The following is a 144,179-nucleotide window of genomic DNA, read 5'->3' as shown; positions in this document are numbered from 1 at the left end:
CCAAACTGATGCACTGATCATTTCCTCAGAACCCTGTTGCCAGGCTGTTTCTCATACAGCAATTTCTGGATGCAACTGTGATAAGCCTCTGGGTACTCTGAAGTCCTGGGCTCAGGGAGCACAAGACTGGAATAAAATCTTAATGCTGTCTGTGATCCTTGATGTCTTAAGCTGTGCTGTAGTTCTTGGTTCAGGAACAAGCATGCTGGCTATGAAATTGCCAGAACTAGCTGTCTGATTGAGAAACTGATGCATGCTGCAACGGTGACATCCACTGCATTAAACCTGAATTCTATATTAAAGTGAAGTTTGTACATGGAAGTGGAACAAAACATTTCCTTTTTCTTTTTAACTTTATCAACTGGAGTTAGCAAGGGTGGGGAGGTATGTGTGTGCCTAAGAGAGAATAATTGGAGAAAGGGATCCATACTTTCCCTGCCCTGCAGCAGCAAAACTCTCACACAAAACCAGAGGAATAGAAAAAATCATGACTGAAAACAAGAATGTTTTTCCTAATAAAACTCCAAAATAGAAAACAAGGCAGAGCATGTATATATTTTATGAAACTGCCTCAAAAAAGGCAAACACATTTTCATTTTAATTGAATTTTAAGACTGGATATCAATGGTCTCAATAAAGTAAGAGTACGAGGGCAGTATACAAATAAATAAACATTTAACTGAATATTGGACAAAAGTGACATTTCAGTATTTCTGAGATATTTCTGCAAAAGAAAATTTAGTATGGTGCTCTGAAAGTATTTGTAGGAAAGTATTTGCTGCTATTCTGATCTGGGCATCTAACCAAGATTTCATTCCCTGAAATGTCTGAAGTATGTATTCAAAAATACATATTATGAGCATCCAGGTTGTGAGAAAAATAGCTAGGAGTTGGGCGGGAGATGCGTATCCTTACTTTCACCTGCCATGTGTGATATTATGTGACCTCAGCCTTCTTATATTCCTAAAAAGGCAGTAACACAACTTGCAGGTCTGGCGATGCCTCTCTTTAAGGATTCTCATTTCACTAGAGTTTAGAAAAGGGAGGGGTGCCCCCAAGTCCTCCAAATGTGAAAAATTCAGGAGTAAATAGAAATGAGAGGGTCTGTAACATTAAGTCAGCTGTGCATATCTGTTGCTTTTACTTCTGGTTTTGTTGTTTGGACTTTAGTAGATGCCCCTGCAGAACAGAAACAGGCACATAAAGTGCCTCTCCTTCCCTCCCAGTACTGTTCATCCAAAGAAGAGACACAATATTTTTACTCATAGGATGTTTGTACCTTTAAGAGCAGCAACTAGTGGAGATTTTTAAACCCTTTATATTAAAAAACACAACCAGATCTTCTGTGTTTTGGCCAGTGATACTTTAGCTCATAGCTATGATAGACCACGAATGGAGTGTACCAATAGATCAACATTATATATAATTTTAGACAGTTCTGTGCTTTTTCTTTTATATTTTAAATGCAGTTTCTTAACTTTTTGGCATTAAGAGTGAATTTCATGATGGAAGATTTGGTTCAATAATTACAGTCAGCTGAAGTCAGAGGGATTTCTGGTAGAGCAAAGAGTTACTGAGTGTTATGTAAGTGAGCCAGAATCAGTATACAGTTATTAAATGACTGTATGCACCAGTAAGGAAGAAAACTCGTTGGTGACTATAAAGGCTTATAATAGACTCTGATGGAAAGAAATGGAGCAAAGGGCAATCTAGGCCGAATACTAAAAAAGGTGCTTAATGGTAAGATCTATCAAAATCTATAATAGCTCACTGACTAATGGGAGCAACTTTCAGTGATTACACTGGACTGGACAAAGCACTGAAATATGTTTTAGGAGCTTATTCTGAAATAGTGAGCTGGATAGTGACTTTTCAGAATATGAGAGTAATTTTCTTTTGAAATCTTGTTATCCAGGCTGTAGGTTTGGGCAGTAAATTCCCTTCTGCCTGAAGACTTCATATTCCGAATTGCAGGTGTAGGGAAATATGTAACATGGAAAATGCAAATTTGTGAAAGGTACAAATTTTCCAGATCCCTCTAGAAAGTAAAAATAAACAGGGGAGTTCAGAAGTTTCAGAAAAAATCTAAACTAAGACTTTTCATGTAGAGCTGAGAAAGATGCAAGCTCGTATACCACAAGGAAAATGTTAAAGTGGGAAGTGGGAGAATGGGAACAGGCTAGAGTAAGTTGTACTTAATTCCCTAATGGTTCCCAGAGTCACGGAATGGTTGAGAAACCTCTGGAGGTCACCTTGTCCTACCCTCCTGCTCAAGCAGGACCACCGAGAGCCGGTTGCCCAGGATCATGTCCAGATGGCTTTTGAATATCTCCAGCAATGGAGAATCCACAACCTTTCTGGACAACTCATGCCAGTGCTTGGTCACCCTCACAGTGAAAAAGTGTTTCCTTAAGTTCAGATGGAACCTCCCATGTTTCAGTTTGTACCCATCGCCTCTGGTCCTGTCATTGGGCACCACTGAAAAGAGCCTGACTCCATCCTCTGTGCACCCATATGCATAAACAGTTCCACATATAAGCTCTGATTATCACTGATGACAAATAAAAGAACTTTACTACAAGTCAAATACATAAAAATAGAGAATAATTTCTTTCAATAGCAGTGGAAGATGATTCTTAGCTTATGGTGATATAAAATATTGAAACATGACTTTGATCTCTTGTACCTAACATATAGTTGCAAAGATTTAATATTGCTGAACAGCTTGCTCGGATGTCTTTCCAATGATCTGCAAAGCCTTAAGGATTTCACAGTGATTAACTCTACCATATGCTTTTTTGAAAGGCCAATTTTTCCAGGCCATCAGTTTATATGCAGATTAAACTGGCAAGTGTGAGCAAATTTTCAGAATCAAGCAAAGTAAGTGTTAATCACTTGTTACTACTTTTGGTTATCTTCTTGTAATAGGAAAGTTACAAAATAAGGAGGATAGATGGGTAATAAATGAAATTCCCATTTGGAATGACAGGTGGAGTAGCAGAAAATTCTCCTGTTGTTGTGGGTTGTTGCTACTAGTTATTTTATGTATAAATTGTTTCACTCATCTCTGCTTGGCAAGTTTTCTTGGCACCGCCACTATTTACAGTGGCTAATTCTCTAAGCAAATGCTGAGAAATATTTTCCTCTCTAACTGCTTAGACTTGCATTTGGCACCAGAAAAAAAAGCAGATTTCTAAATACAAATTAGAGGTTTTGAGCCCTGGAAATGGACAGAAAGAGGAAGGAATGAATAAATATGCCAACACTTAGCTAGTAGGGAAGATGGTTAGAGAAACCCTCCTTCTGCAGCAGCTGATTATCCAACAAGATGATAATAAAAGTCTTTTGCTCTGACCACAGACCATGGAGGGAAGCAGAATAGATACTGGTTAGTAGAAAAATGTGGGGTGTCTGTCATAGCAGACTTCAAACCAGGGTCAGGAAGTAATGAATAAAAAAATGTGATATATTACAATTGTGCCTAGCTCAATTAAAAACAGCACACATAATCTCATATATATATTTGTATGTAGTGTAGATTTACAGTTTATAAATAGGTTGGTGTATAAACTCCTGCCTTTGCCCTGAGAACCCAATCTTCTCTGCAAGGAGGGAAAGAACACTTTGCTTTGATGAACTGCTTATATCTGGTTATAGATGGCTTCACTTAGCCAATAATGTTTTCTTAATTTATGGGTATGTGAGGAAGTTTCCCTCAGGAAAAAGCTGAGTTCAAAGTCCTGACTAATTTCTGTTCTCAGAAATCTTGAAGTAGATGCTGGGAAAAAGAGACAGATCTGAAAAAAAAAAAAAACAGGGAGAGATTTAGGCTTGGAATCTACCCATGTCTTCCAATTACAGTACCCTTCTAGTGTATCAGAACTAAAGTTTATGTAAGAGCAGATGCACAGCTGAACTTCTAGTTAGATTACTCCCTGATGACGGGAGAAGCTGCCTGAAATTCAAGGTTTTACAGCATGTGTGTAGTACGTTTGCTGCACTTTCAGAACTGGAGAGATCTAGGACAGCCACCGAAAATTAAAATCCGTCCTGATTTACATAAGTAGATCCTGGCATTAATTGTTATGTTTCAAGAAAAGGTCTGCATACTGAACAGGTAATGCATGCTCAGAAATTAGGGGAATAAGAATTTTATTCCCCTTAAGTGAAGGTTGCTTAACCATATTAGTAGCCACCATGGTGAAAGAAGTTAGCAGGTTCCTAAAAAACCTCAACAGGTATTCAGTAGGATGAAGTTTTGTCTGGAGGGGAAAGGTGGGAAGTTTGAAGAATAAAGTAGATATCATAGCTTAAAGGAGGTCAAAAATTTAAATTAGGGGAGCAAGAAAGAGGAAAAGAATAAGACAATGAAATGGATATCAAGAAAATGGAAGGATTAGCCATGATTAAACACATAGCAGGGGGAGACGAGAAATATAGGAAAGGCTGAAGAGAAGAAATAAGTGATTTACTAATATCAATCAAAACAGCTAGGGGAAATCAATAAACACATCAGGGTGATACATCTTAGAAAGAAGAAACTGCACCACCATGAATACAAATGACTTAATAAGCAAGAAGACAGTGAATAAATGTTGAGTCTAAATAAACAGGAGATGAGTTATATCTCATTAAGGAGCAGGTGTAGGAGTACTTGGAAACATTGTGAACATGCTCATATTGACCATCTGAGACAGTGTACGCTTCCCGTGATGCTGGTAAACCAAATTCATTAGCACTGAGAAGTTATTGAACAGAGGGAAAGTAGCAAATGACCAAGATTTTTTTTACTATGGATAGATACTTACACCACTTAATCTAATTCATGTATATCTGACATTATTTTAGAAGTGAGTATCACACACAATGACAAATCTAGAATAAGTTTTCTTCTGTTGGAACATCTCTGAGAAATGGAAGATACATGTGTTGGCTGAGCTGATGTAGCTGATACCTGATATAGCAGTAATAGAAGCTGTTTATTAGTTTTCAACCATTACTTCCATATTGCCTTTCTGGCAGTGATTCAGGCCACTTGCTTAGCATCACATTCATTTCATTAGGCCTTTGTTATTAAGCTATGCATTTAGAAGTCATTGGGAAGTTGGAATCTGGTACCTTTAATCATCAGTTTATGGTAGAAATGTTATGCACATCCACAAAAATAATTTAAATGTTTTTTTAAAATTTTATCAATTACAATAAATTACTTTTTTTCCCCCAGGGGCAGGTGGGTCTTGATGTAAAAACATGTCTTTCTATTGCAATGCATAGAGATATTCTTCATACCAGAGGCCTGAAGCTAGGTATTCCCTACTCTGGGATCACAGAAGCATGGAATGGCTGAGGTTGGAAGGCACCTCTGGAGACTGTCGAGTCCAGCCCCTGGCTCAAAGACAGGTCAGCCAGAGCAGAATGCTCAGTACTGTGGGTGAGTGCCTAAACTCATAGGTGTCAATAAATTTTGTATTTCTTTCTCCAAAGTCCCACAGCTGAGCAAGAGTAGTGATGTGTTGTTTTTCTGAAAACACATCACGTAACCACTGTGTTTAGGTATGTGCTGGCAGTCTGGGAGGTGTAACAAAAAATCAGGTAAAGGAGGTAAAAAGACATATTCTGGATTAGTGCTCCAACAAATATGCTATAGTTTGAGGCAGGCTCTTCCTCCTACCGTATTTTATAAGCAAGTAGCTATAAATGCTTTCTGTTTGAACTGTCAGGATAAGACTGCAGTTCAGGCACTGTGTTTAAACATAGTCCAAGGGAGCCTATCAGACTGATCGCTTCTCAGAGAGAAAAGCTTACTTCGTGGCTCTTCAACTTGTTTAAATATGCTAATTATTTGTTCAGCGATGTGCTGGGTAATTCTGCACATATGCTAGAGAGGAATCTGGTGAACTTTAGAGTCAGAAAACCCTCCAGACTTATTTCTATGGAATCAGAGATTCCCCAGGGTGAGACAGCATCTGGATAGAGGTTTCTGAGGTTATTCTGGATTTAGGGAGAAAGTTAAGCCACTCACTCTCACTTTAAGTGCATTTTTTTATTTGAGCTGGCCACTGGAATAAAGCTAAGCAGATGGCAACACAATCAGCTGTGAAGTTGTTCTTTTTTGCTCTTTAAAAGGAAATTGAAAATAGCAAATCAGTTTAGTTCATAAATAATTACAATAGCTTCTTAACTGCCTCAGTGCAGACTGCCATTTCAGCTGATTTGCTGATGGGGTATTCAGAGGTAATTTTCTGACATTTTCTAAGGGCCATAAGAGATGTCTGCCATAACCAGTGGCAGCAGTTGAGCATCCAGCTGACCTCCCTGCTGCACTGTGTAAACTGCAGGTTGCCCAAGCATCTGGTGAACCTGTGTCTCACCACACCAGTTAACTGCCTGCTCAATTAGATTTGTTCCCGGTGAAGGTGGGTGAAATGAAGCTAGTTCTCCATCAACTAGGGAAGCAAGGTAGAAGCATATGTTCCTGTTTCTTGTCTCACTAGAAGGATGGTCTTTTAGTGATAGGACAGAGAAGACCATCACCATTTGTAGGTGAGTTGCTGAAGAATATCTTGAATCACATATATTTGTGCAGAATAAGAACAGGAATCAACTGGTGCACAATACAGAAAAGACAGCAAAATCTTATCTGTTTCTACTACAGGAAAAAGATTCAGATGTGTGAGTCCTTCCCTGCTTTTTTCCGGACAGGGCTGTCAGAAGAAAGAGACTCAGTTAGAGAAGAGGATTTAATGGCCTGCAGACTCCTGTGGACAAACAGTGAAGGGTGATGGTCACACTGAGGGGGAAGGAACTGAAGGGGCAGAGTGAGATTTGGCCAAAGATATGTCAGATGGTTTTACCTTCCTTCATCTCACCAGATAAAGTATGTTTATTTTGTCTGTTCTCCATGTGCTTAATGCTCCACCCCAGGAGCTTCAAACTCCCCGGAACTGGTTTCAGAAAGAGCATTGCACAACGCTGAGCTCTCCCATTTCACATCTTCTTTTTATAAGTTCTCTAGGATTGTCTCTAACGCCTCCCTCAGGTCCTTCACCTGGAGGACAGCCCAAGCATAGTATTTTGCAGAGCGTCTATGGAGAGAAATGACAGTGGTGAAGGACGACTCCTGCTAAAAGAGAACTAGATGGGTGAAACCTGAGCTTTTTTACTAATTGTATATACTCTGTGCTGCCTTGTCACTTCTGAAACAGGGAAAGCAGGACTTTTCTCATTTGAACTGACAATTTACTTATTCAAGCTGAGTACATTCTTTTTTACCTGAAGAATAAAAGCATGTAAGTCAATTTTTAATATTGCAAATGTATTCTAAGAGCAAATCCTGTCCTGCTGGAACCAAGTGGTGAGACTTCATCCAACATCAGAAAGGTTAGGACATTGCCTATTCTCAGATATTTTGTGTATTTCAAATGAAACAGGGTAACATTTGCTTTTTAACTTCAGGGTTAACTTTTAATATTATTAGTGCCACACTGATGTGGCTTGTATGATATTTAGAAGTAGAAGATGAGAGGCTTAATGCAGGTTATGTATTCCCCTCTTTGTTCTTGGAATAGTCTGGATGGCAGGGTGCTTTGTTGTATTTGCAATGCACATGCTTTTGGAAATCCAATTTGTATGATTTAGAAGTTCTTCAGCCATTTAGATTTAAATACCATTTCCAGTTGCGCTAAACTGTATATATGTTACACTTATTAGTAGGAACAGAAAGTATGTGTTTCCATGTGAGTGGGAACTGTGGTGTGCACACATCAAGGATTGCTTCTAGCACATTGTTTTTCCAAAGCAAAAATTATGGCATTACTAATGGGGTCAGATCTTTCAGTTTTCCACAGCTTAGACCTTGACCAAGTTGACAGGGGTGTTTGGATTTTGTTTGCTTCTTTCTTTATTTTTCAATCAGTTGAAGAAAGATGAAGTATTTTAGGATGTTTTTCAGCCTTCCTGACTCTTCAAAGATCTCAGTGGCCATGTTTAGTAAGAACTGTCGCTGGAAATTTCCATGGCAAACCTGAAAGTCTTGGGATATTTTATTTAACATACGGGATGCAATTCCTCTATCTGAATTACTATCCTTACAGTTTCTCAGCAAGAAGAAGGATAGAGCTTTCTTTCCTGATAATATGTCCTTTCCCTTCCTCTTCACTAAAAACTTATTAGCCAGCCAAAGAGTGGGGGTATCCAGCCTTTCAAGATCCCTCTGCCGAGCCTTCCTAACCTCAAGCAGATCAACTCTCCTACCCAACATGGCATCATCTGCAAACTTACTGAGGGTGCACTCAATCCCCTCATCCAGGTCATTGATAAAGATATTAAACAGAACTGGCCCAACACTCAAGCCCTGGGGAACACCACTTGTGACTGGCCACCAGCTGGATTTAACTCCATTCACCACCACTCTCTGGGCCCGGCCATACAGCCAGTTTTTTTCCCAGAGAAGAGTACACCCATCCAAGCCATGAGCAGCCAGTTTCTCCAGGACAATGCTGTGGGAAATGGTGTCAAAGGCTTTACTAAAGTCTAGGTAGACAATACCCACAGCCTTTCTCTCATCCTGGAGCTTGGTCACCTTGTCCTAGAAGGAGATCAGGTCAGTCAAGCAGGACCTACCTTTCATGAACCCATGCTGACTGGCCTGAACACCTGGTTGTCCTGTACGTGCTGCGCGATGGCACTCGCGGTGATCTGCTCTATATCCTTACCTGGCACCGAGGCCAGCCTGACAGGCCTGTACTTCCCTGGATCCTCCTTCCAGCCATTCTTGTAGGTGGGAGTCACCTTTGCTAACCTCCAGTCAACTGGGACCTCCCTGGTTAGCCTGGACTGTTGATAAAGGATTGAAAGTGGCTTGGTGAGCACTTCTGCCACCTCTCTCAGTACCCTTGGGTGGATCCCATCCAGCCCCATTGATTTGTGTGTGTCTAAGCGGTGTAGCAGGTAACTAACCATTTCCCTTTTGGATTATGGGGGCTTCATTCTGCTCCCCATCCCCGTCTTCCATCTCAGGGGGCTGGGTACCAGGAGAATAACTAGTCTTATCATTAAGGACTGAGGCAAAGAAGGCATTAAATACCTCAGCTTTTTCCTTATCCTTTGTCACTGTGTTTTCTCCCACATCTATTAAAGTCTGGAGATTCTCCTTAGCTCTCCTTTTGCTTCTAATATATTTATAGAATTATTTCTTATTGTCTTTTATGGCAGTAGCCAGATTAAGCTCTAGTTGGGCTTTGGCTTTTCTGATTTTCTCCCTGCATAACCTCATGTCATCTTTGTAGTCCTTCTCACTTGCCTGCCCCTTCTTCCAAAGTTCATGAACACTCCTTTTTTTCCTGAGTTCCAGCCAAAGCTCTCTGTTCAGTCAGGGCAGTTGTCTTCGCCACCGGCTTGTCTTTTGGCACATGGGGACAGCCTGCTTTTGTGCCTTTAAGACTTCCTCCTTGAAGAATGCCCAGCCTTCCTGGACTCCTTTGCCTGTCAACCAATCTCCCAAACAGGCCAAAATCTGTCCTCTGGAAGTCCAAGGGAGCAGTTCTGTTGACTCGCCTCCTTACTTCTCCAAGAATTGAAAGCTATCATTTCATGATAGCTATAACCAAGGTGGACTCCAGCCATCACATCACCCACAAGTCATTCTCTGTCTGTAAACAACAGGTCCAACAGGGTGTCTTCCCCAGTTGGCTCCCTCACCAGCTGTGTCACAAAGTTATCTTCCACACACTTCAGGAATGTCCTGGACTGCTTCCTCTGCTGTATTGTATTTCCAGCAGATATCTGGTAAGTTGAAGTTCCCCACGAGAACAAGGGTTAGTGATTGTGAGGCTTCTCCCAGCTGCATGTAGAATAATTCATCTGCCTCTTCATCCTGGTTGGGTGGTCTGTAACAGACTCCCACCATGGTATCTGCCTTGTTGGTCTTTCCCTTGATTCTGACCCATAAACACTTGACCCATTCATCACCATTGTCAAGCTCTAGACAGTCAAAACACTTCTTAACCTATAGAGGCACCCCACCATCTCTCCTTCCTTGACTATCCCTTCTTAAGAGTTTGTGGCCATCCATTGCAGCACTCCATTTGTGTGAGTCGTCCCACCACATTTCCATGACTGCAACTATATCACAGTTTTCCTGACGTACAGTGGCTTCCAGCTCCTGCTGGATGTTGCCCATGTTGCGTGCATTACATGAGATAGGAGAAGGAAAGGGGGAAAAGGAAAGCATTAATTCCGGATAGATTTTATATTATCCCAAAGTAAGGGGGTTTGTTTTATTTTAAGTATATTTGATTGAACCTACTCTCCTTTTAACCAGATAATTTGAAATGAAATTTTGAAAAGACTTTCCAATTTGGAAAGCAATTTCCAGAAACACTTTCAAGTAGCCTTTTCAAAAAAACAGAATTTTGGTTTAATGAAAAAGTGATGTGGCTTTCTTCATTAAAATGAATATGTATTTTTGAAATGAAAAGAATTTAAAGTAAGAATAAACATTATTCAGAAATAGACAAAAGCCTGTTATGTAGACACAGGTTCAAATCCCAAGACTCTTTTGCTCTCAGATACTTGCATTCCAAACCTGAGAAAACTTCTGCTTTCACTGCTGTAATTATTTTAATGATAGACATTCACAGTAAGTCTTTTCAGAAATTTGAATTTTTTATGTCCTTATATATCCATTTGTCAAATAAGTGGCATTATATTATATGCTTCATTTGAAATCATAATTATTCCTGACATTTATGAAAATTCCATTCTCTATTTTATTGGGCTTTTCCTTCCACATGTACATACCACATTTCAGAGCACTGCAGGACCGCATAAAATAAAAGGGCTGGGTACTGGTTAATATTGAAGGCTATCATTAGTGAAAATGAAATTAATTGGATTATGCATTATGTGCTGTTGGTTCTCATGGAAATACCAGAATAAAACAGCAGGCTTTCTTGAGAAGGGAAAAAATCATGTAAACAAAGCATCAAAAATCTCACCAGGAAGCATTAAACTTCTGAAAACTAGAAAGAAATTAACCATAATTGCTAGCCTGCTGGGGAGGTTGCAACCACAGCCTCTTAAATATTGTCTTCACTTTTGCAAGAAAACACATTTTTTTCCCTATAGAGGTGAGATCTACTGACGTGGCTGCCAATGCCCATCTAATGGCAGAGAATTCCTGTAGACAGGTATTACAGAGGGAGAATCTGTGGTGTTTATTCTATTTACCTCAGTGTAAAATGGGAATATGTGCCTGCATAAGGCTGCTGACCTTTGCCAGGATTTGTGAGGCAAGTGGCAAGCTGCATTTCTATGGCCAGCAGCACCACCGCAGCTGTGAATGCTATGCTGTCCCGCTGAATGTTAACTAGCATTTAATTCCTTAAGCCTGCTGGGATGAGGCTCTTTCTCTCTTGCACACAAAGACTAGTACACAAAGAGAAAGACAGCTGATTAGTGAGGGTCTTTCACTCTCCACCATGCACATGCATCCCCACATCTCCCCCATTCACAGCTGTGAGCTTTGTGCTCTCCTGCTCCAAGACCTCCCACCCCAGCGGCGAGGCTGCTTGATGTGCAACCTGATCACCAGCAACTTTCGGCACAAGGAGCATGGGACAGGCATTGTACTAAGCCAGGGGCCCACTGCCTTGCAGGACCCTGTGGTTGTGTGCCTGATGCTGGATACAAGCACTCCTTAGCTGTGGTTTGGGGGGTCCTGCCACTTCTCAGTTACTGGATCAACCTGTTGCTTGCCACATGGCTCTGTCAGCCCTTGTGAACAAAGCAGATAGGATGGTTTGGTTTTTTTTGTTTTGGTTTGGTTTTTTTAACTAAGGGTTTGGTAAAATGTGGTACCCTAGCAGTTCCCTTTTCAGGATTTCAGAGAAATTTCTGAAGCTAAAAGCCTTCAGGTGTACTTTCCTTAAATATTTGGTTACTGAAAGTTTTCTTATTGGTTTGTCTAGCTCCATTAGACACTCTCTGTAGTGACCACAGCACAGAACTAGTGCGGATACTTGGCCCCTGTTACTGGGAGCCTAAGAGCTGCCTCCTCTGAACCTGTGATATTCCTTTTGGTGATTGTCTTTCCACAGTTAAATCTTCACACCTTTTACTCTGTGGAGTATAACCCATTCTTTAGTGCTCATCTTATTAATCTTACATCAGTGAATTTGCTTAGCCTTTTTAGCCTATTGCTGGTAAATTCAGGTAGTCTTCAGAGTAACTTATTCCCACCACAGAAATGTTCTTTGAACCCTGGTTCATTGGATCAGACTACAGATCATATTTAAACACAGTGCTCATACTGTTTGTCAATTACTTCATTCTGCTTGAGCCATTCCTTAAAGTTTTTAAAAACAGTTTTTCTCTTCAAATGATAGAAAAATCTATCAAGACTAGACTGCAAAAGACTAGCAGAAGGAATTTTTCCTCTCCATCCCAATGAACTTTTAAGTTTCCTTTTTTTGAGTGTAATTTTGTATTGATCACACATATATCAAATTGATCCATGGATTTTTAGTGTGCTAATTGCTTTGGTATCTGGAATGTGCATAAAACAATGAGACGTTACCCAAGCTTCCTGTTATTCAGCAAATCTATCCTTAGCTTTTGAAAAGCACCCCAGCTGAGTTTTCTGGTTTAAAGGCATATAGATTTAGTGCATTACATTTGTGCAGTGCCAAATGTAGCAGATAGAAGGCTTTTTAATGCATTATAAAGTCTTGCAGCCAGTTCTAATCTGGGCCCTGCAACCTACATAGGCCATAAACATCTTCTGAGCATTTACAAATTTACTTCCATTTATAAAAGTCGTCAGAAGTAAACATACTCCACCTGATGATTTTTACAAAAAGAAGTGAGCCAGAAGCTTCTATTAACGTTTCTCAGATTTTGTGAAATATTTAATATAATATTGTTACATAATATTCACTGAAATGTGAAAGTTTAAATACTTAGGTTGTATACAATGAGGTATTCAAATGAACATTAAGAAAATGAAAATACTGTGTTACTGTAGTAAGTTGCCAGTGTTGTTTGCTTGCTTATCTGTTTTCCTCTTTCTTTACAGATGAGAATTAATGTAAATCAGACAGCAAAATATAAGTAATTCTATTTTTTTATCATTTTTGTCAGGTATTTAATTTGGTGATTCACTTCATTAGCTCTTCAGCTGCAAATTGCACTACAGATCAGTATGAAAATGCATACTAATTTGTTTTCTCTTCTCTGCCCAAATCTTGCAAAATACATTGAAGCTATCTAGATGGGAAGATTCCTTTCTTCCCTTGAAGACTGCACAGAACTGCTGGTTGTGCTCTGGCTGATACAAATCTCATTCCGAGGAAGGTTGGCAACAGTCTTTTTTTCCAGAAAAAAAGTCAGTCAGTCTAGAAGGAATCAGACTGGGTCCCAAAGACAAGATGGATGGGTGTGCTTGGTCCTGGCGTATAGGCACAGGCACTGGAAGGAAATTTAAACCAAAGATTACAGCAGTTGATTTTGACTTATCCAAATACATATATATTTAGAGTGCTGGGCAGTGGTATTTAGGATGTGGCTTCCTTGTATGCTTTTATAATACAAAGTAATTTACAAAGTAATATGACGCTTCCCAAAATGGCTGGAAACCAGCCTGGTCATCTCACTGGAAATTCTAAAACTTTAGAGATTTCTTGCAAACTGGATTGAAAAGTGTCTGTTCCATAATTAACAAAGGAATAGAAGTCTGGGATGTTTGAACTGGGGGAAAATACATATCTAGTGATGCATTTTAAATTATTCCAAGGCATTAGAATTTAAAAGGTGGAAATATTTATAGATTTCATTTAAATGGATATAAGAAAATTCTCTTTTTTAATTTGTTTCAAAATGTTTACATTAAAGATTCCACTTAATCCTCTTCTTTGTTTATTTCATTTTTTTGAGATGTGAGGGATGCAAAACTCTTAAAAAACCCCTTTTTAACGATGTGAAAAAAAAAATCTATGTCTATTATCTGTGCCAAGAACAAATTTATTAGTAACAGTTCACTGACAATAAATATTTACTCATGAGAATGTTCTATTTGCAATGTGCAGTATATTCTGTGTTATGTTAATTTGCAAAGTCACTTCTCTGGCTAAAACAAGACTCAGTTTTCAGTGCAGTTTTAGGCTGTACATCAGATGTCTTCTCAGGAAAAATATTATGATTTTAACTTTGATAAAATGGAATGAATGCTGGCCTGTTTCTAGAGCCCCTAGCTTATCCCAGATGCTGGACTGTGAGGTAATACAACTCTTAGTACATTAATTACAGGTGTATGAAAAAGGGGGGTTTGCTTAAGACTACTGGCATGGGTTTTATATGACATGGGACAAACATTTTTTCATCTTTAGAATATAGAAAAAAGTCTAATACCTCTTCTTAATTGTTCTTTGAACAAGGAAATTAGTATTTCAACCTGTTTTTTAGGAAAAACCCCTGCACTGCTGTATGTTTGTACTAATACATACTCAGTGGGTGTGTAGCACAGATACTGATGCAAACTGAGACACAGTGTTATAACTGCAAAGTATGACTCTGAGATTTACATATTGGATCTGGTGTATTAGTGCTTTTAATATCCAAACAGAATTCTTTCCCCTTTACTACAAGATCACATATCATATACTTTTATCAACAGAGTATATCTGGAAATGAAGTTTAATTATATTCATGCATAGCTTTTTTCAAAAACCTTTGATTTTATGGAGTATTTTCATTAGATACGCTAAAGTAAGTAAATAATATTACAGATAACCCCACTGTTAAGTCAATGTCATTATATATAGGAGGTCTAATTGGTCTTCAAAAGCAGTCTCCTGAAATGTAGATTTCAATTTACAGCTGATTTGAATAGACAAATGAAAAACATAAGATAGCACAGAAAAAAGTTATAAAGCTGATAATGTATGTGGTGGAAACTGAGCTATGAAGTGACATTAAAAGGCAGGTTTTAGTACAGTGAAATACAATAAGATAACTGGGAGATGAGGGTAAAATTTTGAATGTCCTTGAAACAGCCACTTGGACCAGCTTGGAACGCAAGGATTTTGCTGAGACATATCAAAAGAAGCAAAATGAAACACTTTATTGGAATGTGAAGGTGAGCAAGAGCTGGGCAAGTGGAACAACAGGAAATGAGTTAAAGCAGAAAAAGACAAGGACTCTGAAGAGTGTCAGTGATGTAGATGGAAAACAGTAATCTGTAAAACAACCCCCTTGACTTGCAGCTATGAAGTGAGCTTGGAGGAAGAGGTGCTGTCCAGGAAGCCCTGCATAACTCAAAAGACAGGAAAGCTAGATATAACTGGGACATGGGTTTGGTTTCATGTGGGGACTGATATTGCAAAGCAAGAGAGAAAATAAAATTTAAAAGGAGCCTCTTATAGAAACAGTCGAATCACTGACAAAATGTTGTCAGGAAGCTTTAAATCCCATCTTGTTCAACTGAATTCTTTGATTTCTTTTCTCACAACTGACTAAGCTGGCTCAAGCAAAACAAAACTTCTAGAGCAAAATGAAAAATCTTTCTTTTTTGGAATTAATGATCACTAAAAGAGGTGTTACATAAAGTTCTTTTAAAATTTTTGAAGATAATTATGTCTCTGGTGTTTGTGGGAGTGCTTTGTGCATTCAACTGTTTTGAGGCTGATATACCAGTGACTAACAGAGAAAAGTAGAGGTGGGATGTTGTGCCACTTCATTTTCAGTGATACCACAGCTAACAAAGGGGGAACAATACAAAAACAAATTTTTTAAGGAAAAAAAAGCATTTGTTAAAAGTAACTAATTTCTGCAATACTTTTTCCCCTCTTTTTTCCTTAGATTGAATTCCCTGGGGTCAAGGCTTTTTCTATTCAGGTAACTATTAATAGCAACTTAAGAGATAATTTGAGATATGCAGGTTTACATCAGTCATAAGGAACCTGTAAGTTCATCAAGCCAACAATTAACCTAGCACTGCCAAGTCTAACACTAAACCATACACCACATCTATGTGTCTTTTAAATACCTCCAGGGATGGTGACTCCACCAATTCTCTGGGCAGCCTGTTCCAATCCCTTACAACCATTTCAGTGAAGTAATATTTCCTAATATCCAATCCAAACCTCGCCATGCACAACTGGCGGCCATTTCCTCTCATCCTATCAGTTGTTACTTGGGAAAAGAGACCAAGACCCACCTGGCTACCGTCTCCTTTTCAGGCAGTAGCAGGGAGCAATAAGGTCTCCCCTCAGCCTCCTTTCTTCCACACAAAACAACCCCAGTTCCCTCACCTGCTCCTCATAAGACCTGCTCTCCAGACCCTTCACCCGCTTCATTGCCCTTCTTTAGACACACTCCAGCACCTCAATGTCCTTCTTGTAGTGATGGGCCCAAAACTGAACACAATATTCCAGGTGTGGACTCACCAGAGCTGAGTACAGGGGCACAATCACTTCCCTACTCCTGCTGGCCACACTATTCCTGATACAAGCCAAGATGCTGTTGGCCTTCTTGGCCACCTGGGCACGCTGCTGGCTCATGTTCAGCCGGCTGTCAACCAGCACCCCCAGGTCCTTTTCTGCCAGGCAGCTCTCCAGCCACTCTTCCCCAAGCCTGTAACGTTGCATGGAGTTGTTGTGACCAAAGTGCAGGACCTGGCACTTGGCCTTGTTAAACCTCATACAACTGACCTCGGCCCAACGATCTAGCCTTTCAAGATCCCTCTGCCGAGCCTTCCTAACCTCAAGCAGATCAATACTCCTACCCAACATGGCATCATCTGCAAACTTACTGAGGGTGCACTCAATCCCCTCATCCAGGTCATTGATAAAGATATTAAACAGAACTGGCCCAACACTCAAGCCCTGGGGAACACCACTTGTGACTGGCCACCAACTGGATTTAACTCCATTCACCACCACTCTCTGGGCCCGGCCATACAGCCAGTTTTTTTCCCAGAGAAGAGTACACCCATCCAAGCCATGAGCAGCCAGTTTCTCCAGGACAATGCTGTGGGAAATGGTGTCAAAGGCTTTACTAAAGTCTAGGTAGACAATACCCACAGCCTTTCTCTCATCCTGGAGCTTGGTCACCTTGTCCTAGAAGGAGATCAGGTCAGTCAAGCAGGACCTACCTTTCATGAACCCATGCTGACTGGCCTGAACACCTGGTTGTCCTGTACGTGCTGCGCGATGGCACTCGCGGTGATCTGCTCTATATCCTTACCTGGCACCGAGGCCAGCCTGACAGGCCTGTACTTCCCTGGATCCTCCTTCCAGCCATTCTTGTAGGTGGGAGTCACCTTTGCTAACCTCCAGTCAACTGGGACCTCCCTGGTTAGCCTGGACTGTTGATAAAGGATTGAAAGTGGCTTGGTGAGCACTTCTGCCACCTCTCTCAGTACCCTTGGGTGGATCCCATCCAGCCCCATTGATTTGTGTGTGTCTAAGCGGTGTAGCAGGTAACTAACCATTTCCCTTTTGGATTATGGGGGCTTCATTCTGCTCCCCATCCCTGTCTTCCATCTCAGGGGGCTGGGTACCTGGAGAACAACTAGTCTTACTATGTGCTTATGTGCATTGGATCTATGCCTAAATCAAATAATGAGCTTCCATAAAAGGCCTGGGCATTGGCTTGGAAAATGGTAGTGGACAAGGATCATTAAACAAGGCAATAGGCACACAAAGGTAATTGTCACAATACTTTTCTGTTGCATTTCCATGACTACATAAAGGTGGTTCTGTAACAAATTCTGTTACACTGAAATGGAATTTAATTTTGAAATTACGTTTTCATTTAATTTCAATTCATGAAAATTCAAACACAGTTCCATCCAGTTTCTTTCTTTTTTTCTCTCTTCTGTAGATCTTGAAAGCTGACATACCATTCCCCATTTCTTGATGTTAACTCCCTCCTCATGCTTATGGTGTTATCACTACACTTTTTCACAGATTTAATAGTACTGTACCAGATGGTTTAAAGCGGATGGGCTAGCTTTAACTCTTCTCTTCTTTTCCCTCTTAGTCTCTAAATAAGGGTAAATTTCTTGCACCTAGTAAATTGCCCATACTTTTGTATGCAAAAAATTAATAATCTTTCATAAAGTAATTCTTTAGCCATAATTAGTAATTTGTGCCTGAAAATTTATGAACATTCAGAAAAACATTCATAGAAATTAAATTCCAAAAACCTTAATTGAATACAAGATGGATTTTCCTCCACTGTAGAAAGCAATTCAAATGTAAAAACATATTTTTTCAAAAAATTTAACCTTCTAGTTTATAGTATTGCCAACACATTTCAGAAATTCAAAATAATACTTTATTTATTGCTCTTAACAATACTGTTAAAAAGGTTGTTTGTACAAAAACATGTAAGACCTAACGCTTTAGTTTCCACTAAATTTAGGTTTGTGACTATGAAAAGCTTCCTAGGTGTGCATTCTACTCTGTAGAGAGAAAAACAAATAAAGTCAATAACTTCTTTGTCAAAGGCGCTTCATGCATAGTGAAAAGCTAACTACTTAGGTACAGTTTCAAATAACTCAGCTGACTGTTTCATGGGAAGCACCATCCTCTAAACAGAAACAGATTTGACTGATCATTGTCTCCAGCCAGCCTGGCCAACTGATGTTTTTTGTACAGGGAAGATAGAGGCAGAGCCGTGGGGAGGCTGCTTATTGACACAGGCTGCCTCTGACACCAGCTCTCTGTGTGAAAATACAGTTCAGCTTCTTGTAGAACAAGACAGCTGAGCCTGGAAGAGCCACTACTTCAGGTAAGGTCTGCTTAAGAAAACAATTATGTGAGCAAAAGAAGTTTTTAGTAAAGAGGCTGAAGGTCGACACAAACTCTTTTTTGGAGAAGCATGTTTGCAACAAGCAGCCAAGTACTGCAAAAGAAAAGGTAGAAAGGGTTTGTACCTAGAGAAACATTCTGCCTTGCCCCCACCTCATAGCAAGCGATAAAAGACAAAACCTTTTGGGAAGAGTCCTGTCTAGAAAGGCTTGAAATGAAACACCGCCTCCTCAGTCCTTGCTGAACAAGGTGTTCACTTTTTAATAATTATAATACAAAAGTAACTTCATTAATTTTTTGTGCTCTTTTTCCTTTTGGAGAAATTCACAATGCCTCAAATGATCTTAGAGGTCTTTTCCAACCTTTATGATTCTATGATTCTATGATTCTAAATCTGTCTTAACGGTGGGATTTGGTAGGGTGACACTATGAATGAGACTAAGCTATAAATGAACACTCTTATGAGATGTGTACCTGCCCATCAAAAATTGAATATTGTTTTTTTTTTCATCCTTCCAGGTGCTAATGGTTTATTTAAAGTCCATTTTAAAAGTGTAGAGTTTTTTGCATAGCCAACAGGCACAGTCAGTCTCTGACTGTTCTTTGAGCTTTCCAAGTGTTGGATGGGAGTTGAATGATGCATCAACTCTATCATTAATTCAGCTTTCACTGAGCCTTGTAAAACATGTCCATGTAAAAGCTGTCCAAAGCTCACAGCAGATCTACCATCAACATGTATAGTAATAAGACTTTATAAGTAATAGTAATTAAGACATCAAAAATGTTATGTTTTTCCAATTTTAGGTGGAAAGCAGCATGAACTATAGGAAGGATTCTCTTATAAAAGCACATGCTATGACCTAAAATTGTGTATAGCCATAAGAAAAGAGGGAGAGGCAGTAAATACAGGTATTTCATTTTAATGCAAAAAAGAAATTGAAACCTCAGAGCAGTTTCAGTCTTTAATAAGAACCTTTGCAGGACAGGACAGCACTGGGTTAAGCTGCAGAAGATGAAGAGCCTGCTTTAGAAATGAGTGGGATGATAGAGGTGCTATGTGAAATCCTTCCAGCTAAGTGGAATTTCAATACTGTTGGGTTTTGGGGTTTTTTTTGCAATTTTATTGCACTATTTGAAGCCTGTGTTTTCAACAATACTCAGTTTTATCTTTCAAAAAGGTCTCTATGGATAAAATTGATCCAAATTTCTCTAACATATCAAACTGTTCTATTCCTACAGATATTAAAATCCCTAAAACCGTGCTATGGGGAAAGATCTTGTAGTCAGGGGCATTACAGGAAAAGTTCTCAAGGGTACCCAAATGAACAGTTGTGTCTTCAACTGTTTTCGCAAGTACATTTAAGAGCTACTGCAACAGCCCTGTGTAAAGCTCCTGTTTGAAATGTAGTTATGATGCGGGCAACTCTATTGGACCTGCGCTACAGTTGGACTCTAGTGTTTCTAATGTACTAAAAAATGCCTTGTTCTTCACCTTCTTGGGCCTAATTTTCATGTATTCCTCTTTGTAATTGTCAACTTTATTTGCATTTCATGGTTGTCAATTTGAATTTCTTGCCTATATTTCCCATGTGCTATATATTGGAGGAATGGGGAGTTTTGTTTTCTCACAGTATTAACTTCAGCTCAACAAGTAGAGAGTTTAAATTAGAAGGGCTTTCTTTCTCTTGCCCATGTTCAAATATTTTAAAATAACTCCCCTTTAACAATCACATTTACATATTTGCTTTTTCCTTCTCTTAGGTCTTGTGCATGTACACTTCCATGGTAAAGGCTTTTTTCCTTTTTTAAATTTTATTCACCTTGAGTTGCATCTTATCTTTCCAAATTTAAAATGAACCATCTTCTTTACTTTTTACTGCCCATATTAGAAGCCAGTTTTCAGCCTCCAGATCCAGCAGCAACATGTCAACAGTTGGGCACTGGAATAATTATTTAACAAGTGGTTATTAATCTTCAAGAAAATATGCAGGAAAATGCAATAAAAATAGTTTGTTAGAAATGCAAAATATATTTGAGATGGACAACTAAAGGTTCAACCCACCTGTCTACAAATGTTAATAAAATTGCTAATCTGCTGCTTGTCCAGAAAACAAAAATCAGAGCTGATTGCAGTAATTTTCATCCCCACAATTTTCAGTGACAGAAAAAAATTACAGGGAAGCAAAGCCTACAACAATCCAAATTTGGTTCAGTACATATAATTTATCTCTCTACCCACACTCAATTAAACAGTATGGTATGAGGCTCATCTAATTTCCTTGTTCCAACACACAGACACCCACTACTGGAGTTAATGGTTTTTATTTTATTTTACAGAGCTATTCCAGCTAAGATAAATTAACAGGAACATTTTAATCAAAGCTTGCAGGGGAAAGTCCCTTGCCAGTCTTAGGGGGATTACCGCTTGGTGCATGCAGAGGGTGTGTTTGGTTAAACATATCTAGGCACTGATATATGGTCGACTCATCTCATGAAAGCAGACAGACTGGCTAAACTGTACCATTCGATCATAGCTCTAACAAGTTTAAATTAATGGCAACATTATGTTTCTTACTTCTGTGCTGCCTGCAGAATGAAATTGCAGTCTGAGTATTTGGAAAACTGTGCAGATTATTGACCTTTGGAGAACTACAAAGAGACCACAGGTAAAGCTAAGTTTGAAATCACAGCAGCTTCTTGCCTCACTGTAGTTCTTCCAGCAGAGAGGTGTAGTTTAGCTCTCAATGACTTGGACTTGTTGTACATCATAAAACATTTCATGTGTACTTTATGGTAATGTTAAGGCTACCCCAGTAAAACATCTAATTTTAATGTTCATTTGTTCAGTAGGAGTGTTCTTGTGAAACCTATTCTATTTTCCAGTATCACTTCTCATCAAAGATGAAGTAGAAAAGATATAATGGCATTCCTTATCGAAAACAAAATTGACATAAGTGAGCCTAGGTTGAGGTCCTAAGTCACTAACCAAACAGCACTATATATCTAACAGTATGTGAGTCTGTTTTGGTCCTCTAGAAATGTTAGAATTACTATTTTCTATGTATTCCTAGTGCTCTTCAAAAATAGCATAGCCAATGGGAAATGTGATTGCATTAACCATTTTAATAAAAGGGTCTATTTTTTCACTAATAACAAACAGGAAACTGTTTTTTACTTTCATGCATAATACATAAGATGCCATATTAAGAAGTCAGAGACAGGCTCTTCATAGGGGAGCTGTGGGTGTATGAGAGACCACAGCCACGACTTGAAACTAGAGGGGTGCTGACTGAATATAAGGAAGTCCTTCTTCCCCATGATGACGTTGTCAATCACTTATGTGGAACTGGTAATGCATAGCAAGTTCAGCTCCACCGCATGGAATAAGAACCCATACGCTTGGCCTTACATATATTTATAGACATAAAATCAGGATAGATAAAAATTGCTTCAGTCCTTTGGAGGGCCCCAGATCTTCCTCAGGAACTGTTTGAGAATGTTTCCTATTGCACCTCTTTTAGTTTGATTTTATTTTAATCTTGAAGGGTATTTGAATTATTTGTCCTTAAAATATTTTTCCTATAAATATTATTTTTCTTGAGTTTTAAAAGACTTCTAATAATGGAGATTTTCAGTAATCAAAACATGTTAAAAAGTGTTTAAGTAAAATGAAATCCTGTATCCTGTACTTCACATTTATATTAAAATGATTGTGTTAGAGTTGAAGAATAATTCTCCAGATGACAATAAAACACTTACATAAAAATGCCTTTATTTTGAACTGTTGTCTGAAAAAAAAATAGCTCGTGCTGTTGATCACATTTCATATTCACTGCTGTCTATTTTCACTGTAAAAAGAATTGCTTGGTGTATTTTCAGTTACATTTTCTTTCTAAGAAAGCATTTCTCTTGGGTGAGATGCTCTGAGCAAACAAGCAGCAAAACGTATTCTGCCCTGGGATTATGAATAGCATCTTGCTCTTTGCTTGACCTGTCTCTTCATTTCTGCATAAACTAAAAGCATCGAGGGCCAGAAGCCATCTATTTTTTCCTTGTGTGGGTCTGGGTGCTCAGTCCAGACTTGATCGACTACTTGTTGCTACAGGCAGCAAATAATCCTTAAAAAGAAAAAAAGAGCTTATTTAGCAGATGGATCTGATGCCATACGAGCAGAAGTCTTTCCAGACCTTGCAGCAGACCTGTGCACTGCAGTGCTAATGACAGCAAGTTTCTCTGCGTAGGTGGAGTGGAAAAGGCTATACAGTCTTTAGGCTCAAAAGTGTAGGGCTCTTCAGTGTGAGGCCCCAAGCTGTCAGTAAGATCTGATTCTTCTTCATCATCATCTTTTTCTTCACTTCATCAACACTGTCATCATTACATCAAGGCTATCATCAGTATGCACACACTGAGAATGTCTGTACTGGGTCTGGCTGGGATGAAGTTAACTGTCTTCATAGCAGCCCACATGGTACTGTGTCGTGGATTTGTGGCTAGAACAGTGTTGAAAACACACTAATATTTTGGCTGTTGCTGAGCAGTGTTTGCATAGTAACAAGGCTTACCTTTTTCCTATTCTTCCCCATCAGTAATCAGGCTGGGAGCGAGCAAAAGGCTGTGGGGGGTACAGCCAGGACAGCTGATCCCAGCTGGCCAAAGGAATAGTCCACACCCTATATCATGATGCTCAGCAATGAAAAGTGAGGTAGAGGAAAAAGTGGGTGGGGATTTGGAGCCATTGCTCAGATACTAGCTGGGCCTCTGTCTGCTTGAGGGGGTGACTATCTTTGCATCACTTGGTTTTCTCTCTTTCCTTCACTTATTAAGCTGTCTTTCTCTTAACCAGGAGTCTTCTTGCTTTTCGTCTTCCTATTTTCTCCCTTGTCCTGCTGAGGGAGAGGGAGAGTGAGCAAGCAGCTGTGTGGGTGCTTGGCTGCTGGCCGGGGCCAACCCACGACAATGTCTTTTTACACGTTTCTTTAATATTGTCAGGAGACATTGCCAGATACCAGTATAGATAACTTTATCAGGGTTTTAAATGAAAAGGGAGTTAGAATTAAAATGTTGAAGAAAATTGCTAAGACAAGTTAAGGAATTTTGAATGTATGACTTCTGACTTCTCATTAACTAACCAGATAAAAGAGCAGCAATTACTAACCATGGCAGGGTTTGGTTATAATGGGATTAATTTTTAAGACACAGATTCTGAAAGAAAGTTACTTGGAGCTAGTTACCGTCACAGATCTAACCACCCACTTTACAGTGACAAGATGGGTTTATTTGACTTTACCTTCTCTAATATAATGAATAGTATCATATCTGTTTTCTTTCTTTCTGTAATGCAAAAGAGAACAAAATATTTTGTCCTGCAGAACAAGAAATACTTCACACCTGATACCCACAGCACCTGAGGGTAGAATAAGGCAACAATCAGTAAATGATATATGCTAGCCACAGTGTGATTTTGAGGCAGCTACCATAAGCATTGTGAGGCGTTCCCTGTGAGATACACGCTTTTCTCTGACTTTGGTCTTTGGTACTGCTATAGGACTTGCACTCAGGTCTGTAGTGTAAAAAGGATATTGAAAATTGAATATTCTGTGGGCTAATGCATGGGGGGAGAAAAGTGTGAGTGATACTTTTAGTCCTTTCCTTTACCATTGTACTCTTCTGTAAGAGGTACTGAGCCTTAACTCGATGCTGACAGTAGTAATGTTACTTAAGAGAACTTATGCAAACCAAAATATTTTTGTTGTGGGTATCTGCCATATGATATCACACAGTTTCTACTAACATAGATAGCTACCAAAAAACCTAATGTATACTGATTAATTTTTCATTTTCTAACATCGTTCTCCAAACACCAGTTTTGGCACCTCGAGCAAGTAATAACAGCCGTTAGCCTGTCTGGGAGCACATTTGGCTTTGACACAACTGTTGGTTGCCAAAGGAGAGAATATGTTTTGTCCCCAGTGATATCTGGGTCTTTACTTTGCTCTTCGCCAGATGCTAAAAGGGAAAATGCTTAAAATGTTGAATGATTTTTGGATTGAATGTAACATCATGTTTCTTTCTTCTAGAATTTATAGGCAACAGAGTTTAAAAAACAGAAACACCTTAGTGATGCTTTAGATACCTTAAGCAGATGGAAGAGATGATGTGTGAACATTTTATTTATGCATTTTGAAAGGAATTAAGAAACCCCTAATGTATTGCTCTATACCAATCTTCTAACAAGAAGAGAATTTCACTTCTTTACCATAAGATCTCTGCTAATTTCTTCTCTTACCAGTCTCTTCTTTTCCTTAATAATAGCAATAAAGTTTCACTTGAAAAAAAATTCATGGGAAAAGAAGTATTTCAGTGGAATTTCTCTGAAGAAATGACATGAATGTTGCATTCTGTTGACTCAAATTGCGCTCTGAATTTTACATTTTATCAGTATTAATCAATACTTTCAGGTCAACTGCTGTTGTATTTCATGAAAATTGTTGTTCATTCACACTTTTTGGTCTCCCAAGAGATCATCTTATCATGGCTTGCCAGGTATCTAACACAGCTCCTCAGTGTACCATGGCCTTTCCCTCTGGTTGAGCTAGGGGAGGATTTGATGTGGAATGAAATAAAGGTAATTTATTTGGGAATTTTCTGTGGAATGGGATTTCCTTTTTTCAGTCACCTACAAACCCAGTCACTGCCTCCTCTGCATTTCTCCCTGGTCACGTTCTGAGAGGGTAAATAATTTGATCAAGTTGCATAGCTGGATCTCAAGTGGTGATAAATACTAGTGGAGAAAATTAGCAGATTGAAAACATTGCAACTAGATTCTGAGGTATGAGAACTGGAGCTGTGCTTGAATCCAGGAATTCCCATGCCTTGCACATTCCAGATGCCAAATCATGCTCTAACCTCCAAGTATAATTATCAGCATGTTTCTTTCAATGAAAGAGTAAGCTGCTTCCAGTCTTGATCCTTGCTTCTGAAGATTCATGGCTGAAAATTAAACCAGCAGTGTAAAAAAGCTATTTTTAACTCATCCCTGTTCCTTGCCCGTCACGCAGCTCCACAAACAATTGTAGTGGTGCAACTGAAGCAATGCCACTGGAGCAGTAGCTGATGTGGCTGTTCAAAGAAATATAAGTATAAACAAATTATTTTCCTTTGCCATGATGAGCTGGGAGCTTGTGAGTCTGCTTTACCTTTCTGAAATAATCTTTCTGAGAGCTGTGAACTGTCAACGAACTTTAATGGAACACCAACTCTGAAATCTAAAGACGTTGAAGTTCATACTGCACATTGCTTCATCACTTATCACCCTAGCAGAAGCAACCAGCTAACGTGATCCTCTTACAATCCTGCCTTCCATTCCAAGCATTTGGGAACCAAATGCACATCAAACATTCAACAAAATTACAAAACATTTCTCAAGTCCCTGTTCCCTTGCTGTATTTCTTCCCACACTTCATATATCTGTTACTGAACAACTGAAAATATGAAAGTTTCCTAAATATATATATTGTGAAATGGATGTTAATATTTGTTCATGCTGGCTTCTTTTCTAAACATATTTTTGTGCAAAGATTATGGGTGAATAGATATTGTCCCATCTTGATTTTACAGAAATACGTACTAATCTTATGAGCAATTCTTAATATCATGGTTTTCTCTTGCTTAAAACTGTAGTTTTCCTTTGGTTTAGTTTCTTCAACTTTTCTCCAAGGTTCATTTTTCCTGCTGTATGATATGGTTATTGAAATGCTTGAAGACTGCATATTTCAAAATACCAGCAAGCTCCTGGCACCAAGTAAAAGATGGGTAAAGAAGCCAAGATGGTTTCTTTCTGCTCACACTAACTTGCAGCTGTAAGATCCTCTCAAGCGTGCATTTAACACTCACCAGACATATTCACCAGACATCAAGAAAACATGTGGATGCCTCACTAGTATCACATAACATATATTATTGTTATGAAGATGTATGTCTTATTAAAAATGTAAAAGCTGTTACTCAAAGAAACACTTGAATGCTTCCACTGTGAAAATTAGTTCCACTTGGAAATGGATAAGGTTCTCTTTTCAGTAGTCTTTTGTAACTCAAAAAAAGCCATTCAACTGGCTTTCTACTGTAAAATTTAATTTTAGATAAATAGTCAGTTTTATAACTATTAAATCAAATGTATACAGGAGTAGGACCAGAGATTTTTAATTGGTTTTGACTGAGCAATTAGTTTTGAGGGAAAGAGGTAGGGTTTGCTCATACAAAATGGATGCAACCATAAATCTGTCATCAGTAAAGATTTGCAAAAGTACTACATATTTGGTTTATGTTCCAGTCATAGCTGTACACAGTAGCTCTCCTCTGCTTCTCCCGCATTTGTCTCTCCTTCTGTCTGTGCTCCTTTCTGCAAACTCCATGTTACTACAGTATATTCCCCTTATTTCTCATAAATTCTGTCCCATTTAAAGTGGTTTTTTTTTTAAGGAGCAGTTTTGAAAATGCTTTTCCTAAGCATTTCTTTAATGCTGGAATTTTTAAGAAGTGTATTTATGCTTTTAAGGTTTTTTTTTAGTATTAATATCTTTAAATAAACCCATTGGGGGCTGGAAGAAGAAGCCATCCAAATTATTTTAACTATTATTTTAAAACAACAGAAAAAGATTCTTCGGCTTTTAGTAATTTTTTTGTCTGTACACAGTCTATATCCCAACACTATATACATGGGAAGACAAAAATCTTTTTAGGCAACTATTTCTCAGCTCCTCCCTATTTTGACACCTCTAAACCAATTTGAGCATGACTTCAATACTAAGTTATTTTCAACGGAGCTAAGCTTCATTCACCTTTCCTAATGGCAGGGTGAATATCTGAAGGGGATGAAAAAGATGCTTCTAAATGGATTTTGTACTCAGGGGTGAAATATGAAGATAGCTGGTTTTCACAGTTACAGTTCAACAGTATTATTTCTCATGATGTGGCTGCTTTTGAACTTGCAGCCTAGCTTTAGGTGCTTCCATGCAGGCAAAAATTTGGGAAGAGCTAGCTATCAGCTTTAGTGGCTCTATTTGTCTGATACCACTTTTGTAGGAGGGACTTCATGTGCTAGTTGCTCTAGCACCAAAACTAATGCTGTTCCTTCTCCATAATTTTAGGTGTTCCAGTAACTCAAGCAATTTTTTTAACTTTTACACATTTTTCCACATAGCTTGCTAAGTCAAGCCTTCATATCTAGTCAGCAAATGTGCCTTTTCTCCATACATGCACATTACCTTTTTTGGTTTTCCATTACCATGGTCTTATCTCCTGCAGAAAAGGAGCTTTTTCTCACCGGCACTGTTCCAAGGTGCTGCTGTTTGAATGGAAGATTATTCAGGTTAACAACCACTCGTTGTTGCTATACCAACCCAGCTGATGATGTAGCCTCTCTGCTGAGCAGCTGGCTTGATACAAGTAAAGGTTTTACATGCTAAAACACAAGCAGCTGGCTTGGTTCAAACAGAGGTTTTACAAGACAATTCACAGCTCCTGAAGTTTTCATTAACACATCTGCTGAACAATGAAGCAAGTGGTTAGAAATGTGTTCAGCTGTAAGTCTATAAGTTTTCATTTTAATAGTGCAGTTCCTATCCTCATGAAAAATCAGCTGTATTTGTGAAATCTAGCAAACAAAATGCAAGTGTTCTGTAACCAGACTCTCTACTTTCATTGATTTCCATGACCTGTCAAGTCTCTGAGATTAAAATTAGAGTATTTTTATACATAAATTGGAGAAAAGTCTGATTTGATCTTGCAAAATTCTCTGCTTTTCCATCACCCAGGAAACTATTTGATAAACTGTCAGTTCAAGAAGGAGATAGTATTTCTGAATCTCAGTTAGAGCTGATTTACTTAAACACATGTACAACACCTCCCTGGGCAGCCTGTTCCAGTGCTCTGCCACCCTCAAAGTAGGGAATTTTTCTCATATTCATGTGGAACTTCCCGTGTTCCAATTTGTGCCCATTGCCCCTTGTCCTGTCATTGGGCACCACTGAAAAGAGTCTGGCCTCATCCTCTTGACACCCACCATTTAGATATTTATAGGCTTTGATAAGATCCCTCCTCAGTCTTCTCTTCTCCAGGCTGAACAAACCCAGGTCTCTCAGCCTTTCCTCATAAGGGAAGTGATCCAGCCCCCTGATCATCTTCATAGCTCTCTGCTGAACCCTCTCCAGTAGTTCCCTGTCTTTCTTGAGCTGGGGACCCCAGAACTGGACACAGTACTCCAGATGGGGCCTCACTAGAGCAGAGTAGAGGGGGAGGATAACCTCCCTCGACCTGCTGGCCACACTCCTTTTAATGCATCCCAGGATACCGTTGGCCTTCTGGGCCACAAGGGCACAGTGCTGGGTCATGGTCAGCTTGCTGTCCACCAGCACTCCCAGGTCATGCTCAGTGGAGCTGCTTTCCAGCAGGTCAACCCCCAACCTGTACTGGTGTGGTATTCATTATTATCAACATTAGCATTAACACTAATTAATTAATATTAATATTATGCCAGGCAAGCATATGCCAGGCAAGCAGATGACCAGGAGCAGCCAGTGGGGCTTTACCAAGACAGTTGGCCAACCTTCTTCCCTTCCATGAGGAGTGACTGATTCCATGAACACAGGAAAAACCATTCAACTTTGTTTACCTTAAGTTTAGCCAGGCCTTCAACACCATCTGCCACAGCATCCTTACACGCAAACTGGAGGGCTTGGATAGGTGTACATTAAGACCAGTGGAAAATTAATGCAACTTGCAGGCTCAAAGCAAGAGTCCACAGTTTGCAGCCTGGCTGTGGGTAGTACCAAGTACTGTTCCCAGGAATTGATTCTGGAGCAGATAGTGTTCAACATCTCCACGTATGACCTGAATGATGGGATACATACAGTGCACCCTCAGGAAGCTTGCAGGTGGCACTGAATCGGAGGGCATAGTCATTATGCTGGCAGGAAGAGCTGTTTGTCAGAGGGGCTTTGACAGGCATGAGTAACAGGTTTCCTGTGAGAAACCTCAGGAAGTGTAGCAAACATAAAGGGGAAGTCCAGAGTCTGGGACAAAATAATCCCATGCAACAGTAGAGGCTGGGTCTGGCTGACTGGGGATCAGCTCTACAGAAAACAGCTTGAGAAGCTGGTAGACAACAAGTTATGTGAGGTTGTAGCATGCCCTTGCAGTGATGATATGGCTGCATTAGCAAGAGTGTATCAAGTTGTCAAGGGAAGCGATTATTCCTTTCTAGTCAGCATTCGTGAGGGTAAGTCTGACCTACTGTGTCCTCTTTTTTGTCCCCTTCCTTCCCAGTATAAAAGAGAGATTGAGAAACTGGAGGAAGTCCAGCAGAAAGGCTAAGATGATTAGGGGACTGTAGCATAACATAGGAGAGAGGCTAAAGAAGGTGGCTTATTTCAGCCTGGAGAAGAGAAGACTAAAGGTGAGGGATCAGAACTGTAGTCTTCAGCTACCAAAGTGCAGGCTGTAGCAGACTCACTCCAGCTTCTCTATGAGGTGTATAGTATGACAGGCAACAGCCACGAGCTGTGTCAGGGGCAATTCTGACAGCTATAAGCTAAAAACCAAAATAAAAATGAGTGGCTAAACACTGGAATATGCTGCCCGAAGATGCTGCCTCTCATACCCCACTGCTAGGACTGGTAACATTTTATGATTTCCAAGGTCAAGCACAAACATTGGACTGAAAACAGGGTTCAGCAGTATTTTGTATTTTCCCTAGACTGCATAATTCTGACACTCAATGATTAACTGTAAAAACATTTAGAGGAAAACATTAAATCCAAGAAACAAGCACCCCACAGACCAGTAGGTTTCAAGCTCATTGTCAGAAATTTAATGTGAAACAGTTCATAAGAGAAAACTGAATTAAGTGATTTTAGACTTTCCTACTTTTCAAGAGTATTCGGTTCAGTCGTGATGTTAGCTCAGTATTATTATATTATTGAATCCATTATTGTTTTCTTTCCCCAGATATGCTAAATACATCCATTTAACTGCCACAGCATCCGCTGTGGGAAAAGGAAAATACTGTGAATATTTCAGAACTCATCAATACCTTTCCTTCAACAGTCTTGCAAACCAGAGCAGGTAATGGGACTTCAGATAGCTCCAGTGTGCTTATAAATGCACAGGTCCTCTTCAGACCCATGTAAAACCACCAGTTCAGGATTATATGGGGAACGTCTATTCCCTATTTTGAGATTATCAGTGCTCAAGGACTCCAAAAATCTGTTTTGGTTTCATCATTTTTAGCTACATACTTGTAAGGCCCAGGATACACAATGCAGCCAGACTCTATGCTACAGCAGGTGTAGAGGTGCTGGCTTTGAGCCAGTAATGATGAGAGCAGTGGTTTGAAAACAACACTGAATTCTTTAGACCATGAATAATAAATGTCATGGCTATTAATTTGCACACCGAAAAGAAGCATGGATGCCCTTATTCACGCTGACTGGATTTATCTCAGGATCAAGATGTTTATTTTAGATAGTTTTTGGTCATTTAATGTATTTGTTTTGACTGAATGTCAGATTAGAACTAGTAATTCCCTCATTGTGAACTGTGACTCATTAAACGTCTGGAGTGCTTCCAGATATTAGTTACCATTATAGTTTATAACAAGTGATAAAATTTAAAGATATATACCACACAACCCACTGTTAGAAATACTTGCAGGAATTTAGAGAAAAAACATGTTCTTCTGTAATTACAGTGAAATGCTCAGTATTCTCTTCCTAGTGTAACATTTTCATCTGTTAACTGTTTTTTTCCTTCCATGGCAATCAGAATTAACTTGAACAAATTACCACAGTATGAACACGCTTATAATGCAGTCTTTCCCCTTCCAATACAAAATGCTGATTTTATGGTAAGCTTTTATTTGGTGAGGCCTATATTAATTTTTAGGGGGAAAAAAAGTCCATCTTGACATTTCAAATGTAAGGGATGTGTGTATATGTATATCTTCATGGCTTATGAAATGTACTAGATTTATCTGATACTTGTTAAAATCAGTGGAACGTTTTAAACCTCTGGAAGACTGCTAACATTTTCTTTAGCAACTGGATCAGATTAATAGGCAACACAGGTTATTTGATTTAGACCATACATTCAGGTTTTAGATTATATGGATTAAATCCAGCATTCATATCTCTGTATGTTTTGTTGCATCTACATTATTCCCCTGTATAACTTATCCACTATAAAATGAAAATTTATTTTTAAGAATATGAGATGAATGGCAGGCATTTTCTGGAATATTTTATTCAATAAAGGCTTATTTGGAAGACCATTTCTATTAACATGTGGTTAGGAATAACTGCTCATTAATAAATTAGACAAATAAGACTTCTGTCTTATTTATGCACGTAAGTCTATCACTACTTACTACTTACAAATGGCCTCATGAAGCTTGTATCCAACTCTGCACAACTACACACTGTAATCTGAATTTCAAACTAGAAATCGACTCCTGCACCACAGAATTGTCAATAGTTGCTAACCTTGTATTTCACAATACTGTAACACATTTAAGGAATTTGTAGAAAGGAAAATATTAACACTTCTGACCATCATGACACTAACAATGCATGTCCATGCCAGTCTTGTGCTCTCTTTGTATATGAGTAGTTCAAGCAAGTTCTTGGCAGATTTGTCACCTTAGAATTGACATCTAGTGAGGTTGTCTGAAACTTGAAATGTGTGTGAAATTACAGGTTTTTTTCACAAGCTTGCAGCAGTACTGCTTGGTCCAGGTCCTGTATTAATTCTGACATTCAAGCATACCTGCCTTTGACAGCAGCAAGGGCAAAGGCTGGTAAAACAAGAGAAACAAAACAGAAAGGTGTTTCTGCTTAATTTAAATATTTACAATGCTATCATCGCTGAGTTAGCAAAGTTGGAGTTATAGGTTATATTGCATAAATTAGCAAGAAAAAAAACCAGTTCAGGCCAATTTCTTCAAAATAGTTATTAGCTTCAGTTCTCAGCTGTATCAATTGTGGCACATCACAAATGTCTAATGGAAAAATATATGCAGCTAATGAAAATAATATGAATAGATGAAAACAAGAACAAATACTCTGACTTTGCACAAAATTTGAGGTTTTTTAGATTCCATACGGGTTAGAAACTTTCACTTCCCTTTTCATGGAAATGGTGGAGGGAGAAGAGTCTGAAGGGAAACACCCATCGTGATTTCCAACACCCAAAATGAATGAACAAATTATGCTTTCCTCAGTCATTTCTTCGACAGTAACAGCTGTAGCAGTTTTGTAGATCAGACTCTGAAAATCTCTCTGAAAATGCATGTTTAGAAACAATGCCAGTGGATACAGTGTTACTGAATCACACGTTGGAGGTCCAAAAGCTCTGCTCTTTAACCACAAAGCTGTAGAAATGAAAGGATGCATGTCCATGCAATAGCAAGTTTCCTATTCTGTCATCAGGTTATTAATGCTTTAAAAAGTGTGCATATAAAAGTCTTGAGCTTAGCATTATTTTATGCATTACCTGTAAAACATTTCTTGTTCCACATCTAACTTGCTCTTACACCTACAACAGCATCATGTCAGGAATGTCTTCACTTGAATCTTTACCAAATGATGACACAAACCGGCTGGACACTATTTTCATTTCCCAGGGAATATTTCCTGACCCAAAGCATGACTCTGTTGAACAGTTTTAGGTTTTTAAGGCTATGATATCAAACTTTGAGCAACAGGCAATTAATCCCAAGTGAAAATCCCTCACACAAAGTATTTGCTATCCAGCCAGTGACTGTGGCTGTATGTAGCCCTGGAGCAACAGCATTTCAGCCACAGCTACCCTTGCTGCCACGAGAACAGGCTTAGATGCTTCACCATTACACGCACCAGTAACATGTTCATTCTCCAGGCTGAGACTTTTACTTTAAAACTGAGTCCTAAACGGAAAAGAGTTGTTTTCTTCTAGAGTCCTAGGAAAGCAACTGGGGAATGAGATCTGACAAGCAGCTTAAAGAAAATATTTGTGTACTGTGGATACACAATCGCAATTCCATTTTTAAAGCAGTGTGGAGGAGGTGCACTTCTTATTACTGCCCATATTTTGGGGCTGATTTTTTCTCAAACTTCTTACCTGTTGGTTGTAGGTACTGAGGTTGTGCTAACAATGTCACAGGGATGAACCTCGTCTTAAACAGGTGCAAAACCTTTGCATAGTCTGTTGCCTTCCACAACTTGGTGCAAGGTTACCTCTGAATACAGCCAGACTTTTGATGCTCTCTGGGAAGGCTTCTGTAAGGACTCCTCACAGACTTGCAAAATAGCACGTGGCTTGGAAAGATATCTCTGTGTTCATTTAGTTTCACTTCCTTTTCAGAGAGAAAAATGTGGGGAACACTGGTTTGGGTTAACAGATTTCATTCTGCCTTGAAGTTTCTTTGAAAATGATCAGCCCTCTCTTCAGTTTTTCTTCTAGCTGCATTTATAAATCAGCATTTTTATCAGGGTTTACTATTAACCATACCCGAGTGTGACAGTAATTCACCCATCACTTTAGGATTATTTGTTGTGCTACAACAGGAACTTCTGGTCAGACAGGAAAAGCTCTTTGTACTATCAAGACAGCTTATGTACTTTTGTACTCAATATACTACGCCACCATACTGACACCAACTAAATCATGTGGTATGTCAGAAAAAGGGCATACTTCCATTAATACATTCTTCATTTAGACTCACTGAAGAAATCTAAGGTAATTCTGCTGTTTGTCATTGGCTCTGGACAATGTTTCATAAAAATCTCAGTATTGTTGGAGTATATCTTGGGTGTAAATTTAACATATTTTAATGAGACAAGAAACAGTATTTCTAGTTTCCCCTTTAGAGGCTAAATCCACCATCTGCCTCTCAGAGGAAGTGTTCTGATATGGTACCTGGAAAAGCCTTTGTGATCAAACCTCTGGAGTAGGTTCTCTTTTTCAGTGTCAACTATATGTCTGTAAACAAAGATTGTTAACTAAGACAGTGCCTTCTGAAACAATTGTCTCTGGTCACCAGAAGGCATCATGATTTTTAAATTAAATTAAAGTTTTGGTAGGCTATCTCATCCATGTAAAATACAGTGTCCTGAGACCCATTCCTATAGATTTATATAACTTTTCCATTTTTATTGTGAACAACATATTTCTTTAATATCTGCTCTATTACTCCTTTTGTTTTCCTTTCAAACATAACATGTTGCCAGTTTGTTGGCTCTGCCATATTTTCAACCACTGACCATCTTTATTTTGCTCCTTCCAAAGATGTGCATAAAAATTGTAGTTTTCCTCAACTATTATTACACTGGATTTATTGTAGATAGGAGGAATAGCGATGGCTTAAGACAAGAATAATTCAGACAAATGCCTTTTCAGGCTCCAGAGCTTTGCTGCATGTGAATTCATAGATCAAGTACCTGTTTTAATCGAGTTTTCAAAGTCCTTAATGATGAGACTGTCAGTGATGCAAAATTATGGGTTTTTCCTTACAAACACAATGGAAATTTTTTTTAGATGTGAAGAACTACAGATAAAGAATTCAAAAGCAGGTCTTTTACCAGAGTATACTTTATATTTATCTGACTCTGTTAGGTCTGGCCATGAGCTGGATGAAGGAAAAGAGAAATGGGAAATAACTGAATAGTACCTTACCAGGAACTGATGTAGACCTTAAATATCTAAGATCCCAGATACTGGATCATTTGTCAGAGATGGACATCTAGTTTTAAAATGACCATGAGCCAAAGCACAAGCTCACTTTACTCAGAAGCTGTGAATTTCAGAAATACCCACGAAGTATAAGCAAAAGTCTCCGGCCTTATCAAGATATGATAATTAGAAGTAAAAAGAATGTTCCTTTAATATGCATACAGATAGTTTTTTTTTTCTGTTACCAACGTCTTCTCTCAGGTCTAATATGAACTGAAAGTGGAGTATGGGTCCTGCCCTTCTACTGCAGTGATCCCATTATCATTCTGTTGTGCAAGTTTGGCTTTCAGCTGTGTCAGAAACCAGAAATACCATCTTTCTTTGAACTAAACATGCCATAACTTTCTGAGAACAGAAAGAAAATTGGGGCATTAACATTCTAAGTATTAAAACTAGAAGAAAATTACGCCAAATTGACAAGATCAGTAATATTCCCTTTTACATGCAAAATATCTGACTTCAGAAATAATATTAGTGGTGTGTCAATAATCACAACATGTAACATCACTGAATATTTGTTTCCAATTATGTTCTACTTCAAAATCTGTTTGCAATTACTATCTTCCACTGTCATCTAGTGTCCAAAAAACTTTCTGCAAGTGTTTGGTGATTACACAGATAAAAGAAATACTATTTTTTCCCAGCTTCATTTAAAAATTTTTAATCAGAAAGTAATTCCTAAAGTTTAGATCTTCAAGGGTTTCTTCTGCCTATATAGTTACTCAGTCTTGAAAAAGTCTATGTAGCTGAACATGCACATCCAGCAAGAAAATATGAAGTGGAGAGGAAATACAGGGCTTTAAAAAACAATACCATTACAAAAGATAGCAGAAGGAACAGGGACTGCAGGTCCCAGCTGTGTCAAGGGCATTGTGGGCTAGAAGAAAGCACAGTCAAAATATCTCAGTACAGCTGAACAGAAGAAATAAATAAATATATCTAGTGAAGAAAAACATTAGGACATACTGCTAAAAAAAACAAAAAAAAAACCCAAATAAACAAAACCAAATAAAACTTTAAATTGCCAAAACAAGAACATACATTAAATATATTTCATACTTTCCCATGAATCGTCCCTCTTTCCTATGTAAAGTAACTAGAAAGCAAAGATGACTGGTCTGAGTCATGCTCTCTAAGGGCACTTGTAAGGTATTTCAGTGAGCACACTGTTTTAGCTTACATAGTGAAGAAGAGAGCCATATTCATAGCTATTATGTTTAAGCCTTACTCTTCATAAACACCCATGTTTATGATTTTGATTAGTAATATTGCACTGAGAATATCTGATCACCTTTTCAAGGAATTATTTATTAGTTTTCAAAGTGAAAGATCATATGGAAGTGTTGTTTCTACTTACATGTACATGCCACAGCCACATGACCAAATACAGTTTTCATTTCACAACATTCAAATACTGCACAAAGTGTTCTGGGAAAAGTGGGGACTATGCTCACATATCCAAAAAGAAACAGGATTAAAAATAAATGTCAATAATCTGAGATCTATTTAGCCCTGCTGAAATTAGCCTCAAGGAACCATGGCACCAGACTCTTAAAATGACAAACTAAATGCAGGGCATTAATATATGTTCTTGAATGTTAGGTTGCTGCCAAATGTCCATTATCTGTTTCCTTCATAAATGTTATTCAGATGGTAAAAGGCAGTATAGTGAAGCTAAATAACCCCAAATGACATAAGGGCAATTTAACATAAAGCATATTAATAAAAGGGTGATTTTTTTAAAAAAATACATTAAAAGTTTCCTTTGCGAAAAAAGAAAAAAGAAGTTTTAAAAGAAACTTTCCATCTTTACAAATCAGATTCATGCCACGTTAGACTGCAAAAAAAATTGATCAGAATATCACAATTATTCTTTTAATAATAATAGTTAAAGAACAGGTAAATATTGCACTGATTTAAAGCTTTAAAAAGAACAGATCTATATTCATCTGTTCATCCTTGCAACATGGCAGCAATATTCTTACAAGTTCAGCTGAAGAAATATTGGTGTCCATAATATTTAAGAGTAAAAAATAACAAAGCCCTCATAGAAATTTAATTTTAAAATATTTATTTGGCAGCTTGTGCAAGTGTAAAATAGACTTGCTATCCTTGACTAAGGTAGGTACTGAACTTAAGTGGGTAAGGGGAATTTTCAGTTGGAACATAACCTCGGAACTGATTAAGCAGTTCCAACAACTTCAATCCTTTGCAAAATTAAGTATATGCATCCAGTAAAATATCTAAGTATCAGTACTTAAATATTAGGTGTCACACTACATTGGACCTCTAAATTTCTGCTTTCTTTTTGTTAGAGCATTAGAAGCATTCAAGGTTATGCCTTTTTGCATGTAGTAGACTTTCAGACAACTTTGTAATCATTGGACTGTAAAAGAAACAGAACAAAGACAAACTATCTTTCTGAAAACCCTCCTAACCTCACCAAGGATTCTACATACTATATTCTGCATCAGAATTCAGTAGAATTTCCTAATCACAAAATCGCAGAATGGGAGGCCTTTAATGAAAAATACTGGCATTTAATGAAAAATACCAAAGGCAAATTCATCCTTGCTAAATGAGAGATTGGGAAGATAAATAAGCAAATAGAGAGTAAGAAATAAATTGCATAGGACTGACATGTAGGTTGCCAGACCATCATGTTGTTTTTAATGTATATATTCTCTTCTCTGTTCTGGGATTGCTGTCCTACTCCTAAAAAAAATTCCTAAAAAAATAAATAATAAAACTCCCCTATTTCTTTTTTTTTTTCCAAAAAAAAAAATCCAAAATGAAGTGTAAAAACTTATGAAACCACAGATCAAGAGGGATTTGGATCCCAGAGGTACGCCACACCGTGTATGACTAAAGAAGACAAAAATTAATTCCTGTAATTAAACTCTGAGAGCTCCAACACTTGCTTTCAGACAGATTAAAAATGTGAAGACTAGCGATGACCTCTAGCGTTGCATTTTAAGTACTGCAATACAGTGCTGCTAGCAATAAACCACAGCATCCATGAGACAGCCAGGTAATCCTAGACCGTACTATTCAACCATGTGGTGTAACCCAGAAGAAGCTCTTTTGAAGAAGAAAAAATGCTTTCTCTGTTAACAAAAGCTAACAGCAGCAGAAATACTCTGCCATTTTCTTCAAAAGCTAGTAAAAACTAGTGGAATACTGTTTGGATTGATAGCATCTGTTTCTGATGATATGGCGGGGGGGGGGGGGGCAACTTTCTGTACTCTTCTTTGCACCTGGTTCAAGAACAAGGATTGTATATCAGATGAGATGCTACTTGGCTGGCTCATATGCTCAGGACAGGTAGGATGGGGAGCAGGAGAAAGTGAATTAAATCCCAACAAGAAGAGCAAATGAGAGGCCATTATATTTCATACTATTGTGAGATATGCACCCTTTGGACAATTTGTGGAGAAAGGACAGAGCAGCATTGCTTTCTAGGATGACCCTCATGCAAGGATAAGGCTATTATTGTCCCCTACACAAGCAAATGTCCCTGTTGCATATTGGCTTTATCAGCCATGAGCATGAACAAAAAAAGCCGAGAAGCACAGATGTGGTTTAAAGAAGACAGTGCTAGGACCTAAATCAATTGCCCATTTAGGCTTGAGAGGAAACACAATACTTCTCTCTGGTAACACCACAGAATTCTTGGCCTAACTTTTACAGCTCAGACATTGCTTTTAGATTTCCTGTGCAATTATTTAAGAAGTTGAATCAATTTATTTCTACTAACTATTAAAAAAAACCAAAAAGCACAGCTTCAGTGAGATACGAAAAATTGTCTGTAGGGACAAATTTTCACAGCAGGATGGTTAGAAAGATCATATGAAATCTGCTGTGAAACCTTTGTGTGGCTTACCTGGGGACTCAGAGGTACTTCACAAATACAGCTGAACTGAAATCACAAAATGATCTTCCTAGGTTCTTCCAAGTCACCAAGCACTGAAGAGAGTAACATTTCAGTGCCTAATTCCACTTTTGGATCTGGCTCACTCTCACTTGCTCCTCACTTCTTTTCTTCTTAAGATTTCTGTCTTTATTCCTTCTTAACCATGTTAAGCACACTGCTGAGCTATTCCTTACAGCTCTAAGAGTTTTCACATGCTATTTAGCTCTTTGCTTTTCTTTAAATACCTTCATTTTATTGCTACCTCCTCTATCAATGTAGGTATGTTTTTTTCAGAGTACACCTGTGCAATACTCTAGCCAATCTTTATCTGCAATTTGAGATTACTTTTATCACAGACTTTCAGAACTATAATCCTGTAATTAGAGAGGAAGTCACCTCTCACCAAAGGTTAGACTCCACTAGCCCTAAATTGGTTGCTGCACTGCCAGTGCCATAGCTGCAGCAACACAGAGCTCAGCCTGGGTTAGGTGATCATGAATTTTCCCTTCGCTGGTTTTGCAGCCTTGGCTGAGCCATATGATGTTTCAGCTGTGCTGTCACCGATAAAACAGTCGTGTAAAGCAAGTTCCACTCAGCTTCTATGACCTGAAATACCATATAGAGCATTAGCACCATGTGCTAATTCTCGGATTAACTGTTTGCAGTAAAATCAGAAACCACCCTCATTCGTGTTAGGATGTACTTCACAAAATATTAAGCAGCACAATGATCTTAGGGGTGTGTGAAAAACAAAGGCTTTTTGGATGGTAGTCTGGAGTATTTCTGAATTAAAGATAATTGGAGGAAATGCTTGAATTTCTGCATGGCTCTGGAAAGCATAATGCAAACTCAAGCTTAAGCAGGCTCAGATTTAAGAAGCATTTGGGACAGACCAGGGGTTTCTCTTCTTCTGCACCCTAAGCAAACTCCAAAGCTGAATTAGTGCTTAGAGAAATACTAAACAGAATTCTTCATGATGGTTTCTCCAGCTCTGTCATTCAAAAATAATGTCTTACAACTAACCTGGGAAAAATAACTCCTGCAGATAAATCTAGATTAACTAATTCTTCAGCTGGGATTTGTGACTGTGTAGTGACCATCAATACTTCTTGTCTCACATTTAGAACAGGTATATTTTATTCAGATTAAGGGACAGATGTAAACTCAGCAATTCCTTTTGCTTAATTTTCCAGAGGTAAAGGTAATGAGCAAAATTGATCTGACAATACATACAAAGAAAAACATGGATGAAAACTGAGTATTCTTTCAAAGTATTTAATAAGCAGACAAAAAGCCCCAACTCCGCAATCTAGAGAGAGCTACTGCTAAGAGCCTATACAGAGTCACCAGTTATATAAAAGACATAGTTCGAAATGAAACAACAGCAGCAACAAGAAAACTAATCAGTAATATGTAACACACCAGAGGAAAAGAGAAATGGATAGGAGCAACGTGAACTGGAAGCTATGAAACATGAAACACTGAAATCTGAAGTCCAGAGCCAGTCAAGGCAGGGGTCAGTTGCTCTTTTGTTCCTTGTCGTGGCTTAACCCCAGCCAGCAACTAAGCACCACACAGCTGTACGCTCACTTCCCCTAGTGAGATGGGGAGAGAATTGGAAAGTAGAGGTGGGAAAACTCATGGGTTGAGATAAGAACAGTTTAATAACTGAAATAAAGCAAAGTAAAATTAATAATAATAATAATAATAAAAGCAAGTGATGCACAATGCAATTGCTCACCACCTGCCAACTGATGCCCAGCCAGTTCCCAAGCAGCTGTCACTGCCCCCCAGCCAACTCTCCCCAGCTTTATGTACTGAGCATGATGAGGTATGGTGTGGAATACTCCTTTGGCCAGTTGGGGTCAGCTGTCCCAGCTGTGCCCCCTCACAGTTTCTTGTGTACCTGGCAGAGCATGGGGAGCTGAAAATACCTTGACTTAGTGTAAGCACTGCTCAGCAACAATGAAAACATCAGTCTGTTATAAACATTATTCTCATCCAAAATCCAGACCACAGCACTATACCAGCTACTAGGAAGAAAATTAACTCTGTCCCAGCTGAAACCAGGACAGTATCCACTCCTTATTCTATACCATCTATGTCATGCCCAGGTCCCACACTTTCCAATACATTCCAATTAATCACCACCACTTTTCCTGTCTCTTGATATATACACACAGATATTGTTCCCTTAGCCTGTGGCCCATCCCTATAAAATGTTCATTGAGTTCATTTAGTCCATGACTTTGGGCTCCATCTGTCATAACAGTCCTTCAGGGCAGGAGAGGTAGTGTGTGGTGTTGGATTGTTGCATGCTGAAGCCAGTTCTAGTTCTATCATTGCTGCACTTTGCTCGGTTTCATCAAAGTTCATTCGTCATTAATCTGGGTGATTCTTACTGTAATACTGTCGCTATGGCATATAGCCACCATAGGTGGGTTTGTGTGTGACATAACCAATCTGCCAGGACTCCCCATATTTATATTTCACCCATCGTTCTCCACACCAGAGAGGTTTTAATCACTTGGCTGGCTTGCTTGCAGCGCATGTTTCACATTCATGGACAGCCTGTGCTACAGTGCCCATGGTCAAGCCCACCCCTTGGTCATGAGCCCATCTATGTGTTGCATATCCTCCTTGGTGGCCTGAGGTGTCATGGGCCCATCAGGCTATAAGTAATTCACCCTTATGTTGCCAGTCCAGAACCACCTGAGCCACTTCAATCTTAGCAGCCTGATCCACCTGCTGGTTGTTTCGATGTTCTTCAGTGGCCTGACTTGGGTACGTGAGCATCTACATGCCATACTTTCACAACCAGGTTCTCTACCCGGGCAGCAATATCTTGCCACAATGTGGCAGCCCAGATGGGTTTGCCTCTGCGCTGCCAGTTGCCTTGCTTCCACTGCTGCAGCCAGCCCCACAGGGCATTTGCCACCATCCAGGAGTCAGTATAGAGACAGAGCGCTGGCCACTTTTCCCGTTCAGCAATGTCTAAGGCCAGCTGGATGGCCTCTACCTCTGCAAACTGACTTAATTCACCTTCTCCTTCAGTCTCTGTGACTTGCCGTATAGGACTCCATACAGCAGCCTTCCATCTCCGGTGCTTTACCACAAGATGACAGGACCCATCAGTGAACAGAGCACATTGCTTCTCATCTTCTGGTAGTTTATTATACAGTGGGGCCTCTTCAGCACATGTCACCTCCTCCTCTGGCACTATTCCAAAATCTTTGCCTTCTGGCCAGTCCATGATCACCTCCAAGATCCCTGGGCAACTGGGGTTTCCTATTCGAGCCCATTGGGTGACCAGTGCAACACATTTACTCCATGTAGCATCAGCTACATGATGTGTAGAGGGGACACTCCCTTTAAACAACCAGCCCAGCACCGGCAGTCGGGGTGCCAGGAGCAGCTGTGCTTCAGTACCAACCACTTCTGAAGCAGCTTGAACCCTTTTTCAGTTGGAGTATAGCAGGCTTTGGATCCTCTATATCCCTGACTCCAAAACCCTAGAGGTCAACCTTGAGTCTCCCCTGGTGCTTTCTGCCAGGCTACAGGTGGGGCCATTCTCCCCAGCTGTGGTGTAGAGCACATTTACATCTTGTCCTGCCCAGACTGGCCCAAGAGCTACTGTATGAGCTATCTCCTGTTTAATCTGTTCAAAGGCTTGTCGTTGCTCAGGGCCCCATTTGAAATAATTTTTCTTCCAGGTCACTTGACAGAGAGGGCTTATAATCAGACTGTAATGTGGAAAATGCATTCTCCAAAAACCCACAATGCCCAAGAAAGCTTGTGTTTCCTTTTTGCTAGTTGGTGGAGACATGGCTGTTATTTTGCTGATCACATCCATTGGAATCTGACGACGTCCGTCTTGCCATTTGATTCCTAAGAACTGGATCTCCTGTGCGGGTCCCTTGACCTTACCTTGTTTTATGGCAAAACTGGCCTTCAGAAGGATTTGGATTGTTTTCTTCCTTTTTTCAAAAACATCTTCTGCTGTGTTGCTCCACACGATGATATCATCGATGTACTGCAGGTGTTCCAGAGCTTCACCCTGTTCCAGTGAAGTCTGGATCAGTCCACGACAAATGGTAGGGCTGTGCTTCCACCCCTGGGGCAGTCGATTCCAGGTGTACTGGATGCCCCTCCCAATGAAAGAAAATTGTGGCCTGCACTCTGCTGCCAAAGGGATTGAGGAAAACACATTAGTGATATCAGTTGTGGCATACCACTTGGCTGCCTTTGACTGCAGTTTGTATTGAAGTTCTAGCATGTCCGGCACGGAAGCATTCAGCGGCAGTGTGACTTTGTTCAGGCCACAATAGCCTACTGTTAGTCTCCACTCTCCATTAAACTTCCACACTGGCCATATGGGACAGTTAAAGGGTGAGCGAGTCTTGCTGATCAGTCCTTGGCTGTCCAGTGGACGAATCAGTTTACGGATGGGAATCAAGAAGTCTCAATTGGTGTGATACTGCCACAGGTACACCGTTGTGGTAGTGATCAACACCTGTTGTTCTTTGACCCTCAGCAATCCCAAAACAGGAGGGTCCTTCAAAGAGACCAGGCAAGGTAGACAGCTGTTTAATTTCCTCTGTTTCCAAGGCAGCTACACCAAAAGCCCACCTGAAATTCCCTCTCCTGAGATAGTCTATGCAAAGGATGCACGGAGCCTCTGGGCTAGTCACAATGGGGTGGTTTTGCCACTCATTCCCGGTTAGGCTCACTTTGGCCTCCAATACAGTTAGCTCTTGGGATCCCCCTGTCACTCCAGCAATGCTGATGGGTTCTGCCCCTGTATAGTTTGATGGCACTAAGATGCCCTGTGCACTGGTATCCACTAGAGCCTTATACTCCTGTGGGTCTGATGTGCCAGGCCATTGGATCAACACAATCCAGTAAACCTGGTTATCCCTTTCCTCCACCTGGCTGGAGGCAGGGCCCCTCTAGTCCTGGTCATAGTATTTGTGTCGTGGTTTAGCCCCCGATAGCAACCAAGCACCATGCAGCTGCTCGCTCACTCCTCCCTGGTGGGACAGGGGAGAGAATCAGAAGAGTAAAAGTGAGGTAACTCATGGTTTGAGATAAAGACAGTTTATTAGGTAAAGTAAAAGCTGCACGCGGAAGCAAAGCAAAACAAGGAATTCATTCACTACTTCCCATGGGCAGGCAGGTGTTCAGCCATCTTCAGGAAAGCAGGGCTCCATCACGCGTAATGGTTACTTGGGAAGACAAACGCCATTACTCCAAATGTCCCCCACTTCCTTCTTCTTCCCCAGCTTTATATACTGAGCATGACGTCATATGGTATGGGATATCCCGTTGGTCAGTTTGGGTCAGCTGTCCTGGCTGTGTCCCCTCCCAGTTTCTCGTGCACCGGACAGAGCATGGGGAGCTGAAAAAGTCCTTGACCAGTGTAAGCGCTACTTAGCAACAACTAAAACATCTCCACATTATCACCACTGTTTCCAGCAAAAATCTAAAACATAGTCTCATACTAGCTACTACGAAAAAATTTAACTCTATCCCAGCTGAAACCAGGACAATTTGTTACTTGCTTCTTGTAAATGGAAATCAAAAATCCCTTTATTAAGATCAGAGGTTAAATCAGCCCTTCTACTCTATCTAGGGGACTGCCCACTGAAAACCGGAGCAGCAATTTTTCCTGGAAAATCCCCTTTGTGATTGTTTTTCCTTGCAACTCATGTACCTGTGCCTCTAGGATCGAGGTAGATTTTCCAAGCTCACTTCCTCATGTCCTCTCCGTGGTCATGCAGGTAAAACTACAGAGTGGCCCATGGTATGTATCCACTATATCCCCTCTCTTGAGCAGAGGGATGCTTACTCCTAATGATTGAGATACTGGTCCGTACAGGTGGGGAGTATGACATATCCTCCTTGAGTTGCTGGAGCTCTCAGGATACAGCTGAGATGCAGGCAGAGTTTCCTTGTATTGCCGGAGTTGGCCGTCCACCATTGGTTCCTCTCTGTCTTTCCAGACCATTACTTCCAGTGAGTTTGCATGCGATAATGGTGCACTCCAAACAAACTTCTGCCACATGGTTTGTGTGCGCCTGACTTCATCTGGATCTTTGGATAACTGGTTGTTGTTCAGGTCATCATAAATCACCTCCAGCATGGCTAATTCCCTCAGCTACTGGATACCTCTCTCCATGGTGGTCTGCTTGCCTGGGTGACATATAACATCTTCCTTGAAGGGATACCTTTCCTTCACACCTGGCAGGAGTCGCCTCCAGAGGCTGAGGACTTGTGGCCCTTTTTCCAGTGCTTTGTCAATGCCCCCTTCCCAAGAAAGGGATCCCAGCTGCTTGGCTTCCCTACCAATTCCAGGCTATTGGCCCCATTATCCCAGCATCAGAGCAGCCAAGTGACAATGTGCTCACCTGGACCACAAATGAAATCTTCTTGCATAACTTGCAGCTCACTCAGTGATAGGGATCAGGTGGTTACCATCTCATTTACGGGTTCTGCCTCTTTGTCCTCCTGTTCTTGCGATGGCCCTGGTTCATCTTCATGCCTTTCTAAGCAAGCTGTTTTCTTGTGTATTTCTTCTTGTGTATAGGGGTGACTGATACCAGCATGGGTTGGTTCTCTGGTTCAGCTGCAATGCCTGTTGTGGGAGTTGGAGTATCCACAGTGCCTGTTGCAAGAGTTGGAGTAGCTGCAGTGCCTGTCACTTTGTCATCAGATCCAGAGACCTTCTCTTCCCCTTCAGGTTTCTCAGTAGTGTTGAACAGGGCTCAGCAGGCATGGGCCAGGCCCTAGCACGTTGCAGTGATCTGTGTCTCTCTGGAGTTGCCAGGGTGACAACATACTTACACCAAATACTTTACTAGTTTTTCAGGATTCTGCACTTGTTCAGGGGTGAAGTTCCAAAACACTGGAGGTGCCCACTGTCCTAGGTATTTGCCCGTGCTATCCCACATACCCTGCTACTCATAATTATCTAGCCTTGGGGCAGACCTCTGGATGATATTCTTAAATTGCATATTAAACTTAGACAAAACCAAAACAATATTCCCAAGAAATATCAATAGAAATATCCTAACTACCCAATGATGTTCAAGATACTGAAATGGAGGAGGAGACATCATAAAGGAAGGTAGCAAAGCTGCCATTCTGTATTTCCTCCATAAATAACTCTCAGAGGAAGAGGTATAATTGCTAATTGTCTCCATGAGGTAGTACCCAAAGTACAGTAACGGCTTCAGTACGAAGCTCAAATACCAGATAAAGCTCAAGGCCAGTGTTTTAATAACAAATATACCAGACAAAACATGGCTAATCATTGCAGAGCACAGCAGAGCACAAAACCCAACACCAATCTTTAACATGTACAGCAAATAAAAAAAAAGAGCATAGGCAGATCAGATAAACTAATACCAAGAACAGATTAATAAATATTATAACCAGCAAATGTTAACAGATATGAATTCCTTCATATGCTCTGGTTAATCTGTTATTATCTCAAACCCTTTGTGCCCCAATTTGGGCACCAAAAAGGATCATTGTGGCTTAGCTTAGCCAGCAACTAAGCACCACACAGCTACTTGCTCATTCCCTCACCCACCGTGGGATGGGGGAGAGAATCAGAAAAGTAAAAGTGGGAAAACTCATGGGTTGAGATAAGAACAGTTTAATAACTGAAATAAAACAAAGTAAAATTAATAATAATAATAATAATAATGATGATGATGATGATGATAATAGAATACACAAAGCAAGTGATGCACAATGCAATTGCTCACCACCTGCCAACTGATGCCCAGCCAGTTCCCAAGCAGCTGTCACTGCCCCCCAGCCAACTCTCCCCAGCTTTATGTACTGAGCATGATGAGGTATGGTGTGGAATACTCCTTTGGCCAGTTGGGGTCAGCTGTCCCAGCTGTGCCCCCTCACAGTTTCTTGTGTACCTGGCAGAGCATGGGAAGCTGAAAAGTCCTTGACTTAGTGTAAGCACTGCTCAGCAACAATGAAAACATCAGTGTGTTATCAATATCATTCTCATCCAAAATCCAGACCACAGCACTATACCAGCTACTAGGAAGAAAATTAACTCTGTCCCAGCTGAAACCAGGATGTTCCCAAAGTCCTAGAACTAAATACTGAGCCTATAACGTGGTGCTGAAAATGTTAATGACACGAAAATTGTCTACTGCTAATTAAGACAGTTACTAGACACTCACAGATTTTAAGTAAGTCCAGATTAACTTGGGGTTTTACACTGCAATCCACTAAAGTTACTATTAATGAAAATGAATATCAGGGAAACTCAGAAGACTGAAAGAGTACTAGTGTTAAGGCAAGGTTCAAAAAGGACAAACAAATTAAACTGCTTAATCTATCATTTGATGTGACACCTATATCATATTTTTTCTTTATTATGATGCCAACAGTTCAATTAAGTTAATACATCTAAAATGATTAAGAACAGAGTTAATGTTGCTCAGAATGGTTTTGTGAAAATGCACCCAAACCAGTAAATGTTAATTGACTGGGATTACGTATTTGAGGAAACAACATACATACTGCTTACTGAAGTTAACTTCTTCACTGTTAAATCAGGAACAATGCAAAACTTTATGCACAAATCTGATTTTGTATGTACAGTGTAATAAATAAAGAAAAACAAAATCCAAAACTAGCCTTCAAGGAAAGAATCCTATTCCCAACTTGGGGACAGTTTTGATATACTTTTCTTTCTTTCCTGTGCCCAAATAATTTTGCAGGTATTGATCTCTATTATCTCTAACTTTCTTATTTCAGTAGAAGAGAGTAATCTGTAATTAGCAGAGATTTTTATGTGTTAGCACGCTGGTTTTGGCTGGGATAGAGTTAATTTTCTTCCCAGTAGCTAGTATGGGCTATGGTTTGGATTTGTGTGGGAAACAGTGTTGATAACACATGGATGTTTTCATTACTACTGAGCAGTGTTTACACAGAGTCAAGGCCTTTTCCGCCCCTCACCAACGAGCAGACTGGGGGTGCACAAGAAGCTGGGAGGGGACACAGGTGGGACAGGTGACCCCAACTGACCCAAGGGATATTCCATACCATATGGCATCATGCTCAGCAATAAAGCTGGGGGGAGGGTTGGCTGGGTGGCTGCTGCTCATGGACTGGCTGGGCATCATTTGGTTGGAGGTGCATAATTGTGTTCATTTGCATCACTTGTCTTTGTTGGGTTTTATTTGTCTTGTTATTTTCCTTTTCAGTACAGTTCATTAATGTTACTGTTGGTGGTGGTGGTGGTATTTTTATTTTATTTCAATTATTAAACTGTTCTTCTCTCAACCCATAAGTTTTCTCACTTTTACCCTTTCAATTCTCTTCCCCTGATCCTGCTGGAGTGGGGAGTGAGTGCTGTGTGGCTGTGTGGTGCTTTGGTGCTGGCTGGGGTTAAACCACAACACTTAGTTTCCATTTTGGTGACCTTCATACATCGGAGTATAAATATACTAAATGCAATCGTTTCAGAAATGCATTTTAGAAAGACATACATTTAAGAGCTTTGGATAGTCTTAAATTCAAAATAGCCTACCAGAATCTCCATCTCTCTAAACAATTCCCTATGTACACTGATTTGAACAATCTATACATGCTTTTAAAATGCATAGGGAACATAAATAAAGCCATCAAAACAGCAGTCATCTGAGTTGCTGTATTGGAAAGCTCAAGTGCAGAGCAAATTCCAAAGCTGCAAAGCCCTGAAAGAGGATTCTACCAGCACCCACGCCTGATCTCATCAATGAATATAAAAAAGCTCCTAAGAGTGACTAATGAAAGCAAGTGTGCTTAGAATAGTCCGGAGGTTTTTTTTCTTTTTTAAATGATTTAAAACCTAGTTTAAATTAGTCTACTCCTACAGTATCTTTTAAAATAATGTAACTAGGTACTTAGGAATATTTGATACGTGTAGTCTCTTCTGGAGATGCAAAGAATCATCATTTCAGTTTACTTAGTTCATCGTTTCAGTTTATTGCCTTAATTGAGGTCAATGACTAATTTTTGAATTGAGACTCTGGGAGCTGGAAGAAAATGACAGTTTTGTTTCTATTCCATTCAGGAATAAAAATGAAAGAAAAAGGGCTCAATGCTATAAGTTACTAGAACAAAGGACAAAAAGTTAATTCAGTATATTAATAGATGATATTTTCATTTAACAATTCATCTTCATGTAAGCACAAAGTGGGTTTTATGTATTTGGTTTAAGGCTCTTAGTAGTTTATTTAAATATAATAAAATATATTAAATGAAGAGTTTCTGCATCTTGAATTTCCAGTTTGCATTGATAGGACGCTTGGGGAGGAGAGGGGAATTCATATGCTTATTTAAAAAGGCAATTAGTCCTTATTAACAAAATGTAAAAAACCCCAAATGCCCAAATTACCTACTTAGATTAAATATAATCATACTTTTGTAGCCTTTAAAAAAATAGACTGCACATTAAAATCTAAATATAGGAGTGGATGTAGTCTAGAAGCATCTGAGTCTGTCTCACCGGACTGCCTGATGAGGTACATTTCCAGGCTGGCTGCTGTGATGTTGGCTGGCTTGTCGCCTGGGATTTCAGCTGGAGACACCTAAAATCCCTGTTCCTGTAATACTGCCATTTGCATCTGGCTTCCCGTACTGTTCCAGGGGTTAAAGTGAGAGGCAAAGTTCACTGCCGGGGCTACAGGAGGAGCTGAAGCCTCACAGGTACGCCTGCACCCCTTGGTTTATAAACTCTCTTTACGGTTACCGAAACAGAAGAGTGACTGATGCAAATCATGAAAGGATCAGAGTACGTTATCTGTGAACAGAAAGACCATTAGATATTTAGAATGTTATTTTGCAAATGGGGGCAGTATAGCCTGTGTCATGACCGTAAAAAGAAAAATAAATCATGTTTCTAGCAATGCAGGCCAAATTAATACCTGGTATAACTCCTACAACCAAAATATCTCCTTATGTAATTCATTTTATTGTTAGCAGGAATCAGACTTAACATTTAAAACAATGAATGTATACGTGAACATGACTTCAGTGCTTTAATATAAAAAACCAAAGCTGCTACACATTAAAAAATGGGAACTCTATCGTCAGTAACATTAAATATTCAGTAATGCTAATACAGCAATACCTTTCTATGAATCTAATATCACCATGGTTCCATGAAGTCTTTAGTGTATTACTTGTTCGGCCTTGTTATGTTCAGTATTGTTTGTGTTGTGGAGAGGTGGCAGTGTGGGAAGGTCCGTTGCTACATTACACAAATGGGATCTTAAACCAAAATGCACAAATGTGTATTTTTATAGGATTATTCAGGCTGCCCATTTTCTTTTGAGAGCTGCAGTCCTTAACCACTTCTGAGGGTAAGTCCATTCTGGATATTTTATCTGGGGTTTAAATGTCCTTTGCATTCTTCTGCCCAGGACTAACAACTGATCTCATGACCTAGATGTTAAATTGAAGCTAACTATCCCCTTCCTGCAAGGACCTCCAGCAATAAACAAGAAAAATCACTTACGAATTCAAAACTTGTGTAGTCAGAATTACTGAAACATATTGGGAAGCCACACGATGTTAAAATCACTGGTTAGGAATGACCCATAAAGGGGTCAGAGGGAGTGGTGTGCTTTCAAAAATGGCATCAGCTGCTCCTGAGTCACTGACCATTCAAAAACAAATTACTGAGAGCTTAGGCACCAGTTAGTGCTCTGGAAAAGAAGCAAGAGATGAGACAGTACTCGGTGTTTGCTATGGACTGCCAGGATAATCAAAGTTCTGGAAGTCTCTCTCCCTAACATGCAGGAGAAATTGTGTTGTTGGAGACCGGTGTTTATTTTGCATATTCCATTTCAGAACAGTAATATATACTCCATGTTTTTTTTAAGTGATTATATTGTTTAGTTGTAGGAAAACTTAAATTGAAAATGAATACTTGTTCCAGATTACTTTACAAGATGCGACAAAGTCTCAACAAAGAAGGAAGGAACTTGAGTTTAAATCATCAGCCTGGGTTAGCACAGAAGTGAATGCAGTTGTTTCCAATACTAAAAAAATAAAAAAATAAGACAAAAATGAAGTTGATGAAGATAGCATCTGTAAGGGAAGCAGAAGTACACAGGGAGAATTTATGGTGAGCAGAGCTAAAGAAAATAGGAAGATGTGGTTTTTCAAGTACATTTGGAACTAAATAAATACTGACAGTATTGGTCCATCACTGGCGTGGCAGATTACAATTGTACAGAATGATATTTTACTTCTCTGATACTGAAATAATTTTTCTGACCTGGTGTTATCAGTTTAAGAGAGGTGCTTGACGTATTAGATTATTACAGAAGAACTATGGGAATAAACTCTTAAGAACTGAACTCAAGAGGCTTAGTTTATTTGGTGCCATGGAGAAAACTATGAGGTGTTAAGGAACCACATCCGAACAGACATGTCCAGAGACAAACGCATAACAAATTAAATGGCTGACACTGAAACTGCCCAGTTGAGGTAATGGTATGATGCTAATTAGCCACTGTAATCCTTGAAAGTTTAGATTCACACTTATTGTTTTTCCTAAAACACACTGTAAATCAAACAAGAGTTTTCACAGTCTTGTCCCATTTGTGTTCAGAAGAAAGTGGAGTGCTCAGACTAACTCCTGTCTCCTAATTTTCTTTTGGAATGGAATGAACTCAATAATTGTTGTCTTTGTTTTTTCCTGTCTAAATCATTGTCTCTCAAAAAGCATTTTTGACTTTAGGAAATCCACTACCCCCATAGTTTGTAGCAGCTAATCAAACATGCTTCCAATTTTTTTGTAATTTTGTTTTAAAATACATTTACAGTATCCAGTTTAATATACAAAATCTACAGAGAAGCGTATACTTAGAAGCAGAGCCACTGCATACGCTAAATGAATGCAGCTGCTACGGCAGAATGGACTACCATATTCAGGCACTAGGTTGGATATAATTTGACAATGATTTGTGGAACAAATACTCATAATAGTTAAATCAGTTTTGACTTTGACTAGAAGAAGATGGTAAACTGTAACAGGAAAAGGATTACCTATTTATTTCTTATTGGGTTCTGTATCACTGTGTTTTAACTTCGCATATAAAACTACTTCCAGTCATGGCAGCTGTCACAGCCCTGGAAGCACTAACAGGCTCTGCGACCCCTTCTGCCCCTCTGAGGGCCCTGGCTGCCTCTGCTCAAGGCCAGCTCCAACACGACATGACCGTGGGATCTGACCACGCTGCTGTCAGAGCGCTGCGCAGGGGCTGCTTCCCCTTTGCTCAGGAGCTGCACTCAAGCTTCAGCCCTTGGCCTTGGCCCTTTCTTGAGCTAGGCTGCAGCTGTGACCACCCCGATCCTGCGGCACTGTGCTGGCTCTACCCTAGACCTGCCTTCTCACCATGGGCTTGTCCACCAGTCACTGAACTGGTGGCTGAACCAGGTTTTTGTCACCAGACCTGACTCTGGTACTGTGGGATCATGCCCCTTGTCCACGACAGTGCCCCTGCCTGCCTTGCTGCTGGCCTTGGCTCCCAGCTTGCCTTCCCTTGCAGAGCAGCCTGTACTTTTTGCTCCCTGACTGGAGCTGCATAAACACGTAGTTTAAGAGACGCATTCTTTGGTATGTCAAATGTAGCACCAAAAATTAAAAGCACACAGTGAAACACTCCTTCAGTCTTCTTGCCGACTTTACAGAATGTGAAAAAACACATGCAGGTGAATCCTAAACAGTATGTTGAAAGAATAATAACCTACATTTGGTACTGCATTGTGAAAATGTGAAGAAACATCAGCAGTCCTGATTTAATGGTTTCTTTTCATATACCCTGAAGCAAAATAACCTTCATAAAATACTGCTTTTTTCAAGACAGAAGTGCTAGACATGTTAAACTTTTGTTTTTGTTCAGGCAGACTCATGAAAAAACCCTGTAATTAGTTGCTTGGCATGAAGTGGCTCTAGATCGCTTTGAGAGGAAGCAACATAATGAAATGTTACAAGAACAAGCCAGACCAACCTGCTCTGCCAGCAGCGCTTTGCCTACTCCCCAGTCCTTGCTTCAGTCCTGCCTGAGATGCCTCTCAAATCAACAACTGTCCCACACATGCTGTAAAAAACTGAACAGTGCTTAAGCGCCTGGAGCCTCATTTTATGCAATTGTTGAGAGCTTGAGTGGCAGAGGTGCTTTGCCAGGAAACTACAAACCCTGTCGGCACTGCAGCTTCAGTGTTTGAATAGTTGTTGCTGCTCTCTCAGCTCCTCAGACTGCAAGGGGTCACTCTCAGTAGTACCTCCTCAAGACAAGTTTAGCTCACTGGTGTTTCAGGCTTACTAAACCTCAAAGGTTTTTTTTTAGCTCTGGCTTACCTCCCTGTTTATAGCAGGTACGGCACTTGTTTTGTGAAGTTATAGCTGGATGTCATTCCCTTCACACTAAAGATTAGTCCTTCATCACAAAGAACTTATGAAGAACAACATTTTAGGAGATGCAAAAATGCAGTAGTTGACATCTGTAGAACTAAACACTTAACTTTGACATAATAGTGTTATATTACACAAAGCCGCCTTGAATTGTTTTGTTAGAAACTTGTATTATATTTGTCATTATGTCTGTTCATCGGAGTACTGATGTCTTCTCAGCTGCATTCGCTGTTGTAGTCTAAAGTGCCAAAGACGTCTTTCAAACTGTAGGTAATTAGGATGTGTGTTCCAACAAGCTGCAAAATTGGAGAGCAATTGTTTAGCAGGTGCCACAAGGTGGCAACTGGGGGTAGTGAAGCCCTGTTTACTTTCAGAAGCCCACGGCAGTGGCGTTTTCCAAGACCAAAATACCTGTCTGTACAGGCTGTAGCCGTTCAACATTGTCTTTAGCATGACAGGCAGGCAAGAAGCTCTTCAACCTGGCAGAACTAGCAACTAAGAGTTTACTGCGAAAACCATAAGGCTGGTCCAGCTTGTGAGAAGTAGTAGATTTCTAAGCAGATGAACTAGAAGTAAAAAATTAGGTGAAGGGCTGGGTATATGAGGTTTAAACAGGCGTAAAAACTTCAGGTTTTCAGGTAAGAAAATGCTTTATATAATGAACCTAGCTCTCTGACTAAATGCATCTGTCCGGCAGGCTGAAAATGCGATGCTTCCACTCTCTTTTGCATTCCTTTTCCAATGTGCTTGATTCATATTCTGGCCGGAACACTGCTCTTTGAATTTCTTATATTCCATGACCTGCCACCTATGGTGTATGTTACAGGAGAAGGAGAGGTCACAGCGAGGCATCAGAGAAGGTATTACCCAGCCATATGCTGTGCTCAACGGATCTTTGCTGGAGGACGGCTGTAATGCCAGCACTGTGGCTCTAACGCCAGCACTGTGGCCCCCACCTGCAGTTCTGAGTGGAATGAGCTGCTTCCTCGTGCCCCTCTCCAACCTGCTCTTCTCTATGTGGTTATGTCCTCGTCTCAAAGAACAGTTCAGTGGGCTACGTCTCTGAAGAAACAAAATAAAAAAGAAACCCGTAAGACACATGTGCAAGGCTCACTTTCGTTTTCTCGGGACAGGAACAACAAGCCGGCCCCTAGCCCACAGCTTACGGTCTGCCTGGTTTCAAAGGCTCCGTGAGCCCCCCCAAACCCCCCAGGGGCCCCGGTCCTTCCCCGTAGCCCTTGCAGGGAGGCAGCGAGAGGAGCCCACAGCCTGGCCGGTGAGTGTCCCCGGAGCCTCTCCCTCCCATCGGGGGAGGGGCGCAATTAACGGTTGTCAAACGCGGAGGCGGCCCACTTCCCGCCTCACTACCCGTGGCGTGGTCGGGCCTCCCCGGTTTGGGGCCCGCAGTCCGGGGAGGCCTGAACTCGCCATCCCCGCGAGCCGGGCCCAAAAACGGCCGCCGGTAACGGCTATCCGGTCCTTTAACGGCCCTTGGGGTCTCCCAGGGTGAGTGCGAGGGCGCAACTTCCGCCTGCCCCGGGCCCGCGCGCGCCGCCGCCGCTTCCGCCGTGCGATTCCTCCTCCGGGCCGCCCTCTCCCGGCATGCCCGCGCGCCGGAAGCGGCTGACGACAATAACAAACATCGGTGGCGGCGGCGGCTGCGCCAGGGCTCCCCGTCCCCGCGCTCCCCAGCCCGCCCCGCCGGACCCGCGACACCCTCCCCGCCCGCTCGCCAGACCGCTGCCCGCCGCCTCTCCCCGCCCGGGCGCGGTGATCGCTGCGGCGGTGCGTGTCTCCGGCCAAGCCACCGGGGCCCGGCCGCGCGGGGCGGGGGGCGCCGGCCGCCGGCGCTGTCGCCGCCGCAGGATGCGCGGTGCTGTCGCGGGACCCACGGGTGAGTGGCGCCGCGTGAGGCGTGGGCTCCCCGCCGCCGCCCCGCTCCTCGCCTCGCCCCCTCCCAGGCGGGGGGAGGGCGGAGGCCCCGTTAGCGGGAGGGCGGCCTCGGCGAGGGGCACGGGGCTGTACTCGTGGGGCGGGCAACAAAGAGCTGGGAGGCGGGGGGGTGGGGGACACCGGGATCCCGCTGCTGGCTCCGGTCCCGGGATGGCGGGGTCACCCCCGCCCAGCCGGGAGGGAACGGACGGGGGTGGGACGCGGGGGCGGCGGGGCAGCGCCAGGCGGGCCGGGACGCTCCTTCCCTCCCCGCCGCCCTGCCCGGGGCTCCGCTGCCCTGGCGAGGGATTCGCCGTGAAGTTACTCCAAGGAATGACTCAGCCTGGCCGCGCCTCCGTGCCGGCCGTCGGCGGCGGCCGGGCGAGCGCCGTGCCGGAGCGTTGTGTTCACAAACACAACGCGTTCTGCCTTTGCCGCGGTTGTTTACCCGTTTCTGCTCCCGGGGGAGTGTGCGTCGTGTGCTGGGTTGTCCCGTCGCTTTCTTGTTATTGCTTTCGTGTGCGCTTCCAGGCTGTACTGGTGGTTCCTTCCCAGTGCCCCCCCGAGTTCTGGCTGACAGTGATCCGGAGGTAGATACGCTCACGTGGATGCAGGGGAAATTAAATGAACTGATCTTTGTAGCGCTCGCGTCTCTTACTTAACTTCGTCTAGGGATGAAAGGGGGGGAAAAAGTCACGTCTGAACCCAAGATACTAAGAACCGATCCAGAAATGTTAGTTTAGTCCTCTTATAGCCATAGCTTTTTTTTTTATTGCATCATTTATCTTTTTTGTCTGAAGTAATTAAGCGGTACGCTCTGCCCATGAGCTATTCCCCGTGGCTTGTGTTTATAGCGTTCACCTTCATTTCTTCATGGGGGAGAACGAGGAGGTTGAGTACTTTTTTTTCTGCCACTTGCATAAATGTGCATTAGAAGTAGCTTGGGCCATTGGCTTTATGGAAGAACTTAAACTTCTGAAGTTGTTCGGTGATACCTCAGTGGTGCTGGAGAAATAATGAGGATGGAAGAATGTGCTTCTTACAGTTGAGGTTCATACAGCTGGGAAATACTGTGGGGAATGCTAGATGCTGTAAATACTTCATAACAATAAAGAAAACTTGTGTGCTATTATGGTGTGTTTAAGTTGTGAACTTTAAGAATGTGTAATATCTAGTACCTTGGGTAGTTTTTAGAAGATGAAGCACATGAAGAAAGGACTTTACTGTTATCTAGTGTTTTAATGTAAAACTTAGTGCCAAGAAGCAAATCTTAACAAGAAGGAAATTAGATGTTTAAACATCATTAAGTTTAGTTTAAATGAAAGTGTGCAGAGGATATATTTGTACTTATTCTAACTACTGTCTGGAATTGACAATGGTTTTATTTTATTATTTTGGGAATAGTAAAAACATCTTACTGAAGAACATGAGGTAAGGAACTTCACCTGTGCCAGTTGTAGAGCTGGAAATACCAACAGGATCTTTTGGGATAATGGATTAGTGTAGGGCAGACCTAACTGCATTTTGGAAGTATATTATTTTGTAAGCTTTGTACAAGTATCTATATGTTTTCTAGATTAAAAAAAGGGCAAACCTATCTTACCCTGTGTTGTGTTGATCTAGGCTTGTCCTCAGCACAGATTTGGGTTAGTAGTCTCTGAGATCATATTCAAGGGGCTGGCGCGCTCTCCCCATGTCATGTTACTGTATTTATAATTAGAAGTGCATGCAGCAGACCTGCACTCTGACTGGAGAAGAGGGCAAGGGTTATTTTAGGTCTCTTGTGGTGTCCGTTTGAAACAGTGTTTATCCTTGCATGTTGTCTGAACACAGCTAAGGTTACATAGTCTTACAAAAATTAAGGTGATAAATACAGTTTCTAAACTATTAGTATGTTTCTTAGAATTTCAGTTATTCTGGTTATGTAGGGGGTGAGTGTATGTGGGGGGGAGGGGGTAAGAGTAGCACGTGTGGATTTGTTCCTTTTGATAAGAGTGGCAGTTACAGTAGGATCAGTTGAAAGAATTTTTCTTTCAATGTTATCCTGTAGGGTAGGTTGTTATCAGTGTGTTCTTAAGTCTTTATTTGGTTTTAAACTAGCAGTTAGTTTCTGTGACTGGCTTAAAGTGGCTCAAGGGTCTTGAGACCTTTATTGCACAGGTTGGGTTCATTCGCATATTGTGGTAAACTGAAGTAAGTCAAAATGAAAAACTATAGTGTGCATACCCAGCCGTCACACGAGCTACTTCAGAGTCATTTGGACAGTATCCAAGCAGTCATGCATCTCCTTCTGCATATGCATATTGCTCAAGAAAGTTGTGCTCCTGATTTTGGTCCACAGCTCAATGACATTATATGAAGAGTTTCTCAAAAGGGGGGAAAAAAATACTGTACTACTTTCAAGGACCCTACTGATAGATAGCATTCTGAGGCAGAGTCGATAATTGGTATTGTCGAGTAGCAAACACTTGATTACAAGATGCCAACTTAAATAATAATATTGTATTGTACTGCAGGACCTGATTGAATGCACTGATACGAAGCAGGCAAAAAAAGTATCACTGATATGTAAATTACTAATCTAATTGCTAGAATTACAAAGTGTCTGTTTTGTAGCTGATCTGTCAGAGTAATGTTTTCAGTGCTTTAGTGCACGAGCTGAAAGACCCTTACACGCAGTCTTTGTTGTAAAAGCCTACAACATGATTAATGGTGATAGTGAATTTGCTAACGATTATTTTTGTGAGCTAATTAGGATTCTGTGGTTACTGTGAAAGTCACTTGTCTATGAGTTAATTCATATAGCACATTCACTTTTAATTTAGAGTACAGTTGAAAGAGAAGTTGGAAGACATCATAACCGTGTGTCAGCTGTTTCTGTCCCCATTTGTAAGCAGGGTTGGGAGTGGATATACTTTCATGTGTTTTCTAATGGGATGTCAGCGTAACTAAATTTTCAGTAATACATAAATAATAACTAAATGTAAATTGTTGGCAGTTGTCGATAGAAGTATCAGAACAAATTTATTGATACAAAATTTTCATTCAGAGGTTCAGATGGGGCTGGCTACTGTTGGCTGGTCAGGACAACCACCTGGGATGTCAGGGGAATTCTGCTTGTCTTCTGTCTGTCTCCAGGTGTGTATTTTCCTTTTGTTCTTTGGGTTTGCAGTCCATGGTTCCAGTAGGGTTCTCAGCTCAAACTACCAGGTCAGGCAACAGCTAGCATAACTTTTTACATGCATCCAAGATGTTGACAGTTTCTTTTGGGAACAAATTTTGCAGCTGGGCCTGCTGTTTTTATCACATCAAGGTGAAATGATTACAGTGTGCAATATATAAATGTCCAGTAGCTTGTGCATCTAGAAGATTAGCTCTTGTAGAATGTGGTATCGTGCTCTCTATGTGAAATGACTTGTTTAAGTGTTATATCAATTTGTCTGACCTGTATTGATTACCTGTTCATTGAAAGTAAAATGTAGACCTGCTTTGTTGACTGGTTGGATTCCAAATGTCCTGTATCTCTCTTGCTGTGTAATGCTATGGGTCCAATAAGCAGACTGATGTGAAAATATGAGAGCAGCTCTGCTTAAGGAATGTTCTAATGGGTCTCTGACTTCAGAACATGCATTTGTTTTCTTGCTATATTTTTATTTTATATTATATATTAAATAAAACATAGCTTATATTTTCTTACCTCCTGAGACTTATTTTTGAAACAGTATTTTTGCTTTATCAAATGAGTAGGAAATTTTTGGTGGTTGGGAAATAGTGTGTTCAGTATTTCAGTTACCTCTTTATTTAGAGGAATTTCGGTGAAACTAGTGTCTGTGCGATAGAAACACAATACATCAATCGTCATTATTATTCTTGAAGATGTGTTTGAAAGGCCACTGTATGTTGTTTTCAGTTTGAACAGATTGAAAGCAATGTGTAGAGGTAGAAAGAAGCATTGAAGAGCAATTAAAGGGAAAGTTTTACTTCTGTCATGGATTCAGAAAACCAGCAAAGCTAAAATATGAATTCTGTTAAGAATAGCACTTGCTGAGGTGTGATTTCTGTGAACATTTGAGGTAGCTGCTCCTAAATTTCCAAATTTTGTTTTGATTTAGTATTCAGGTTCTCTTCTGTAACTGACTTATCTGCCACTTTTTTTTGCATGCGATTGAATACGTTTATGCTACGTTCTGTAAAATATGCTCTTTTGCCTATTATGTATATAGTAGATATGGCTGCAGCAGTTTTTGCTCTTTATCATTTAAATGATGGTGTTTTCCTGACATTGCAGAGACTCTAAATGTCAGTGGTTTGGCTCAAATTTTATTTTGGGTTTGTTGATGCCAAGTAGCTGTGCTGGTATGTCAAGAGTATGGATATTTGTCTCTCATGAGACCCCACCTGGAGTGCAGCATCCAGCTCTGGAGCCCTCAGCACATGAGACGTGGACCTGTTGGAGTGGGTCCAGAGGAGGGCCACAAAAATGATCCAAGGGCTGGAGCACCTCTCCTGTGAGGACAGACTGAGAGAGTTGGGGTTGTTCAGCCTGGAGAAGAGAAGGCTGTGGGGAGACCTTGTTGTGGCCTTCCAGTACTTAAAGGGGGGGCTATAGGAAGGATGGGGGCAACCTTTTTAGCAAGGAGTATTGTGACAGGACAGGGGGTAATGGTTTTAAACTAAAGGAGGGTAGATTTATACTGGATATAAGGAAAAAAATTGTAACTGTGAGGGTGGTGAAACACTGGAACAGGTTGCCCAGAGAGGTGGTAGATGCCCCACCCCTAGAAACATTCAAGGTCAGGTTGGACGGGGCTCTGAGCAACCTGATCTAGTTGAAGGTGTCCCTGCTCACTGCAGGGGGGTTGGACTAGATGACCTTTAAAGGTTCCTTCCAAACCAAACCATTCCAGGATTCTATATTTGACCCTTCTTTAGCATGGTTGAGCCTAGGGTAGACAGTTCATACTGACAAAATGATGCTTTGATTTACACAGTTTTCCTTCCATCCTCCAGAGTGTGTATTTTTATTAAATTCAGATGAAGTGGAGATTCTTATGTAAGAATATATTGTGTAACTGTACTAGCAGCTCTCTTCTAATATATTATGCTTATGCTATATTGCAAGTATTCTGCTAATAAACTCAAGATGACTAATTTGTCTATTGTAATTAAAATTATTTTTTACAAATACTTGCATTGTCTATTGATTGAAAGAGACTTGATTCAAACCTGCTGAACGCTTCTTTAAATGAAAAATGAAAATGTGACTCAAAATTCTCAATACTGTCTGAACAAAAAGAGGGGGTGTAATGTGTAAACTTTCCTTTACTTATGTTATGTGAGCGACTCAGAGATAAAACAACTATAAATTTCAAAAAGCAGATGTAATGTAACAACAATTTCACATGCATGTTGTGGCTGCAAACAGCACAACCAGCATTCAATAACGTAGGAGTACAGTTGTAGTATCTCAACAGTTATGGGTTGTAGTTTGGTCTTTTTTTTTTGAGAGGTTGTATAGTTCTTAAGCTGATAATGTTCCATTAAGAGATTTATTAGTGCACTTTGTTAGCTGTTTTAAACTACTAAAGATTTATCCCAGAAAGCTAAAGAAGGCCGGTTTTAAATTGCTAAACACCTTCTTGAGATAAGATAAAATGTAATATGCTTCAAGCGGATCCTGCAGCTTTTCTCATTTCTCAGTACATTGCTGTTATCTTCTCTCAGGTTGATGCCAATAGAGATCTGAAGGTGATTTGTAACTGTAGCATGCAAATAGCATAGTACGCTGATTTGCCAAAAATCTGGACATGATTTTTGAATATATATTCATAGGGAGGGTGGGGGTTATGTTGACTCTGCGTGTCATCAATGGTCCTTTACTTGTCTGATTCGGATACCACTGAAAAGAAGAATGTTGATAAAAGGAAGAGGTTCCTAGGTGATGTGAATTATAGGGAACCTCAAAATGAGAAATTAGAGAAATTCCATCTTCAGATCATGAAGGTTCAAGTGCTAAATTTATACATATCCATATGAATAAGGAAAATTAGAAACAAGTTCAGAAGTTGCTAGTCATTTGAACAATTTACCAAAACGGTGGTGAATTTCCTTATTACTGGAAAACTTTAATGTTATTCTGAAATATGATTGCTTATGAATATAAATTAAGGGAGAACCTGTGACTTCTATGTAGGCAATCAGATTAAATCACAAGGATCTTTACTTGCCTTATATTTCATTATTGACAATCTTTTACTTTCTTGTCTATCTGTAGTGTTTTCATTCCTGTGAAATGAACGCCATTTAAGCAGTCTTACTTTCTGTGCTTTCATCCTTTAAGTAGGTATGGCTGAGTTATCTTGTACTGTGTGCACAAAAGGGAATAAAACTTTGTAGCATCACGATGGTGTATCTGGAGAGGGGAAGGCAGGAGAACTGGCCTCACAGTGTGTATTTTGAGAAACTCTGTCCTCAGTTGCACCTGTAGTAATTGCCCATTTTTGAGTTGTCTTAACCTGCTCTTTAAGAGGATACTAGCTTTTTTTTTTAATATTTATGCTAATAACTGATTATGTCATAGGCAGTTAGGAATGTGAATGATGCCTTTTGGGAATTCTCACTTGTGTTCTTGGATGATGGTGCTGACATTCGGTGCCCCCTGTATTCATCAGCCTCTTTTCAGCCTTAGTTGTAGCGTAACGGTGTATGGGGCTGCCTGGTGAGCTCGATGACGGAAGTAATTCAAGCTAGCAGTAACCTGTTTCTAACTTGTTACAGCAAAGTCATACGTTTTACTCCACAGGAGTATGAAAAGTAGCACAACTGGAAGTTGGTGCAGAGAGAGGAGCAGAAGAAGAACTGGCTGAGGAAAATGATTCTTAAGTCTGGTGCTCTTACTGTAACCAGTGTTTATGTGGTTGTGGTCTTGGTTAACCAGAGAGAGTGTATTAGAAGCATTGGTGCCGACTTGTCTGAGTTTGATGTAAGAAACAAAGGAATTTTTGTTGGCTGTTTCTTGCAGAATTCTTTGCAAACACTGTAAGATTTTACATGCTAATTATTTTTAAAGAGTTTGTGTCTGCAGGGAGAATCTTCCCATCAGTAAGTACAGTCAGTCAGTAACTTGAATAAAACCACCTGAAGCTCCATGTACCCAAGAGCACCATTCTTTGCAAAGTGAATATGTTAATCTCTGTAATTGGAGGGAGACTTGTAGTCTAGAAATGGGTTTGAAATGACAAAATTATACATTAAAAAAGAGCTGACAATACCTTCAGTTTTCAGTTCAGTTAAATTTGTCAAAGACCGAGTTGCAGACAGCTGTGGAAAGACTGTTTCCATCAATTAAAAAGAAAAAAGAAAAAAGAAAAAGGGTACTTCTACAAGCTGTGGGCTGTTTCCTAGCAACAATAAGGTCAGAAACCCTGCCTTTGTTTTCTGACTTGTACCTGTTAACTGAGGCACAGAAATTTCACTTTCTGTCAGGTAAGAGATGTGGGGTTTTTGAAAATGTGGTAAAGTGTGTGTGGGGGTTGTTTGGCTGGTTTTTGGTTTTGGGGTTGTTTTTTATTTTGTTTGTTTGCTTTTTTACTGTTAGAGGAGAAAAACATTTGTCTGATCCATTATATGGGTTGTGTTTTGGCATCCTCAAATCAGTGAAAGAGCAGTGTAAATAGATGCTAACGCCCAGATCTGAAATAAAGGTATGGAATCATGACATAATGCCTAATAATGTGCTTGTTGGCTCATAGACATGTCTGAAACTATTGCTCTCATAGAATTCATGATGTAAGTTGTGTCTGATCTTGTAAGAAGCTGCATTGTTTTGGGCCACACCAATTCCAAAGCTGTTATTCAATGCCTAATCCTTTCTTACCGGCCCAGATGCAACTGCTTTTGATCTCCTGCAGTTCCACCATTGATGGTGTTGAGGGTCTGTGGAGGTATTGCTGCACCTACTTTGCTGAATGTGGAGTTTCCATGGTGGTCATATGTAATTCTTAAGTTGGTGCTGTGTAAAATGATTCATCTTAAAGACCTGGGAAGGCGGGGGGAAGTCTCTTATAGTATGAATTACTGCGTTTTGAAATTCCTCTTTAGTAAATTGGGCAGTAGGGGCTTAGGCATGTTTCCTGGTTGCTCTGTAGAATTGCAGCTTCATTCCTGTGTTGAGTGGAAAAGACTTGCTTTACTGACCAGCAGCTGAGTTTGAGAGCTGCTAACAACACGGTGACTATTGGAGATGCTGTAATTAAGTAACCGCCTCTGTGCCTGATGCACATCTCAACACAGTATAAGTAGAGCTCCAGATGGCACCTTACAGATGTCAGGGATTGACAGCCTTTCTTTAAGACTACAGTGTGGCTTGAACATGAGGTTTATAGGCTTTGATATAAGGTGGTAATGGGAGATAGGATCTCTACTTGTAGTAACATGTATCTCGGTGATTAGATGTGGTCTTCTGCTCAAATTTATTTTGGAGGAGCGGGGGATTAAATTATTCTCTGTAACTAGGTCAGGAGGAGCCCTACTATTTATTCAACATGTAGCTTAGTATTTTTTTTTTAAGTTCTGTTACAAGTTTTTTAAAGTGCCTTTAAAGCATGTTTTCTTTCAACCCCTGGCTGTCCAGATAAAAGTATACATTTGCATTGTGTTTTAGAAACTAAGCCATTTCTCTTGCGAAAAGCATTAGTAAAGAATGTGTGCCCTCATTATGAGGTCATTCTGTCTGTTCTTCTGGTAGTGGTAGTAGTCTTCTGGAAACTTAAATTGTTTCTGGTTAGATGCATTTTTGCAGTACTGAGAAAGCTCCTTGAAGTCTGCTTTTAGAGATGATGGTCTTACAACTAACATGAAGAAAGGTGTTTCCTTAAATTCAGCTTCTGTCTCTATGATCGTTTTCCTTTGATAGTAGGATTTATGTGCTATAAAATCCTTTGCTTATGAGGTGAGGTGTGCAAGCTGGAACAAGAGAGCATTTTTTGAGAAGGACACCTGGAAAAACAAAGGAAATAGAGATAGAAGAAAAAATGAATTGGACAAAACATTCTGCACTAGTCATGTACCCTTTGTCTATTATAGAGTTGCCTAAGTTGATGTGAGACAGGAAATCCTGCTCTAAAGGGAGAGGAGGGAAAGGTGAGATCACAGGAACTGCAGCATCTCAAAGGCAAACCTTAAGATTTGCTGCATAGAAATGAAGCACAGCTTAATAAGATGTTAATGCGCCTCAAAGTTAGTTCTCCATCACCAGAGGTAACAAAGGTATATTCTCCTTGAGGGGATATGTTCTCCAGATAAGGTATTCAGTGAATGAGGAATTGCACTTGAGTCTTTTAAGCATGTGATGGACTTGTCAGCCTTTGCCTCGGCTGAACTGACCTTTCGACAAGCAGGAATTCTGCAGTAATCTCTTCTGAGCCGCCTGACCCTTGTAATGAGGGGTAACATTTATGACTCGTATTGGAGGCACTATCGGTTACCTGCAGTATAGCCTCAGCTGGTCTGCAGTAAGAGAAGAGAAACTTCCTTTATTAGCAGCATAAGGATGATGTTCATACAGAGCTATGTGAATGTCTAAGAATTGGCAACGTGGAATTGCAAGCTCCTGAGTGAACAGCAAGATTCTTGCCTTGCTTAGGTAGTTAAGCTAGTTCTGTCTGTCTGCTTTCAGAGTTGAGCCCCTTCCAGCCTGGAGTTATGGACAGGAGAGAGAGTCTGGGCCTCTCGGTCCTCTGACCTAGGAGATGAAGCATTGATAAGTATGGCACTTACTGTACAGATGTGAAGCAGTACTTCCACAGGCACAAAAAGCAAGGTACCTTATGCTGCTGGTGCGTTGCTGTTGTAAAAGATGAAATTTTAAACCACTGGGTTTAAAGGAAAACTATGACTTGGGCATAGTTCAGTTTAAATTCCAGGTAGTTTAAAATATATTAATAACTGCTTAAGTTTAGTTTGTAATCCAGTTCATAAAGGAGGCATGCGAAATAAGATGTCAAAAACATGTGCATGAACTTAAATGTTGGGACATCATAGAGGAAACTTAGTGACTTTAAAGTGAATTTGATAATGCCGTTTTAAACCCAAACACCATAAATGTTGATTTCTGTCTTCGTCCTGCCCTGTATGCCATATTTCAGTGTTTGAGTTTGTGAAGTTGGAAAGCTTTCTACCATGAAACAGTAGAACAGTCAGAATTGAGTAATGGAGCAGGGATTCTGCACTTAATGGCAGAAATAGATGGTTAACATAGCCACAGGATTATTTGTGGAGTGCTGTGAAACTCGTGATGGCTGTACTGTAATTATGAAAAGGAAAGGTCTGTAAACAGACATTCATTTCCTTTTACAGATGTAGCTATGATCATGTTCTGAACTAAGTAAGACAATTGCAAAATTTCTAAACAACATGCATTGAAAGTATCAATAAACACTGACTTCAAAAGTATTCAGTTGTTAAAGAACTTATGTTGGATAGGAAAAGCTTGCAACACTTCCATGAAGTGAAGCAGATGTAGTAATTGTATTGCAGTGTAAATGCAACGCAGAGCGGTGAAATAAATGTTATAAACAGCATGATGTATTCATGGGTGGTTTTGGTGTTTTGTTAGCTAATGTAGAAGAATAAACATCTTCTGAATTAATTCTGGAAGCTTTTTCTACTTTGTGCTATTATTACTTTCATTTTTGTCATCTTATTCTTTTTCTTATGTTCATGTCTAACATCTTCTGTCTACTCTGGCAGCTTCTACAGAAATTGCCTTTTTCAAATTTTTAGCTATTTTTAAAATGGTGTTACTCGTAATTCATAGCTGCTGATCATACAAGCTTCCATCCCATAATTTGAAGGATCTAGTTTGTATGAGGGCATGGAGCTGCAGGTCACACAGTTCAGCCAAATAACCTGTGTGCATTAGTCATTTTGTTACAGTTTGTCTGGTTACGTAGTTAGCAGCTCTGTCTTCAGTAGTTGTCAAATTTTGTAATTGTTCAACCTCTATTAAAGTGAATTAGAATAATTTCAGCAATTTAACACTAAAAAGAATAAAACTTTTAACACTATGAAACAGTTTAATACTAAAAAAGCCTGACAATCTCTTCTTAATGGACTGTTGAGGTAACACAAACAGAAGAATAAAATGTATGTGTTTATGGATATACTCTGTTGAAGCTTGATGGTGCCTGACTTTCACATCAAGCTTACTTAAAAACTTGTGTTACTGATGAATTATAATATTCTTGAATATTGGGAACAAACTTAAAGGCTAATTTGTGATATGTAGCTGGCCTTGCTTGTAACAGTCTGCTGTAACCTGACCTTTGAAGGAGAAGAGACGTAGGCAACTGCGACCAGTTTTCATGCATCTCCCTTTTCAAGTAATCTTGGACTTTTTTGGCCAGACTCAGCCAGATGTTGTCCGGAGATGCAAGACTAAGGAGAGCTCTCAAAATTCAGTTTCTTCCAGTGTTGTGAAAACAGGCAGCTGGAGAGAGGCACTTGATGTGGTTCCTGCTGAGGGGAGAGCAGCAGCCTGCCTTTATTGGGCAGCAGTGAGTCTGCAGGAGAGCTTGGTGTTAAAGGCACGTATTTTCTGAAACCTTGCTTTACACAATTCCTCTGTTCCTGGAAGTACTCACTGAAGTTTGTGGCAACCTTGGGAGTGGGTGAATTCTAGTTTTTTTTTTCTTCTTCCTTAAAGAGTAACCTAACACAAATTTGTTCTGCCTGTGTGAGTGTAGTTCTGTTCCCCCAGGATTATTTATTTGAAATGTTGGGTGGAAGAAACAACACTTGTTTTTTGACTTAATGGTTGCAAAGGAATTAGAAGAATAGAGATTATAGTGTTGTGATCCTACTTTGTGGCAGAAATGTTTCAGTAGTTTCTTGTTATTCATGTTAATGTGCATTACTTTGATCTAAAGCAAGCGTTCATAAATTTATTTTGCTCAAATACAACTACTGACTGCTGATAGCTAAACTGGAAGAGGATGCTTCAGTTACTTATTTTCCAATGGTGGTACTTAAACACATTGCTTTTTTTCCCTTTTATTGTGTGTTTGCTGCTGACAAGGTGATGTGTGTGTATTTTGCATAGGAAGAAAGACTGAGTGGACAGGAGTGAAGAAGATAATAGCTCAAATAACAGCCTAACGAAGTGCTATATGTTCCATGCATGTAAAATATATGTAATAGTTGTGTAAGCTTTTCCTTTATCATAAGGTTTTCAAATTTGGGATGAAGTGTTTTTGATTTACCATTAGTAGCATGAGTTGTATAAAATGACTTACACTTTCTCATGGTTTTCATGCTTCAGCAAACCTATTTTTAGTAATGGATTACCACGCTTTATAGTGCCTGATCATCTTCTCAGAAAGCTTGCTAGGGCATTAACATCATAGAAATAATGTTGGTCTGTGGTTCGGAGTTTGATTGTGCACTTGCCTGACTGCCCTGAGCCCAGCTGCTCATTGCTACCTCCTTTGCCATGGGCTCCTTTGGCACCGCTACTTAACTGACAACAGTTAAAATGAACTAGGGTAGCCTAAAAAGACCACCTCTGTTGATCCGGCTCATTTTGATTGTTGAAGTTTCAATTGTAGTTTAAACAGCAATTCTGGGTGAAGGAGCCCCTGGCAAGGATGCCAATGACAACCAGTGGGGAACGGTAATGTCTGCAGTTCATTAAAAAAAACCCGCCAAAACCAAACCTCTAAAGTGGGTGAATGGTTTAACAAACACTGTTACCTTGGTTCAGGTAAGGAAGGTGGTGCTGATTCCTGAAGGAATCTGTTCAATACAGCTGCAGGATAAGGGCATTCATTCAACAGCAGTAGCTTGTGTGCCTTTTTACACTGATTTTTCTTAGATAAACTGCATTTTGTTATAACGTTCTGTATTGCTCTTAGCATCATCAAATCAGCATTCTTTACCAGTTCTGAAAAATATTTTCCATTAATGGAGATACAAGCAGTTCTTTTTAGTGAACTAGCTTTGCCTTCTTGTAAATACTGAAGAATGTCACTAATCGTTATTTTAAACTGAACTTACGGGGAAAAATATTCAGGTATGTAGTAGTTTTGAGCAGACTTGTAACTGGATAGCATTTTAATTAATGTAAGATTAAAAAAATACTGCCACATAATTATTCTTTCTAGCATGACATACGCTGATTTCTGGGTTAGATGCAATGATGACTGTAAAATCTTGACATTTTAATAATACCTGTAATTGCATTCTGTATCTTTTCTTTGCAGATATTCTCTGGCTTTGAACAGCCATGCTACTCTGTTGCCAAAAATCAAGTAAAGCGAATGTTCGCATTTATTCTTTTGAATTTGAAGAAGGTGGTAGCTTCGTATAGTGCCTGGAGGTAATTCTTTCTTATTTGAAGTTAAAAATGTTTGAGACTGCTGATGCATGTGTGGCTGATGCCATCATAAATATTTTTGATCTTGATAATGTTTTTTCTTTCTATGTTTTAAATAGTTAGCTTTAGTGTTAAGGTATGGAGGGGGAAATATTTGATTAAAATTTCACTTTATGTACATGAGGTTTCAGGACAGATTTTCTCTAAAGAATCACTTGAGCATAGGAAGTAATGTTTACATGAGAACTAGGTCCTATAGAAGCCTTTTACTCTGCTTAGGTGGAAGAGAGCTTTTTTTGGTGGATGCTCCATGGTACTTTAAGAATTGTATTTAACACATTTGTTTCCTGATTCTACTTGGGACACAGTCACAAATACAGCCTTTGTGGAAAGAAGTCTCTCTACACATGAGACTGATTAATTCTGAAACCTAGACTAAAGAATTTAATAATAAATTATTGCTACAGCAATTTTTGTTCAGCAGTTTTTGTCTAATACCAGTTTACAGAGTATATTCTTTTTCCAATATAAATTGGAATTAGTGCCACTGAGTACAATCGAGTTCAAGTATAAGGACGACAAAACTCAATTCAGATCAAATTATTTAACTGGGGCTCTTATTTGATGTGGTTCTGTTTCTGAAGGCTTGTTGTGAAAATACATGTTTTGACTCGCTTATGTACTATAATGAATACTTAGTGTGTGGAAAGCCACTCTGTTGAAAGCAAGCTCCTTTGACTTTCTGGACTTATTATTCTGGTAAAACCTTTCCCCCTTCCCCATTTTAATGGTGGTTTTGTTATTTTTCTCTATGGTTTGTCTTTTTTTTCCTCTGTACCGGCAGAGAGATAAATGCAAATTCAGACTCATTTTAGAATAACACAGCTGTGTAGACCTTGCGTGTGTGTCCTGCTCCCATTTCAGGGAAAGAGGGACGACTTATACTTCATGTGAAGTAATTTAATCCCAGAAGTAATTTTTGTGATGAAGTAAGAGTATTGCTGAGAGGTTAAAAATTTTACAGCTTAAGTTTTTGGAACCCCTTCCATATAAAAGAAATTTCAGGTCATTAGTGACTGCAGTGCTAGTTGTATTTCTGCAGCAGCTTTGTTAGCGTGGAGGAAATTGTTCATAAACTTCCGAGCTCCTGTGGAGAAGAGAAGTCTCAGAAGTACGAAGATTTTAGTAATGAAAATCTCGAATAAAATCTCAGAGTTTTTCTTCTGTTATGTACACTGGAAAAACATGTGATTATAGTCACTCATCCAGATGCTTGTAGGGCACGAGACTGAAAATGTGTCCGATGTGTTGGACTGCACTGTCTGTCTTGATCACTCCTTATTCACTATTAGTGATGAAGGTAGCTACAGATTTAGCTAGTGCTGAGAACAGGAAAATATCTTTCAAAACTATTACTTAATTATGGAGAGATACAAAAAGAAAATCTGCATAATCTTAGCTTTTTTATTTTTTTGCTAATGCTTCCATATGTCCGAGTGAAAAAAACTATGGGTAGGCATAGTATTAAGCAGATAGAGTTTGTGGCTGTTTGTAAAATCTAGAAAAGATGTTTGGAAATAACTGTATCTGGGGCTTTAAAAATGCATTTCATAATTGACAAAAGCCTGGTAGTGATCTGAGATGGTGGTCTCTGCAACTGGAAGTTGTCTTTTTTGTTTTTAATCTCCTCTGTATATTTTTATGTTGTCCTAACTATCTGTATATGCGGAGGCTTACCTCTGCAGAGATTAGAGGAGCATCTGTATGTTTAGTAATGGACAGAGGACTGTGGAATATTAGAGCTGATGTATTCACTCACTATATATCTAAAAGTATTTTTCCAAAAGTATGTACATGCCTCTTTCATAACTGGTATGTGAAACTAACACTTGAATTTTGTTTTCAGTTTCTAAATGATTTTAGCAGTGGAAGTTAAAAACTTCAGAGACCTAAAAAAATCATCATGAAGCTATATGTATTTCTGGTCAACACTGGAACTACCCTTACCTTTGATACGGAACTTGCTGTACAAAAGTAAGAAAGTAAATTAGTTGTGTATTGTTTATTTTTAATTAAAAAAAAAATATACACACTTTTTGTATACTGAATTTTGGAGAGATGATACTCAGTTGTTTATTAATATGTCCATGTAGTTATCTTCTAGGTTTTCATGTATTTGAGTGAATTTTGGGACGTTGTTTGGATTAGTGTTTTCAGTGCCTTGCAGGTGATTTTGTGTGTTTGAGGTCCCATGAAAGAATGGAGAGGTTATTTACTTTCTGGGGCAGTGACAAAGGATGACCTGCTCTTATCTGAGCCTGGTGTTATGTTTGGTGCTTTTTGGAAGAACTGTCAGAATGACTTCTTATCTTCTGTGACCTTTTATTGGATGGTGATTTTATTCAGGATTCCTCTGTAAAGGGTTTATTTTTTTAACTGACTGGCATCACAGAAGAAAATCTGCAGTTTGCTCTTTCTCCTGTCAGTATATACTCATCCCGAAGAAAATGTGTGCTCTGTAATATTTTTAGATTGGGTGCTAAAGAACTGGCATACAGGCATTTGTCTCTGTCCAGGATGGGTAAAAGTTAGTTCTGTCCTATGCGGTAAGGCTCCAAAATGTTTTAGAGCATTTTATATGTAAATCAGGAATTTCTGAATGCCTGACTGCCTGGAACATGCATGAGCAGTGTTACAGAATCACAGTTAAGTCCCAACAACTTTGCTGTTTGTCATTTGTCACTGCACATTAAAAGCATCTTGCAAATGTAAAGATGCTTTTAGAGAGGTCTAGACATACTGTATCATAGACATATACTGTATCATTTTTCCTTGTTCTCATGTGGGACTCTGATATAGTAAGTAAATTGTATATAATGATAGCCCATACACCTTGGACTTAGAAGACAGCAGTTAAGCTTGGCTCTTGCTGTCGGTGATGAATGAGTTGCAAGTCATTGTGCTTGAAAGAATTCTGCCATGGATTTTGTGCTCAGATACATTGTTTCATTTCTCCTGAATTCCTGTTTGTAATTTTCATGACTCAACAAGTGAATTACGATTTTGGCCCTCGTTTGGGGTGGAAGGGCCCTAATATTGTCTACACTGATTGTTTTTTCATATGTTCTTCTGCAAATCCCACTAAGACTCAGGTTGTTATTGAGCATGAAATAGAGTTTCATCTCAGCCATTCTAGATCTACTGGGTCATTTGCAGATCTGTCAGCACCCCCGTGTATGCTGTCCGGTACATTGAGGCATTCTGTTCCTAAATCACAGTGAGTGAGGTACAGCATCTGAACTGCCAGGCCAGGCACTGAAGAGTCTGGCATGGGCTGACTTTTTGCACAGTTGGATAGTTCTTTGAGAAGGAAGCTTTCCAACAGCTGAACCGCATAAAATCCAAGACTCTTCAATTGAACAGTTTAACTTGTTATTCTGTATATCTGTACGAACAGACTTGCTTTTCCTAGCAAGACTTTCTTGGGTTCTTTGCCTATCTTCTTGTACACGGACAGGCCAAGCTATCTTCCCAAAGACCATGGACATGGTAGGTGAATGCTTACTATAGCACAGCTATCAAGTACAAGCTTGTGCTCATGAGAAGTTTGTAGTGAATTCATGGTGCCATATTGAATCATGGTTATTTTAGATGACTAATCTTTATTTCTCAAGTACCATATAACCGTAACATTGTTATGCTTCCTGCCAGTTATATCAAAACCGTTGATGCTTGTATTGATTATTCACTTGATAATCTGAAGCTTTTGATACCTTCGCATAGGTACTACTGCACGGTTTTATAGTTTGGGTCAGTTACTGTATCATATTAGTAAGTTCTTGTTTAGTTTGCTGTTTGCCTGTGTCTTCAAGAGAAAGTCTAGAACTGTCTCAAATAGGCAGTAATGTGAAGATGTCATCACCCAGAAATAAAGGTACTGGGATGGTGAACAAAACCAGGGGTGGTTTATTGATCTACTTTTTCTGCATTAAAAGTGCCTATAATGTTTATATCAAGTTGTTGCATATATTTGGATTAATTTCCTGTTATTGTTTTATTGCACTTCATGTACAGTACATCAGTCAGAGTTGACAAGGTGAAATTGTGCTTATGTTATGCATAATAAAGTGTTAATACTCTTGTTATCATCTAGGGTTTCAGTAAGTCAGCTGTTTGTTCATAAAGTATATATTCAAAGAACATAATATGGCTTTTACAGTTATTATCCGAAATGCTTGATGTGACTTAATCCAGAACTTCAGCATGCTATAAGATGTTCTTGGAAAAAGGTTGCTGATGACTTACCAGTAATGCAGAGGCTGTCATCTTTTAGCTGATAGCTTATTAGCTGGATATCCAGAATGCAACACATTACAGCACTTAGAAAACTTAGAAATATATGTCATTGTGCAGAATAAAAGGTAATAGTTCTTTTAAAGAAGTTCTGCTTTGACACAGACAAATCACCTGTCTCTATTACAGGAGTACATAAAATTAGAGACACAAACATGCTGTCTTCTCTTCCCACTTTTTTACAGTGTGGCTGATCTGAAACATGCAATTCAAACAAAGTACAAGATTGCCATTCAGCACCAAGTACTGGTAGTCAATGGAGGAGAGTGTATGGCACCAGACAGAAGAGTGTGTAGTTACAGTGCTGGAACAGTAAGTGCATACTGCATTCTTTATCTAAACTGTCATTTATAGGAGAAGAAAAAGATGTTTTACGAAGGGATTTTTAAGTCTCTTTCTGTAGTGTACTGTTTGCTGGATTTCTTTGCTTTAAGAAACAGATGTTTACGTATTCAGCTTACACGTGTAGATTTTAAAGTGTTCTTAAGACAAGGTACCCACATAATGAAATAATTGGTGATTGAACAGTCTGTTGCCTTTACTCAGTGTTTGGTTTAATTTTCTTTTTGAGTGTAGGATACCAACCCAATTTTTTTATTCAACAAAGAAATGATCTTGTGTGAACGTCCACCAGCTATCCCCAAAACCACATTTTCAGCAGAGAATGAGATGGAATTGAAAGTAGAAGAATCTCTCATGATGCCTGCCGTGTTTCATACGGTAGCATCACGGACACAACTTGCTGTGGTAAGTAAATTCTTACTGTACTTGCACACCAAAGGAAAATAACCTCCTTGTATGTCAGAGGGGAAGCTTGATATAAATTATAAAATAGTTTGTTGAAAAGGCAGTAAGAATGACCTGTTAGTGATGATGTAGTCTTCAGAGCCTTTGTCTCAAAATTTCAAGGTAGGTATTGAAATGTGCTTGCTTCTTCAGTATGTTCGAAGCTTCTTTCAAAGACATTGTAATACAGCTTTATCGATGTGTATGTTTACAGCACTTGCAAAATAAAAGCAATCTGGTTGCTTTGGGCCTACACCTTTTATGCTCTGCCTTATCTTCAGTGTCTTCAGTCTGCCTCAACCTGCAAACAGAGAAGTTTGTTACTTTGGAAACATTGTTAACCCAAGTAGAAAATTAGCGGTGTAATTTTTAAAAGCACATTGCCAAGCTTCTGTTACATCTTATCTGTCTAAATAACTGGCGAGATATTAATAAAACTAAGCTTCCTTTTCCTAAATTTCAGGTCTTTTATTATTGAGTGCTGGCTTTTAGTTGCATAGAAAGAAAACTTGTCAGAATTCCAATTTCATTACTTCTGTATTATTTTGATAAGGGGAACTAGTTCCTGCAACATGCTCAAGAAGATGTCAAGTGTGTGTGCAGTAGGAACGCTGTGTGTTCAGGTGACATGATGCCTTCAGTAGCTGGACTGATTGCTTTTCTTCGTGTTAGGAAATACTCATTTTCCCTTCCAAATTTTACATTTAAAGGCATTAAATATTTTTTATGTCTCTAAAGGTTATTTAAACTTCCAGCAGCTGAGAGTGGTGGAATGTGTACCATTAGCACAAAATGAATAGTGACATAGGTTTTTAGCAGGTTGTCTTGGTCATGAAGTTTCTGTGTTTCAGTGATGACTTTAATGCAGTCCAAAAGAATATTTAGCCCTTGAAGTGTCTGGTTTTTAATACTGTACAGCTGAATTCAGAGAAAAGTGCTAAATCTTGCATACAGTACAGGATTTTTTTGTTTTCCCCTTTGGCCTCCTGATGTGTCATGGTTGTATTATTCAGGGTGTCTGATTTAAGATGAGGATTGAGTCCAGTAGACTCTCTTCCTTTCTCTACCACCTGTTGACAGTTACTGCTGACTTAGTAAATATTACTTTGAGTTATTAGGGATCTGTGAATCATATGACTGTCATACGGAAAACAGTGGATTTCAATGTGAATTCAGCTGAGGAGTGCGAGGTTTTCATTTGTGCTTCTTGAAGAGTGTGAGAATGCTGGTGTTAGCAGCTGAAACTGAAAGCGCTTTAAAACCATTGTTTGTGAGGTGTTAAGAGGATCTTGTAAAAGTCGGCAGAGCTGATATCTGTTAAATACCTAACTTTGATTTGATATGAAAGGGGGGTTGTAGTAATTACTACAGTGTTCGTGTTTGTGCTTTACTTAGAGTAATGGAAGTAGAAGGTGATGGTACCCAGTCTCACATCTCTCATTTTTGATATTTATCTTCCTTCTTCATCCCATCCCTGATTTCGTGGTCTCGAAGATTCTTAATTCTGGTTTTGGTCTGGTGAAGTTAATACACACTGAACAGATTTAATTCCTCTGGAGTAAGCTTTTTATATTACAGTTTTATAAAAAATACTCCTACTAAGAATTGAAAAGAACTCTTAGTGCTACCTTCTCTTCGCCCTTGATTCTGAAGGATGTATTGATATGCAGAGCAAGCAGTTTATTGCAGTGTTTCTGCTTTTAAATTAATTATTTAGATCTTTACTGGCTCGTTTGAGTGGCAAGCCTTCTGTAAGGGAAGCCCATATTTCAGAAATACTCTGAAGTCTCTGTGTGGGCTACAACTTTTATTGGCCAACTGGAGCTATAATATTTAGCTAGAGACGGAAATGTTTGTCTAGGGTGAGTGATCCCGAGCTGATTTGCAAGAAGAAAATTAATCTTTCCATACTTCATGGCATCTATTAATATTATTATGGGACGGGGGGGGGTGGAATTTAGTATTTAAAGGTCTTTAAACAGGGATCTAAGTAGAATGGAGGTTTTATTTTCAGTCTGCAGATTTATCTTGGAAAAGGTTATTCTCTGTTCCCTACTTCCAGTTCTTCCCTGCTTGTAAAAGGGCTACAAAGATAGTAGAATCTTTTTTGAAAAACTTAGACATTTATTTAAAAAATAAATAGGTAGTAGTATTGTTAAATCTGATACACTTCTATACCCATGGTTAATTTTATCCAAGATTTTAAATCTTTCAAAACCATAGGCTCTGTGTTAAGTTGTCAAAATGCATTGGGTACTTCTTTGGGAGGTCGGGGGAATGACAAAACTGTCATGAATGATGGAAGGTTACTGAAAAGGCTGTCATGACTTCAGATGTACCGAGGTGTGAAAACTGTATAAAGGAGTATTGCAGTATTGAACTAAAGCAGTTTTTCACAATGCCTGCTTGAAACATATTGAACAGTAATTTAGAATAAACTAAGGGAGGACTGGGAATGTGGTTAGAACATTAATCTTCTTCAAGGTTTGCCATAAGCCTCCTGGCTGGGAGGAAGAGGGAACCATGGGATATTAATCCTTCTCAAAATTGATTAAGATCTGGAAAGAGCTAGAAAGGCTCTGAACCTCTGTAGTTGTGAGACTCATGCATCCAAAGCCACACTGAGAATACTGTATGGGAGACTTCCTGCAAAATGGGCACGAAAAATCTGCCTTAAAATAATCCAAGCTTTGTCTTTTTATTAATTTTAGAGAGAGAGTAACCTGCTTTACTAGAAAAGCAGCGTGCCAGTACTCTGATGGAGAGTTTTTGTGTCTTATAATTACTTAGGGTAATTTAATTAATGGTTACCACTAATACATGATAAAAATGTTTTGTATTAGGAAAACAAAAGTTGTAATCTAAATCATTGCTCATGATAGAAAGCCTTACCGATTCTTGTCAACAATAAGAAACAGGGATATATAACTATGTAAAAGCAGCGGAGAATATTCGATAGCTATCAGCTTCTGTTTAATTTTATGTCTATTCTGCCCAGAGCATATACAGTGTAATTTTAAAATCAGACTTGATATGAAATTTTAAAAGGCATATGAAATAGCAAAAGTTGCTTAGAAGATGGCTGCTAACTTACTGAGCAGTTGTTCTTGGTTATCTCTTGTACCTCATGCCCTACTTCTACTTTAGTAATCGGCAAACTCCATTGCCTGGAAGATTATGAGTATTTCAGGGTGTGAATACTTTTATTTTTATCTTGTGTCTCCCTCCTTTTAAGCCTGCCTGAAAACTGTTGAATTTCATCATGCTTTTTGACATCTGTGACTTGAACTGTATACTGCTCGGCAACTACCCTCTAGAACTGTATGAAAGGTGGTTTTGTTTTTACCTTGCCTTTTCTTCAACCTTATTTGTCCACCTTTGCAGAAAGGTGGACAGATATTTCTGATTCACTTTTTCGGATCCATACTTTGCATACACTGGCCTATGGCCTTTAACTTTTTCTTTTGATTTTCTTCCACAATAACAAGTAGTTCTAGATTCTCCTTTAACAAGTGTTTTTATTAATCCATGCCTTTTTTTCCTCTCATTGTTTTTTACCTAAAACTGACCATTATTGATTTAAATTATGCTTTGCTTTGTCAATTTCTTTTTTGCCATAATTTTCAGATAGCCTTAGTTACTATTCAGGTATAAACAAAGGTCATCTTTTACTTCACATTGGAGACCCTGGCATTCTTATAGCCTTTTGTACATATTTGAATAGGGTACAGGTATATGTAAAGGCAGCCTTTTTTTTCCCCAATTGAAACTAATTTCATTAACTTGTATGTAGCCTTTTTAGATTTTAATGCCTCCTAACCAAAAGTCATTCCTGTGAGAAACTTACTATCTCCTGTTTGGTTTTCCACTGTACTGTGATTATTATATCAAGATACCTCAATTTTTTTCTTTCTTTTTGCTTCCAGATTTTAACATCTGTACAGATTTTCTTAAGTTCCCATTGATTAGACAAGATCCCATTATGTAGAATTCACAATATAAAGATTTGGTAACTTGAAAGAAGCTATGCCTGTTACCTAACTAGTTTTTTTACCAATTAAACTGAAATTCTTGCCATGGGTTCTGTCACATGTGGCACAATGTCTCTGTCTTACAAACTTTTTTTTTATCAGGTCCTTTTTGGTCAGTGTTTGTTGCATCGACTGTTTGGCTTTTAAATCTCAGTTAAAGCAACTATCTAAGCCTATCTTCATTTTATTTCTCAGTGTCCTGGTTTCCTTTTGACTAAAAACTTAGCTTTGAGATGTCTGTGCCTAAAGAGTTACAGCTGGCCTTTTTATAACTAGCTTAGTTTCCCACCTCTCTTCCTGTTCAGCAGTTTTGGCCGTGAGCTGCAGTAGGTGGACAATTAGGTGCACAGAGCACTTGCAAAAAGTTATGTACACAGCAGCTTAGGAGAAGACAAGCTGTTCTCTACGCAGTGCACTGTGCAATGAACTGTCATGTAAATCTTATCTACTCTTTTGGTCCTTTAAACACTACTGCTTAAAGTAATTTCTTGTAGCTTAGCCTTTAGAAAAGGATTACTTTTTTTTCCCCCCAGTGATCTAACTGAAATTCTCATGTTCTTTTTCCCAGAAGGGTGGTATTGGAAACGGACTTTTTGTTAGTGGGTATGTTTCATGTGATACTGTTGCTGTGGTCATCAAACTGTCAATTCCGGTTAGTTTTCCTTCGAGAAATGGGAGTGAGGGTGAGAAACTGGTCATTTCATTTGGTTGCCTAAAACTGTGGCTGTAGTCATAGTATAGTACCTAGATCATTCTTGGTTTAGTTCCAAACACTTAATAACACTTAAGCCAAGAAGTATAGTCATGCTTCCTGAAAGCTGCGTATCTACTATTGAGAGAAATGCTTTTTCATTTCTACTAGAAAGCTGTTTTGACACCCTCTGGAAAAGAGATACTTTAAAATTTTAATGTTCTTCAAGGCGTTGTAATGTTTGTAACAATTGTGTAGCTAAATCGTTGCTATTCATTCTTTTTGGCTAAATTATTCGTCTAATAGCCACACACACTTCTAGCTCCTCCACAGAAGTCCAGACTTCTTTGTAACTTGGATCAGTGATCAACCTCAGTCTTTTAAAGTAACAGAGCTGGGTGGGGTTAAAATGGAATAGGTTTTAGTTTACCCTAAGGTGTACTAAAAGATACAGCTTTTGTTTTGGTTGGCCTTTGATCTAATAATTGTGGTTACAAGCTTTTAGAAAATGCATCAGGAGAAAAAGGCTTGGGTGGCTTGGCATCAAGCTAGTAGATGTTATCACTTATCTTGTACTATGGTTTGATTCCCTGGCTGTGGTTGTTTATGTCAGCTTCTCAATATTTTTTCGGTGGTAAATTCTGTCACTTCACTTCTAGTCTGCTTTTAATGTCAGAGCCAAGAGCTCGTGAAAACAGTACTGAAGAAAAAGTCATTAAGCTATAAGTTACAGAATAACTTGTTCTGTATTATGCTGATGAAGTAAATACTTTCTGAGTATGTAGTAAGTCGTAACTGTGTGGACAAATGTCCAAAGGACACAGTCACCAAAAATGACCAATATTAAAGGAGAATGGAATAATCAGCTGTCTGATAAAAAGAGAGAAATTGCCATGAAATATCAGTCTCATGGTGAAGTTAACTGTTCCAATTACAGGTTTTGGAAGCTGAAATCTTGAAGTGGTTCATCTAGTAGCTTTACTGATGATATAGTTGGAGGTGCATGAATTAGAGATAATGGTCTTGGTTACTAATTTTGGTAAGCAAGATAATGGTTACCTGTTGTGGAAGTGTTTATCTACTGTTACAGTGTACAGGTGTGTCTAATACCACTTTCAAGAATCTTTTTTGTTGGCCTGAGGTTGATTTTTAGGGTGACTGAAACCTATAAGGAGTCCTTTTTACAGGATTTCAGACACATGGCAATAGAGGACTTTGATGACTTGTTTCCTTTTACCACAGGGTTGTAGAGAATGGAAAGAACCCTGCATTTCCTGAGAACTTTTGTTCTTTAGAGGTAAGTCCAAAGACCACTTAAGACAAACAGACCTTCCCTGGATTTTTTTTCATTCAGATGAGCAGAATTACAACAGTAGGATGCAAAGATGAAGTCTTGAAATGGATGGAAAACACTTTGCCAATTAATTTCTATTTTAGATAAAACATACTTTGCTGCTGCTTCTGATTTTGGTTGGAACATACTAAACAGAAGTAATCAGAAGAATCACCTAAATTTAAGTTACAGTGAATGAAGGAAATAATTCAAGTAAACATCCTATTAAAGCACCCAGCCAAAGATAAAAATCTTCCTGCTGGGCCTGTGAATTTCTTGACAAATTAGGAGGATAAGATGCCTTTATTTACTCCTCAGTATGTTGAGATTACCCTGGGTTTGTCTAGTCTTTTACTGGTAGTGGTGCTTCTTGAAGCCCACATTCCATATGGTGAAGCTGTCAGTGCTCTGGTATAGTCGAGTGAGATGGACATCGCTCTATAAGGCAACTAAAGTTAATTTTTACGCTCCGTGAACCATTGGGTGCATGCCAATTACCCTTTAGTGAATATGTGAAAAAACAGTGACAAAAGCAAGCCTGTTGCTAGGCGGGCTTCATTTTCTGTGCTGGAGCTGGCAACTTTATTGGGAAGTGTTAAAACATATGTTGGATTGCAGGCCTTTATTTATATGTCTGACATAATTCAGTTTTTAGACTTTATTAATTTAGCAGAGAGCTGCTTGATTCTTTTCTGCATACAGACATACTGGTTATATGAAATAAATGGGTCTTGATCCTTCTAAAATAGCCTGAGGAGATCTGCTCAGAAATGTTGTCTATGGGCATGGTAGGAAAACCAAGCCAAATCCCTTGAAGATGTATTTCACTAATAATGGAATGATATGAAAGATATCAGTGTAGTTTTTAATTTCTTAACTACTTTTAAGCTACATAGATACTCCAAAGGAAGAAAAAAGCTTCACCACTCAGTTTTCTTGTGGCACACCCTCACATTTTGAAAGCAGGGCTACAGGATTTACTGACACAGTGTTTTCTTATTGACCCTTCCATGCAGTATTCAAAAATAAATTTATGGTTTAAGATAATGCTCTTGTTCCATGCACTGGTATCTGCTTAGTATAGTCTAAGACTGAAACAGTTCTGATAGGCGGAAAATAGTTACTGCATGTGGTTTGAACTTTATTAGAACAATCTACTTGGATCCTGTGAATACAGAGTAATGCTCTTTACCATTTGAACGTAATATTGCCTAAGGAACCAGCATCAAAAGCAGTACCGGGTTCCTGCAGGCTCTAATTGCGTTCAGGTTCATCCATGCAGACAGAATTCTACTGCTTGCCCCCTGCCACCCAGAGAGAATTACTATGCACCTGGGATACACGTGTAGAAATAACTTTGGGAGGATGATAATATGGAATGCTGTTGTAACATCCTGCATATGAAACAGTCATGTCTCTTTAGTTGTACAGTTTGGCTTGTTGTCTATTAGCTCACAGGTGATTTTGAAAACATGTTATTTGAAAGAAACTTAGCTATGTTTTCAGGCTAATGAATTTTGAGCTCAAAGTTAGTTCAGAAAAAAATCTTCTCTCAGTTTCGTATTTATGATTGCTTTCATAATGGGAGTTTTTGTTTTAATGTCCACATCTCCTGGGTATACAACAAGGAGCTGTAGTTCATCTGACAATGAATACCTGGTTGAATACTTAGATGGCATTGGGGTATTGGGCAAGTCTCTGTTATATGACAGATCCTAACACTTCTTAGAATGCAGTTCTGCTACATGGTTTCTAAAAAATAAATATTAATTTGCCACTCCGGAAATGCTGTTTATTCTCACTCTTCTAGGAGTCAGGCTGCTGGGATACAACTTCTGGTTGGGTTAGATTTGGGTAAATTGCCACAGGTTAGACTTCTAGATACAGAGTCTCAGTGCTGGTTGTCAGTAGCTCTCTCAATTTAACAATTTCTTTTTTTTCCTACTAATATTTAGTAACTTTTGGCTTCTATTTTGTGTTTGAAAGTGTTTTGCTGAGGAAACAACCTTGCCAAAATTAAAATCTGAAATTGACAACACTCAGGTTCTCAGGGGAGCATCAAGAATGACATATAATAAAGCTTCATAGGGCAATGCTAACTTGTGACTTTTGACTTCCGTTGTGAACACAACAAATCTAGCTAAAAAAGCAAACACTGGCCACTATTTAGGAGTATGTCTCAGGGCAGAAAGTCTGGCCTTATCAAGCCTAGTGTACACATTTCCTTATTACACAGTTGAGTTGTGTCATGCTAAATGAGTTTGGCCGAAGGGAAATAGAACTAACAAAAGCCTCTACCCAGGGCTTTTAAAGAAACATTTAAGTTTGAAAGTGGGAGAAGTCCGGTCTCTACTTTCTCCAGTAAACTGTGATAGTCACTTGAAGGAACTACATAAAAAGACTTTGTGATCAGTTTTGATTTTGTAGATGCTTATATTGTTTTAGTCTTCAGACTGATGTGTGGTTCTGCATATGCTCTGGAATTATTGCCAGTAGTTTGGAGGAAGGTTGACTTTGGGAAGAGAATAGAGTTTGTGAGTTGACAGTAAAATCCTGGTGTACATTCCCAGGACACATAGTAGAACACAGTGGGGACAACCAGTTACCTTTTCAGCTTCATATTTTCGGTGTATTTTTTAGTATACCTTAGGATAAAACAGGCTGTTCTTTTGGTTCTTAATATGATAATTGAGTAAGCAGTAATTCTGCTTTTTTTTTAAATGCTGTGGAGTTTGCCTTTAAGTAACTTGTATACAAAGTGAATTTAAGAAAATAATAAACTGTTCAAGTTGTCAGTATTGCATTAGTCAGCTTATGTGAATTTAAACTGTATAGACAAGCTGGAGATAGTCTGAAGAAAATGACTTGCAGATTTCGTCACTATCTGGATGCCATCCCAGTTGCGTTATCAGTTGATTTTGACTCAGCAAGTGAGAGCTCATGCAGCAAATAACTGGTTTTTTTCAAACCAGAAAGTCTTATTCTCATGTGCACAGAAAGTGACCGAAGTTTGAAAAACAAGAAGACAAATAGCATCTTTACTACAAAGTGATAGAAGTTTGAAATAGATTTTGATTTGCTTAAAGTTGCATGGATAAATCATGGATAAACATTGTTCATCTACTCATAGCTTAGATACCAGTAATTTGAAGGACAGTGGAATTTTCTTATGCTGCTTGAGACAAGGCTTGGACTTCTTTAAAAAAAGGGAGGGTATTCATAACTTTCAGGTTTTGTCAATATTAATTCTGAAATGTTTGGATAAAATGCTCTGCAGTTCTGTGATTTATTTCAGGAAGTGTTGTTGGGCTCTGAATTTTTTTCTGTATGCATATGTGCTGCTAACCATGTGTTCAGCAGCAAATGCATTCTGAAATACACCGATGTGTTGCATTTTTAACACTTTTCTCACTGTGTTTGTATAACTTGTTTCTCCATGTATGGTTTTCTCACACGTACTATAGCTGAGGGAAGTTGTGGTCAGTCCTAGTTGAACAGTATGCTCAACCTGCAAACAGTCATAAGGCTTTCTTTCTTGGAGGGTAGGTAGAAGTTAAAACCCAACATACAAGTACGCTCAGGAGATTATTTTCCATGTAGTATGTTATTGATAAAATATTGAGCTGAGGAATTTATGCATGACTCTTGTTTTACTTTCTTATTTTAGTGTTTGAGCAGTAGGCACTTTGAAAGGGACGGACTTTTAAGTTGGTGAACTTTAAAATAGTTACTCTTCTACTAGTAGTTAAAATTTTGGAATTTAATATAATAGGCATTGCTTTTAGTGCACTTTTAGTAAGATATGGTACTTGCCATATGTAGGTGTCTGTTTTAACTCAGCCAAGTTGGGTGGTAGTTAAATTCTCACCTTCTTATGGCAGTAAAATGCCTGTGTCATCCAGTTCTTTTAACAGAAAACCTTCCACATCGGTTTGCATATACCAAGTTTTGGGGTGTGTTTTAGAGTTTTGTGGACGCTCTGCACTGCTTCTCATCATGTTGCATCTGGTTTATTAATCAATGGAAGACTTCAATTAATTATCTGCCCTGCTGATTTCCTCATGCATCTCCTCTTGCATCTGATGCACCTGCGCTTCTGCTGACTGATCCTGCAATTCATTGTCTTGTTCTGAAGCTTCTGCTTGGCTCATCAGTAGTTTTCTCCTTAATGGACCTTGTTTGCCAGCTCCTTCTATCAGATTAGTACGAGCATTATTATTTGTGTGTGTGTGCACTGAATACTTTATATTAGCAGTATTTAATTTTATATAAGGTTTCTTTTGAACTGCAACTTTCACCTGCCTGTCTTGAAGGTATTTCTCAGTAAATCATCTATACAATTTTATCTAATTATTTTTTTTAATTTAACAATAAAGGAAATTTTGTTATAATTGATCAAGTTTTAAGATGTACAACTTTTTAGCTATCTAAATTTAACACTTTTTATGTTACGTCTCACTTTAATGTTTTATATAGTTACCACAGTAATAACCTGAAGTGATTTGCATTTTGTTGGATTTTTTTTTTTTTCCCCCCCTCTCAGGAAATGTATGAGGTTGCCAAGAAGCTTTGCTCCTTTTGTGAAGGCCTTGTACATGATGAACATCTTCAGCATCAAGGCTGGGCTGCCATAATGGCCAACTTGGAAGATTGTACATATTCTTACCAAAAGCTACTTTTCAAGTTTGAAAATGTATATTCAAGCTATTTGCAGTCCATAGATGATATCAAGTTGAAACTTACACAGTAGGTTTGCTGTTAAAATTCAGCCTCAATCTCCAATGTTACTATATTTTAAACTTTTTTTTTTTGAATCTTGTATGTCTGGTGCTAGTTCTTATTAATCAAGCATGTATTTGTTTGTGTCAAGGAGAACATTCTTTCTGTTCTAAGCTAGTAACTTTTTAACTGTCATTTTTTTTTCTTGTATTCATCAGCACACAAAAACGTGTATTGAATTATGTGGAAGATATGCTTGTTAATGAACAGCTGTTTAAGTGCTGGAGTCCTTCCAAATGTGTACTAGGAATAGCCAGATAATAAATCTAGACATTAATCAATGTTTTTAAATACATATTTTCACTTTTGAATTGTTTTTTAATACACTTGAGTAGGTATTAAGAATGGTGATCTATGTTGAAAGTAGTAAGTCATGACACAAGCACCTTTGCGGGGGGTGTGTGCACGTGTGTGTGTATATATATATACACACATATATGTGTGTGTGTATAATTGTAATCTGTAAACTCTCGATGTTACTTCAAGGAAAATCTTTTATATCTTTCTGGACATTATGGTATTTCTGAGTGCTTTGCCTAATAGAATGTAAGTGGATGTTGGATACTTAAATAAAGCATAAATATGTTTTATTTTAAAACAAAACAAACCCCCAACAGCCCACTCCCCACCCCACCCACCCCCTGAACTTCATAGCTTTTACCAAATATATAGAAACTATTCAAACTCCGCAAAAGTAGTTGGCCAGACGACACTCAATCTTTACTAATAAGCATTGGTATCCATGCAGGTTGGAAACAAAAAAGTTGCAATTGTGTGTTTAAAAAAAAAAAAAAAAAAAAGGGGGCATGTGTCAGTTTATCAAACTGTCCTGTTTTCATTGCATTATGAACACAAGCTTTCTGGGAAGTTTAGAAGAGTTCGTATTCATCAGTGGAAGAGAGCAAAAACTTTTAACTACTTCAGCAGTCTTTTCATGACGTTGATACTGAACACAGTATTTTGAAAGGGTTATTACCAAATTCATTTTGAAATCTACTTCAATTCTAAAATAAGTAGTACTTTATGGGTGGTTTGTATCTAAGTTTTTATGTCATGTTGGCTTCTAGATACTGATGTTTTTTTCTTTTCACCCTTTTTAAAAAGCTTGGGTTCTGCTGTTTCTATCATGGCCAAGATACCACTGCTGGAGTGCCTAACGAGACATAGTTACAGAGAGTGTTTAGGAAGACTGGACTCTTCAGCTGAGCATGGAGGGGCAGAAAGTGAAGAAACTGAGGATGGGAAATCTGCTGAATTGGTGCTTTATTCTGATGTATCTAAAGCGAACAATAAATCAGTGTTAGCCTCATTTTGCAAGTCAGTTGAACATTCAGCTTTGGAAAGTGCAGATCCCGAAAACGTAAAAGATAAGGAATCTGGTCAAAACACTACTGTCCAGGACAGTGAGACATCAGTAGAATTGAAAGATGATGATCAGCCTTCCTTCAATGTGTCTTTGCTAGACTGGATAAATGTTCAAGATAGACCTAATGATGTTGAATCGCTGGTCAGAAAATGTTTTGATTCTATGAGCAGGGTAAGTTAACAATTTTTTTTAAAAGTCAAATCATATCGCATTGAATGTTGCTGTTTATTTTCCAGATGCCGATGCTCTTGAAGTGACTCACCTTTTTGTAAATTGTTTCTCAGATAACTTTCTGAATGGATACCAAAGCAGAGACTGGGGTGGGGGTTGAGAAGTATTTTAAGGGTTCTGAAGCGTTAAGAATTAGACCTTTAGGAAGATGTATAATTTAAAATGAATGCTTGTTATCTTGCTTGTTTCTTAAATAGCTATTCCTGTTGGGAAGCCAATAGCTTCTTGTAGCATATAAGCAAAGTGATTTCTATTCTTTCTTTGCCTTTTTCATAGAAATTATGTTTACAGTGAAAGTAAAGATTTTCCTGGACCAGGGTTGATGTTCTTTGTCTTAAAAATACCAAAGCCTTTATTAAAATATAGGACAAATTAATGTGGTTAATAGTGATAAATTTACACACTGTATATATGCATCCTTTATTAGCGGATACAGATGTGCTCAGAAGAACCCAGCATGTCAGTTTGTATTTCTGCTGAATAAAACATTGCTCACTTTCTTTACTTTTCAATGATTATTTTAACCAGCGAGCATTATAACCTTCTAAAACCCTTTTGCCTAGAGAATTCCTTCTTTCTTTGCTTTTACTGTAGCTTATATTTCTTACATTGCCTAGCCTTGTTTGCATATGTATAATTTTATACCATTGCAGCTCAATATGCCTTGAACAAATAACAATTTCAATTGTCTTTGACACTGTATTTCTTAAGGTAGGACTGGAAGACTGTCTCAGTCTGAACCCCATCTGTTGTAGGGAACATGATGATGTGGTCAGTTCTGTACGTTGATTTTCAATTCTGTCTTAAAAGTAGTTGGAGTAGTTGGCTTAATATTAAGGTATGCCTGAGATTTAGACAGCTCAAAATCTTACTAGTACAGAAAAGACTAAAGAGAAAGATTGGACTTTACAAGTTTTTTTCTTTAGCAATATTCAATTTTGTGCATAAAATACTTCCTAATTGCTGAAGTCTGAGACAATCCTGTGTCCTGTTTGTCCAGTAACACAAGATGCTTCCTACTTGTTCAAAAGAAGAGTAACAAAACCCAGTAATTAGGTTGGGAGAGAATAAACTCACTTTGTACATAATAGGGCACAAATATAACGTCTCTTAAAAATCAACAGTTTGAGACAGATGTTAAAGAGTTGCTTCCAAATAAATTAGTGATACTAAAGATCCAAAAATAACTGCTTCAGTTAAATACTTATTGCACCTTTTCTGATCAGCTTGTAGTCTTATCTTACATACATAACATGTCCTAGAGAGGCTGTCTTATAACTGTGCTTTTCTGTCCTTGCCTTATCTAAGAATAGACAGAACTCCTTTGTTTCAGCTGTTGTAATGATTTTGTAACTTAAGCTGATTTTTGTAGGGGAAAAATGTGATTGCTTCTGCAAAACTGAAGACATAAGCAGAATTGGCAGGTAGGGAAAACACTTTAGTCAGACTATCCTGGCCACCACCAGAACAACTGTGACTGATCAATCTTGATCTATTCTGGTTCCCAAAAAACCCAAAGCTTTGAAGTAATGTGATAGTTCCTAGTTTTCCGTAGGAAAGCATTAATTTAATCTTATTTTGATAGCAGCACAGACAAAAGATGGAATCTCTGCCTACCATTGATTTAGAATTAGCTTGAAAGTAGAACTGGCCTGTAGCTGAAAAGGAAAAGAAAATACTAAATAAATATCTTGCAACGCAATTGTTCTTTTAATATTTCCTTGAGATGACATTTTAACATAGCAGGCTAGAATAAAATGGCATTAATTTTTTCCCCCCCTGCATTCTCCCCATGCCCTTTCCTTCTTGGAAATATGAACCATACAGACGGTTTCTGAAGATGGACAACTCACTTGAGCAGGACCAAGATTCATAAGACCATTCATAACATACTAAAAATTAGTCTTTGCTGTTTTCAAAGAACTTAAATGTGTGTTGTCACATTAAAAATAGCATTAATTATTTATTCTGAAAAGTTCTGGGCTAATTACCAGGTTTTAGTACTTCCACTTGTGGGGATTTTTGTTTGTTTGAAGAGAATGAAGGACCTGTTCTTCATAGTTGCTCCTTAATTTGTAATGCTTTTCCTCTTCAGATTCCTGTGTCTATACCCCAGAGGGGTGTTTCCAGAATGAAAAAGTGCTGTGTGTGAAAGCTTTTAAACAGTGAAATTATAGACTGAGGGGAAAGTAGTATTTTTATTTATGTTAATATTGAGTCATAAGTGGCTGCTTTTTTGAGGGTTGTGTGCTCTGTAAGTGGCATAAACCCTGCATGTTGACGAAAGAAGCCAGTGCTTGTGACAGCTAATATACCTCACAGGATAGTGTCCTTTTCACTAGATTCTCATATAATAGATGGCATACCATAACCACTTTGGATAAATTTGGGAAAATTTGTTCATGTTCTGCTAACACCTGATGACTCTTACTGTGTTCCTAACTAATATATTTCAGGTTTAGTCTAAACTCTGTCCGACATAAGCTGTTGATTTTAGATCTAAGGAAATACTGTAATCTATTTCACTACTCCTGTAGTGAAACTTGAAGAGCCACCCATAATATCTGTGGACATCGGTAGCCTCTAAATGTTTCAAACACTTTTTTCTGGATAACGGCCTGTGAAGGAGTATAGTGGTTTTATTAGGAAAAACATGAGCAAAAAGTATTACAGATGTATTATTTCTCCATAGCTTGTTTTCCAGTTACTTAGAACTGATCTGCATGTCTAAGGAATCAATGAAAACATTCATTTAGTGGGAAAAGGCTAATGGGTGTTGCAGCTTTTTCCCATCACCCTCCCTACTGCATGTTCCACTAAATCACATTCATCACTTGTTTTGATTGTAGCTGTATGGATTCTTTTCCAGGGTAGTCTGCGTCCACAAGCTTTAAACTGCCTCTTCCCTTCACACCCTGCATTGTACCCTCAACTAATGCCCCTTCTCCTTGTAAGGATCCTGATTTCTGTGATGGTCTGGTTCGAATACTTGAAAGAAATTCATCCTGTGGTACAAAATCCGCATATTCATTAACTCAGAATTCTGAAACAGATGACAGATGTAGGCACGTATTAGGTTAAAAAATCAAACAAAAAACAAAATAAAAAGTTATAAAAACTCACGTAGCTAGTTCACGTCACCTTTCAATATGTCAACTGCCAACAAACATTTTTTTAATTTATTTTTCCCCTTCTCTCCAGCTTGATCCAAGGATCATCCAGCCCTTTCTGGCAGAATGTCGACAAACTATCGCCAAACTAGATAATCAGAACATGAAGGCTATCAAAGGCCTTGAGGATAGGCTCTACGCATTGGACCAGATGATAGCAAGCTGCAGCAGACTGGTGAATGAACAAAAAGAACTTGCTCAGGTAATAGCATTTGTGTTGTGTAATGTTGGAAGATGGTAGTTTTTTGATATGTGTATGCTGTTAAAGATTACAATGAAACAATTGTATACCTTAATGCAGCAGAGTTTTCAACTTATCACACTGGAGAGGCTCAAAAAGGTGCTATATTCGTAATAATTTGTCACTTAAACATTGGTAGCTTTTACATCTTGTGGCCATGTTTTCAACTCATAACTCCAACTACCACATTAATTTAAATACATTTTTAAAACATCAAACTAGTTGAAAATGCAGCAGTGGGTGGTGGACAGCCCAAGAACTTAAATGTAGGGCTTATGTTTATGTTGTTTCATCTATATTGGAGAAAAAGTTACTCTATAAAATAAAAATGTCTTACTTAGGATATCCTAGACTTAATGCACTAGGAGCATGCATAGCTGTAGTTCATTGCAGCTTGGTCAACTCTGTATCAAGCTGCTTATTTTTGTAGCTAAAGTACTCGGTCAACATTCACTTGGCTATAATTTGGAAAAACATATTTAATTCCAATTCAGCTAATTGGCATTCTCATAAAAGCACCAGTGTAAACTTGCTGGCTTCTGAGATACATCAGTATGCGGTATTGTTTTTGGAATAGACTACATCTAGTTTATTTTTATTTTAGAAATTAAGTTTCTTCTGGATGAGTAAGAATCACTTAGAAAATGATAACATTTTAAAAAGTTAAAAATACCTTTTAAGGTGTATCTCGTTAAACCTAGTGAATTGTTTACGGACAGGTTGTGCTGTGTTTAGTGTAAGACTTTGCACAATAGTAGAAACCTGCTAATAAAAATAGGGTCTGATGAGGTTGTCTAACAGTTATAAACACTGTAGATATTTATTTTAAAGCTTATTTGAAAATGGATGTTTTTAATGAGTACTCTGAGCTTAAGGAAAATATCTGACTTAAATATTATCTTAGTGTCTGCCTGTACATCTTTGTCAACTCTGTCTAAATTCCATCTGGTTTACAGCTGTGTTTAAGAGCAGACAACTTTTTGCCAATGGTAGACTGTCAAAGACAGTATGTAGTTTGCAGTTGCTCATATGTTAGAGACCAGGATGCTGTGAATTGATCTTTGCTAGTTCATCCAGTCTCTCATTAAATGGAAGACAGAAATGGAAAAAACCTCAATAATGGAAAGGGAAAATGAGGCATGAAGTTGGCATCATGCCCAGGTGGCATGTCCTGAACACTTCCTGTCACACCAACTAATTCATTGGCTTGTTCTTAATATGTTGTTGCCTTCTAACCTTAGGCTGGTTCCGGAGTCAAACAAATACAGCCAGATCGTTGGTGAGCTGCACCACTGTCCTTTTATCCTCTCCCTTGGTAATGTTATTTAGCTCACGTACCACTCCATGCAGTTAGCTTTTCTTGAGGGGGCATGTTTTATTTTTATGAGCTGAAAAGGGGAGTTATGACCCTGCTGCAGTGTATACTTCAGGAGTTAGAAGTTGGGGACCTTCAGGTTTGAGTTGTGGAGGGTTTTTCTGTTATCCTAGTGATCTAGAATTGAAAACTAGCTAGAAAATCAGGACTTTAAGTTGGAGATCTGGAATAAGAGATAAGTAGGTTAAATTTAATTTTGAAGGGAAATACTGAGTCCTTGGTAACTTGTCACTCAACAATACAGGACCAGGCGGAGGTAATGTGGATAATGGTTGATCACCAAGCTTGTAGTGAAGGGATGGAGTAGTGTGCCTGCACACTTTGCACATTTGAAGTGATAAGAAATTTGATTAAAGAATATTTTAAATGTAAGATATATAGCTTATTTTTTTTCTTAAAACATTACAGTACCATATCAAGGCTTTTTTATTAAATACAGTTGCTGTGAAGAGCTTCAGTTAACTTTATCCCTAAGATTGTCCTTTAATGCCTTCTTTGCAACTGAAAGTATATTAAAAACTGTATGTGGTCATTATCTGATGTGAAGAGAGGCATGAGTTTCTCATTTCTGCTTGGGCATTGGTATAGCATTAGTAGGAGTAAGTGAACAATGTTGCCTCCCTATCCTGGGGTGGTTAGAGCACCCTTGTGAGGAAAGCTGGGTTGACAGTTGCGTAGGACCTAGGCTTCCTGCTCCATCCTCTGGCTGGTACATGAAGGTGGGTGCTATGAGTACTTCTGGCAGCACTGTTTAAAAGTGGAGCCCGTCTTCAGATAATTTCAGTAAGTGTAGAAGAAAGTTTGTGCTAAATCTCAGTCTCACAGTGTTTATATCACAGGCCAGTGCTAAATCCAAAGGAATTTAGCATGATGGAAAAGCTACTCTTCTACCCCTGTACTTGGTCACCCAGTGCTGTGAGTGGTAGTTTTAGCTATGTTTTCCCTCTTTACTTGAATGAAGAGCCTACCTCAAGTTTACCAGTCCCACTTTTGAGTGATATGCCTAAAAGTCAGTTGGAAACTTTGCCACTTTATTTAAATGTCACTGTAAGTTTTGAATCTGTACCTTTTGAATCTGTACCTGAAGACTTGTCAGAGATTTGAACTTCCAAATCTTCATCTTTGCCTTTTCTTTTTATATGTTGACTATCCTTTACTTATGATATAGGAGATTTTAAGAACAGTCAGATAGAAAGTGATGGTGTCTTTGAGTTTTTTTAGTTGTTTTTTTGAAGCTTCAATTAATTGAATATTTGTGGTTAAACAAGTGATTAAGTGTATTACCAGATGTTTTTATTCCTTGAGCCGTAGGAATTATTTTCATAACAGTTCTAGCAGTTGTTTGGATACTGTTTGGAAAAAATTCAAATGATAGTCTGCATAAAAATCTAAGAGGAAAATTGCAAGGCTTTAGTTATATTGAAAAATATAGATGAGGGCTTGTGTATTTTTAAAGGTGGCGTTCACAATTTATGTAATAACTACTAATATTTGGTGTTATCTGAAAAAAGAAAACCTCATACTATTTTCCTTTACATCAAACTTCCAGCAGTGAACTGTTTCTCTTCATAACAAAATTAAGTGGAGGTACTTTATAGAACAAGGATGAGGAACGCCTCAATGGTAATCCCATCGGCAGTATTTGTATTGGAAGATGGAGGCTTAGTTTCCCCAGGCTGGAAAAAGCTGATGATGTATCCAGAATTTGAGTTGACTTTCTACTCCAACCTTAGTTTCATTATTAAAATTCAAACCAACCTTATCCCATGGAACAGAGTCATCTGCTTTTAGAAGGACTCATTTCTTAGTTAATATGCTTGTTCCTGGACCTGTCTTAAGAGTTATTTTGCTTCCAGTCAGCCTTTTCAATTAACTATTAAGCAGCCTTTTATATACAAAAATTACATCCTGAATTATGTAGCTGAGTAGTTGATCTCTAGCCCCTAACATCTAATATGGAAAGCTGTTTTGTTACATTGAAAAACTATTTTTCTCTGTGGAAGCTGGGATTTATAACATAAGCATACAGAATTGTGGTCAATAGGTGGCATTATGTAATAAGAGTATGCCTCTAGAAAATTTGGAGCAGTGTGATTCTGCCCAATAGCTTATCCTTTTCAACATTTTCTTGTGTGGGTTTTTTTTTAATTTCCCTATTAGTGTAGCTTTTCAAAACATTTTGTTGCATCCAAATGCTCTTCCATCAATTAGGTTCATAGAAGTGTTACTGTTAGCTCTGTTAAATAGTCAAAAAATCTAGTTGGCAGATTGCCTTCCTGATTTTAAGCTTGTTGTCTTTAACTTAAAGGGGTTGGGAAAAAGATTTTGTCACTACCATATTCTGTTTTTTTATTTTCCTCCTGCTTCTTGTTACATCAAAGAAAACCTTAGGTTTATAGTGATTCAGGGTCTTCTCAGCTGCTTATTACATCACTGACTGCCTTCCCTGTTGTTTGAACTTCAGTCTAAAATGTTTTAAAATATTTTTTATTGTTCTTCTATTTGGAAATAGTCATTGGGAAAAATCCATAGAGGTGTTGTCATACCTGTTTTTTCAGGGCCCATCTTAGTTTGACTATGATGCTCACGTCGTGAATCCTGTCATCTGATCAGGGCTAGAAATGCAAGGACTTGTAAGAAAAATTGATTATTTAGATCTTGGATTTCTCCACAATTTATTGAGGTTCTCCCCCTGCCCTTTTTTCTCAGTTTACTGCAGTTCTTAACTGGCCTTTTTCTAGTATGCTGAGATTTTTCTGTCTGCTTTGTATACTAGGGTAATTTTAGTTTAAATTTTATTTTAAAGATGGGTCCACAGATACAGAAATGACAAAAGATACTAAAATTTATAAATAGCCTTTTGGAACTGAGAGTAAAGCTGGAAGGTATTTTCTAGCTTACTGCATCCAGTTTTGTGTAACTTCAGGCTACGTGCCATGTGATTCATTTGAAAATCTTACTGAGCTGCTATTTAAAAGCAATTATTTTCTTGGCTTCTCTATTCCATTCCAAAGTTGTATAGAATCTGATTGTCCTAATGTTTATAAACATCTGTTAATCTCGGATCTGAAAGTATTCTTGGCTAGTTCAAATCTGTGCTCTCATGCCTATACTGCCATTTGTTTTTGTGGTTGGCAATTCCCTAAGCATGTTTCCTCAGTGTCTTTTTATCTTCCTTGACTAAACAAGCCCAGTTGCTTTGATGGGGCTGTCCTCTTCATCTCAGTAACAGTTCTTCCCACCTTTTTTGGTTTCCATTCACTTGGCTTGGATAATACATACAGTTAAAATGTTTGCAACCTGCTTTTGTTACCCAGAGGGTCCTCACTCATTCAGTACAGAAGTTGCTGAGAATTCAGTAAATAGATGACTCTTCAGTATTCTCTTCCATCTTCAGTATACATCTTCCTTTTCATTACTCTTAATATACTTGTTTGATACTTACTTTGATTTCTGTATTGTTCTCACTAGGATATAAATATTTATTGCAGGCTTTGCAAATGTCTTTTATAGCATCTTATAACAAGATTGCTTTACATTCAATATCAAATCAGTAAATGAAACCACTGTCATTTTCAGGTTTTGTATAACTCTATGGTTTACTCTTCTCATCAAAGTCAGCCGCGGAAAGAAATACTTAAAGCTATTGTCTGGTTTTGAATTCTTTATTAAGAAAACAAAGGCTTAATAAACAAGTCTGTAGAACTACAAACTCAGTGACTGCTGTGGTGTTCAAGTGGCATGTCAGAGACATGATATGAATGTGGACAATATCAAAACTAAAATTGGTGGCGTTGGTGTTTTCTTGCCTAAAGAACCACACTGTTTCCAGCAGTGTTTTCTTTCACCTGTTGAATATGATGAAGACGACAATGGCCTGGCACAGTAGTTGTTATGCCAGCAGCACCCTGTCTTCCCTGTCTTTTCTGTGTATGTGTACGTATGTTACCTCCTGTAATCAGCTAAGGCAGTCCATCTTCCCTGTTTTGCCTCCCACCCTTTGAACAGATAATACTTTGCTGTGCCCAACTACTTTGTGTATGATGTCCAGCTGCAATCTTGGCTCTCAAGAAGAATTAGTTCAGTGTATTAATTTCTTTACACAAAAAATATATTTTTAGCCCACAGTAATACTAAATATTCTCTAAATTGACGATAAGTCTTGCATATGCCAGAAGTTAACAAACTGGTTGTTTGAAGAAATTAGAATGGTGATTTGATCCCCTCCATCCTAACAGCTACTTTACTGCTGCATTAACTTCTGTGATTTTTCACTGGTGTTGGTTAGTTGCGTAAAGTTCTTACAGGGTTGTGATGGTAACTGTTTGGAAGGGGAATATCAGATAAGATTTATTAAAAGAAAGCAACTTTGACACTTGAGTTCTCTCTGTAGCATTCTGTTATACTCCTCAATGGTACAGTAAATACATTAAAATTCTTGCATTCTTACAGAGAAGATGGATCACTTCTGTGCTTTTTGATTGTCACAAAGATTGTGTTACAAACATGTGTCTCTTCCTCTAGGGATTTTTGGCTAATCAGAAGAGAGCTGAGAACTTGAAAGATCCTTCTGTGCTGCCTGATTTGTGTTTGAGTCATGCAAATCAGCTGATGATTATGTTAACTAATCACAGAAAACTGTTAGATATCAAACAGAAATGTACAACTGCCAAACAGGAGCTTGCAAATAATCTGCAAGTCAGACTGAAGTAAGTTACCACTTTTCAACTTTATGTTTCTTCCACTTGCATTGAGACTGTTAAAAGCACGTGTGTCTAATGAAAATCTTTGGTTATGTGTAGAGTTTTTCTTAATGGGAGAGAAAATAAAGGCTGGATCACTTCAGTTTGTATATGAAGTTATTTATAAATGTGAAAGAAAATATTATTTTAAGATAAACTTCTTAAAGTTTAAATGATCTTCATACCAATAAACCAATATCCAAGAACCTACAATCCCCTCTCCTCTCTTCAACGTCCGAAGCTGTCAGTATCTTATGTAAAATTTTACTGGCAATTATGCTGATGTCTTCAATGGATCATAATAAGCGAAACTCTCTTCAGTAGCTTGTGATCACATCAAAGAAGAAAAACATGACAGTATTTTGATGTACTTACACTTCATGAAAAATAATTATATCTAGTCACAGCCAGTAAAAATGGTAATTTTTCATGTAAGTATCAATACTGTATAACATGGGATGCAGCAGGTAGTCTATATTGCTCAATGGGAAAACAGTTTTTCCACACTACTACACTTCCATAATTAAGCTTTAGATAATTTGCCGTGTCAGATATGTTGGAAGAGTATACAGAATATAATTTTTGGAAGAAAAGCTTTGTTTATGCTAGCAGCATATGTTGTGTGGAAAATGTACTTCTCATTGTGTTTTGAACTGGCCACTTGTTGGCTTCATATAATGCTCTCTTTTTATTTCCTACTACTCATTACTATGAGAAAGTCAACAGTGAATGTCTTGTAGTTTCTCTGTTAGTATATGTTCCTAGTTGCTTAATGTTGACTTGTTTGTATTTGTTGTTTCACTTCTACTTCGCTTCTGTCAAGAAAAACAATTTTTATGTTTTTGTTCCTTGTGGGGTATACCTCCACCTTATGCCTTCTTTCATGCCAAAGTTGCTGTAATGTTTCCCCTCAAACACACCAGTTGATCACCTTTCCAGTGTCCTGGAAGGATCCTGAGAAAGTCCTATTTAACAGTTATCCTGTGATTTAGTTATATTGGTGGCTATGCTTGAAAGTAATGTATTGATTGTATCAATAAGAGAACTGAAGGTGTGGTTACAAGGTGAGGGAATTTGGGGATGTAATTTGTAGTGCGTGAATAGATGGTGTGAACTTCCTAAACAGTGTCCTTATCTTTAATATTTCTTGCTAATGCTTTTCAATAAGTATTTTTAAGATTTATAAACAAAAAGTAGTCTCTTGCTCTGAATGTTAAATTATTCTGGAGGAAGTTACATTATCATTCCTCCTAAGGTTATGTATGGTAAGAGCATTGCTGTCAAAAACAATACCTTAACTCCGGTGGTGGTAAGTGTTCATTTTGTGAGCACTGGTATGGATATCTTACTGTGAGAAATTAACAGGCAACTGCAAGGCAACTCCTGAATTCTGAATTGCTTGGTACTTCCAGATAGCCTGTTGTTGTCCCGTGTAAAATGATGTCATTGTTGAGTTCATCCAGACATGTTGCTAATCTTAGTGAAATTTAAATGCAGAAAAGATGACTAAGTTATTACCTTCTAAAGTGTAACCTACTTTTGTAGGTGGTGTTGTTTTGTAATGCTTCATGCTGACCAAGATGGAGAGAAGCTACAAGCATTGCTTCGTCTTGTAACAGAGCTCCTAGAAAGGGTCAAGGTTGTCGAGGCTCTCAGTACTGTTCCTCAGATGTACTGCCTAGCTGTTGTTGAGGTTGTGAGGAGAAAAATGTTCATAAAACACTACAGGGAGGTAAGTAAAACTTTGAGACCAAACCTTTGTGTCACTGTATACGTTAATAACTAAACACGTTTTCCCTTCCGCAGTGGGCAGGTGCTTTAATAAAAGATGGGAAACACCTGTATGAAGCTGAAAAGGCAAAAAGGGAATCTTTTGGAAAACTGTTCAGTAAGTACTTTCTCTTCCTTAAAATCAGAACTGTGGTTAAGTGTGACTTGTGTCTTTATAGTTAAAATATTTCAATTTTGTTGTAGTTTAAGTTCCTGTTTTGTTTTTTTTTTTTAACTTAAATCAGAAATGCGTGCAGTGTGCCAGATGGTCCTATTATGAATAAAATATTTTTTTAGTAATTTTTCTATTAATCAAATTAATGACCTGTTTCATATAGATTACCCAAAATACTGTGAAAGTTCTAATTAGTTTAATCCTTGTAAAAGATAAGTTTTCTAGTTATTACATTTGAATGCAGTTTGTTTGAACATGCTCTGTGAGCTTTACTGTTCTTTTACATAACACACTTGAAACCATTATGAACGTTTGCGAATAGTTACTTCTTGTGTACTGCTTCAGAAAAATCAAGATTGGAGGTCCACATCTAAAAAGCTTAAAAGGTTAAAAAAAGAAATTAAAAATTAAGTTGCTGATAAAAGAAATCTGATGATTTTTTCTTTTTCCTGCAAAGTGTGCAACTTATGCTCTGAGTCAACTGCTAAAATAAGAAAATTGAACAAAAAATGTAAAAAAATATTTGAAAGGAGATTAGCAAGATTACAACAAAAAATTGAAAAAGGAGTTGAGGCTTCTGTAGGGGTGAGCATTAAGCAAAAAGGCTGCAATGAAGTGAAAAGTTGTACCTTCATGGTGGGTTTTGCATCAAATTCTGCGGTCGCTTAATTTTTGTGTTGTCAAGAAATGGCATAGTTAGTAATGCTTTCGAATTTAGTTCAGCTGTTAAACTGTAGTAGCTTAGTTGTTTTCTTTTGAGGCATTGTTTGTAGGTTGCATTTCTTTCTTTTAAATAATCATTTTTTCTTTGCCCAGGGAAGTCTTTTCTAAGAAATCGTTTGTTTAGAGGACTTGAATCCTGGCCTCCATCCTTTTGTGTATGTACTCAATATCTTCTTGGGTTTTATTTCATTTTCATAAATAGTACTTCCATAAATTAAAAACTGATGTTTAATTCATTTAAGCTATATGGCTGTCGCATTACTCTGTCAGGGAAAAAAGCTGCGAGCGAGTGTTCTTTGCTTTTTCAAGTGACCTATATTAATATTGGTTCATAAATTGCAGTGTAGTGGGAGAGGAAATGTCAACTCCATACTCTGTTTAACAAGGAGCCTGTGGTATTGAACTGAAAATTGCTATTAAAGATCAGAAAAAAATAAGCTAGTAGGGATAATTTTATCATCTAATCCACTCTTCTGTGTAATAGAGCCATAAAATTAATCAGGTGGTAAAAGTAAATAAAAGTTTTTCATGTTTTTCTATGATTGTTGGATAAGTAGAAAAGCATTTTCATATCTTTATTGGTTGATAATATGAAGGGATGAAAAAGTATAGCTGTAATCAAGCACTGCCTGTTAACTTTGATTTCATACAGCCTGGTTAATTTAAGTAAGATAGCTCTCCCTGATTCTAATGTTGACATCTCACTTTGCTGCATTTAACCTTTTCAGCTTCTCCTTTGCAGCTTTTTTTTTTTAAGGTATATTTGGAAAAATAAGAATGCTACTTGTTTCAGTGTGTTAAATACTGAACTGAATTAATACTTGACTGCATGTTTAGTAGCACAATGGGTAAAGTTTCAGTGCCATCTCTTATCCCTTGACTTTTTAAACATGTCCTGAATGTTTATGAAGCTTTGTAATAGGGGAGGAGGTACTTCTGCCCAGGGCACTATGGATAGAATTAATGGCTATAAATGTAAATGAATTTTTTTTAGGGGATTGGGAGTGGGGCTAGACATGGTTCCTTTAAAACAGTATGAAATCTTTTGAGAGAGAGGTCAGTTTAATGGTAACTTTTCTGTGTTATTAATTAAGCTCTTTTTTGATCCTTTCTTAGTCACCTTGGTATTATTTGCCTTAACAACGTGTGAATTAATTTCTTCTTAATACAGACACGAAAACCTCGCAGATTTGACAGTGAGCTTCCAGATATCTCATTAAGTGACTTGCAGTTTTTGCAGTCATTTTGTCCTTCAGAAGTACAGCCGTTACTCAGGTAAATAACTTTTTTAATCTGTGTGCGCTATGAAAATAGCTTCCTTTTCCGTTCTGCTCCTACCCACAATTCATTTTTCTTAAGGAACAGTCAAGAATTTTTTTTTATTTAACACCATTCTTAATCAATGGGCTTCAATGACTTAATGCAAATACATATTACCTCTAGGATTCATGTACTCAGGCTCAGACGATTTGAACACACGTATTCTGTATTGAGGTCTAAAGGATGTCAGACGTTCCTCCAAGCTGTGTCATAGCTAAAACCCAAAAAACTCCTGTCAGTTTTAAACTGAAATAAACTCATAACTTCATGTATATTTTGTAAGATCAGAATTAATTTTTTTTTCATTTGCCCGTTGTTTATGTGGTATTCTGGAGGAAATAAAATAAATTTCTTTAGCCCAGCATGAGATCATAGAGATCTCCTGTATTCAGTTATTGCTTTTTGTCTGACAGACTTACTTTATTACAAGGTGTATTCTGTAAGTGCCTCTTTCTGGAAAAGTTCACTGTTAGAGTAAGCTTTCAAACTCATATGTCTTAAACCTATAGCAAGTGAACAGAGAAATACCAACCAAGATAATGGTCAGGAAACAGGCAGTAGCAAGTTCTATGTAAGGTTCTGTCTAGGAGGAGATCTGTCAGTATGACCACAACCACATGCTGCATGTATCCATCATCCTTCTGTTAGAAGAGATCTGCAGTGAGAGATTTGCTGAGGTTCCATTTTTCAGTCTCAAGGCCACAATCCCACAAAGGATGATAAGGTACATCCAACAGAGGGTGCTCTGCTCTTGTCTCTCAGGTTCACCAACAGTTTCAGCCTGATACCTGTTATTGGAGCACAGTGCAGGAGCTGAATTCACTGCTGTTTTCTTCTCTGTTTTGTACTGGCATTCTTTCCGATTCAGAATTCCTGGCCATCCTTCTGGTATTGCTGCTGGAATTAACAGTCTGCTTGACATTGGATTTGCCCTAGATCATGACACAGCATACCCTTTTAATTTCTCTTGTTGTGCTCTTAGGCTTGCTCCTTAGTGATTCTGCAGGAAAAAAATGCAAACTATAGTATCATATTGCTGATAATTGCCTGATTTTGGGGTTTGAGAATTTTACAATCTTCTTGGAAATTCAGGCTGGGTTTGGGAAGAATTTTGCCTGGCTGTTGTCAGAAAACCAATCACTGACCAAGCTGGCTTAGTTGGTCAGAACTGTAGTGACATATGTTTCCACTGGATGGCAACAGAGGTGGGAATATGTCATGTTCCTCCTTGTTTTTGGGCTCAGGCTTATATTTGGTAGAAATATTGATGATGGGGATGGACTTGGAACTCGAGTGGGTAAAGCTGTCACACACCTTGTTAGAAACTGAGATTCAGAAGAAACTTCTTTGGTGTTTCATTTAACATGTAAAAAGCAAGCCAGAGATAAACTGAGACCCAGCACAGAATCCTGTTGTGTCACCACTGAATAATTAAAATTATGCTTCTGTTTACTTAAAATGATTCAGTCTTCTCAATTTATATGTTTGAGCAATTACTGAAATATTAATTCTACAAAAATACACTAGATGCCACTTGCCATGCATATTGAATAAAGAATGCAAAATACATTGAAGTGTAATCTGCTTTTATTATATTGTTAGTATAAATGAACTCTTGCTTCATGGTTTCAGTGGAGCTATTCCTGAACAAATTAAAAATTCTAGATATATGGACTCGCAAGAAAAATTAAATGTTGCTTTTCCAGAGGTTTAGAAAACTTGCAATTTAAAGCTTATCTTGCAACACTTGCAATGTGATCATGATACATTAATCAGCCTTTTAATTTAGGTTACCTATCATTAAAATAAAACATTAGAGAATTAATAGCAGCTTCAAAGGAAGAGCTGGACTGGAGAGAATCCAACTGGAGAGAAGAATAGAGTCATTTGCAAACATAAGTGCTTCAATTACAGATCTAATCAGTATCAGTTCTCTTCTGTTACTGTTACAATTCTAGGTACTACTGGTAAATGTTTTCCTCAAGAGGAAAGGCTCTGGCATAATACTTCCCCATCATTGTGTTTATCACTATCTGCTCCTTAAAAGCACTCAAGTTCGTAACTGAAAACACAAATACCAGGTGGTTTTAGTGGATTTTCCATGTAAAATAGATGACATGGAGAAAGTACAAACCTTATATAGAGGGAAGCTTAGTCTTGTCAGAATATACACATAGTCATTTAATATATTTGAATATTAGATTAACAATGTGGAAAAAAAAATTTAATCCTGTACTGTTTTTAAGGGTTCCCATACTTTGTGACTTTGAACCTCTTCACCAGCATGTACGTGCTCTACATAACCTGGTAAAAGCAGCACAGAGTTTGGATGAAATGTCACAAACCATTACAGACCTGCTGAATGAACAAAAGGTATTTTTGTTTTTCTTTACCAAGAAAAGAGAATGTTCTATTCGAAAGAGTAGAAGATTTTCATAGTACTGTTTTATCAACCTCTTCAGAAAGAAACTTTTTTTTTCTAGATGTAAAGATTAGTTGGTCTCAACTGCATAATAATAGTTTTCTTTTGAATCACATACTTGTAAATATTCTGAGGTTTTTGAGCTCTTCAATAAGTGTAAGCCTATCTCAGGAATAGTCAAAAGATATTAAATATCTTCTAAACATTTAACAGATGCTTATATTACACAGAAATTGTAGAAGTAGAATTATTCTGTTAATATTTCTGCTTTCTGCCATTTTCCCAAGCTTCTGTGTGCAGAATGTGTGCGTTTTGCCTTTGTTGCTTTAGTTTGTGTTTAATGAAGTTGTTTGCCGCTTCTCTAGATATTTGCGTTACTGCTTGAAGTCCTTTGGGCACAACCAGCTATGGAGAATTTAGGCCCTTGGTAGGTTGTCCCCATTAGCCCAAATATTGATATGTCGTCATCTACTTTGTTGCAGTCCTGCTTTTTGGGGAAGGGAGGAAATGTATGGTCTTTTTCTTTGAGTATAAAAGGAACAGATGGCAAAAAGAACTCTTCCTAGTTTCACTCTGCCCATCAAGCAGATTCTTTCCCTTAGAAATTCTGTTTCTGCCAACCGATGTGGCTTCCATGCATTCAGCCTCCAACTTTCATAATACACCAAACCGGGGTCCTTTTAGCTTCTGACTGTAGCCTGTCCCAGTGAAACCCTGGATGAATTTAGCAATGTTTAAAATTACATGTGAGGCTGACTGCTTCAAACTGGGTTTGTTTAGCAGTTTTACTGTAGAAAAAAATGTCATTTTTGTGGGACTTCATGTTACCATCTACAGTGTGTTTGTATGCATTTTGATGCTGACTGGAAGCATCTTCTGTAACTGCCAAGGTTATAGGCATGTTCAGTTTTGAATTAGCAGATTCCTGCTTAAACCAGGTCACGTGAAGTCCTGTATCTTCTTACTCCTCTAGAATTTGAACAAGAGATTTACTGAAAGTCTTTCATTTATGTAAAATATGAAATCTGGGCTGCCCTTTGTTCTGCAGTATAGAAAAGGTGTGTGTAATTTATGTCATATCTCAGCTCTTTTGTGTCTGTTTGAAGATTTGTTTTTTTGTGGGGAGCCATTAAGAACAAGTGTTAGGGCCTGATCTCTATATTAGCCAATGGAATCACTAGAAGTGGGGTAAATTTTGTGAAATCTGGGACTTTTCTGAACATGCTCTTCCAACAGACCATGCTCTGACGTATAGAAGTCCACCCCCAACTTAGAGCATCCTGAAATTTATCTCATAAGAAACCAGGATAGTGGCAGGTGTTCTAATTAATTTTTCACTGAGGCTTGTGTCATCAGAAGAGTGTAAAATAAATCAAAGGAGTAACGTTTAATCCAAAACATACATAATAACATGGAAAAATAAACAGGAAAGGGGCCATATTTGCTCAAACCTTGACGGTTTGCCCTTTTTGGTTCAGACTTGCTTGTCTGAAAAACTTTTATCAGAATCTAGTTGCACAAAAAATGTTTGCCAAATCAGGAGAATCTGTTCTTTCCACTCTTCTCTTCTGCTGTGCTTTGACCAGTTTGAATTCTTGGCTGACTCAGAAATGTCAAGTGCTTAGACAGATTTGGATAATTGTCTCTTTCCTTAGAGTAAATTGCATTGCACAGTCAGAGCTGGGCCATTCATCATGTCATCTTGAAAATGCCCATCTCTGTGTGTAATTTCAGTGATTCATTTGAACTGTTTTTTGGAATTGAAGCAAATAGATCTGTCAGATATTTTCCCTTCTCAATGACAGTGCTCTTGTTATTACTTGATGAAAGCTACTAGGTCTTTCTCTGTGTTGCTTTGTTTCACAGATGGTCTAGAAATGTTTTTTAAGTGATACTACTTTTGCCTGTGCTCTTTTTTTTTGCATAGAATTACTGAAATAATTTGAAAATGTTCTTTTCTTATCCTTAGTATTGCTGGGAATTTGCAGTATATAATTAGAAGGATGAGTAAACATTTAATAATAGTCCTGAAGATGCCTACAGCTTCATACACTACACATTCTGGTGACTGAGATATCGTTCCAGTTTGGTGCCCAGTTGGTGATGACCATGCGTGTGTTGATTGTTGCCGGTATAGCAGAATGTTGCTCTTGTTCTCTCCCAAAGAGACACATTTGACCCCAACCTCCCTTTCCATACAAGTGGCAGCAGAAGCTTAGTTCTTTAAGTTGGACTGGGCTAGTTTTTCTGGCTTGTTGGTAGAGCTAAACTGCTGCACTGTCCAGGTCAGGTGGGAGTTCATCCTACTGCATCAGCCGTAGCAGCCGGTCTTTGATAGTTGCTCTATGCAGGAAAGAAAAGCTGTGGCTGTAGACAAATGAGCAAAGAACAAGTCAGAGGAGATCCAGTACTTTACTGAGGATGTTAGTAGCATTTCTTTTTAGGTGTCCCCATAACTCTTATTATTTCAGCTTTCAAGTTCATGGAACCTTAATGATGATATGTTTCTCTGCTATCTGATTTCTTTTTCAGTATTACATCAAAGTAGTTAAAGAACATTATTGTTGATTTTTGTTTATTACTACTTTGAAATATGTTTTCCTTTTTAAAACTTTCTGTTTATTCTTTGTAATTTAATTGTCTCACACCAAAGATATTGCTGTGCCCCCCCATTTCCATAATACAGGAAAAGTTTAAGCAGATCAGTGATTGGGTTAAAGATTTCCAGGAGAAAGTTAAGGTCCCCGTAGGAATCAGGTAAGACGATTAAGGTGTCTTCTCCACTGTTAGTAGGTATCTAACATATGCAATCCTTTGGTATTAAAAGTGTCTCTTACAAGAGAAGCTGGCTTTTCAAATGAGATTATGAATCTACCATTTGTTCTCATTGAGTTCAAAATTCAAACGTTTGTAAGCCTTTCAGGAATTGCCCTATTCCCTGACTATGTTTATCATAGTAACATGACTAGAACGAGGCATGTAATCTAGCAACACCTGAGAACTTAATGAACTCTGCTTCTCTGTCTCAGCTTTCTATTTTTTCTTGTTTGCTCTTGACTCATTTTCCTTTGTCATCACAGGAATTATAGTGTATGACAGATGCATATGTTGCTGCCTGTAGACTGTAAATAGACTAGATGGCAGGCACCGGCTTCTTGGGGAAATAGGCAACAGGAAACAGTCTTCCATGTAGTTTCAGCTACTCAAGACATGAGGTTTAACTCTTCACTTGGCAGTAATCCTGTACTCTAACTAGAGACCCAGCTCACAGTAGCCACTGCAAAGGCATGGAATTTATTACATTTGATCATGAGGAAGCCGATCTCATTAGAGTATTGCACCACACAGTGACAGTTATGGTTTTTTGTTTCCTTCTTTATGCTATATCCGTAGTCATTACCTTCTGGGATGATTCTGCAGGGGTGCCAAAAGTAGATACCATCTTTCCTTTGCGTGTGGCTTTTTGTAGGACCTTCTAATATTCAAGATCTTTGAAGTGCTTTTTAATATGCGCTGACATCTGTGTTGTTTTTATTACTGTTAAAGCTCTAGTTTATCAACGTTAAATGTTTGTCACTTAGAGTATGTATGTATCAGCATATACAGTGTCTTTCAATATTTCTTTTCCTAAGTTTTTTTAGATAAAAGAACAAGCTGAAATTAAACCCAAGGCAAATGCTTAAACCTGGACTAATAGTGCCTTTAACAAAAGGATTATTTCCCTTTAACTTTTTTTGTCTCATGTCCCATGTTTATTTTTGATAACTAAAGACAATATTTTGTGTATAACATAAGTGTTTTACAGTGGGTTTTCATCATTGGATTTCAAAATCACTGTATGATTGATTTTCATGTAGATGGAAAGTCTAATGGAGGTGAAGTATAAATGCAGCGCTGCTATATAGATGAGCGTCAGAGCTGGAAATGGATTCTTCCTAAATCTCAGTTCAGAATTCAGTCACACTGTCTCTCAATTAAGAGAACATTTATATGGTACAGAGAAGAATAGGGTCCCTTTTTGGGTTGCAGCCATTTGTGAAAGATTGAGAAAAGAAAAATCAGCTATTTATACATCAGCAGTCTGATAGCTGTCCCTTCTGTCTGGGTTTTTTGGAGTTCTGTTGCTGGCCACTTACTGCCCAAACGCTTACTTTTTATCAGCAGTCAAGTAGCTAAGTTCAGTGGATAGCAAAAGTTTCTTCAGTAAAAACTAATGTACTAAAGAACACCAGACACATGATTTAAATGCCTGGAGACAGTGTGGATGGTTTAGAAAAGAGGCATGAGCAGGATCATCAGCTGGAGGCAGTGTTGGCTTTTTGGAGAAGAGCACCATTCTGAAAGATCTCCAGCACTTTGACACTAAGAATCTTATGGGAGTATTTTACTGCAAATATTCCCATGAATCTTTACAAACCGTTTCTTTGCAAGATGGCCACATTCCTCAGATGAATAAGATCAAACAAGTCCTTCAAGGGTGAAGGATGTAAAAGCAAGGTAATGGTTGGGCTATGGTGTTACAGACAATGCATCTGAGATCTTTCAGGACACTGATTCATTCAAAAAACTCAACATCTTTTCCAGTTTGTGATCCTGATGAATCCTGCTCATGCCTCTTCATCCTACATGTCAGAGATGCTCTCCTTATGTATTTTAACTGTGTCTATTTTACTGTAATTTTCTTAGGGAAAATTGCTTCGTTATCCATCCTATTACAGGCTTGCTCAGGAATGCATCCTTGGTGGATACTGAAGCTGTATGGTGCTTTTTGGCTTCCACTGGGATGTGTTCTGCACTTGCTGAAGCTTAAGGTTTATTTTTTGTTCTAAGAATCTGCAGATGATATCATTGTTGGCATTAGAGCTTTTATATTCCCTGTTGTATTTAATAGTTAATAGTATAATATACTGCAGGTTGAACGTTTGTTCCTAATTCTGGTAGATGTGAAGATAGTAAAGGAGATGACTTCAATACACACTTCGCTTATTCTGTCAAACAAAGCTTACAAGCAGTAAATTTATTACATTAAATCTATTAAATAGCAAAGATAAGAAAAATCTGTAACTGAAGTGCAGTCTTGTAGATACATCATACTGAAAGGTAAACAGAGTTTTAATCACATTCAAAAAGCTTGACGGTCACAGAACACAGGCTGTTTGCACAGTCTGTAAGGCCTTGCTGAGGTTGATTTTTTTTTTTTAAGCATTTAAAAATGGTTCTTTACTGCATTTCAGATGCATAGATAAGTGAATGTAACTTGGTCTGCAGCTACAGCTATACAACTATGACAAAAAATTTGTCTGCATTCATCTGAAACATATATTCCATGGCAGTATAAGAAAAAGATAATGTCTTTAAAAGAGCAAAGTCTGGTTTTCAAACACTGTGCATGAATTTACAGCAGAGTATGCACTGGAATGTGAGATCTTGCTTTATAACTCATATAGTAATGAACAAGATCTGAAGAGAGTGAGATTTAAACACGTTGTCTAATCACAATTAATTGGAAAATTGATTTGAAGGTAAGTTTTTAACCTTTTAGAAATCAAAAGCACTGGAATTGAGAAACTTTACTTAATCTTTGTATTGGTTTACAAGCTGCTGTTACTGGTGGATGATTATGGGTGGTTATTCTAACCATTAGTTTTTCAGCTGAAGATTGAAGGATCGGGTGCTACAGAAGAAGGTTTGCTGATATCCAGGGTCTAGAGGCAAGATGACAGAAATTGGGAACAGCATGGAGGGGAAAAAAAATCCACTCACACTGTGATGTCTTGCATTCTGAAAAATCAGAATGTTGCCTTTAGTTAGAATGTGCCCTTCTTTGTACTGTCGTACTCTTACACTCTCACAAGCAAAACAATTCTCATTCATGTTTTTGATACGTCAGTAGACAATAGTTCTGTTGTAATAAAGCTTTCTGTAAACCTTCTTAATTTAGTATATTAATAGTGACTGGACTGTGCTGATTTTTAACAGCAGCATTAGCAACAATGAAAATATTTTGGTTACAAAATCATTAGGAGAACTGAAATCAATAGGCTGTTAGACAACAAAGCCTATTTCTCAGTGGTTACTTCAGTTTTTTGAATCATCCAAACTTATGTTTCAGTCCTTTCAGATAAAATTATATGTGATCTGTGTAGGACTTTTGGATTTAATATTTACAAATAATACTTTTTTGAAACTTACTGGAAAATCTCTGAATTTCTGCAATTTTTACTTGCATTTAGTTGTAAGTATTTTGGACTGTTACGGATAATAAGGCTGACCTTTTATGTTCTTGGTTTTGCCTGGTAATTTTTAATCAATTTAAAATATTCACACTTTTGCCTATCACTTCATTAAGTATTTGTTTCATATTTTATAACTTGCAGGCCTCCAACAGTCAAGCATCGCCACAATCTGCTACTACACCAAGGATGGAAAGTACAACAGGAACCGCAATTGCTACCTCTTCAAGAACTCCTCCATCACTCAGTCTTCAGGGTCCCCTGTGTCCGCCTGTGTGTCTCCCAGCTCCATTAGAAGAACTGTCTCCGGACAGCATTGATGCTCAAACATTTGATTTTGAAACTATTGCCCATCCGAACTTGGAGCAAGCGCTTAAGCAAGGATCATTAGACTTGGATTCATTAGCAGAAAGTCCAGAATCTGACTTTATGTCAGCAGTCAATGAATTCGTAATAGAAGAAAATCCCGTATCTCCTAATGTAATAAGTGATCCACAGAGTCCAGAAATGATGGTGGAATCTCTTTATTCTTCAGTAATCAATGCAATAGACAGTAGACGTATGCAAGATACAAATTCTTGTGTAAAGGATGTTTCAGTAGAAAAGGCATCTGTCGGTGTTTGCGTGGAGAAGTGTAGGGTTATTGCTCAAGACTCAAAGGTACATTTAAAAGGTATAAAAGAAGATCTTTGCCACTTTAGAACACTTGTACAAAGAGAACAGTGTGACTTTTCTAATTCTTTAAAATGCACTTCATTAGAAATAATAAATACTATTGAGAAGGTAAAACTTTCACTTGAAAAAACACTAAAAGATAAACATCAAAAAGAATTACAGTCTTTGAAAAGTGAATATGAAACTAAAATTAATAAATTATTGGAGGATGGTGAAGAAAATAAAAAGAAGATTAAAAAGCTAAAAGGTGATTTATTAGGCCTTGAGGAAGTTCTTCAGAATAAGAATGATGAATTTGCAATAGTGAAAAATGAGAAAGAAGCTGTAGTTTGCCTTCAGAATGAAAAAGACCAGAAATTACTTGAATTGGAATGCCAAATGGAGACACAAAATTGTGAAATTAAGGAACTGAGACAGTCACGTGAGACAGTACTTGAAGACTTGAAAAAGCTTCACGTTGAAAACAAGGAAAAACTACAGCTCCTGAGGGCAGAACTTGAGAGTTTAGAGCAAAGCCATTTAAAAGAACTGGAAAACAACTTACAAGCCAGGCATTTACAGGAGTTCGAGAAGGTGCTAGCTGAGCACAAGGACTGTTTAGATAAATTACAAAAAGAGAACCAGCATAGACTTGAACAAATGCAGGAATCTCATGCAGTAGTTGTGCAAGAGAAACAACAACAAGTAGAAGAGTTACAACTCAAGGTTTCAGATCTGTCTGATTTAAGGTGCAAATTAGAAGTTGAACTTGCCCTGAAAGAGGCAGAAACTGATGAAATGAAGCTTCTTTTGGAAGAAAGCAGAAACCAGCAACAAGAGGCCTTAAAATCTCAGATTGATAAGGAAACTGAAAACTTAAAGAAGGAGATAGATAAATTAAACAATAAAATACAAACTAACACTGATGAATATCAAGTGGGCTTATCGGAACTAAGGACTCTAATGACAATTGAGAAAGACCAGTGCATTTCTGAGCTAATAGAAAGATATGAAGAAGAATCAAATTTGCTTAGAACTGAACTAAATAAAGTAACGTTTCTTCATCAAAAAACTTCTGAGGCAGAAAAAAGACTTTCAGAGCAAATAGCGGAACTACAAAGTAAGTTAGAATTGGAAGCGAATGCCCTAGAAAAGGAAAAAACAGAAAAATTGTCTCTCTGTGAGCAGCAGGAAAAATATGAAGCTGTTATCCGTAAGCTTAAGGAAGAGAAAGAACTGTTAGTATCTAACCAAGAACAAGACAGGCAGTTGCTCATTCAGAAGCTCAATTGTGAAAAAGAGGATGCAGTGCAAACTGCTTGTAAAGAGTTTGAATTACAGAGGGAAGCTGCTGAAAAAGGGCTTTTGGAAAAAATACAACAACTTGAGATGCAAGTAAATCGGAGGTACTGTAAGAATTAAGTTGCTGTGTTTTCTTAGTATTTTAAAGTAATTGATATGGTATATTCATGATGCACTATGCAGTAAATAAAATTTCTATGTATTTGTAGTAGTCTTTATCTGGGTTGGTTTCTATATTCAAGTTTTGAGTTATGTCCATTTTATAGGTGGTGTCTGTGTCTGTAGTTAATCTCAAAGATTGTAAAATATCTTATACGATATTATTTCCAGACAGCAATGAAGGTTTTATATTTCAGTCTTGTAATGTTATGTTGAAGGAGTGTTTCCACAATAGTTTGTTGCTTGAAATTCCGATTTTGATCGTCTCAGCCCCTCTCTCCTTTCTCTTCCTTTGCTCTGGTATTAGCACTGTGTGAAGATGCAGTGGCTAGCTTTTAGGCTGATAACTTTCTTCTATTGAGTAACTCTGCGTTCTTGTTGGTACTAATGGTGGCATGAAAAAGTGTGTGGCAATGTATATGATCAACTAAGAACTGCCTGATGGCCCCTCTGAACTTCCATTGACTTTAGCTACCACAGTTACGTATTTCAGGGTCCATTTGAGCTTTAGCGAAACACCTGTGGGCAACATAATTTTAAATAACATCCTAACATTATTGGTTTTGACTGTTAATTCCTGCAGTGTTTTTCCACTTTAAGAAAAATATATTTTCCCTTGCATAAATGCATAGAATTACTCTGACCTATCATATCTTACTGATTTACTAGATCATAATGCCTGTCAGCAGAGTAGATTATGATGTTGTGGAATGAAAATACAAGAATTTTTCTATGTGGCTACTGCTTAGAAACAATATTCTATTTTGAAATGCTAGAATTTGTCGTTTATGTTCTTGTAGTGTGAAGGAATGCAGCAGATAGATCTTGCTTGTACGATAACTAAATAGAGCATTTTTTTCTAGGTATTATTATATACCAAGTATGTGAAATGAGAAAAGACCAATAAAATGGACAGAATGGGCATAAAAGCCAGAAGAGTACTGCAGAACATGAATGCAGACTTAAGTTAGCATTTAACTTCTGAATATCAGTGCAATTATTTAAAAAACAAAAAAGAGGGAAGGTTATGCAGAGAGTCTAACACGTGTGCACAATTTACTTACATAGTGTAAGCGAAATCTGAATATCTGCTCCACTTGAATTATCCACCTCACTCCCATTACCTCAGGCTTTTGATATGTGAACATATCTGTCATTAAATGATGTGGTATCAGTGTCTGTTTTGTCCATCAGTGATGTCAGTGTATGAAAAAATACATCAAGATATTATATTTGAATTATAATTGGGGTATAATGAAATTAAGAACTGTCCTTCTTAATTGAGCAAAATATTCTTTTAATGCAATATGGTGAAATGAGGAGGGAAAACGTAAACCCTATGTCCTTTTCCTTTTATATGTAATAATGCACTGTAGAACTTCTAAAAACTTGACTCAACAGGAAAAAGATGTAGCTATCTCATCAGACTCTTTAAAAATCCACCATCTACACTTAAATTTGAACAACCTAGTGCAGCTGTGTGTACTCTTATACAAACTGGATAAAACAGATGGTAACGTATTTCAAAGAAATAGCTGCTTCAGTCTAGAGTAGTGTTAGTAGGTTGTTATGAGTTCTGTCAAGTAATTTAATTTTCACTGTGACGATAAAATATGCATTGCCTCCTAAGGCTGTTCTTTATGCGTTTGATCTGCTGTTAGGCTTTTTCTCTAGGATAAAGACATGCTGTGTTTTATCTCCAGAGGGCATGTATGTTATGTGAATCTGTCTTAATATTTCAAAGTCACTGTCTAACTGTTTGGTTTTTGAGTTCCTAAAGCTATTCCAAGCTATGTCATTAATTCGAGTTGACTTGACTTACTCAGTCATCTTTCAGCAGTTAACTTGTGATGGTAGAAACTTTGTTTAGCATGTGCCTATATGCTTGTCAGATGAATGTCCATTTCTGCAAGAGTAGTGTTACATTAGCCGTCTGGAAGGCATGGACAGGGGGGTGAATTGTTAGATATGACCCAAGCATTGCACTGGTATCAGGAAGTTTTTGAACTTCCATGAAAACTAACAAAAATATTTAGAGGTGACAAAAGAAATGTTTGTGATGCATGCATCACCAAGATATGCAAATTAACGTGTTTTGGTTATCATGTGCCTGGAATTCGAGTTATCATGATTGGGAATGATAATAAAATTGAAAGGCGTTTGTAACTCTCCTGTTTACTCTGTCTACTGTATGTAGTATATACTAAACATGATTAACTGAACACCACCATTTCTGTAATGACTTTGATTGTTAAGCAGTTTCCTGGTTAGTTAAAAGATGTAAAACTTTGTACAGAATGTTAGAAATAGAAAAGGAGTCTTGACTGCTTTGAAAACTGAGTTACATTTTTGGTGTCTTCCAGCCTTGGTATTTCTAGCCATTTCTGTCTGACCACTGTCAGTAGTGAAGCTTCTCTCTCTCACAGAACACATGCTCTCTCTCACAGCTAGGCTTAGTTTAGAAATAAATTGAAATTTAAACCAGCGCTAAAATGCTTTCTCAGACTGGATGTCTCATGACTTGCTTTTATTTTACTTCTGATTTCTGGAACGTCAAAGGTTGTTTTGCCCCTCTGAGAACTTCAGTTGGATTTCAGGGCTCTCAAAACTTCTTACGGGCTTTTTGAGTGCTTAGCTACTGCCTAATAGTTTGTATCTTCAGCATGTGCCCATGTGGTAGAACAGTGGAAGTATTGCTAAATATGTGCTTTGTTATCTTAGGGTAGAGCATTACAGTGTTTACTTGCAAAGGAACCCCCCTCTCTGAAGAAATGAGCTTTTGGTATCTTGAAAACACTAAAAAAAGTTAGGCATTGTCACTGTTGCCGTACTTCTAGAGACCTTTGCGGATTAATTGTGTAAACCCCATACCTGATGCAGTGACGAGGTCTGAAAACTAGGAATGTATGTTAGCATCCTTTGCAGAATAACAAGTACCCTTTACTTGGCTGTCATTTGCAGTCAGTAGTCCAGGCAGCCTATTCGAGAGGCACATGGTACCTGCTTTGATTTAGCACAGATGACAGCCTTGGCTTTAGGCTGATGTATTACCTTGGCATTTAGATAACTTGGAATTAGATGAGTGAATTTTTGTTGCTTGTAAAGTAAGGTGCAGGTGTACCTCTTCTTCACACTTCTCAGACAAACTTATCCCTGTGCTTTCTTAACTTGACAGGGAGAATTGATGGCAGGAACAGAGGTAGGCAAGTATGTGGTGGATTGTATGGTAAAGCAAAGACTCTGTAGAAATGGCTGGAACCGGTAATTTGATGGATGCCCAACCTGCCATCCAGTATGCAGTGACCAGAATTGTAGGGTCCCTGCTTCTGCAATTCAGATTTCTTTCGTTTTTTTCCTCTCTGCTGAATCTTTCTGGTGACTCTGAGGTTCTGTATCCCTTAGTCTTAACAGAGAAGCTTTGCATTATGAAGGAAGAAGAATTCTTGAAGCATTTTCAGCATTAGGAGTTGTGCTTGTGAGTGTTGTTATATTAGCACACGATGTTTTGCTTTCAGCACAGCCTACCTAACATCAGGCGATCGTATCTCCAGGCTGCTCTGACTAGAGAAAACCATTGACACACACAGATATAGAGTTAGGCTGGGGGTGTGTGTGGGGGGGTGTGTGTGTGTGTGTGTTTCTTTATATTAAATATGATTGTGGCATATAATAGAGCAATAATAGAAATTTAAAATAATACTTTTTACCAGAAGTTGCCCAACAAAGGGATTTGTCTATCCTAGTGTTCTTTGGTTCTTGATAACTCAAGCCAAAACACAGAAAAGGATAGTTAATGCTTTGTGTTCAGCAATAGAAAATATTTGGCCTATGTAACATTGCCTGTTTCAAGAGCCATTTAAGGTCATTATCCTTCCTGCCTCGATGGCTGTTGCTGCTTTCCTTTCTTTATGATCATGACTACCATTTTCCAGATTGTGCAACCCAGAGTTTTGAGCTTCATATCTGGATTTCTTAGCATCAGATTTACTGCTGAATAGCTTTAGTTATGTGAGAGTTCTGGAGGCTTTGTATTTTGACATACTAAGAGTATTCAGGGAGTTGATATGTCATTATTCTTCTTTTTACTGTTTTCTACACCTTCTGTTATGTTATAAAAATGAAAACAAAAATCTCCCCCCTCCACAAAATTCCAAAATTAGAGTCCGTGTAGTACACTAGAAAACAGAATGGCAAGAGTGAGAATTTTGGTGAGATGCTCATGATTAAAAAGTAGAAGTAAAGATTAGTCATTACTTAATTGGAATACAGTAGTTATCAAACGTTTCAGAAAACTGTCTCAGAAATGACCTTCTGACTTTCGTGTGTTTGCTTATTTCATGTATTCTGGAACTCTGTATATGCTGCAAATTTAAAGCCTAAACATTTTCTTTTAAGTCCTCCCACTGAATCATCTGCTGAATCAAGCTTGGTTGCTGAACTTCAGGAGAAACTTCAGGAAGAAAAAATGAAGTTCTTAGAGCAACTTGAAGAACAAGAGAAAAGAAAGAATGAAGAAATGCAGAATATCAGAACATCGCTCACAGCAGAACAGCAGGTAAAGCTGATTCTTTATTACTTTTGCTCCCATGACAATTCAGTTACGGAGTTGGCTGTGGGATTTTTGGTTTATTTTAGTTGTTTTTTTTTCCTGCGTAACACTTACACATCCTAAATTCGTGCTACTACCTGGAGCCAGGAGATGATATGTTAATAGAGTTCAACACTTTAGCATTACCAAAAAAAACCACAACAAACACACACACAAAACCCACATTTAAATATCTGTGAACTGGGCAACGCAGACTCAGTTTTGGTTATTTTCTGACTTCTGCTTAAATTGTTAAGCTAGTGCTGTAAATTAATATCCATTAATCTCCAGAAAAATACTGGTTAAGTATAGTTTAAGCTAATAACACAAAATTTGTGGACAGCACAAAGTTAATGATTTGAAATACTAATTGATTTGGAATTCCACTTAATGGTTTTTAAAATTTCTTAGCCTGGGCAGGTGGCATTTGAGCTTCAAGCCAAATGTTATATTTTGCTTAATAAACTTAGAAACAGTATGTGCTCCACACCATGATACAAAATCCTATTGTACCAGATTAATAATCATGTCTGTATCCACACATTTTTCCCTTTCAAAACATCTTGAATCTCTCAGATTTTGTAGATGAGTCTTCAGTTCTTAAATTAAATATGTTAGTGACAGCTATTATCTCCAGTGTTCTGTTGCATTTAAACACTAAGAAGGATCTTTTGTTTTAAGCACCTCTACTTACTTTAGCTATGGTAGGATCAAATAAGGACAAAGAACCAGTGTAGCAATCAGCCAGTTTGGTGAATGAATACTATGAATCACTTGGTGTAGACAGCAGAAAATTGCAGACAGGTAAAGGAATAGTTTTTATATTTTTGGACTGCAAACATCAATACTAAAGTGAGCCTTACATAATAAATCTAATAGGATTATTTCATACATTACCTTGGTAATCATACATTTGTTTTTCCATCAGAACATGCCTTAATATGCCATTTTCCTCATTATCTAATAATATTCGTTTGTGCAGCAAAGCGTGGAAGGGAAGGTTTTAAGGCATTAACAGCAAATTCTAGGGAAGATGGAACCTTTTATTTAATTAAAACAAAGCAAAACAAAAACACAAACAAACAAAACAAAAACCAAACCACAAAACAACCAAGCCCACAATAACAACAAACTCCATAATAATGGTCTATCAGTCAGTCCTGAAAGCCTACTGCAGTGCCTCTGCTGATCACTGAATATTCTGGGTATTCAGCCTCACCCTGGGTGTAATTTTCTTTTTCTCAGTAGAGGTGTTACTTATGCTTGTGGCATTTGATAGGTTTGTTATGCAGACATATGTCAAAGGCTGCTGTGCACTCTGTAGGGTGGGGAGCCTGCCAAATACCTTGCATTTTAAGACTAAATGTTCATAGGCATAGGTCAAGACAATCTTAAAATTAACCAAAAAAGTGAAATTGTAATTTAAAGTATCCTTTTAATAGATGATTTTTGGTAGTTTTCTGTCTGTTTCCTCAGCACAACCCTAAGAGTAGGAGGGGTGAGGATATAATGGCTCGTAGGACTGAAGAAGCAGAAAGATTTGTGAGGCTGATACCAAAGGACAAGCTAGCCTTTTATGTTCAGTTTTTCAAACTATTAGCCAGGATTCCTGTATTAATTAGTTAATTAATTAATTAACTTAGCATTAATTAATTGTTCACTAAGGCATTAATGCATGCCTTGAAATGTATTTTTAATTTAGATTCCAGTATATTATTCTAATTTAGTAATAATTATATTTTTCTTTTCTATGACATGTAACACGTCTTGACGCAGTGCAGCTTTCTCTTAACTGTTCTAATCCTTAAAGTAACTTCTTCCTATAAAACATGCAACTGTCAGGCTTTAACTAGAATATAAAGCATTATGTTTAAAAAAACACAACTTACAAATTATTATTTTTTTAATGATGATTTCTTTATACTACATGTGTATATTGGGCTTGGGGGCATAAAAATAAATTTAAAAAAGAAAAAGTTACAAAGAAACTTCAGAACAAAGTGTACAGACATGTTATCTCCTCACCAAAGTAATATGTAAACAAGTTTAATTCCTTGTTTTAATTATAATTTAGGAAACTGAAATGTATGGTATCTTTTGTACTTTTATGTTCTAGTGATATATTTTGCATTACATTTATACAGTATGTCTCTTATTTCAGTAATCCTTCTTTCTGTTTTCAGACCAACTTTAACACTGTTCTGGCAAGAGAGAAAATGAAAAAAGAAAACATAATTAATGATCTTAGTGACAAGTTAAAAATGCTTACACAACAGCAAGAAAAAGATAAGGGTAAGCAAAGTTCTGAAAAAGTATTCATCTTTTCTAATAGGACAATTCCATTCATTACAGATTAGTTTTGATCCTTAGTCCTGCTGTTATTAAGAAAGTCCTTGTGTCATAGATTTGATTGAAACACTTTCTGAAGATCGAGCTCGCTTACTTGAAGAGAAGAAGAAGCTTGAAGAAGAAGTTAATAAACTGAGAATAAGTAATTTTTCTCCATCAACCTACTCAGCGGCAGCTTCAGAAGCTTGTGGAGCCTGCGCAGCTGATGTTCTCACTGACACAGACAGATTGGTTTCTGACATTGCAGCTGAAGGGAGGATGGACTCCACGATGGAAACCAGTATGATGGCTGTGCAGTAAGTATGGGGTATTGTAGTAGAAATACACAAAGTAGGCTTTCGCTCTTTAAACGTGTGCTGTTGGGTGTTGTGAAGTACAAACGAGTATGTTTAACACTCATTCTGCCTTTGATGTTCTTGCTAAAAATACTCTTTTAAATGTACCCATACAAGTGTGGTGTCACAATCATCAGAAGCGTGTGGGTTTGATGACGTAGAAGTATGCAGCTTGAAGGTGAAACTTGGCCACACGATTATGAGATGATAAAATAGACCTGAGTGTATGAAATGTAAGTCAAACAGAAGAACAGTTGTAACAGTGGCCTGGAATGAGCTGGGTGGCTGCATGTTATTGGCAGATCTTTTGAACAGTGGCTGGCTGGCATTTAAAAAACAAACAAATAACCTTTGCCCACGTACATGTCTGCTGTAAGGTAGCATAATGACATTCCTTGTTAAACGGGAAGGGGTCATAGCTATATTTGGTAGAAATTAGGCTGAATCCTCAGGTTTCAAAACAAGTAATGGGACTGAGGCTGACTAAGTGGCCTTGGTGGATTGACGTTTTGTTTTATTGGAGAGATGGACAGATATTCAGCATACCTTTGTATAACCTCTGAATCATCAGAACTGTCAGCTGCGATGTACTGTTGACTTACTAGAAGGCAGTGGTGGGACAGGCAAAAACTTTGTGATGATTTAAATCCTTCCTTGAGGAAAACAGCTAAGGCAAGCAACTTACATACTTCAAACTAAACTTTTCGCTTAGGATTGGTTGTTTTGTGTTTGGATCTGGTTGATAATCTAGATTTACAACAGATTCAGGTAACGTTGATATTACATATGTTTAAGTGTTTAAAACTACATACAAAAAGGGTGATAATTAGGCAGGGGCTAGTTTGCAGGTAGGTGTCTGAAGCTGTGCTTGAAATACCAAGGTGATTACAGAAAGGAACCTACAGAGTTTTTTTGCAGTCATTGACTTCGCTATATTCCCTATTTTGCATGCCCTACAATAGCAGTGCACTTTGTTGTTGGCATGTTATGCCTTGCCTAGTAAGTTAAGAGTCTACAAGTAAAGCTCGTAGACTGTGATCTGGTCTCTGTACAGAACCACAGAGTGGTAGGGGTTGGAAGGGACCTCTGGAGATCATCTTGTCCAACTCCCCCTGCTTGAGCAGGGCACGTAGAGCAGGGGGCACAGGAAGGCATCCAGGTGGGTTTTGAATGTCTCCAGGGAAGGAGACTCCACAGCTTCCCTGGGCAGCCTGTTCCACTACTCTGGCACCCTCACAGGAAAGAAGTTTTTTCTCATGTCTAGCTGGAACTCCCTGTGGTCCCACTTGTGCCCATTGCCCCTTGTCCTGTCATTGGGCACTATTAAAAAGAGCCTAGTCCCATTATCCTGATACCCACCCTTTAGATATTTATAGGTATTGATGAAATCCCCCCTCAGTCTTCTCTTCTCCAGGCTGAACAAACGCATCTCCTACTCATAAGGGAGATGCTCCAGTCCCCTGACCATCTTGGTAGCTCTCTGCTGGACTTGCTCAAGCAGTTCCCCCTCATTCTTAAACTGTGTACGTAGTACATGACATGTACATAGTACATGACTATGAAGTCTGCTGAACTGAAATAATTCTGACTAGTACAAAGTTGCCCTGTTGGTTGTTGTCAAGAATCCAGCCTACTGCAGATGTATTTTCTGGTTTTTTTTCAATACTAACTTCCATGAAAATATGCATCAAGTTCAGAGCCTTGATTCTTACTTTAAATGTACCTAAAGTAATTTTGTTAAAGGTTTTTGAATAGTAAAGACTGTCTGATATTCCAAGAGAAGGGGTTATGATGATGCATGCAAAAAAACCTATTTATTTTTTCAGTTTTCTTACCAATTTTTTGTAAATTTCTCTTAACAAATGTAGAATGTTTGGCTTAAAAATTCTGTACTAAAATAAGTGCATTCCATTACATGTACTTTCTGACTAGAATAAGATGAAATGAAGTGCACGTGTGTGCACTAAAAGAGGACTCATTACTAGAAGATAGTTAGCTATTACCATGGTTAGTGCAGTGTGAGAATCCATTCAGAGTAGATTACTGGAAGGGAATTCAGAAAAAAAGGGGGAAGAAGTTTTGTCATGGGTGTTCCAATTTTGTGTGTGGTTTTTTTTGTTTTTTTTTAAACTCCGTATAGAAACTGGGGAAAATGAGAAAAATTCTGAAAATCTGTAGTATGAGTATGTTTCTGCTCTAGCAACCTAAGAAAACTGAAATAGAAAACTGAAGTAGTCAACATTTAGTATTTTTTACTAATTAACGAGAATTGCTCTTCATGCTAACACTTTCTGCCTCCTCGTGGTGAAAAATTGCATTTCTTTTGTTCTCTTGTATTAGAAATACTCATTTTAAGGTCCTTTCTACTGTGTCTAGGGAAATTTGGATTTGAACTGGAAGGCACTTCTAAATATTAGCAGTCACATGCAATGTGTTCTTTTATGCTTTTATATCTGCGGTAGTTTATTGATAGACTTACAATACCTCTGTTATGATTGCATTGTCAGATTTCCTCTCTTCTCCTAATCCTCCTATAGAATTTCTCATTTGTGAAGTTGATAAATATCACAGGTTGTGTCATGTTACCCTGAATAAACAGCAGCCTACTTTGTTCTAGTTACCTCGCTGCAATGAGATGTTTTGGGAAGACAGATCTTGTGATCTTATGTAAAAAACAAAACCAAAATCAAAACAAACAAAAAACCCCACAAGAGTTCATATGCTTTTATTTCCCTCTTATTTCTGAGGCTTCTTGAAATATGCGTCCGATTTATGCTTCAGAACTGTACAATGTAATGTTTGTTGTACGCATTTGCATGAAAAAAAGCTTAGAATACCAGGTTATTTTCAGTATACCCCCAATATGATTAGAGGTTTCTTTCTGCTCATTAAGAACAGTTACCTGAAGAAATTGGCTGCATTTCTAAATACTTGATACAGCTTGCAAATATTTACTGTTGTGAAAGGAAAGCAGAATAACCGACCGTGAGCTCTTGGTTGTGACCCCTTTACCTAGAATCTTTAAGATTCTTTAATCTTTAAGATCATTAAGCCATTGTAACCTGTGCATTTTCTCACTTTTTGTGCCACTACATTTTTGAATAGTCCTAGACTTCTACTTACCTCTCACAGAAGTAATGAACCTGGCTGGGAAACACAAAAGTAGAATGACGTTTTACCAGAGAAGCAAAAGTGGAGTTAATAGATGTACTTGCATTCACTTTAATCAGTAATTCACTGTAATCACAACTGATGCTGCCTCACCAAGAAAAGTACATCCAGTGCACTAAATTCTGTGGAAACAAGGATGAAAAGAGCTGTTGCTTACCAAACTAAACTTGCACTGGTAATCAATAAAACACCAAAACACCCTATGTATCTTTAGAAGGACAACTGTTGCTTTCAGTAATCATTCTAGTCCTGAACTCTCAAGGCAGGTTTTCAAATTTCTTTGTAAAGATAAGCCTGGGGAGGAACAATTTTGGCTCAATATTCTAAAAGTGAGGTAATAAATAGACAGAAATTATTACAGGTTTCTGACTTCTTCCTATTACATGAGGGCTAAACAGCCTTTCAACTGAAATGAAGTACTGGTTAGCATGGCTTAATTATAATCTGTTAGTTCTACTTGGCATTTTGCTTGTATTTATAGCATGTTTTGTCAGACTGGATGAATGGACTATGCATCCAAAACTGTGTCCATTTTCTTTTACCAACCAAATCAGTTTGGACTACAAAAATATATTGTTTCTTCCCTATTAACCTGCTTTTAAAAATATATTTTAATTGTATTAGGAATTACTCTCTGTGTTCTTAGGAAATTTTTTATTAGGAAGTTAGCATTATCTTGCCATGCCCCAGTGCTCAGTTTATCTCACAGATAATTAGCAGATTATTCATCGAAAGTAAGTGAAGATGGATGGGGTGGGAAAGATAATTTTTGATCATGAAAAAAAGATTAATTTTTAACCTATCCAATTTATTCTTTCTATTTTAGTGAAAATGTCCATATGTCTGAAGAAAAACAGAGGATAATGTTGTTAGAAAGAGTAAGTAGATTGTTTGCGAGGTTAAGGATTACAACTAAGTACTTACAAATATGTATGTGTGAAGTTGTGCTGTGGTCAGGTATATACTCTGATACAATGTGATATCTGCAGGGCGTATAAATATAATTCCTGGGAATGATTCTTTGTTGTACTTGTTTTGGATTGGTATAATTTGTTGAAGTAATTCAAAATAAGTATCAATACATTATACTTGGCCTAGTTTAGAGTTTGTTTATACTTTATTCTGTTTCTGTAGACTTCCATATGAATGAGTCAGGTGTAATATTTCTTCTTGGAAGGGATGGGTCATTGATCTAGGGAATTTCTGTAGCAAGAAAAAGTTTTGATTACTTTTTCAAACTCAAATTTCTCTTGGAATCTGCTACTTTCTCCTCTTAGGCTGCTACTACTTAGATAATTTTAATTCTCTTGGGATGCATTATAATCTTGACAGTATTGCTTCTGTAAAAAGTGAAATAACAATTTTTATGAATGTGCTTATAATTGCAGTTTTCTTTAGTTACTGTCATGTTCCTTTAGGCTAGAATTGTAAGTTTATACCTCACCCCTGCTGCTTCTACCCAATACATGCCTTGATAAATTTTTCCATTCACTTTACAACTTCTGAGTATAGCATTCGATGTGCACTGAGTAATGGAACATTTTTTGGTGACAAAGAAGTTGCTATTCTTGGTAGAAGGCTAGGTTAACTTAGTAGTCACACTGGTATCTTTCAGATTCTAGTAATTTTTAACAACCCAGTTGTATCTAACTCTATTCCAGTTGCCCTTTTCTTGCTTCTTCAAAGCTGTCCAAAGCTGACCTTAAAAAAAGAGAGAGTCATTAGCTTTCTGGGGTCACTTAGGCTAAAATTTGTGATCAGTTAGAGACTATTGAAGTTTTCTGTTAATGGATTTTGACAGCGTATGATGCAAGCGGCTGGATGTTTCTGACTAGAAGCACTTACATGCTTTATTCTGTCATCTGCTTACAAAGGATTTGTCATGGTTAGAAGCTATAAGATAATAATATATTGCTATATATCCATGAAGTGTTTTTCTAAGTTAAGCAGAAGAATGAGCATGGAGATAAGCCTGGCTTAGCGGTGGGTTTTGTAGCACTGTGGTAATTGCTAGACTTCAAATATTTTTACATGTCTTTGTTCAAAAGATGTCTTGATATTGTTTTAAAATTGAAAGCTGTAGTAGATATGTATATTGTGTAAGTAGGCTGGCTCTGGTCATATCAAAACTTTAAAATGTTTATACTGTGTAAGGTATATTAATTAGTTAATCAGATAAGATTGTCTTTCAGACTTTGCAGTTGAAAGAAGAGGAAAATAAGAGATTAAATCAAAGATTGGTAAGTATTTGTGCAGTGCAAGTTTTAGGTCTTATGAAAAAATAAGAAAAGCTTACAAATGTTATGTTTGTTAAAATCTAAAAACGTGCTTTATTAACTTCAAAAATGTTTTATGTTAAGGCAAGTGACAAATAGGTAACCTGAAAACCTTTCAGAGGTACCTCAACTTAGCAATCTTCTCATGGAAAAGATTCACAGGGCAGGAGAGAAAGAGACTTCTTCCCAAAGAACACAGACCATCAGGGCTTGGTGTAGGGGGAGTTAATTTCAGTGCTGCCATGGATCAGTTTTTCAACAACGTTAGATTGAAGGCAAGTTTACAAGTATGTAAATATGCCTGCCCATTAAGCATAATTAGGAGTGTTAGCAATAACTTAGAGGTTGTTTTTAGAAAACTGCACCTGTCATTTTTGTAAGATGTGAATCTTTAATTCTGCCTAGCAACTGAGATATAAACAGCCATCATCTTAAACTTAAGCACTCAAATAATAGTCAAAGCCTGTGGAAGGAAGAAGAATATAGTGAGAGAGTTCTGTTGATTCCTGTGCTATGAATCATTCTTCTATTTATCCACAGTTTATCCTTGCTATCAGGTCTCAGCCTTAAGTCTTACACGTTAAAACCTGTCCATAATAACCCTGGTAGAGCAAGGTATAAGAAAGGGTTGCAAAATATCTAAAAGCATATTTTATAAAAGAGGATTTCTTTCTTTAATTCAAATTGCCAACACAGTGCACAAAAGGTATTTCAGTGTAGTTTTTACAGTAAAACTCAAACACACTGGACAGTTTTCCCCAAACTCTCTGCATATTTCCTGGATTAAACTCTTGATCTCTTATCATCTCAGAGTAAAATGAAATTGAACAAAACCTGGCGTTACACAAGACAAATACAAAATTTTTTTTGTTGTTGAGATTAATACCAGGCCACATAAGAGAAAACAGCAGCTTATTGGTGTCCTAAAGCAATTCAAAGTTGGTTTCTAAATGGGCATAGGAATATATATTTTCAATTTCTTACTTATAAATTGGTAATTTCGTTGATAAAATAAACTGGGTTTATTTCTTGTCTCTTCATCCTCCTTTCTCCCCCTTCCCTTTCCAATCCACTTCTAAAACAGAAACATACATCAACACGTAAATACCAATATTTGTTTCTATCCAGCTACTTCAGATAAGGAACCCAGAAGAGGTTCTGCACAGGAAAAGAAAATCTTTTCAGGTCACTGACTTTTGCAGCAGAACTTGTGGGTTACCTCTGCAAGCCATAAAAGATACAAAGGAGCTCCTTTTAATATAAGGAATATTATTACAGGATTTCTGTTATTTTATATAAATTATTAGTTTAAAGGCTATTAGAACGCTAGTCATAAAATATCCTTTAAGTTGTAGTGGAAATATTCTTAACATTCTAATTCTATTTTTCTTAAAGTTAGAAATTAATGAAAAATACAGAAATCAAGCTAGTTTGCATTTTAATTTAACACTTATTCTAGCTTTAAACAGTAAGAAAAACTTTGGTCTTAACATCTGAAAAGAACTGTCAAACACTTTAGTGAAAAATGTAAGCAAATCATACACATTTGACAACTTTCATGTTAGCTGCAACTTTTGCAAGAAAGAAAAGTACAGTGTGAATAAGTCAAAGAAATGTAGTGTCTGAAACAAAAAGAAATCGATCTGAGGTTGGACTCCATAAAGAAAACTGCTGAAAGAATAATCAGAAGTTGAGAGCTTTGGTTTTTGTTGTAATGTATTCAATTTGGGCTCATTCTTTGAAGAAATTAAGAAAATGGGCTGTGAATAGGCTTCAAGCTCATATTAAGACAGGCTGATACTGTTTCCAGGGAAGTGGGGAAGAAGACTGACAATAGGAAATATCCTGTAGGTAACAATATTTGAGTTACAGCTGAAAAATCATGTGCCAGTCTTCAAGTATGAGTAATCTAGATTTGAATAGCATGTATAAATGGTCCAGGAAGTAGGAACCTATGGAAAAACTGCAAGACCTTTAATCAGAGTTTCTACAGGGCAATTATGAATTGTCTCCTGTAAGGAAGTTACCAAAGAGTAATGAAATGTATACATTTACATCAGATCAGCTTCTCTATCTACTTTCCTGTATGTGGCCTATGTATCCCTTTGTAGATACAAACTAGCATTACTGTAGAAAGTGTAGGTACGCTTCTAGTCATTGTTAGATCTAGTTTTTCCTGTTGAAGTTGGTTCATGTGCCAGTATTAATTAATTCACACAGATTTAAAGGTGGATATCATGCATATAGGAGATAAGAATTATGTCCAAAACCTTACATAATTGAGCCTTTGGTCTTGGTCAATTTGACTCCAGTTTTATTCCAGGGAGCGCTGCTCTGTCTTTTAGAGTGAACTTTAGATTACATGACAGTTCTTAGTAAAACTGAGAGACTATATCGAGTTCAACGAGTTTAATTTCAGTAAACATGTTAAAGTTCCAGTGTTTTACCATCAGCCTTCTCTAGAAAGTCAGTGGCTGCTGTGTGAGAATGCACAGCTCCGTCATAGGTCTTGTGTATGCTCAGAACAAATCTTCACTGGCACTGATCTGGAAAGCATTTCTCGGTTTTAAATGAGGGAGAAGTCAGTTATGTAAGAAATTTCATAATCAAAGATAGCTATTTAAAAAAAAAAAACACCACCACCCACAAAAAAATCCGCAAAACTCCAAAACCACAAACAAACAAAAACCAACCAAACCTGCTACAGAACAGGATGATGTAAAAGTATGCTGTTTTCTTTAGTGAATATAAGGTCTGCAAGAATAAACACTGTTGAAATCAATAATAAACAATTTACCTTAACAATATTGTTACCTGCAGTGTATATTTCATCATAGCTTACCAACAGTTTATTGCTTTTCTCCTTTTTTTTGTAGATGTCCCAGAGCATGTCATCAGTATCCTCAAGACATTCTGAAAAAATAGCTATTAGAGAGTAAGTTAATGTTAATTTTCACATAAACAGATGGATATGACTTGAATAATAAGTATGTAGATAAAGAATATCGCAGTTCTGTTCTTGCTCTGTGATGAAAAGATACAATAGGTCATCCCTATAGTTTAGCCATCAGTTACTGAATCATCCAAAATGGGCATAAATAAAATTTTTTAAGCCCTTATTTTAAACAAACAGACAAAAGGCCTTTCTGAATTCTGTATGTCAGTGGCTTTCTTGAATTCTGTGCCTTTCTTTCCACTCTTCGTAAGGATAATACTGCATGGGATTTCTAGAATCTTCTCAGAGTTTTCTTTTAGGTTATTTTTTGTTTATCTCTAACCTTCTTGAAAGCATGCTGAGAAAAAGTAGAAGGAATCCTGTTCACCCTGAATATGCATAGTACTCCATTTTATTTCAAGAGAAGTTTAACTGTCCTGAAGTCTTCAAAATTTTTGGCTTACCTTGACAGGATGAAATGAAATTCATTCAAATATTTTGCTAGATATTATCAATCCGTTAGCAGCCGCATGTAGAATTGTTTCTGGAAAAAGAAGTATTAATTCTTGCAAAATATGAAAGCTACAGACAGCTGTTCTTAAGTAATTTATCAGTCTGATATTGAGTAATATAAAAAATACCTTCTTGGAAAGAAAACTAACACAGATTATGCCTTTAAAGTTTTCTGAATTACACCAAATTGCGTGTTTATTGTAACAAGGTCAGTATGTGTAGAAGCAACTTCTCCTGTGAGCATCTGAATATTCTTGCAATTCTCTTGGTAGTCTTTGGTGAGGGAAATGTTGTGAAAGAAGAATTTCTGTGCAATAGAGATGTCTTCAAGTATAGTCTGTCACCACAACAAGTCCAGGCAGAACAGCCTGGAGTATTGTTTGATCCGAAAGTGAACTTCAAAGAAGAAGAGCTAAATTTTTCTCTAGATTCACCTGTTTATCTCTGATTATGTATCTGTGGTATCCTTTTATGGAGAAAAGTTCTCCCCTTTCTTTGCCACTTCCTACCCATCCCCAGAGTAGTAGTAATATTTATTCCTGGAGCCCTCATATGCTTTAATGCTTAATTTACAGCTATTGTAAACTTTTTCATTAATGGGTAAATAATTTACTTCCAATACATTTGCACTGTGAAACAGAAATCAGAGACAGAAAAAGTTCTCTGAATTTTGTTACTGAAACTTGGCATGAGAACTTCGTGGCTTCTTGTGTTATCCTGGTGTCAGGAAGAAACAGATTTTTGAAACTTATGTGAAGTCACCACAGTGTTTCTTTTGCTTTTAACCCTTTCATCAAAAATGAACACTTCATCTATCTTTTGTCATGTGTACTTAAAACTTTAAGACTGAATACCTACATAAATGTTTGGCTACATTTTCCTGTGTTCAAATAGACTTCAGTTTAGAAGATCAAAAGAGTGTTTGTAAGCACTCGTACAGTGATCACTACCATAAGTATTGGTGAATAAAAAGATAAAATTGAAATGTTAGTATTTTGTTAGGCCCTTCCGTTTATATTTTAAAGCAAAACTGTCAGTTCTTTTGGAAAAAAAAAATAATTTGAGTCGATGGATGTAGAAAAACATTTCACAACCAGTTTTTAAATGTGGACTGTTTTGTTGACTTCAGAAAATATAAAATGTGTATGAGTTGGCGTAAGAAGTAGAAATGTCTGTGGTGCTGTTCAACTAAGTCTCAGTGTATGCAATACTTGGGAAAAAATGTAGAGTAGTTCATGCAGTTTTAAGCTTCCGTGCTTTTGGTTTTTTAGTTAAGTTCCCTGATTTTTTTTTTTCCTCCCCAGTTTTCAGGTTGGCGATTTGGTTCTTATTATCTTGGACGAAAGGCATGACAACTATGTATTGTTTACTGTCAGTCCAACCTTGTATTTCTTGCATTCAGAATCTCTTGCTGCACTGGATCTCAAACCAGGTGAGTGTGGTAAGTGTCAGATTACTTCCCATTATTATCTCCTCCTACGAATAACACTCTTAACTTTCTAACACCTGTTAAGAGATTTTTCTAAATATATATGTGATAAATAGGAGAAGCATGTAGATAGCTGTCAGCTATCTTTGTAGCTTTTGCTATTTGTTCTGATGCTAAACATTTTCAAGGCAGAACATTTTAAATAAAAGATTTATATAGTTGTTAATATCTTGGAAAAATATCTGCATCATCAAAGTAATCTGTAAAAAGAAAAAGAAAATGCCAGTTTTGTACACACACAGAGTATGTTAACACGTCTGTGAGGAAAATGTTCCCATCGGGCTGCTTAGCTATTCAGTAGCATGAATAGTAATGTATAATTGTGTGGGTCTCAGGCCTATTTTTCTGTGGATTTGATTTCAATGTCTTCTTTGAGGAGAGTAAATACAAAACTCAAGGTAACGTTTCTGTCAAAACTGCATGCTCTGTTTTTAATACCTGATTTTATTATGTTCTTTGAAGATTGTCTTTGAATAAAATTTGTTCACTCTGTAGCTTGTCTTCTCAGTGTGACTGGAATTTATGAACCCAGGTACACATCTGAAATAAAATATAGACCACAATGGATGGGGATTTGCAAGCAGTGTTTCTACTGATACAATTCCTCCACTCAATTTAAATGGTGTTTATCAGGGCTCAAGTTTTCAGAGAACAGTTTCTGTGTTTTGCTTCTGTTCAGGTTGATGGCACATTTTCACAGAATCATTAAGGTTGGAAAAGACCTCTAGGTCAACCCAACAATACCATGTTTCCTCCCTTAATGTTTGTTATTTGTTGGCTAGGTCTGGCAGCTATGTAAACTTTGTTAAATTGAAGTATTAATCTTTTTTAAATGAGGAAAAATAACAACGCTTTGCACTAAACTATGTGCTACATTAGATTCATGTAAACATGTTTAAACTATCGCACCTAGTATTTTTTTTGCAAACCCACCCGTGCTCCCAACTTTGTTGCAGAAATGTCTAATAACATTTTGTATTAATTCTCACTTATTAGTAAAAGCTTCTGTATGTTATTGCATGTCAGAAGCTATCAGCCTAATCATTGTGTAGTCTCCAGAAGACCACCAAGTTCTAACTGCATTCTGAGACTGCTGAATCTGTCCCATGTATGTTCTGTGAAATACACGGGAAGAACTCCTATCTCACTTTTAGACAATACATTCTGAACTATGGCATTAGTGGTCCATATATAATGATGTGATACATGATTTATTTTCTTATTATCGGTTTACATATATAAGGTAAAACACACATCAGTTTGTATATTACTCCTGAGTACGCAATTCACTGACCTTTCTGTTTCCAAATGGACTTAGCTTGCTCCATTCCTTATCACTTGCTAAATAGAGTTAGTCTCAAATCTGAGAAACCTGACTATAAAACAAACACAGAGACTTACCATTTGCTTCAGGAACACGTCTGTCTCTAGCTCAATAGTTCAGGAAGCCATGTCTTGATTCTATTTCTGCATAAGGCAAGTGGGGAAAATGAAACCAAGAACACTGGTGGTATGTGAGATAGATTGAAATTGGTATGGGCCTAGGTGCTGCAAATCATTGTTTTAAGGGCTGCCAAAATGTTGCATCTAAATCTGACCTTTTCTACCAGCATGTACTTATCAATTTAATAATCCTGTATAGGTCCACCTACAGAATTTAAGTGTCAGGGATTTAGGCTATGTTAGGTTGTCTGTACCTATATTAAGAGCACTTAGAATGCTATGACAACACTGAAATTGGTTGAGCACTGCGTGGTTTCTGTGTTGTCCCTTATCACTGAGATAAGTTTTCATTTGCAAATGTAAGGGGGTGGGGGGGGAGCCCTGAATCTATCTCACAGTCTTGATTAGATCAATGAAGTCTATCAGCCAAACAAATTCAAAAAAACTTCAGTTGTAGAGCATTCAGGTCAGATATGAATACTTTTGCACTGTTTTGTAGGACTATAGAGTAGAAAAGAATCTGCTCCATTATCGACAGTCAAATTAATCATGTCATGGTTTAACCTTATCTAGGACTAAGCACCACACAGCTCTTTCCTTGCTCCTCCCCAGTGGGATGGGGGAGAGAATCAGAAGAGTAGAAGTGAGAAAACTCATGGGTTGAGGTAAAGACAGTTTAATAGGTAAACCAAAAGCTGCGCACACAAGCAAATCAAAACAAGGAATTCATTCACTACTTCCCATGGGCAGGCAGGTGTTCAGCCATGTCCAGGAAAGCAGGGCTCCATCACGTATGATGGTTACTTGGGAGAACAAACGCCGTCACTCTGAACATCCCCCCTTCCTCCTTCTTCCCCCAGCTTTATAGGCTGACCATGATGCCATATGGTGTGGAATATCCATTGGGTCGGTTGGGGTCAGCTGTCCCAGCTGTGTCCCCTCCCAGCTTCCTGTGCACCCCCAGCCCGCTCGCTGGTGGGGTGGGGTGAGAAGCAGACAAGGCCTTGACACTGTGTAAGCGCTGCTCAGCAATAAAGAAAACACCCCTGTGTTATCAACACTGTTTCCAGCACAACTCCAAAAATGTATCCCCATACTGGGTACTAAGAAGAAAATTAACTCTCTCCCTGCCAGACGCAGCACAATCCTGAAGGATAAGATTAAAATTTCAAACTCTGGTTCTTGAGTGACTCCTGTTCTAGTCACTAGATAGAGTATCTCATAAATGAATAGAAAAGCATTGATTTTAGTATTATGTAGAGCATATGTGAGCTGTTCCTTCCGTTTTGATGTTTTCTTCATGCCGTGACTCGGGATAGTTAGAAAATAGCAAAGCAAGTTAAATAGATATAATTTCTTGGAATACAAGGCAAATATGCATTTCAACGGTACAACCTGGAAGTGTGTTTATGCCCACTTTGTTGGTCTTTTGACCTGTCAGTTTATTACTGAGGTTTTTCACTTTTCTCCTTTCTGAACAGTATTCTGTACTCTCGAAGACTGCAATCATAAGTAGCAGACTTGCAGGGCTCTAAAATTACTGTTTATGAGTAACTAATTTCCATCACTAATACAGAAAAAATAACTCAGATATTTGAGTAAGGGCAATAATAATAGCTGCGTACAGAAGGCTTTCTATCCTTTGAAATACATCAAGAAATTATCACCTTAAATCAGGCCAAAAGGTGAAGTGGGTTGACTAGAATAATTTAAAATCACTAAATGAATTTCAGTTTGGGATTGCTTTTACCTTCTCTAATGTTAAGTTTTAAAACAAAATTTAGACTAAAAAAATAAATTATTTTGTTTAAAAGTGCCGTTGACCCGTCTTGACATCTGAACTTATTTAATTTTTGTTAATTTGTTAAAAAAGGGGGTTTTGAATAATTTTTGCTTTCAATGAAATCACTTTAGCAAATAATCTTTAACCATATTGAATGTAATATCCTGTTACCTGTAGTTGATTATCCAAAATAATAAATATATGCTCTCTTTAGCTTCAGGTGCATCTAGGAGACCTTGGGTTCTAGGAAAAGTGATGGAAAAGGAATATTGCCAGGCAAAAAAGGTAAGGAAGTAGGAATGGAAAAGCCTCTGATACAATTAATAGAGAAGAAAATCAGATTTAATGTAACAGTCGTGAAAAGTACTCCCTGCATAAGTGAGTAAGAGAGCAGTGGCTTGGGTGGTTGTGTCCGTACTGCCCAGAACCTGGCCAGACCCCAGATGGTCTCGTAAATGCTGGGAGGTGGGAGTCAGTTTGTTCTTAAAAACATAATAATTCCACATTTCTAATGTAATTTGATTTCTTTTTTTTTATTTGTAGGCACAAAACAGATTTAAAGTTCCGTTGGGTACAAAATTCTACAGAGTGAAAGCAGTACCATGGAACAAGAAAGTATAACACAGCAAAACTTTAGTTCATTCTGTCTCCATTCTTTTTTTGACTTGTCCTTCAGTGCTCGTTCATCGCTCCAAATAGCAGGCCATCTTTTTATACTGAGGTCATGTGACAAGATACGTCATTGATGTACTGCTTTTACTTTTTAACAGGTCACATTTTAGAAACAAGAATTTCATCAAAAACTCTGGCCCTAACCGTTCCAATTTTTTTACCCAGATAACTTTAGGAGTGTGGACCAAATGAGTTCATTTTCTCAAAGGGCAACCACATGAAACATGGTTTGTTAGCCATGTTAATTGCCTGCTAAATATACATTAGCTTGTATTTAGATGTTAAATGTTAGTTGCCATTATTACCAGCATACGTCCTTTTGTGAGATCATTATCAAAGTACTTGCACTCTAACAGATTCTTTATATGTGTAAAATTCATCAACTATTTAAAGAGGAGTGTTCATTGCATGCAGATAATCACATAATTTTTCTTCAACATGAGTTTGCCTCAATAGATGAATAAAAATAACTACTGCAACTTGTTTCATTACATGAAAATGCTCTTTAATGTTAAAAACAAAACTTGTAATTTGATAGACTGATTTTGAAAATCAGTCACAGTTAGATCTGCAATCTTCAAAAGCACTTTCGATGGATTGATCACACGGATTCTGAAGGGAAGACACCTGTGCTGTTTGTTCAAAGTGAAGCACTTGTTCTTCCCAACAAACCAGAAATCTTGTATTAATCTATTTAGAAAAATCATATTGATGAAATTGTATTTCATGGTTGAGTTTCAGGAAAAAACTCATTGTACATTAACCATACAAGAGTCATTTAAGTAACAGATTATTGTAATTGTAAAAGACATGTAGAATTTTAAAACAATAAAGATTTGAAACTGTATGTGTTTGAAGTATTTCTGTGCCTTTAAAATACTATCTATAATATTTATTTCATGTTAATCTGTTGCAGCTTCTCTCTGATTCCTCCAGCAGTTTCATTACATACAAATACCTAAATTTTCTACAAGAGGCACTAATATTCAGCAACATTCAGGAATTACAAGAATTACCTTGTAACAATATAAAAAGAATTTAAGTAGACAGAAATTAATTTTGTCAGCAAATCAAACTGATAAATGAAATTTTTCAAAATAATTACACTGGCTACACTTCAAAAATGTTGTCTAACTTATTTTATTTTTTTAATAGTGTAAGGTGATGTACTATAAGTGCGTAGCCAATGGAAAGTGAAATTCTGGATTCAGTTACGAGCTTATGTCTAAGACTTAATCCATAAAGTTATTTAACTGTGATTTATCTTCAGAAGGTATGGAGTGGAGGAAGAAAAGAGATAAAGAAATGGTCACATGAAAATGTCAATACTTCAGCCCGTATGTTGCAAATAATATTCCTTCCGACTAACCAGTCTACTTGAACACTGAGAAACTTCGGTATATGCTCATTTAAAATTTTGTTACATAACAATTTTAAGTTCATATTTTTACGAAATGCATGGGCTTGTAATTGTATCACACCTTTGACGAAATAAATCTAAGACAGCTGATCTCTGGAAAATGGAATGTCATTTCGTCAAGTCGCATTCTTATCTGATTGTTACCTTCTAGTTGATCTTCTGACTTTTTAAAATTACTTAGCAAAAAAATGTGCTGCCTTGTGCAAGAACAGTATTGCCATAGTTGAGTACTGCCCGGTGTCAAATATGTAAATAACATAGATCTATAGAACAGGTTTAAAGCAAAAAAAGATGAAGCAATATTTTTTTATCACTGAATTTTTGACCTTCAACTAAATGGGAATTCAGTTCTATCTGCAATTTAGATGCAGTCTTGTTCCTTTAGTCAAATGAGTCGCAAGTTTAAGAAGTTTAAGAAGGCGCATGCATAGCATGATTCAGTCCTCCTAATATGCTGAGCCTTTAGAAGCCTCAGTATCTTTTATCCCACTGCAAAACTTTCCCAGCCTGAGATAATCTCCCTACTGCTTCGAATACTTTTTGTTCTTCAGGGACTAATTGTCTCCCAGGCCTGGCTAAGGGGCAGAGTCTCCTTCCGTTTCTGGGAGGACAGCCACTCCTTGAGTGGCAGCAGTGGATCTGCGTGGCCGTGTGCAATCCAGCACTACAACGCAAGACCCCACTCCTCTGTTCTTGAATAGTCTACTTCAAAGATAAGTAAAAGGTCACCCAGAATTTTCCCCACAGAGGAGAGGATGTGTTTGTCGAGTTCTTCCGAGTTGGATAAAACTGCAGATTTCATGATGGCCCTACGGGACTGTGCACCTACAAGCAGCACTCATTTTGGGGCATACAAAAACTAGTGGGTTTCTGATACTCTTAATGCCATTAAGCACTAAGGCCTGTGTGTCTTGCAGTCTGTGTGGATGGCATACCATGGAGTTCTTTGCAGGCTCTGGGACGGTGGCCTGAGCACAGAAGTGAGGTAAGCACAGAGCTTCATGCTGAGAATTTAAAAAAAAAAAGACAAGTCAAATTCTTTCATCTTTGTCTGTAAAAAAACCTGAGTTTTCTAGTCTCAGTTTATTGTTCCCCAGATTAAAAAAAAAGTATATATATTTAAGCTTATATGTGGACAGTAGCAATGATGATTTATGGGGTTATGAAAGTTGGCTTGATTTCTAGCTTAAGACAGACAAAGGCGTGACTGACATTTATGTAACTTCAAAACACATGAGCAATATATGAAAGTGAACTTCTGAAGCACCTAAGTAAACTGATTAAAATAAAGTACTGTAACGCAAACCATGAGGGAAGAAAAAGTCATTCCCTGCTGATATCTGCCACTTAAAAAAACACCAGGAGGTGTCTGTTATTGTTACATGACATCATATTTTTAAAATATAAATAACCAGCAATGGGTTTGGTTTTTAGGAATATTTGTCATGTGTTACATTTTATAATCTTTATGTATATTCAGAATGGAAATTCTGTCAAACAAACTCCTAACATAGTAATGATTCTGAACAGTCATTGAAAAAAAATGTAGTTTACATATTTTTTGTATGTCACAGCCTTACTAGTTCTTGAAACTATGCATGTTATGCACTACCTATGTGTTTCGTCTTGCTCCATAATAAAACTTTGTATACGGCTATATAATTTGGATGAGGAGCATATTCAGGGGGGATGGGGGGAAGTTGGAGGATAAATTTGATGATCTGAGATTCCTCTAATTCTTTCGTGCAGCTGCATGTTGGAAACTTACCGATTACTACAAAAAAAACCTCTTACGCTACTGCTAATATATGCTCATTTCATAAGTCTGGCTTTAGACAAAGGCAACTATATTTTTGAAGTGCAAAAAGGAACATGAACGGTAGAGAAAGTTGATTGAAAGCAAATATTGTCCTGCAGACTTAATGCAAAAAGGATGGGATAATTGAAAAGTTGGTTTTGTTGTTTTGTTGGGTTTTTTTTCTCCATTGTTCTTGGAAGGCTATACCCGTTTGAATACTCGGGGAAGCACATGGCTTTTTGCACTGCTCTGCAGTAGGTCTCAAAGTCAGGAGCTTGTGCTGTTTAGAATTCAGCTGTGGTTCAGCTGAATCTTAAGATGGCCTGTGAGTAGGACCAGCTTACACTTGAGTATACGCTTTTCCCTAAATATAGTTGACATTACATATGTTGCGTAGCAGGACTGGAAAGTCTGCCCTCTGCTCTGCAAAATTATTCTGTGCCTTTCTGCAGCTCAGGTTTTCTTTGTGGCCTAATATTGCAGCCTTTCTTGATTTGTGGAGTTTTAGCTAGAAGCCAGATCGGCTGTAAATGGTTATAGCAAAAATTGATTAGTACTTTGTAGTGCTTATTCATTCCTATAAATTTTTCAGTAATAAATTGTCATGCAGGGAATTATTTCTTAGTGCCCATTTGACACTTCTGATTCTCATCTTTGGTACCGCTGGAAACTATGTTGGTGGTCTGTGTGGGTCAGTTCTCACTCTGAGCCAGTTTCCTGTATAACACAAGGCAGGCAGTTGTACTGTTGCGTATCAAGTCACATACCCCTTTTAGAATATATCTTTAAGAGGGCCTAATACACATTAGGAAATTCATTTTTACAATGGTTGATTAAAGAGCTGTAATTTATTTTCAGCTGGGTTTTGTAGATTTCAATTTCTGTCTACTGGGATCTTGTGCATTTTCTGCCTTATATTAGGTTTCCATAATGGGCATATTAGAGAAAAAAGGAAGGAAAAATAATTCCCAGTGCTTCTCCATCTGCCAGATTACTTTTTTCTTTCCTAAGCTACCAGTATCATCCTGAATTTTCATTCTTTCTGTGGATATAGTTCCTTAGCAATCATCTTGAGAAATTTTCTTAAACTTATGACCCAATACTGCATAGGAAACTTAAGATGACCCATGATTTTTATATGATGCCTTTTGACTGTCTGTGATAATCTTTCTTTTTCTGTCATCTTGGTCTCACTTCCCAAACTCACTGAAGAGCTGGAAGTTACTGTTGACAATTCAAGTCCATTCTCTATATCCCTGTATGGTTGAATGAGGCAAATGCATTTGCCTCATTGTGTAGGTGAATCATGTTTTCCACTGCACATGTGTAGTTTAACCTATCCACTGGTGACAAAGAATAGGGCATGAGCTTTTAATACCCGAATGCTGGAGCTGGTTGGTAAGTTTTTAGTAGAAAGTTCTTTTTTGGAAAATCCCAACTCTTACAAACTTGGAATGTCCCATAGAAGTACACCTAACACTTAAGAAACTGCTCGTGAGTAGACATGCCACCATGTAACCTGGCACGGAGTCATCTGCTGTTAAGGGAAGACACCTTGCTGTCTGACTTCTAAGCCATTGAATAAATAGCTTTCTCCAAGGGGTCCCACAGTTCATTTTTTCCTTAATTGCAAAAATTAAGCATCAAAACTGTAACACTTTCTATGCAATGGAACAGCTCTTTAGTAGCCATCAGTGGCACCAATTTCTTTTGCCTACAAAGCATTCTTATGGCCAACTATTTTAATAGATATGCTAAGAAATTATGAGAAGGGAAAGAGGTTAAAATGGCTTCATTTTCCATACCCATTAAACAAAGTTCATATTTTAAACTTTAACAACTTATTTTTGTAATGTTGTGCTCCTTTGCCTGTCAGGCAATGACCTACTGGTTTTTGTATTCCTCAGACAACTGAAATCAATACGTGTCTCGTATATTTTGTTGTAAACAAGCTATGTAGCAGTTTATTCTGCAGAAACATTTTGGTGTCACTGAATCTCAGACTAGCTTAGGTAATACTGATGTAATTTCATTGGCAATCAAATTTTGAGGCAAAAATCAGTATTTTAAAGATGGTATTGTCTATATGGTAATTATTCAAATGAATGTGTCTCTCCTTGCATCCTGTGACAGATATAGAAGGTGAAATTGTAAACCTACCCAGGAGTTCAATGCATAATTTGATATTTTTTTTTCCAGGTTTACAGAAATTTTTGTTCAAGCATCCTCAATATGGATAAAGAGAACCAAAATTATACTAACAAGTGTTATTTTTATTATAAGAGAAAAGAAATCCATAAAGCATGTCTTGTACTTTTAAGCATAAAGTAATCTAAATAAGATGGAAGTCTAATGATGAGGTTGTCCAAGTAATGGCCAGTAGATGATCCTGGAAACCAGTTTTAAAAGATGAGAGGAAGGACAAATCTCTATGCCGTGCTAATGGCTACTTTTCTCTTGTGCTAAACTTTACATTTTGACCAGCATGAGCAGTGTATTCTTAAGAGTTCATGGTTACCATCTTCACCAGTAGTGAGAAATCAATTGGAAGCCTTTAAAACTAAAATGAATTTTACCAGCCTAAAGAGCAGAGAGCCATGGCTGAGAGCTTGTACCCACAGGTGCTGAGTACAGGAACACTGCTTAATGGCCAGGGGGCAGACACTGACACCAATACACAAAAGGAAAAGCGGGGAAAAAATAGCAATCCTTTTGCTTTCTGCTTGTCACAGAATTTACACCATCTTCCATAAATCCTTTTCACCTGCTCTTCATGTTTTCAGTTGCCCCATATTTGTTATATTTAACTTGTTTAATTATTTTCCTGGGTTGGTGGGATTTTTATTTTTCCCGTGGAGGACTTCTGCAGAAGCTGAATCACTTTGCTACAGGCTGGATGCTATTTTCCTTCACGCCCGTACCTTCTCGTCTTCCGTCAATACAGTGTCAGCCTCCCTGTGGGCTCTCTTCATACTTGTGATCCTCTTGCTGAATTTACAGGTGGGGAATTAATGGCAGCACTGCTTTGCTGTAGACCAAGCGCTTTGACTTTGGGCTGGGTTGTAATGGAAAGCCCCAGCATAATGGTTTCAGCTCTTCTGCCGCTCTGTGCTGGTTTTATAGTGTTTCAGCTTTCCTCCTCAATGGCACCTCATGCACCTTCCAGGGGAGCGACGCACCTACTGTTTGTGGCCAGTTCTGTTGCCTGGGTGACTTCTTTGATGTGTCTTCACAGCAAGTTATTAGTCGGATGTTGAGGCTGCCTGCTTCATATTGTAATTATTATCCCATCGCCTGCATTAGTGTTATAGTGAATTAAATATATGTTTCTAATAAAATTCTCTTTCCTATATGATGCTTTAACACTGTGACCTGCTTGCAAAATCCTGCTTTGTGGGTTCAGGAGTTCAGTTTGTTTCTGTATTACGAGTCCTTCACTCTCTCAGAGAAGGCAATGGAGCCAGTTGAAAGGAGCAAAGGAGGGAGTGGATGTTTCAATATGTGCTGAGGAGCAGCAGACCACGCTGAGACCAGAGGCCTGACTGTCATTGGCCTGTGTCCGTGCTCATGATGTGGGGTCTTTAGGATGTTGGTTTGCCTTGTGCCTTTCCTTACGTGGAGCCAGGCTGCTGCAGCTGTGTTGACCCCTGGATGTAGGTGTGAGGAAGAGGAGGACGATGAGGGGGTTGAAGAAGCCCTGCCAGAAGCTTCCTGTGATTCCTCTTGGCATAAATCCTGGGAATCGGTACCTGGGTGGTCCAGACCATTTTAGCACTAGTTTTAGTTCCTTGGCCAGCAGAACAAAAAGTCATTTCCAAAAACTGTTCATCAAGTTTAACGTTTCAGCTGAGTGCTAAGAGCACTCTTCAGGATCAGCAGTGAAGCAGTTCTGCAGATGTTGTTCTCAAAGAGACTAAACCCAGGACAGTGTTTGAAACTTGCCCCCTTTTCTATGAAGTGTGATGCTGCAAGAGGCAGTAATTTGCAAACCCCTCCAGAAATTCAGCCTGTTAATCTGCCAGCTCCAACTCTTCCCAACCACAAATATTCAGAGTTCAAACCACTTGCAGTTGCGGCTTTTATATATATTTAATACATCTCCAGAAAGTACCATCTCCACATTTTTAGCTTCTTAAAATAGGTGAATAGTTCCTACAGGACGATGTCTGTCAGTGTTGTGTAACCTTTGGGTTCTTTCTGAGGGAATATTTTTGTTAAGTCTACAAGCACAGCTGTTAGATAAATGACAGAGCAATAGTAGCACTTCCATTTCTACATGCCTAGTTATTCCTTTTTAAACAAGCATAGCATTATAATGTGGAAGTTGAAGTGGTTGATTTAGTAGTTATTTTCATTTTTAAATCCATTCTAGATGTAAAAAAAAAAAGATGAAATTCCAATGCAGAGGAGGACTATTATTACATTTTTGAAAGCCTAAAATGGATCTTGATAAGTTACTATTTCAAGTGTGTCCCAGGAATCCAGGAGCCTTTTTATAAAACAAAATCTGTGGGTTACTTCAATGAAAAGGAAAAAAGCACACTATTGTTCTCATATTTTTTGACATAAGTAATGTTTAAATCTATTTTTAAAGATACAGAATTAGCTGCTTTCTTATTTTAAAACCAGAGTTAAAAAGTTAAGGTTCTCTTTTACTGAACTGTATCTAATTATGTATGCGGGGTAGTTAAACAGTTATTTTGTGGTTTTAAGACACTTTTTGTGTGTGTTTATTTGATGAACAATAAAAGTAGACAATAAATATGGTAACAGCTACAATGGAATTGCTTGCTTGCTTCTGTGTTTCACCCTTTAGAAAAGTATTGTGACTAAGGCAGTATGCCTGAGCTGTTAGTGCCTGCTTTGAACATATGTTTCTATATAGGTTATGTAGCATGGAAACAGTAACACTTGTTGCTGCATCGATAGCTATGACTGTGTGGTGTTCTGAATGTGCTTAACTGAACGCTGATAATTCCTGTCTCCTGTTTCTGTCTGACCTGAGATTAGTCTTTTCATTGGACCAACTTCCTCTAGGCCTGCTTTTAAAAGTTGCATTTGTAGAGGAACGGACATAAAAAAATAGTAATTTTCTGCAAGGCATTCCTTTAAGTAGCCTATTTCTCCTCTCTTTCCACTAAGTTCTTATTTTGATTTGTGAGTGTACATATCTCTTGTTTAAAAAAAAAAAAATAAAAATTACAAGGGAGGCATGGGACAGACCTTACAGACTGCATTTATGCTTTGGAAGATGCATAAACCCCAACCTTTAGAAAAATAATGGTGCTCTAGAAAAATCATGAAGGAAGAAATACAGCTAATGGGTAAAGTAACTCACTGGCTATTGTACTAGAGGATACTTTCTTAAGGATACGTAACAATATTTTACTATACTGTAGTTCCACTTAGTAATAGTGGATACTCATCTTGACACCCATTTCTCTGTATATTTTGGTAGATGGAAATAAGGATCTTAGCTGAGTTGCTTCTCCAGGTCCATGGTTCACATAGACTAAGCCTTACAACCTGCATCTGCTCTGCATCTTACTCCTTTTATGATGTTTTGTGATGTTTATGATGTTTTTGTGATGTTTTCCACTTTCTACATGGTATGTTTGGCCCTTGTTTCTTTTCCTTGTCTCCTGACTTTTCATCTCCATTATTCAATACTGTAGGAGAATATTCTAGAATTTTTCCCTTGAGGAGATTGTATCGTTTGCTACCCAAAAGTCCTGAACTGTGAAAGAAAAGAAGGAGCAGGGCCATGCTGGGCAGCTAAAGCTCATCTGCTGATAGTTTGCTTCTGACCTGAAGACTTCACACTTTGAGTGCATATTTGATGACATATTTGATGACATATTTCCTCCTTAAAATTAAGGAGGAAATGGCCGCTTACATTTCAGGAAGACATTAAAACTATAAAGAGGGAAAAAAAAAATTGTTGTCTTCAGGGTAGAAGTGAAAATTGATTATTCATGGTATTAGTGGCTTGAAAAAGCTTCAGTACTTGTAAGAAATACCAGAATGGAAATTACTTTATCCAGGTTTGAGGTGGAAATTAGCCATGTGATGCAGATTCTGGAATAATCCTGAAAGTTCATAGAACAGATATTCTCATAATGGGAATAACTGACGACTTTGAAGAGGGAAGGAAATATCTATTTATTCTGCCACGGCCAAAAGGACAACTGGGGGAAGATCCCTGGGTGCAGGCTTCTGGGAAAAGCAAGCCCAACAGAGGCTTTGATACCAAGGAAAGCCAGTGGGGCTTCAGGGACCCAGTGACATCTGCAGAGCAGCATCTGCTGACGTATGTTTCCTGACCAGTGAGAGGTTTATGTGCTTGTAATATACACTGAGCCATAGCGTGGCTCGGTGTGTGCTGTGCTCTTTGTCTGTGCTGAAGATTATGGATGTTTTCTGAAGGTTCCCATGTGCTTCACCAAATACTCTGATGCATCCTAAGTAGTTCACAATTAGATGTGTGATTCCAGGTGCTCACTTTCCTCATCCTAAAGCACTGGGCAGGTGGGGGGAGAAGATGATGCCCAAAGCCATCAAAGATCTGGGATCTATACTTTCAAGTTATTTTGCCATTTTCTGAATTGTTTAATAGAAAACCCAAAATAACCATGTTAGAAACTTACCTATCTGCAGTTCCTGTAACATTGAAGTGTCAAAACAGAAAATGGTTAAAAATAAAATAAATAAAATAAAATCTGAGGTTATTTAGGATGCCAGCAGCTGACACTGCAGCAGTATCATGATGTGTGCAGGGAGAAAGGGAGTGCTTCCTGATAACAGTGTTTGAGTAAGATAATTTCATAAGAAAATGAGGATATATTCAGAGATGGGCAATAGAGGATTAACTGACTCCAAGACACGTGAAAAAGTGAATTAAAAATGCCAGATCTTCCATCCTGCTGGAGGAAAGCATCTCTCTTGCTTTGAGGCCCAGCGATGCCAAATGAAATGAACGTAATGCCTCCTGATGGCAGAGCAGTGCCATGTAAAGGAAGACCTGCAAGTCCAGGCAACAGCGAAATATTCCTTAAAAATTTAGCAGACCAGTCCTAACCGTTCAGAGTTGAGAATGGTTTTTGCCAGTTTTTAGGAGGTGTAGTTTTATTTTTTCTTCCTTCTTTTTGCCTGTGGTAGGAACTTTATACAACTGAGTTTCTTGACTGGCAGGAGAAAAGGGGTAGAGACTTTTCGGCTAGAGAAAGCGGTGGCAACTACATGGGTATATGTAAGGAAAGCAGATATCCTTTTGATACTTTGAATTCCTGAATGTCACAGCCACAAGAGTGGGGAATTCCCATGAAGTAATGAAACTAATAAAAAACCTGCTGTTGCTCTGAAATATTATTTTTTCCAAATTAGGAAAAAGTAATCTGTGACAGGAAATAGGAGCCAAAAGACAACTAATGAAATTACCTTTGATTTTTTTTTTTAAATATTCATGAGAAGCCCTATCTTTAGTAAGAATGGTTTCTATTAGTGTCTTGCTGAGATGAACCTTTGACTTCTCTAACATCTGTAATGCCACGGACAAGATAGTCTATTAACTGATAGACACTAAGTGTCCTGCAAGAATTCAAGCAATCCTAAATATTAAATATGCCATGGGAAATGTTGCAGGATCACGCAGTGGCCAGCTTGGTGAGAAGAATAATGTTGTTGGAGCCTTTCTTCAACGTCTTTAAAATAATAAAAAGAACCAACAACCATCTACAAAGAAATATATGTGCTAAAGTAAAAATACACTTAATGAGAAAGGCTGCCTTCTGGGATTTTATTAAAGGTGTATCAATTTAAAGGTATTTTTTAGTCATGTATAACTTAAATCTCTCAATATCTGTTCTAACTTAATGTTTGGTTTTTCAACAATAAAAAAAAAATCTAATCTCACTTAAGATACTTTTTCACAGGTTTATGGCAAATGTGCTCTCAAAAATCATCCTTCACCTCTGATACTTGATGAAAGTGCAAGTAATTAAAAGAAGGGGAGAAAAAAAGAAGAGGATAAAAAAAGAAAATAAAAAAGCTAATGCTAATTTATCTTGGGAAAACTGAAATAGTCATGTTAAAAATCTCTTGGCATTGTTCTGCGAGACTAAGCAAAAGTACATTCATTATAATGAGCTTAAACATCTAGGTAACTATTTTGGGAGTTGGCCCTTCAGAGCGGTCTTCCACTGCGAGCTAATTAGATGAAGTGCCTTAAAATCCCAAAACATTCATTGAGCTGTGGACTTTACATAGCAGCTATGTTCTTACAGTAATTTTCATGATGAGAAAGTATCTCAATTATGAAG

General features: G+C 38.1%; 2 protein-coding genes across 4 annotated transcripts; one reads left to right on the top strand and one right to left on the bottom strand.

The window, feature by feature from the left end:
- Positions 1-46,747: 46,747 nt before the first annotated feature.
- Positions 46,748-59,723, bottom strand: LOC142053735 (collagen alpha-1(III) chain). The gene is made up of 3 exons (XM_075085798.1): positions 59,655-59,723; positions 55,096-55,883; positions 46,748-54,991 (listed from the first exon to the last, which is right to left on the bottom strand). The coding sequence occupies exons 1-3, from the start codon at positions 59,721-59,723 to the stop codon at positions 54,976-54,978; spliced, it is 873 nt and encodes a 290-aa protein (XP_074941899.1). The 3' UTR covers positions 46,748-54,975.
- RB1CC1 (RB1 inducible coiled-coil 1) lies at positions 55,521-134,169 on the top strand. 3 transcript variants are annotated; one of them, XM_075085015.1, is made up of 24 exons: positions 55,521-55,823; positions 69,121-69,236; positions 71,140-71,267; positions 73,772-73,898; positions 74,163-74,333; positions 84,971-85,173; positions 86,311-86,743; positions 90,005-90,175; positions 96,114-96,298; positions 97,877-98,063; positions 98,138-98,219; positions 99,093-99,154; positions 100,171-100,274; positions 102,566-102,692; positions 109,119-111,034; positions 115,485-115,644; positions 117,861-117,969; positions 118,082-118,322; positions 122,359-122,410; positions 123,725-123,772; positions 126,685-126,743; positions 128,561-128,688; positions 132,186-132,256; positions 132,515-134,169. In XM_075085015.1, exons 3-24 carry the CDS (start codon positions 71,197-71,199, stop codon positions 132,590-132,592), a joined length of 4,785 nt encoding a protein of 1,594 aa, XP_074941116.1. In that variant the 5' UTR covers positions 55,521-55,823; positions 69,121-69,236; positions 71,140-71,196; the 3' UTR covers positions 132,593-134,169. The 3 variants fall into 3 exon arrangements, with proteins under 3 accessions (XP_074941116.1, XP_074941115.1, XP_074941117.1); XM_075085014.1 differs by having other exon boundaries at positions 128,561-128,697; XM_075085016.1 differs by lacking the exons at positions 55,521-55,823; positions 69,121-69,236 and adding an exon at positions 80,337-80,391 and having other exon boundaries at positions 71,250-71,267; positions 128,561-128,697.
- The last annotated feature ends 10,010 nt before the right edge of the window (positions 134,170-144,179 follow it).

The sequence above is a fragment of the Phalacrocorax aristotelis genome, chromosome 2, assembly GCF_949628215.1.
Source record: "Phalacrocorax aristotelis chromosome 2, bGulAri2.1, whole genome shotgun sequence".
Classification (NCBI taxonomy): Eukaryota; Metazoa; Chordata; class Aves; order Suliformes; family Phalacrocoracidae; genus Phalacrocorax; species Phalacrocorax aristotelis.
The sequence above is the reverse complement of the archived record's forward strand: the minus strand, read 5'-3'. Positions and strand labels throughout refer to the sequence as shown.

What these genes read in the sequence shown, in the direction of transcription:
- LOC142053735 (XM_075085798.1), bottom strand. Translation starts at nt 59,723, where the DNA reads ATGACGATTGATGTATTGTGTTTCTATCGCACAGACACTAGTTTCACC. An exon ending in AAATTCCTCTAAATAAAGAG is followed by an intron (nt 55,884 to 59,654) that starts GTAACTGAAATA and finishes CCCGCCTGGGAG; the next exon opens with GGGGCGAGGCGAGGAGCGGG.
- RB1CC1 (XM_075085014.1), top strand. Translation starts at nt 71,197, where the DNA reads ATGAAGCTATATGTATTTCTGGTCAACACTGGAACTACCCTTACCTTT. An exon ending in GTTTTGATTCTATGAGCAGG is followed by an intron (nt 86,744 to 90,004) that starts GTAAGTTAACAA and finishes CCTTCTCTCCAG; the next exon opens with CTTGATCCAAGGATCATCCA. An exon ending in TCATAAAACACTACAGGGAG is followed by an intron (nt 98,064 to 98,137) that starts GTAAGTAAAACT and finishes TCCCTTCCGCAG; the next exon opens with TGGGCAGGTGCTTTAATAAA.